This window comes from Rutilus rutilus (assembly GCF_951802725.1).
Source record: "Rutilus rutilus genome assembly, chromosome: 16".
Lineage (NCBI taxonomy): Eukaryota > Metazoa > Chordata > Actinopteri > Cypriniformes > Leuciscidae > Rutilus > Rutilus rutilus.
The window spans coordinates 34,538,509-34,682,687 of NC_140224.1; the positions used below are offsets into that span (position 1 = coordinate 34,538,509).

The following is a 144,179-nucleotide window of genomic DNA, read 5'->3' on the forward strand; positions in this document are numbered from 1 at the left end:
TTTAAGATGTCACTACTGTTTTACTGACTTCTTGTTGATTGATTCCTAATTAATTTCTGCTCCCATTAAAATGACTGTAATTATTGTTCTAGCGGAGGCAAAAGCAGCTGAAGCTGCAGCGAGTTCCACTGCGACTACTTATGCTCCGATGCGGGTCTACCTGCCGGAGGTGAGTTCACTAACCTGTTAACCAAACATTTACTTGTTAACAGTTCATATAACCAAGTTAAATGTGTTAGGTCCAACCAGTTTACCAAGTCTATCCTGTTAAAGTCCCCCTATAGTCAATAATTGTATCCATTAAAACTCATCTTTGATCACCAAAATGACATATTTAAAAGTTTTCTCCTTAAATAAAAAATCTTCATGCCTTAAAATATCTTGAATGTAACTCTACACTCTTGCCTCATTTAGTATACACGGTTCTATGAATATGCAAATGAGCCCCGCCTCCACCTACTCACTCAGCTCAGAGATCCACTGGTTGACGATCACACGTTGATCTGATCAGAAACACCAGCGATTTCACACCGTGTTTTTGAGACTGTCTTTGGTTCACTGCAGTTTTAAGGAGAAAATACTCAGTAATGATGTTGACTTGTGAATTTACACATGGTTTGTCTTAAAGCACATTAAAAACACCACATAGACATATAAACAACATTAAAAGCTTGATTTTCACCACAGGGGGATTTTAACAATCCATTTATAGCCAGGTCCAACCTGTTATCAACCTGTTAGTAAAGTTCATATGCACCAAGTTAAAGTTCCTATATAACTAGGTATCTGTTAACCAAGTCTATCATGTTAACCAGTCATAAATTGGTGCGTTCAAGTCATCTTGTATAGATCGTATTTACGAGGTGAACGCACATGAACGCCACCACAATGTCGTAAATACCAGTGGGGAGCTTAGGATATTCTCGGGAGTTTCTATTTACAGCGCAGTAAGCTAATTGCCCGCACAGAATATGATGGCAATATAATATAACAATGCAACATGTAACGATAAAGTTGGCAGTGGCTTCATAAATTAATTAAAAACATTAAAAAAAACAAAGTGCACATTTCTTTGTTCTTCATTTTCTAGAACAAGAGTTTAAGAATTTATTTTTGTGTAATTAATAAAGAGAAAGTACTCCGCCATCTTACTCCGACGAAAGTGACTTGAACGCACCTGCCGTCACAAACACGACTTCCCACCTCGTACGTACGAACTTCCCAGGAGGACTTGAACGTACCATATAACAGGTCCAACCTGTTAATGAAGTTCATATGCCCATATATAACTAGGTTCAACCAAGTCTATCCTGTAAACAAAGTCCACATATAACAGGTCCAACCAAGTTCATTTATAATAAAGTTCATATGTAACCAAGTTAAGGCCCGGTTTCACAGACAGGGCTTAGACTAAGCCAGGATTAGACCATAGATCAATTAGGACATTTAAGTAATTTTTATAAACATGCTTAGAAAAAAACATTACCGACATGCATCTTAAAACTAAAAAGGCACTGATATATTTTTAAGATCAGTCAGTGCAAGTTTATTTCAGTGGAAACAGCTCAGACTTACATTTTAGTCTAGGACTAGTCTTAAGCCCTGTCTGTGAAACCAGGGGTAAATGTGTTAAAAGTCCATATGTAACTAGGTAAAATCTGTTAACCAAGTCTATCCTGTTAACCGTTCATATATAACCAGGTCCAACCTGTTAACCAAGTTCATATATAACAAAGTTCATATGTACCCAAGTTAAACATGTCAACGTCCATATACAGTTCTTAGGCATGTTAATAGAAATCTCACTGGATTATTACAATTAATGGCAAAAAGAATGTTTGGAAATGTAAACTGATATTTCCTACTGACACACTACAGCAAAAGATATAAATAACTGACTTAAAACTTATATTATATAAAATATTAACATGCCTAAGACTTTTACACAGTACTGTACGTTATAACCAGGTTCAACCTGTTGCTCAAGTCCAGAGTGTAGAGCTGCATCAAAGCAAAGAAAATATTAACCTGGGTAATAATTTGAGGATACTGTTTTTTTTCTCTTCTTTTCTGAAGGACAAACCCCCACCCTACTCCCCACCTGATGACAAGAAGAACCAGTAGACGCGTGTCTGCACGCACATCCTCTCCTCTCTCCGTACCCTTCATTTCATCCTCTCACCGTCTCCCGCCACAGTTAACGCCCACTTGAACAGACCAGTAGGGGGCATTAATATGACCTGGCCTGTGTAGAGGGACGAGAGACACACATGAATAAAACAACTTTAATGAATTCATAGCTCGTGAATGAAAGGGACCTACTGTTAAGATTTCCAGCCGGAGAGAAAATCCGACAGTAAATGATTGAGCTTTTCTAAATTTATTTATGACCTGATTTTGTATAGATTGATAGATTTGAGAGGTATTTTGCTAGTTGCACAAGAGTTTTAGGACAAGGCCCAAAAAAACGTGGGTGTTCACATTAACAGCGCTTCATGCCCGGCTGATGCATCCGACTACATTAGATGCAAGATCACATGAGCTTCTCTGGCTGTTGCTGCTCCACTTGTTAAACAAACACTCAAGCAGTCGTCTCAAACGCCTTTAAAAATGAAACACTTCCGGACACTTATTCGCTGCAGATCAATGTGAACGCCCCTCTACTGCGCATTCCGTCAGATGCATCGCTTTACTGAAACTTCTATCGAGCTGCGAGTTCCACTTCGGCTTCTTTTGGAATCATTTTCAAAAAATGTAATCAAAACAACTGACCATACTGTGTCTAAAATCTATGGCAAGCCGTTTAGCTTAAATTGTACCCAGTGTTACTCGTCGTAATTGCATTTTTACTAGTAAGAATTCAATTAGAGAGCTCTACAATTCAATTCTTACTAGTAGCAATTACAATTAGAGAGCTCTCTTATTCAATTATTACTAGTAGCAATTACAATTAGAGAGCTCTACAATTCAATTATTACTAGTAACAATTACAATTATAGAGCTCTACAATTCAATTATTACTAGTAGCAATTACAATTAGAGAGCTCTACAAATGAATTTTTACTAGTCATATGTCTCTATTGACTTCCATTCATTTTTAATTACGGAGCTCTACAATTCAATTATTACTAGTAGCAATTCCAATTAGAGAGCTCTACAATTCAGTTGTTACTAGGAAGAATTCAATCGCAGAGCTCTTCAATTCAATTACAGAGCTCTGCAATTATACATATCTTTAATTTGTTTTTTTACTAGTAAAAATTTAATTAGAGAGCTCTGTAATTGTAATTGTTACTAGTAATAATTGAATTGTAGAGCTCTCTAATTGTAATTGCTACTAGTAATAATTGAATTGTAGAGCTCTCTAATTGTTATTGCTACTAGTAATAATTGAATAAGAGAGCTCTCTAATTGTAATTGCTACTAGTACTAATTGAATTGTAGAGCTCTCTAATTGTAATTGTTACTAGTAATAATTGAATTGTAGAGCTTTCTAATTGTAATTGCTACTAGTAATAATTGAATTGTAGAGCTCTCTAATTGTTATTGCTACTAGTAATAATTGAATAAGAGAGCTCTAATTGTAATTGCTACTAGTAATAATTGAATTGTAGAGCTCTCTAATTGGAATTGTTACTAGTAATAATTGAATTGTAGAGCTCTCTAATTGTAATTGCTACTAGTAATAATTGAATAAGAGAGCTCTAATTGTAATTGCTACTAGTAATAATTGAATTGTAGAGCTCTCTAATTGGAATTGCGCTACTAGTAAGAATTGAATTGTAGAGCTCTCTAATTGTAATTGCTACTAGTAAGAATTGAATTGTAGAGCTCTAATTGTAATTGCTACTAGTAATAATTGAATTGTAGAGCTCTCTAATTGTAATTGCTACTAGTAATAATTGAATTGTAGAGCTCTCTAATTGTAATTGTTATTAGTAATAATTGAATTGTAGAGCTCTCTAATTGTAATTGTTACTAGTAATAATTGAATTGTAGAGCTCTCTAATTGGAATTGCGCTACTAGTAAGAATTGAATTGTAGAGCTCTCTAATTGTAATTGCTACTAGTAATAATGCAATTACGACGAGTAACGCTGGGTACAATTTAAGCTAAACCGGCTTGCCATAAAAATCACCTTCATGTTCACTTCAAAGTATATCCTGATCAAGCTCGTTTCAGACCGTGTTTTCTGCAGCAGTGTGTACTCGTCTTGGCGTCTCTGTAGCATGCAGCAGCTAGATGCACTTTAACCCTTCAGTCTCGTTTATTGATTCATCTTTTCCCTAATTTATTTAATTCTACAATTAAATCAGTTACGCATGGTCTTGACTGTATTGTTATTTGAAGTGTATTTTATTAAAGTAAACATGTACACAAGTGGAACGATGCATTTCATTTGATTTGAGAATCTTGTCTTGCGTTCATTATTTATGTACCTAATGTCCAGAGGGTTTCAAAAGCAGACAAAGAAGGGCACATTAATCGGTAAAAGTCTCTCAGGAGATCAACCTGTGAACAGCGGGTCCAGACGATACAGATCGACTTCATTGTTCCCAAAGGATGTGCTTTTCCAGTTTTCCATTCACTCGTGTAGCCCAAATGGCTTGTGCAAGCATAGTACATAATGTTTTCTAATATTCAGACAATCTCCCAATATTAAGCACAACTCTACCTTATTCTAGTTAGTGCATAAAGTCAGACCTCAAAGTACGCTAGAACAGGAATGAGTTCACTTAATTATGATCCCATAACGCACACAGTGCTCAAACACTCAATGATTCCTTATAGATTGGCTATGTTCAGAATAGCATATTTTTGCAGTATGCATTATATATATATACTGTGCACACAAAACTTTGCCAAAAAAATACAGTATACAGCAGGGTGAACTGAAAAAAGACGCTGCATCCCATACTTTCAATTAAAAAGTGATAAATGAACCGCAATCAACTTAGTTTTTGACAGAATAACCTCATTTATGTGGGATAACTTGCTAAATTAAAATAGCAATAAGCAAAGCAGCATTACTGTTGCATGACAAATAATAATGTTTAGTATATGGCACATAGTGTGCAGTATGCAAGTACTCTATTATGAACACAGCCAATGGCGATGAAATGAGAGTTTATGACTAGAGTATCAAGAGTATGAAATTTAAAGGGATATTTCACCGCTGGAAAGATGAATGTTTATGAATGAATTATTTTAGAAGTTGGTGCCTTCTAGACTCAGAAAATTTATTTTTGGCTCATGTGGATGAAAGACTACAACTCCCAGAATGCACTTGCTTCGCTGCCATACGAGGCCACTCCCAAGCCACGCCTACCGGTTACAGAGGGCAGTATCGGGAGAAAAGATACACCTGGGTTACTAGTGACTCGAAACTGAAAAGACGGTGTTTTATCGTGAGATCCCCCTATGGGCGGGTTGAAGACATGCGGGACGAGCTCCTCCTACTGGCTGTAGTCTCTGGCCTCTGGATAAAAAAGCCTCTGATGACGATAAATTATGGAAGCTTGTTTCCGCCAATGAATAATAAACAAATAATAATAATTGCGACTTTTTATCTCACAATTCTGACTTTTTTTCTCACAATTGCGAGATATGAAGTCAGAATTGTGAGAAATAAAGTCGCAATTCTGAGAAATAAAGTCGCAATTGCGAGATATAAAGTCAGAATTGCGTGTTATAAAGTCGCAATTCTGGGAAATAAAGTCGCAATTGCGAGATATAAAGTCGCAATTCTGAGAAATAAAGTCGCAATTGCGAGATATAAAGTCGCAATTCTGAGAAATAAAGTCGCAATTGCGAGATATAAAGTCCGAATTGCGTGTTATAAAGTCGCAATTCTGGGAAATAAAGTCGCAATTGCGAGATATAAAGTCGCAATTCTGAGAAATAAAGTCGCAATTGCGAGATATAAAGTCGCAATTCTGAGAAATAAAGTCGCAATTGCGAGATATAAAGTCGCAATTCTGAGAAATAAAGTCGCAATTGCGAGATATAAAGTCAGAATTGCACAATATAAAGTCGCAATTGCGTGTTATAAAGTCAGAATTGTGAGATATAATATATTCCGAAGTAAAAAAAAAGAAAGAAAAAAGTCAGTCTTTTTTTTCCCTTAGAATTGGACTTTATATCTAAAGATTTCAGAATTGCGAGATATAAACTCACAATTGCGTGTTATAAAGTCAGAATTGCGTGATATAAAGTCGCAATTGCGAGAAAAAAAGTCAGAATTCTGACTTTATAAAACGCAATTCTGACTTTATATCTCGCAATTCTGACTTTATATCTCGCAATTCTGACTTTATATCTCGCAATTCTGAGAAATAAAGTCAGAATTGCGAGATGTAAACTCGCAATTGTGAGATAAAAAGTCGCAATTATCTTTTAAAATGTTTTATTTTGTGGCGGAAACAAGCTTCCATAGTAAATGATGATTTTTGTGTCATCAGAGGTTTTTTTTCCAGACACACAATACAGAAGTCTCTCGTCTCAGGGGGACATGAGGGAGGGAAGCACGGCCAATCGAAAATACTACCGGGTTTCTACTGATACAAAGCTCAATGCTAATCGGTGAAGTATCCCTTTAATTTCATAATTTAAGATGTCAGTTTCTGAAATGTTAAAAGATAAGGACCGAAAGATGGACACGTTAAACTCTGGTAAAATAAAATACTACTAAAACTGATACAGTAGAAATACATACAAATACAAAATCACTACTACGAGAATCCTGTCCAGCATGAAAACTGAACATGGACATGAACACAACATAGATGTTTGTCCTCCGCGACTGCAGGCGAACAGATCTGACTCTTAATATTTAAAAACTAAAAAATATGAATCCTATACTAGAGCGGATACAGCAGATAATAATTTTGATGTCTCTTGAACACACAACATAAACACAAAGTGCACATCTGGCCCTTAAATGCAAACTCAACTTCTTAAAAGTTCCATAATTTGGCCACGAGTAAGAATATGCCTTAGAAACACACCTTACGAAGTACGCGAACACAGATGTCAGCAGATTTACAGTAACACTGTGAAATATTATTACAATTTAAAAGAACTTTATTCTATTGTATTATCTTTTAAAATGTAATTGATTCCTGTGATCAAAGCTGAATTTTATTCAGCCTCATTACTCCAGTCTTCAGTGTCACATGATCCTGTATGTGAGTATGAGTATGAAGTACTGTATATGCAAACAGAAAACAGTTGTTTTAAATTGTTTAATATTTCACAATAATACTGTTTGGTATTTTTGATTAAATAAATGCAGTTCTAAAACAAAAACAAAATATTGATTATTCCAAACCTCTGACCGGTGTTGTATATTGAGCATATGCATATGTATATATTGTTATAATATATATGTATACATGATGTATACATGACTATGAGGAATATATATATATATTAGTGCTGTCAAATCTAACATAAAAGTTTGTTAACACATAATATGTGTGTATTTTATATGTCTGTGTGTGTGTATATATATACTGTATATACACACATATACATTTATACCCACATATACATACGTATATATATATATATATATATATATATGTGTGTGTGTGTATATATGTACATATGTATATGTACACATATATGGTATATATAAATATACACACACATATATTTTGTAAACACAAACTTTTATGTTAAATGTAATTAATAGCGATAAATCAATTTGACACACATATACATATATATATATATACACAACTGTTATTTTTTAGGAAATATCATAACTTATGACTGACACATCAAGCCAGTGCAGATAAAAGCATCTGTGTTCACGTACTTGCGTGAAGTGTAACTCTCCACAGATCAACAGAGCTTTAACAGCACCATCCCAGAGTAAACCCTGAGCTCATCAAATCTCATCACAGCTCAAAAACACGAGGAGTAAATGATGGTGAAGGAAGGCCACACGTCTCAGGTCCGGCTACAGTAGGGATGCATCTATTTCCTCAGGACCAATCCTGCTGGGGACAAACCGGCGTACAAACGTTCAGGCTCTCGGTTCACAGAGCGTAACAGTGACGCCCTCCCCGATCCAGCAGGCCGGGAGCAGGGCTTGTGTGAACGCGCAGTGGAAGGCGTGCAGCCGGACCTGTCCCTCGCCGTAGTAGGTCAGCGTACCGGCCTCGTAGTCCAGAAGCATGCCGATGCGCAGCGGCTGAGCGTTTAACTGCAGCTGTCCCGCGACGGACTCCTTGCAGCCGGCGTGCCACGCGCTCAGCTGCCGCTCGTCCAGCTGGAGGCTCCACGACAGCTCGTTCATCCCCACCATGCAGCGTTTGCCCTTCTCTTTGCGCGGTATGTTCGGGTACGTCACGCCCACGTAGGCCCACGGTTTGGACACCTCCAGCTCCCAGTAATGCTGTCCGCGAGTGAAGCTCTGGAAACACAACACCTGCCAGGTGTGGTCGAAGCGGGACTCGTCGGCCGGGACGGGGCGGGGCCCAGAGCTCAGATGCTCCGCCCTCCTGTTGCTCTGGGAAAGGCGTAAGTGAGCGTTGGCGGTACGAGGGTCAAAGGTCAGGTTGCAGCGGTCTGGGGGGGGAGAGAAGAATTGCAATACATTCAATTCGCGTCTATTTGTATAGCGCTTTTCACAATACACATCACTTACAACATTTAGTCCACATTACAATTTAGAGTGTCCTGTTATCCGACGTGACTAAGTTATGTATTTCAGAAATGTACATATACAAAATCACAGTTAGCTAAAAATGTATTAATTTAAACAATGTTGTAATTTAATGCAGATACAATGAGCTCATTGAAGTAATGAATACTTGTTTATATGAGAATATAAACAAGACTATATATGATGAATGAGACAATAATATATGTGACTTTTCCACACTGTACTGTCATACGTGTGATATGATATGATATGATATGATATGAGCGTACATGCGTTTAGCCCCTCCCTCTCTGCTGGATATGATGGAGTTGCAGGACTGGGAACAACAGCCAGAACTGGCCTCTTATCTTGAGGAGAGCCTACGAGAAAGACAAAGAAAAAGCAATGCTGATCATTTTAAGCTAACATTATTTTTTAAATAATCACTTATTTATACAACTGTGTCATTGCAATGTTCATGACTGGTTAAATAAATGTAAATATATATTTAAAAAAATATCAAAATTGTAGCATTACTTTGGAAATTCTCACAAAGAACATTAATTTTTTTCAGTATTTTACACAAATGTTTCAGTATTTTTCAGTCTCCATAAAAATGTGTACATTGAGATATCAACCAAATTGAAAAAAATATTTTGTGTGTGTGTGTTTATGTTCCATTTACATGTAGTTTTATCCGATATTGGATTATATATTACATAGAATTTTTTTTTTTTAAATCATGCTTTAAACAGTACATTTATATGTTCATGACAGTTTTAATAAATTAATTAATCAAATAAGTAATAGGTCTACCATTACTTAAAATTGTCATAAGGACAATTCTTTTTTGTAGTTTTTTTATCATGAAATTTTCTTTTAAAGTGTATGTATTGTGATACATAGCATTATTAACCAAAAGTGTAAAAATATTGTGAAATACATGTTTTGGTAAGATTATAAAATATACAGTTCTGCTTCTAGTTCACTTGCTACTAAGCACCTCAAACTAAACTCTGAATATCTTTGAAAAATGTGATGCTACTAACCTGGCTAACTTTGGCAAATCCACTGATAGCTTGTAAATACGACTTTGTTCACTGGCTGACAATAAATCAAATCTGTGTTCCTCGACTTGTGAAAGTTGCAAAGTACCAACCAATCAGATGTTAGCCATTTCTGTGTAACATGCATCAAGCGGTCAGTGTGATCCTGACTCACCCTCTTTCTCCGGTCCTCCGGACACCTGTGTGGCTCTCTCCAGATCCTCACACACCAGCTTAGACACGCGGGACAGGACATCTGTGACGGGGGTCAGCTTCTCCTGTGCGCACACATGCACATCCACAGGAACGTCACTGAAGCGTGGGACCTCTATGAACCTGGAGTCCTGCATGAGCACACAAACAGCGACATAAACAAACATGTGACGTACACCCATTAAAGGGATACTTCACCGATTAGCATTGAGCTTTGTATCAGTAGAAACCCGGTAGTATTTTCGAATGACCGTGCTTCCCTCCCTCATGTCCCCCTGAGACGAGAGATTTCTGTATTGTGTGTCTGGGAAAAAAAACTCTGATGACACAAAAATCATCATTTAGCGTCATCATCGGAGGCTTTTTTATCCAGAGGCCAGAGACTCCAGCCAGTAGGAGGAGCTCGTCCCGCATGTGTTCAACCCGCCCATAGGGGGATCTCACGATAAAACGCCGTCTTTTCAGTTTCGAGTCACTAGTAGCCTAGCTGTATCATTTCTCCCGATACTGCCCTCTGTAACGGTAGGCGTGGCTTGGGAGTGTCCTCACAAGTGCATTCTGGGAGTTGTAGTCTTTCATCCACATGCGCCAAAAAGACATTTTCTGGCTTTTCTGAGTCTAGAAGGCACCAACTTCTAAAATAATTTCACATTCCTACTACATAAATGACCCAATTTAAATGCACATTCATCTTTCCAGCAGTGAAATATCCCTTTAACCATTAAGAATAAATGGTAACACTTTAGTTTATGGTGCAATTCTCACTATTATTAACTAGTTGCTTATTAGCATGCATATTACTAGGATATCGTCTGTTTATTAGTACTTATTAAGCACATATTAATGCCTTATTCTGCATGACCATATTCTACATCCCTTAATCCTACCCAATACCTAACCTTAACAACTACCTTACTAACTATTAATAAGCTGTAGTTATGAGTTTATTAAGGCATAAGTCGTAGTTAATAGTGAGAATTGGACCCTAATCTAAAGTGTGACCCAATAAATAATAATATATATATATATATATATATATATATATACACACAACTTAAAAAAACAACAATTTTGTAAAATAATTCATAAAACAACAATAAATAAATAAATAATAATATTTTCCACAACCAAATGACCTTTAGTAGCATCAATAGAAAAGCAAATGGGGCCATTTATTATAATTATTAATTATTAATGTATTATTTATTTTATTTTGTGAGTCACGTCTCTCATTCATAAAATAAGAATGCTGTAACCTTGATGAGCTGGCATGAGGGGAGCGAACACAGGCTGCTGATCTCCTCCTGAAGGGCTACGAGCTGCATGGTTCTCTCCTCCAGCGCAGCCAGCCTATCCTCAGCCTGCATCACGGTCACTTCCTGCTGCTGCTCCACAAACAGCTGTGTCACTTCCTGCTTCTCTGCCAACACCTTTATCAGCTGTGAGAACTTGCTGTCCACCCACTGAGACGTCTGCTGGAGTGAGACCTGATAGAGTAGAGGGAGAACAACATTATATCACTGCATCCTTCATCTACGCCTATTCGCCTATATATTAATGTGTATTTTTGGGCATTCATTCTCAAATATTTAATTTCATCATGCCGAAAAGTATCGAGTCTTACATGTCCTTGCATGCGTTTAAAATGCAAAACTGTGAGTAAGATATATGTGAATTGTGGCAGAATGATACCCTGGTAATCCAGAGTTCTCGCGAGAGCACAAGTTGAATTTGCTCAGCGAGTTACTCTGGTGTCGAGTAATGATGCTCAGTAAATATGCCCCTCGATCTGAGCTGCACCAATCACATCGGGTTATCTGATATAGGCGGGCCAGAGGAGAGCTAAACAGATGACGACAGCGCTGTGATGTCGAAGTCATTAGTAAACATTGCAAGATGGCTATGGATGAACACCAGTTGTTTGAAACGGCTTTGGCCGCTACAGTGATCGAGTTAGACTTGGCTTTTTATCTAAAAGAGGAACAGAAGACGCCGCTCGAATCCTGCCTTTGCAAGAAGGACGTTTTTGCTGTTTTGCCGACCGGATGCGGTAAGAGTCTAATCTACCAGTTAGCTCCGCTGGTAGCTGGGGTTTATTGTTGTGATTGGTCGTAGTGTTATCCAATTGCGTGCAGTGAGATTTTCAAATGCTTGTTTGGTGCCGCCCCTCGAGCTGGCCGATTTTCATTAGTCGACGCCAGACCATTAATCTTATCAGAATGAAAGATTTTTGTCAAATATTGACTTCATAGGCCACTTTATGGTCATTTTATGTTGCTTTTTAGTCCTCATTTAAGCACGACAGCTCTTGGTCACTGCTTGCTTTCATTAAATGAAAAAGTGTGATTCTTCAAAACATCTCCTGTTGTTATCCATGGAAGAAACGTCTTTCTAACACGTTACAATAAGGTCCCGTTAGATAACATTAATTACTGCATTAACTAACAATGAGCAATACATTTTTACAGTATTTATAAAATCTTTGTAAGCGCTAGTTCATAAAAATACAAATGTCAAGTTATATTATTATGTATTCTGAATTATATATAGCTTGTTAGGTGCATTAAATAATATTAACAGACACAAATTTTGGTTTTAATTATGTATTAGTAATCAACTAAGATTATTAAATCCTTAGAAGTCTTTTTCATTGTTAGATCATGTTAATTTATGTAGTTAACGAATGCAACCTTATTTTGAATGGTCACCATCATCTGGTTTTGGAACGATATGAGAATGAGTACATTTTCATTGTTGGATAAAGTCTCTAATGAAGATGGAGATGCCTTGCCTTGGCTTTCTCCATGTTCTCCATGAGCTCCAGACGGTTCCTCTCAGTGGCTTCCTGGAGTTTCTTGATTTCCGCACTCTTTTTCTTTAATCCTGCCTGCATACCAAAAGAAAAATGTCAAAAATATTAATGTTGTCTCATATACAACAAGGTACAAACATTACCATGCAAATTCTTAAAACGGTCAGCAACAACAAATATTTAAAATGGACAACAGACTGAATCTCACAAAACCTGAAGATCAAAGTATTGCACTCTAGAATTAAAGAAAGGAATAAAAAACATATTTTAATGAAAACATAGCATTGTGATATTTCCAAATTATTAGTGAATTAGTTTCACCCCAAATTCTCATTATTGTAATGCATGATATACTATTTAAATTATACGGTATTTAAACATCCTGGTAGTGTGTGTTTGTACCTCTCTATTCTTCCGTTCATCTTCCACCAGAATCACATCATGTCCCTTACACTCGATCACAGTGCACTCATAGCAAACACACATGCTGTCGTTCCTGCAGTAGATGACCAGAGGCTTCTGGTGCCGCTCACAGATCTGCTCCGGCTCCGTGTGGACCGAGGCTCCTGTGCACGGATCTCTCTTCGCTGGACTGTGTGTGGCGGCCACCTCCGATAGCACCGACAGAGACACGTTGCGATTCAGCTGAGGCCTCGTGTCGAAGGTTTTGTTGCAAACGGGGCAGTGGAAGTCTTTGTCCTTGGCCTCCCAGAATTTGGAGATGCAGACCTTGCAGAAAGTGTGACCGCACGGGATGGTCACGGGGAATTTAAACGAATCTAAGCAGATTGTGCACTGCATGTGATCCTCCATCATAAACCTGGAAGCCTGAAAAAGTATCAAATAAACAATGTTAAAGACTGCAGAGAATCACTCTTGGTTCATGTTGTCACAGAAGATCAGAGACAGACAGACAGACAGACAGACAGACAGACAGACAGACAGATAGATAGATAGATAGATAGATAGATAGATAGATAGATAGATAGATAGATAGATAGATAGATAGATAGATAGATAGGAGGACAGACAGACAGACAATAGATAGATAGATAGATAGATAGATAGATGGACAGACAGATAGACAATAGATAGATAGATAGAAGGACAGACAAACAGACAATAGATAGATAGATAGAAGGACAGACAATAGATAGATAGATAGATAGATAGATAGATAGATAGATAGAAGGACAGACAAAAAGACAATAGATAGATAGATAGATAGATAGGAGGACAGACAGACAGACAGACAGACAATAGATAGATAGATAGATAGATAGATAGATAGATAGATAGATAGATAGATAGATAGATAGATAGATAGATAGATAGATGGACAGACAGATAGACAATAGATAGATAGATAGAAGGACAGACAAACAGACAATAGATAGATAGAAGGACAGACAATAGATAGATAGATAGATAGATAGATAGATAGAAGGACAGACAAAAAGACAATAGATAGATAGATAGATAGATAGATAGATAGATAGATAGATAGATAGATAGATAGATAGATAGGACAGACAAACAGACGATAGATATAGATAGATAGATAGATAGATAGATAGATAGATAGATAGATAGATAGATATAGATAGATGGACAGACAAACAGACAATAGATAGATAGATAGATAGATAGAAAGATAGATAGATAGAAGGACAGACAATAGATAGATAGATAGATAGATAGATAGATAGATAGATAGATAGATAGATAGATAGATAGATAGATAGATGAATTTGAGCACCTATATCAGTGTTCATGTTGAAGTATAACTGCTATATATAATGTATAACTGAATAAAACACATTTGACTCGTGAATTATAGTCAGTATTAATTGTTAGGTGAATTGATGTGCTGGAAACGTCGAGACACAGTAAATAAACAAACTTCACCTGCTCCTTCATCACCACTAATTAACATCTATTCATCTATTTAACATCTATTTATCAATCGACAAACCCCTTTTTCATAAAACTCACAGGATTGTTTACTCATCAGATGTGAAGAAACGTAAAATCCCGATTCCTGCGCGCGCTGACTTTCTCATAAGCGAATCTCGTCGCCTTCCATATGCAGGAGCGCACAGACGCGATGACGAGTACGCACGTTACGTCACGTTTCTGTGTGTTGACGTCTCTCTCTGTGCGTCTCTGCTGGAGCGGTCCATCATGGCGCTGCGCGGAGCGGCGTGTGTTCTCCTGCGGGCGGCGGGTGATGTGAGCCTGAAGCCTCATGCGAGGGGTCTTCGGTCCACCGGTGAGGGGTGCTGGAGGATATTTGTGCAAATGTGCAGTTAATGAGTTAATTAATCAGCAGTGCGGCTGCTGTGCGTGTGTGTGTGTGTCTGCTGGTCTGAATGACCTTTACATGTAACGTACATTTTACACCTTGATATGTACAATACATGGTCAATATGTATTGATTTTGTATGTCTACTTATTGATTAGTCTGTATTTTCATTCTAACCTTTCTGCCCTTTCGGAAGGACAATGAGTTACTGCTTGTTTGAGATATGCTCTAAATGAAAGTTAATTATTATTACTATATAACATTTATAATATTTACTATTATTGTTGTTTTTATAATATTTCTATTACAAATCTTTTTATAATTGTTGTGTTTATTATTATTATTGCATTTTTTACATTACAACATTTTCTTACTTTTTATAATACTACTAATAAATCCTCTATTGGGTCTTCTGTAGCTGTTCTGTGTCACTGGTCCCCTCCTCTGGGTCCGATGCCCAATGAGGACATCGACGGGACCCAGCTGGACTCTCTGGAGAAATATCGCAGTTACACTCGCTATGTGAGAGCAGCGGAGGAGGCCGACCGGAGAGACGTTTGGTGGAAGACCTACAGGCAATACAGAGAGGAGGAGACCAAAGGAGGCAAGTCATCACTGAGATATGAATACACACCCATTAAACGGGGGGTTTAATGCCCTTTTCACAAGATGTAAAATAAATCTCTGATGTCCCCAGAGTGTGTATGTGAAGTTTTAGCTCAAAATACCCCACAGATATTTTTATATAGCATGTTAAATTTGTCACTTTTTGAGTGTGAGCAAAAACGCACCGTTTTGTGTCTTTCTCTTTAAATGCAAATGAGCTGCTGCTCCCAGCACAGAGGGCGGAGCTTCAACAGCTTGTGTCCTTTTACCTCACACACACACATGCACTGGAAATTTCAAAAACTTTTAGCCTTTTATATTCAAACCAAAGTCAGACTAAGATGGAGAGACTCAAGAAGAAGTGACAACATGTAGACAACATTTTTTAATGGTTAGTTGATGAATTTATGTAGCTTATGTGTAGTTATCTTCTAGTCATTGATTAGCATATTCTGTCATGATAATCTATAAATCGTGTTCCGGGGGCGGGGTTTATGTAAATTTTAGGGTTAGTGATGTCACTAACCCGGGAGGAATGTCGTGTAGTCCCTACCAGCCGTTTGTTGCAGTCCTTAAAAAGCAATTTCTTTATAAGAAAATATCTCAACTTTGCTTTGAACTCGTTGTAACTTTGCAGATGTTGTTTATGCTCAAACAGCAACATTACACACTAACTAAAGTTAAATTAGTGAAATCATAATCAACCACCCCTTTAAATCCATATTAAAACACTGACATAACCCATAATATCAAATCTAGATGCATTCGTGTGGGTTTGTTTGGGTGACAGCATTGATTTCTGCTTTGGCTGTCAGTGAACATTCACCTGTCATGTGGTTTTGATTTGTTTTTTGTGAACAGCCGTTGCGCCGGTCAACATCGGCCTCCCGTATCAGCGTCCCTCCAGGAAGACAGAGGTGAAGGAGAGGAAGAAGATCATGCAGGAGAACAAAAAGAGCCCAGAGATTGAAAGAGAAAATCGACTACGAACATGTGAGTGACCCAAGCATCAATGCATCATTATGATTGATCTCTGAGGCTACGTCTACATTTATCCGGATACATTTGAAAACGGCGTTTTCGTTTATAAACGCTCTCCGTCCGCACTAGCGTTTTCAGGCGTTTTCGGACGTTTCAGTGTGGATGAGAAACTTTTGAAAAACGCCTGAAGACGCTAAATTCAGCTTTACTGCGCATGCGTAAAACCCCACAAAAGATCACTGATATGATATATCTGTGACCATTGAGAGGGCTCTATAGCCCCTCCTGCTGCCCAATATCTTGGTTTGTGTGTCTGTTGTTGTCTCTAGCTGTCTAGTAGTGTGTGAGCTTTGTTGTGTATGTGGTTTTTATGTTCTGCAGAGCAGGAACCTGCTGAAAATCAGTTTTATACTGAGCCAGGCCCGATTGTCCTTAATCTTTTCCTGTTTTAAAAATATAAATAAATAAATAAATAAAAATGATTCAGATGGAAAAATAAATAATGAAGTTATCGCGCAATTCTTCTGACAGGATAATTTTATTTAGTACAATATCTCACCATTCACTGATGCGGTCCAGGTCACACGCAGTCACCATATGTTTGGTGTTATGTCAGGGTTATGTCATTTAATAATCTTTTTGGTGCATCAGAAATCAAAAGAAACTGATAAAAATATCCAAAACAATGAAATTTTCCAACATTTTCCATTTAAAAATAAATAATTAAATCCAGTACAACAAATACGATCATTATGTATACTTGCATTTGTACATTACAAATGTAACGTTTTTGCATTAATGAGAAAACAATGTCACAATTAAAAAAATATTAGTGATGATAATTTAGTTTTTTCTTTTAAGTGTGAAAATAAAATGTTTAGTGGTATGGAAACTGCAAAGGCTTCCTGTCTAGACATTACATTATATTAATCAGCAGTAGGACTTTTCTTATTTTATGGCTTCCAGTTCGCATTTCCCTGGACAGAGTAAAGACGCAATGGGAGAAGACAAACGGGCCGTTCCACATCCAGAGGCTCGCCGAACACTACCGAATCTACCAGGACCTCTTTCCCATGGCGTATTTTCTTCCGCGGGTCATGCTGCATGTGGCTTACGGAGATGACAGCGATGCAGTCGTGCGTTTTGGGAATCACTTAACGCCGAGTCAGGTGAGGCTTCAGAACACGTGAAAGCCTGACATGTAGGAAACAGGCTTTGATTTCCACTGTTTGTGTGAAATCCACAGGCGGCACAAGCACCTCGGATACGCTTCGAAGCAGAAGAGAATTCACTCTGGACGCTGTTGTTGACCAGCCCAGGTACATCCAATTATTCACATCAAATTCATATTTTGATCTAATGATATCTGTAGTGCATTTTCTGTATTTTCAGTCAGACATTTTTAACCCTAAAACAGGCAACGCGACTCACGAGTCACATAGTTTTTATTGTCTTTTTGGGGGCATAAGAATGATTTCTTAATGAAATCCTTTTGTCATTTATCACAGCCTGGTCTGTCTTGAGTATGCTGGTCACATGATTTGCTTCAATTTTTGTGTAATAAATTAGTCAGCCTGACCTAAATCCAACATGGCTGCCGGTGGTGCAGGACATTCAGATTTTGAGGAAAGTAAATATATATTAAACTTACTTATCTTCTGAAAAAATAATAATAATACTGCTAATATTAATTGTGAACATTGTCTTAAGGTGCTGAAGAAGAAAATGAATTAATATGTTGTTCATGTTGTTATTTAGCACGTTTTGAAATATATGTGACTCCTGAGTCACGTTGCCTGTTTAGGGTATAAAAAAGGGATTAACCCCTAATTTTGACCATCTTTGTATTTTGAGTTTTTAATTCACTATATTACAATTAAATCCTAATCTAATAATGACAAACTATATATCGTTGGAAAGGTCTAAGACTCCTAAATAGATATTCTAGCACTGTTTTTTGTTACAAATTATGTAGGAACAGTAATAGATGAATTTATGACAAGAGTGCACCTCAAAAAATCTACATCATAACAGGAGTTCTGGCGTTTGTCACAAAAAGTCGATGCACACACTTTTAATAATTGAATTGAAAGTGCATAATAAAACATATAAACTAGTATTTGTCAATAAAAAATGATAAAATAATATTATCCTCTAAAAAGTATAATAAATATATATATATATATATATATATATTATCCTCTAAAATACAATATTATCTTTTTTATCGCCTTTTTTATTACATCACATATTTTAGCAGTTATAAATTAGGTATCATTTGAAAGTTTACAAACTCAGAATTCATCCTGTGAAAACCGTTTCGAAATTGGATGTTATGTTACCATAGAAACGGTACTCTAAATTTTTTTCTCTGGCTCCACCTCTTTTGGGCTTAATCATGTTTCATAATTTATGATCAAAACCTTTTCTAATATTGACAAAATATTGTCTCGAGAGTCTCAAGGTTCGATATTTTGTGACAGAAGTGATATTTGGCCAGAAATGTATTAGTTTGTTACTGCAGAATGCATACAATTAAATTCAATGCAATGTATGTCACCCGGTGGCTGTTTTTGGTATTACGCCTAAACAAAATCTCATGGGAACTTCAAGTTTTGTGATATCAACTTCAAATTTGGAACACAACTTGGTTAGATATATGGCTTTGATTTTATATCAATTTTAGAGTAAACAATATTTTGTAAAATAGATATTTTATATAAAAGAATATTAAGTACAGTATATTTGATTTACTGTAAATTTAAACTTCCATAACTTTTTCATATTTAATTTTTTTTAAGTGCTTTCACCAAACTTAGGTCTATACCCAAAAGCATTCTCCAATTACAACCATTTAAGTTAGAATAGTGCATTTTAATGTCCATTCTCAAAAAGGGGGTGACAGTTAAGGGGTTAAAGTACCATTTTTTTATATCCGATTTCAAAACAGTTTTCACAGGCTGAAACTTGAGTTCGTAAACTTTTGAATGATATATAATTTGTCAACATTAGATCAGAAGAAGTATAGGATATAATTGTTTTAAAAATGCAGTGGCAAGTGGGCCAGTAACAGTTAACAGATTAATGACTTACCCTAATCAGGCAACGTGACCCGGGAGTCACAACTCATAAAATCCAAAATATATCAAATATTTAAAAAATTCTTTTGGATATGTTTTACTTAAGTCCAGATGATATAAAAAATTACATGAAATTATTTTTTGCTTATCATTTTCTACTCTTGCCTGTTTAAGGGTTAAATGCAGTTTTTAAAGTGCATATCCATATATATATATATATATTGCATTTATTTATAAAGTTTTCTGTTTGAATATATTTTAAACTGTAATTTATTCCTGTGATCAAAGCTGAATGTTCAGCATCATTACTCCAGTCTTCAGTGTCACATGATCCTTCAGAAATCACTTAAATCATGATTTGCTGCTCCCAAAAAAAAAAAAAAGTCATTTTTTTCAGGACTCATTGATGAATAGAAAGTAAAAAAAAAAAAAAGCATTGCTGAATAAACATATTTCTTAAAAAAAAAAAAAACATACTGGCCCCAAACTTTTGAACTAGAATATATATAATGAATATAAAAAAATAATTAATATATATTGTAATATATACAGTATATTATTATATATATATATATATATATATATATATATATATATATATATATATATATATATTATTTTATATACATTTTCATTATATAGTTTTAAATGATATTTGGAGGGGGGTTTTATTCATAAATTGTCATCATTATTCTTTTTTTCGAGATGTTAAATGCTTTTTTGGTCAGTTGACCTGCAGAAATGTCACTTTAGTTCACAGTTAGTAGAATGCAGTTTTACGTTCTCAAGTTCCTCCACTAGATGGAGATACAGTGAAGTAAGCAGTGTGTGTTTGTGCAGATGAACACCTCCTGGATGCTGAGCAGGAGTATCTTCATTGGCTAGTGTGAGTACACCTGTATTAAATGCCAAAATTCATGACCGCATTGTCTGACCTCAGTCTCATCCGGCCCCGGTTGGAAAGCCCAGTACTGAAGACCTAATTGTTTGAGACAACGGATAATGGTTATGTCAGTTTTAATCTGTTAAACATTACAGTGGGAATATCCCTGGAAATGCTGTGACGTCAGGAGAAGAGGTCTGCCATTACATCAGCCCATTTCCTGCCAGAGGAACTGGGTTTCACAGATACGCCTTCATCCTGTTAAAACAAGACGGTCCGGTTGATTTCAGCGCTGATCTCCGGCCCTCGCCGTGGTGGGTAGTGTTACTCTCAGAGTCTAGACACTGATTTATACGTCTCATGAAAAACAATTCCGGGTCATTTTCCACCCTATTATTAAAAGAAAATACAAAATTATATTTTGCATTGAGAAAACTGACCATTAAAAGCATTTTGCCTATTACAGTGTTTTCATAACAAAAATACACGTTCTTTTAGTTGTGCTTCGGCTCTGCATGACTGTTTTTCAGGGATGTTTTTTTACGGATTCTCATATTTTCCAACCTTAAAAGTATGACCCACGTAAATCCGGGAGTCTCATGGCTGGTTATTTTATGATGTCTAAAATCACGAAATTGCCTTAACTACTAAACAAACTGCAAAATATTACATTTTCTAATATATTTATTTCATGCATGGACCTCAACGGTGGGTACGGCCCTGTTTGGTTTGTGTTTTTTTTATGGAGCGAATTATGTGCCATAATTAAACAAACAAATCCAGCATTTTGCAAACAAACTCGATCTGCTTCGCAAAGGAAAACTCGACTCGCAAACAAACATTTTGCAAAAGAAAACCTCAAAAAGGTTAATTATAGATAAATTAAGACAGAAATACACCCGTTCACCGGTAATTTTCCTCAGCTGTAGGCAAAGGCAAGGTTCAAATCAGTGCTTCTCCTGGGAGACTAGTGCTAAATTAATCCCCTAGTTTAGCGCCAAGTACTGTTTTAGAAGAGGAAGTTGCTCAACTGCATTTGTGAGAAAATCTGCCTGGACACATTTGTGAGAAAATCGAGCCGAGAGATCTCATAAAAAGCCAAGTGTCACACAATCATAACAGACAGATATGCATTTGTATGCACTAGATTTGGTATTTGTTCAAAGGTTACATGCAATTTGCAGGATGGTTTGTATTTATTTGTGAAGTATTATCTTGGCTCATTTATTTATATTTGTAAAACACAATACATATTTGTTACTCCACTGCATTTTCACTCAAACTGACCTTTGTACTTGCACATTGCTTTCTGTTGGTTTGCGAGTCGCGTTTTCCTTTGCGAAAGTAGATCGAGTTTGTTTGCAAAATGCTGGATTTGTTTGTTTAATTATGGCACATAATTCGCTCCATATTTTTTTGGCTTTGCGTGACTGATAAATATGTGTCTTTCTCATAACAAAAAAAAAAAGAGAGAGTGATTATCCTACTGCTAACAAAACATTCACTATTATGTGATATAACCAGTTTAGTTTAGTTTATATTTACCTATTAATAGACACGGTACTTCCTTGAAAATGAATTCCAGCACTGTGCTACGACAACCGTAATGATGAGCCTTCACAATATATATTAGATGTGCTCAATTTCCCGGAAAAACCATCCCGACGGGTCTAAAATATAAATGCTTAGTTACCATAGTGAAGCAGGGTAAGACAAAAACAAGTTTTGGAAGAAGGATTGATGAGGTATTGACTTTTTTTTGTTCATTAACAACATTTAAATGTGTAACTTTAAGTAACATTTTATTAATTTCTTGTGATTTTTGTGGGTGAAATTTGACCTGGACATGTTCTTGAAAGGTTCTTCACCCAATACTTCTCGAATTTCCTCCCACAAACTAGTTGTTGCATTTCAATTGATCTCGTTTCGAAAGCACTGTCCTATGGAGTTTGTATTTGTCTTGCGAAATACATCATTTCAGAAAAGCAATCATTACATTTCAAAATGAGAATGAATTATTATGAACTGTTTATGAACTTATTTTTAACTGCTTAGAAACCCCACGGAAAGACCCTTCAACTCACATAGGATTTAAAAAAAGAAATAAGTAAAAAGCAGGGTGATTTCCAAAGTTATATTCAGCATTTGCAGAAATATATATTCTGTCTCTCTGTCATGTTCATAGCTACTGTCTGAAGCAACGGACTTTCCGAACGCTGGACTTCTATAGGAAACATCAGGATCTTATTACGCCAGCCGGTCTTGCATTTTTCCAGTGCCAATGGGATCAATCTGTGACCCAGATCTTTCATGAGTTCTTAAGTAAGTAAATTGTTGCATTGAAGAGCAGATTTTCTGGACAATCTAGTTAGTCTACTATTTTTGCCATGTCTCAAAACAATGTTTATCACGTGTACAGAGTTGCACTGTTGTAAGACAAAACCAATGACTGATATCTTTATTTAATGTGTGATGATGTTTTTTTTGTTTTTTTTTGTCTGTCTGTCATCTGGAGTCATTTTATTCAGCATCTTTAAGCTGTTGTGGATGCAACCGGTAGAAACTTTGCCAAATTGCAACCTATCTCCCCTATAATCTACCCGAGTCAAACATTCGTGTAAAAGCATAACTAGAGTGGAAACGAAGTACTGTATCACCAGGTGCTCTACACATGAACTCCATCATTGACAACATTGTTTGTGTACACAGAGTTTACTAAAAAGAAAGGTTTTGTACGACTCGCTTTATCAGTTAGTGTTTCCGGTGGCTGGAATTTTGTCAGTCAAAAGTAGTCGATCTCCGAATGCAACGTAACATGAGGAGAGTAAAGATGGAAAGCTCAGTTCATTACGTTGCATTCGGAGATCGACTACTTTTGACTGACAAAATTCCAGCCACCGGAAACACTAACGGTGAAAAAGCGAGCCTCCTTTAGTGTTTTAATTAAATATAGCGATGTTGATGCTAACACTGTAGTGCCCCATGCACTCCCATTCAAAAGGCATTTTGACCGAAAACGAAAATACGGTCAATCTTAAAAGTGGCGTTTCCATTCTAATTATGCTTTTACACGAATGTTTGACTCGGGTAGATTAACAAAAATAGCCTAGGTTGCAATTTGGCGAGAGTTACCCTTTAAAAAGTTAGTCATCTAATTTTCTTCTTCGAGACTGATCTGCCTTTTTATGTAACAGAATTAAAAAAGTTAGAACCAGTCTAATTTTATTCAGAAACTTTATTCAGTTTTACTGCTAGTTGGTCAAAATAGTTCTTAAGACACAATCTTAATTGTATCCCTCAAAACTCATCTTTGATCGTCAAAATTACACATTTAAGCGTTTTTTTTAGTTTTTCTTGAAAAAAAAAATGTCTTCATGCCTTAAAATATCTTGAATGTAACTCTACACTCTTGCCTCATGTAGTATACACGGTTCTATGAATATGCAAATGAGCCCCGCCTCCACTCACTCACTCAGCTCAGAGATCCACTCGTTGACGATCACACGTTGATCTGATTGGGTACAAGGTAGTTTGTGACGTCAGAAACACCAGCGATTTCACACCGTGTTTTTGAGACTGTCTTTGGTTCACTGCAGTTTTAAGGAGAAAATACTCAGCAATGATGTTGACTTATGAATTTACACATGGTTTGTCTTAAAGCATATTAAAAACACCACATAGACATATAAACAACATTAAAAGCTTGATTTTTTTTTTTTTACAGAACATTTCACAGTACTGAGTCTGCTTTATTATAGGTTTTAAACGATATCTATATGGTAACTGACCAGGGTGATGTTAGATCTTACTGCTGCCAAAAAAAAATCTAACTACGATTTTCTTAGTTTGAAAATAGTCTCTGATTTTATTTGTGAAATTAGTGTTTTATTATTTATTTTTTTCTGCTTTCGCTTAGATTGAAGCAAAATGTGTTTAAACTTTTGCTGCATATTATTTTACCTGATGTTGTAAAGCACATGGGTCAGATGCTGCTGTTTTATGGTGCTATATAAATAGACCAAACTTGAAACTTGATTTCACCACAGGGGGACTTTAACATAGTAGCTAAGTTTATGCAGCTGGCCCCAGGTTGCCTTTTTCTCCAGCGAATCTTGGCAACACATGTGGTTTGTGATCCAGTGATAACATCCGTTCCTAAATCTGTTTTAAGAGCAGGGTCATGACTCGTGAGTGTTGGCTTGTAACAACAGATTATCTCATGTTGTGCTTGATGTATTTCCACAGATATGAGAGAGCCGGTGTTTGAGTACAATAGACCTCCGGTGTATCACCCACCTCAAAAGAAATACCCTCACGGACAGCCTCTCAGATACCTGGACCGCTACAGAGATGGAGCACAACACACATATGGGATTTATTAAACACATATGCATGGATCATGTTCACTGTTCAACTGAAACAGCAGGGTTTTTTCGTTTGTAATAAACTAAATATGTCATCCATTGTGTTGTGATCTTCCTTTAAAGTCACCATGAAATCAAAATTGATATTCTTTTTTTTTTTCGAATGCATGCGTTTTTTTTCCTGTTTACACTGTCATAGGACACATCCGATACGATCTAAAAAAAGAGAGAGAGTGATTATCCTACTGCTAACAAAACATTCACTACTAGGCTTAAGAGATATAACCAGGGGCCTGTTTCAGAAAGGAGGTTAAGTGAAAACTCTGAGTATGTTAACCCTGAAATGAGGGAAACTCTGAGTTTTCTGTTTCAGAATGGGAGGTATGTTAAACCTGAGAAAGCAGAGTAAGTCAAGTCTGTTTCAGAAAGAGAGGTAACTTATACTCAGAGTCAGTTACCATGGTAACTTACTCTGTGAACCTAACCTGGTCGGGAGCAGGTTTTCTTCGGTAAACCCAGAGTTTCTATCGGTCTCCTCCCCTTTTTTAAAGGGGAGGCGGTGTTTAAACACCTCATTCATTCTTTCAGTACATTTTTATTAATAAAATTAATCTTTTATTAATAAATAAAATATTGCTATTTTTACTGCAGTTTTTTCTATTTTTTTTTTTATAAGATGAAGTCTATATAACTCCTTAACTGGCAACTGAAAATACAGTAGTAGATTAGAGTAACATAATGCAGTTCTAAACAAATTCTACAGAATTAAACTGTGGCATTTACTGGAAATCACTGAACTGTTCATCTGTGCAACAGAAGTTGATGGACCGTCCTCCAGCTGTTCTTCCACACTCTGTGGGCGAGGGGAGAGATGAGAATACCTGTTTATACTTAGATTTAAACTTAGATTATCCACATAAAAATGTGAATGTGTAGATTGTTTGATGTGTAGACACATAATATTAACATCACCTCTGTAGGCCTCTCTGTGGCAGCAGAAACTATTTATCCTCATCGTCCTGTGAAGATGAGCATTTGGTCGAGTGCACTTTATAACACTATTTGTCATAATTTCTGGTACTTACAACTGCCGGGGGTTCTGTTGGGACAGGAGGCTCCAAAAGACAGATATTACCATCAGAATATGTTGGGACCAACAAAAAACCCAACCTCAAAGTAAAATAAATGGAAATATCAAAAATAGCCTATCTAAAAAATAACACATATGTAAACCTCTTACATTTTATGAAGGCCCTTGGATCTTCGGGAGTGACTGGTTCTGATGAAGTCCAGGAATTCCCTCAACCAAAAATGCTGCTGCACTGCTAGACACTGGATGCTATTTAGTTATTTAATATGTCAAATGTTTGTGAAGTCAGGTAGCCTTCACCCATGATATGCTCAAGCCTTTCCTGATTGAATTATGTTTTTATATTTAATTTTCAGCTGCCGCCATGTTCTTTTAATGCCTGCAGGATTGTTCCACATGAAAATTAAAATTAGGTTGAATAACATACTGTTCTTCCAGTTTCACCTCAGATATTATAACAGTTGGGCAAGTTACTCTAAAATAGTTATTAATGTTATTTTCAACAATGTAATTAGATTAATGTAATAATTACTATCTTTAGAAAGTATTGGTCTACTTATTACTAATTACTAAATCCCATATCAACCTCAACCACTTGAACAATACAAGGAGAGACAAGAAACTGCACTTTTAATGCTTTCAAATAAACAATATACAATTGAATGAACTATTCTTGAATTGACCAAAGTGTGTAGAGGGAGAAAATATATAAAAAAATATATAAAATATATACCTTTTATAAATGTATGTTAAATCCACTATTGTTTTACAGAATTGTTCTATAGTCTATGCAGTAGCCTATTTAATGTAGCTAATTACATCAGATTTTATTTTAAATCACAGAAGAATTAAGAGTTATCCCTTTAATTAAATCACGATATTTAGATTACTTCGTAATTAATTACACCCAACACTGTATAACAGTAATTCCTTTTTTTGTCTGGCGCTGTTGCCATGGTGACTCATAATATCTGCGCTCCATTGATAATGGCTTTTTATAGTTGTGGTGCACGCGCTTAACTCAGAGTCAGTTAACTCAGAGTTGATTGAACTAACTCATTTCAGCTGTTCTGTAACCGAAAACTCAGAGTTTCCCATCTCAGGGTAAGTCAACTCAGAGTTCAAGTTTTAACTCAGAGTTGGTTAAACCTCCTTATTGAAACAGGCCCCAGTTTAGTTAAAAATTATCTCGAGCTGACTGGCTGAAGACGTTAAGTATATTTACCTATTAATAGACACGGTACTTCCTTGAAAATGAATTCCAGCACTGTGCTACGACAACCGTAATGATGAGCCTTCACAATATATATTAGATGTACTCAATTTCCCAGGAAAACCATCCCGACGGGTCTAAAATATAAATGCTTAGTTACCATAGTGAAGCAGGGTAAGACAAAAACAAGTTTTGGAAGAAGGATTGATGAGGTATTGACTTTTTTTGTTCATTAACAACATTTAAATGTGTAACTTTAAGTAACATTTTATTAATTTCTTGTGATTTTTGTGGGTGAAATTTGACCTGGACATGTTCTTGAAAGGTTCTTCACCCAATACTTCTTGAATTTCCTTCCTTTCCTCGAATTTTTATTTTGCATAGTGTATCCTGACACATAGGGGAAACTAGCAGAAAAAGATTCTGGGCATTGCTGCCTTTTTTCTGTCAAATATCACCCTCAACATACCCCAAAAGACAAAAAAATGGCTGTCCGCCTGACAAATTGTCGTCAAAAGTGATCATTTTCAAGCATTTTATTATATATATCACTGCCTCAAATGTACATGAAAAACTTCCCAAGTTTATAAGCTTCAATTTAAGTCCAAGATGACCTTTCTATCTAGAGGATTATAGCTGGTATAACCAAAGTTCTCCACTGTACTTCAAATCGGAGAAAACAGTACTTTCAAGCATTACCATTCCTTATGGGTTCCACACAGTCCACAAAGTCCTCGCAACACAAGGAATAAAGATGACTCTAGTGTGTAGTCTGTTATAAAAAAAACAACCTTCAATAGAGTAAACATTAGTAACCTTCTGTACAGGTAAACATTCTTTACAGCCAAATGGCGACACTAAAATACAGCTCAAACATAAAATCGAAAACATATATTTGGTTCTTAGATCTTTTTGCTGCTTATCCATGCTGTACTTCGACGACTGGTCATGTTAGTGTGTTGTATTAGTGTAGAATATAAACTCTCAATCATCATTTTCCTTATCTTCATCTATATTTGTATGGATTTCATCAGTTTTTGGAGCCAAGCACTTCGATGTGTTCTACGTACATTCAAGGAGATTGTGAAACTGAGCGAGCTTCTTCTTCTTCGGACCTCTCCACACTGGTGCGGGTGACAGCACAGCAGCGCGAGCAGTCTTTTTTTCTCTCTCTTTCTTTTCTTTTTGCTTGTTTTTTTGACTTGAGCAAAGCAGACTGAGACCATCAAGCACATCCTGCCACGGCGGTCAGCTGCTGCCTCCACCCCATTGCCCGCAGCCCCTCAGTCTGCTCGTCGCTGGGGCGGCCTTCTGTGTCTGCCCTCGCTCCCGCGCCGCAGCAGCAGCCTCCACCTAAGCGGAGCCAAGGAGCCAGTCACAGGCAGGCCCCCCCCCACCCGTCCAGGCCCCTGCCAAGCAGGGCGGTAAAGCTAAGAGCAAGCAGCCCTAGGACGGGCGACCCGGAGATGGATCGGGCCATCCACTCCACTACAGTGAGAGCAGCCGATGCCCATGTCTTGCGAGCAGAGATCGCAGTCTTACTAGGACGCGATAAGCCAGTCCCTCCAGCCGATATGAGGTCAGGGCACTACAGTCATTACTTTATTGTACCCAAGAAATGTGGTGGGTTCAAAATGCTCATGCAGAAACGCATTTTCGAATGCATCCGTCCCCAAGATTGGTTTGCAGCGATCGACCTGAAGGACGCGTACTTTCATGTCTTGATTCTTCCTCGACACAGGCCATTTCTGCGCTTTGCGTTCGAGGGTCGAGCATATCAGTACATGGTCCTGCCCTTCGGGCTGTCCCTGTCTCCCCGTGTCTTCACAAAAGTCACGGAGGGGACCCTTGTTCCCATGAGAGAACAGGGAGTGCACATCCTGAACTATTTCGACGACTGACTCATATTAGCAAACTCTCGAGATCAGTTATGCGAACACAGGGACCTCGTGCTCAGGCACCTCAGCCAGTTGCGTCTTCCGGCCAACTGGGAGAAGAGCAAACTCGCCCCCATGCAGAGGATCTCTTTTCTCGGTATGGAGTTGGATTCGGTCTCACAGAGCAAACGCGCTCAGTCGGTGCTGAACTGCTTGAACACCTTCAAAGGTAGGACCCTGTGCAAAGTCAGGGAGGACGAGGAGCAGGTCCTTCTGGTGGCCCCCTATTGGCCCACCCGGACCTGGTTCCCAGAAATCATGCTCCTCGTGACAGTCCCTCCCATTCCTCTGAAGAAGGATCTTCTGACTCAGAGACAGGGCACCCTATGGCACCCGCGTCCGGACCTCTGGAAACTCCATCTCTGGTTCTAGGTGACTTACCCCCAGAGGTACTTAACACCATCACTTCTGCACGGGCGGCGTCCATGAGACGTGTGCCTTGAAGTGGAACCTGTTCGTCAAGTGGTTTTCTTCTCGCCGAGAGGACCCCCGAAGATGTTCAATAGGGTCCGTGCTTTCCTTCTTGCAGCAAGGGTTGGTGCGAAGGCTGTCTCTATCCACCCTCAAAGTACATGCTGCTGCTATTTCAGCTTATCACAACCACATAGATGGCAAATCAGTTGCCATCTATGTGCCATCTATGGAAAGCACAAACTGGTCGTCAGGTTCCTTAGGGGGGCGAGAAGGTTAAACCCTCCTCATCCCTCCTCATCCCCCCTCCATACCCTCTTGGGACCTTTCCCTGGTGCTTCAAGCTCTTCAGGATGCTCCCTTTGAGCCTTTGAAGTCAGCAGACTTAAAGATTCTCTCTTTGAAGACTTTGCTGCTGATTGCACTGGCCTCTATCAAGAGGGTAGGGGGCCTGCAAGCATTTTCGGTCGACGAATTGTGCCTAGAGTTCGGGCCGGGTGACAACCATGTTGTACTGAGACCCCGGCCTGGCTATGTGCCCAAGGTTCCTACCACTCCCTTCAGAGATCAGGTGTTAGGCTGGGTTCCATATGTGTATACTTCCACGGCTGCTATTAATCAAAGCCCCGTGTCTTTCCCTTGGGCTAAGCTACCCAATATTCATATGCAGTACAACCTTCGGGCTAGTCCATATGTATTTTTCCACGTAACTCCCTTGAAGAAAGTGGCTTCCGCAGCGTTCCCCTTCCATAGAATGGGCACGCTTTCCCAGTGTTATCCAATAATCTCACTGTATGGGTTATCATGGAACAACAGTGATGGATGCGCTCTGTGTAAGCCCTTTCCTATCGTCCGTCCAGGCAAGAAGGGGTACAGGCTTACACCGGGCGCTGGATGGGGTGCAGCAGCTGTGGCGCTTTGGTAGGGATTCCTATCAGTCGGTCAAGACATACGTCGAGAGTGACCGACCGATAAGGGAACGTCTTTGTTACATATGGTAACCCTCGTTCCCTGAGAGAGGGAACGGAGACGTACATCCCATCATCACATCTGCTGCTGCCCACGGGGACGGCCAGCTTACCAGGCTTGGCTCCTCAGCAAAAAAGGAGCTCACCTCGCACCTGCTGCTCATTATATACCTGCGCTGCGAGGCTTAACAGTTAATGCAAATGACTGCATACCAATGTGTATTGGCTCGTTTTAGTTTTACTCGAAGTAGATTGGCCTCTCTAGCGAGATTCCGTCACGACGTACGTCTCCGTTCCCTCCCTCAGGGAACGAGGGTTACCATATGTAACCGAGATGTTTCGCCATTTGGCTGTAAACAATGTTTACCTGTACAGAAGGTTACTAACGTTTACTCTATTGAAGGTTGGCTTTTTGATAACAGACAGCACACTAGGGTCATCTTTATTCCTTGTGTTGTGAGGACTTTGTGGACTTTAATAAATCTCACATTTGGCTAATTGATTTTGTGTGAATGTACCCTATGTTGCACCCTGACCGCAGTCCACCTAGGGCAGGGCTATTCAATTGGCCAATCATCTCTATCTGTCCCAAAGGCACTCCAACCTCCCTCCGCCTCTTTTCCTGGCGGTGTGGCTACATTTGGTTAGATATGCGAGTGGCCGTAGTGGCGCGTGCAGCTGTACGTCTGTACGCACTGTGCATACCATGAACGCTCCGACTAACCTGAGAAATGTTTTCAGTCCGAATATTTCAGCAGTTATTTAGTGTGTCCCGTATTTCTGTCGACTGAACCAGCGATACCAATCATTTGTGAATGGTGCGAATCTTTTGTTCGATCTTTGGTTCAATTATTTCCTTTCCATCCATTGGCTAAATACGCTTGCATTATGGTCTGAAACGATTCAGATTCGTTGGGACCGCTCTGTTTCTCGGTCAGTAACAACAAATATAGAACAAGTAGCGCTGTTTTCAGTTTAGTTTCAGTTCAACTCGCAGTTTAGTTTACTTTGAACTACGCAGCACCGCCCAGTGGATAACGGAACGCAAGCTTAAAGGAGTTGCGTTTACTCCCGGTTCTGGGGCCTCATTTATAAACGTTGCGTACGCACAAAAGAAGGCGTACGCGGCTCTATACGCAATAATTGGTATTTAACTTGACGGGAAAATGTGCGGCCCTTCACGCAAACTCTGACCCAGGCGTACGCACAAAAACGGGTGAAATGAGAAATGGCGACACCATCGGCAGATGGAAGAAACGCACGTCCTATGTTTCATCCGTACGCCACTTCTGACGCAAATCCTACGCAAAGTTTTATAAATGAGGCCCCTGGACACTATTATTAAACAACATTGTGACATCCAGTGAGAAGTGGTTCAATTCGACACACCTCTGTTACAAACCACAAATCACTCGATGATTTAACTAGTTTTAAATCAGATGAAACCGCCTCAACATTCCCAACACACCTGGGGCCTCATTTATAAAACTCCAACTGCGTAGGATTTGCGTCAGATGTGGCATACGGATGAAACATAGGACGTGCGTACGCACAGAAATATTCGGATTTTTAAAACCGTGCACACGCACATCTTACGCAGTTTTCCCTTAATAAATCACAATCAATTCTAAATGTAGCGCAGCTTTTGTGGCTTCATGTCACGCCCATAGTTGCCCATAAATAGTCTGTGAAACGCCCACAAGTTAATATTCATCGATTGCGAAATCATGGCAAACACAGAGAGGAAAACCAAGAAAGTAACTTCACTCAATATGAAGTAGAAATTATCGTTAGCGAGGTGGAAAAGAGGAGTAAAATGTTGTTTGGAGGGCACAGTGTGAGCATTACTAATGCCAAAAAGGCACTTGAGTGGCAAAAGGTTGCAGACGCCTTTAATGCTGCAGCCTCACAACCTCGGACCGTGGCCGAAATAAAAAAAGAAATGGTCGGACATCAAAGTCTTCTTGCTGTCTGAAGATGCGTTCACTTCGAATCCTTCCATTTGCCACATCTTCTAAGAGCGCAAGATCAGCCATTGTGCGTCATTACGCATTGTGATGGCATCATGGCATTTTATTATCATCCATTTGATTGCATCTGACAAGCTATATTTACTTTTCTTTTTGCAAATATGTGTTAATTTGCATTTCTGTTGTACTCTTCGTTTGATTTGGTTTGTTTTACACTGCAGATCGATCAAACGGGTGTTCGTGTAGGCTGTTAATTGTAAGACTTGCTTTGTGAAGTCTTCATGTTATTTATGAGAGGCAGTATTGCCATTTCTTTTACACAACGGTCTACATTTTCACACAATTTCATACACTTTCACGTGTTTCTTCCATCTGCCGACACCATTTCTCATTTCACCCGTTTTTGTGCGTACGCCTGGGTCAGAGTTTGCGTGAAGGACCGCACATTTTCCTGTCAAGTTTGCTTTTTATAAATACCAATTATTGCGTAGAGAGCTGTGTACGCCTTCTTTTGTGCGTACGCAACGTTTATAAATGAGGCCCCTGATGAGGTAAACAGCAGAAACATTGTGCCATGAACGAAGTTAGAAGACTTTAAATCCCCTAATCACCACCTTTACATTTACCATGAATTGTACTGTAGTAATTTACTATGGTTTGGGCAGAAATGTGGAATATTTATACTGAATACTAACTTATAGTCATTTAGGCCTATATTGCAGTAGATTAATTAGGTTGGTAGAGGAATATACAATTCATTTTGTGTATAGTTTTTACCTGTGTTTAGGCATTTTGTTATACAGTGGTAGTGAGTGAGTAACCATGTATGGTTTTACCTGTGGTTATCAAGTCTCACTGTTAGAATAGTTTCATTTAAGCCTATAATAATTATAAATAAAATAATTCTTACCAATAGCTATGATCTTGTATAATTCATATTTTTGTACATAGCTGTAAATTAGTTATTTATTAAATACTCATAAATCTGCATACTGTTGGGTACCACATTTCCAAGTAGATACAATACTTTTTTAGGTTTACCTCAGCTTATTTATTGATACTGTTATGTTTCAATAAGTAATAAATAATGTTTCAATAAATAAGCTAAACCCACCGGCCCTCCTCAACATTTCGATTTAATAATCCGGCCCTCGAATGAAGCTAATTGAATAGCCCTGACCTAGGGGCATAACATTGCTCACTTTTCATGCAATTAATTTAATAATTTCATATAGTATAGCTCATAAGTCAAGTCTCAACTCTTGTTTAAGACATTGTTCATATGTAAAAAATATGCTTAATCCAATATGGAATGGTAATGCTTGAAAGTACTGTTTTCTCCGATTTGAAGTACAGTGGAGAACTTTGGTTATACCAGCTATAATCCTCTAGATAGAAAGGTCATCTTGGACTTAAATTGAAGCTTATAAACTTGGGAAGTTTTTCATGTACATTTGAGGCAGTGATATATATAATAAAATGCTTGAAAATGATCACTTTTGACGACAATTTGTCAGGCGGACAGCCATTTTTTAGTCTTTTGGGGTATGTTGAGGGTGATATTTGACAGAAAAAAGGCAGCAATGCCCAGAATCTTTTTCTGCTAGTTTCCCTATGTGTCAGGATACACCATGCAAAATTTTAGGGTTATATGGCCATTTATGTAGCTGCAGTACCTTTATATTCACAATTACATCATTCCGCCAAAAGCTTTTCCCAAAAAGGGTGTTTTTTGGCCCCTGAGACCAAACGGGGCCGAGTTGGGGGTGGTCATTATCAACTTGTGATGGCCCAAGGTATAAGATAATAGGAAATTATAGTGAAAAAAAGGTAGCAAAAAACATCCTGAGGAGTGGACCTGGCTCCCGGCCTATTGCATTTCAATTGATCTCGTTTCGAAAGCACTGTCCTATGGAGTTTGTATTTGTCTTGCGAAATACATCATTTCAGAAAAGCAATCATTACATTTCAAAATGAGAATGAATTATTATGAACTGTTTATGAACTTATTTTTAACTGCTTAGAAACCCCACGGAAAGACCCTTCAACTCGCATAGGATTTAAAAAAAGAAATAAGTAAAAAGCAGGGTGATTTCCAAAGTTATTTTCAGCATTTGCAGAAATATACATTCTGTCTCTCTGTCATGTTCATAGCTACTGTCTGAAGCAACGGACTTTCCGAACGCTGGACTTCTATAGGAAACATCAGAATCTTATTACGCCAGCCGGTCTTGCATTTTTCCAGTGCCAATGGGATCAATATGTGACCCAGATCTTTCATGAGTTCTTAAGTGAGTAAATTGTTGCATTGAAGAGCAGATTTTCTGCAAAATCTAGTTAGTCTACTATTTTTGCCATGTCTCAAAACAATGTTTATCACGTGTACAGAGTTGCACTGTTGTAAGACAAAACCAATGACTGATATCTTTATTTAATGTGTGATGATATATATATATTTTTTGTCTGTCTGTCATCTGGAGAGCCGGTGTTTGAGTACAATAGACCTCCGGTGTATCACCCACCTCAAAAGAAATACCCTCACGGACAGCCTCTCAGATACCTGGACCGCTACAGAGATGGAGCACAACACACATATGCATGGATCATGTTCACTGTTCAACTGAAACAGCAGGGTTTTTTCGTTTGTAATAAACTAAATATGTCATCCATTGTGTTGTGAGCTTCCTTTAAAGTCTTTTTCCTTTTTACACTGTCATAGGACACATCCGATCTGTGTCACATATGAGCAAAAAATCGGAATTAGGTCACAGTTCACTGACAGTGTAAACGAGGCCTTAGTCTGGCGTCGCCGCCGCTAGCTTAGCATAATGAATGGAATCCTTTGTTGCCGGATAGCATGTCGTGAGTAAATGTGATAAAAAAAATTAAAAAAAATAACTTCTTGTGGCTTGCGTATTCACAACGAGTACAAATAGCAATGCAGATTAAGACTAGGCGATTTGACTTGGGACTTTATTGGGGCGCAGCACTTCTACTTGGGCGCAGAGATATCACGCAACACCTGAAATCCGCTATCTCTGCACCCAAGATATCTGATATCTCCGTGCTCAAGTAGCAGTGCTTCGCCTATTTAATGCATAGACAGTAAAAGAAATGGACACAGCGACCCCATTGGATTCAACGGACAAAAGAAGTCAATTAGAAGCACTCACTTCTGATGGCTGAGCGTACTGCGCAGACTCAAACTGAGCTTGACGACGTAGATGTGACGTGAGCAACCCGTCTGTCTTCTAGTAGCTGTGCCAAGAGAAATCTGAATCATTCCCTTCCGAAACTTGCAGAGACAGAGAGTGTGAGTAGGAGGTGTCCATGAGCTAGGAGCAGGAGAAACTAAGTATTCTGATTAATTATTTTGTCATTTTGCCTCCACGTCCCCCCGATTGCCCGCGAGCTTCTCCTCCTGTCCATACGGTAATTTCTCTACTCTACGACGCAATTGTAGGGCTGAGCAAATATGGGCAGAACTCTTTACTGCCCTAGTACTTCAAAAAGCCTTTTAAAGGTATACATGTGAATTAAACGTGGCACAGTGGCCTTCATAATCACAGTATATGCTAATGCCTATCTAGTGCAGGGATTTCATCAATATGCTGATTGAGGACTGTTGGGACACTCCAGGCACAGGATGGTTCTGTCGGGAGAGACAGAGTCGTTTGCACCTCAATGACACGTCTGTACCATTTGCTTCACAGGACATATGCTTTCAACTACATACTGTGTGTTCTAATGTGTAACTATGCCATGTTTGGTCTCATCTGACAGCCTATAAACTGAAATGAATGGTGGTGAACTTAATAGAGATATTAAAGCATCCTAATGTACAATTTGGTACTATTGGTTAAACATGCATTGAGGAGAATGTTAATGTTCTTCTCCCCCTCTTGATCTCCACCCATTTGCCTCATCTTTTGGTTTCCTGTTGGTCGGTTTTGGTGTTGGTATTCCACTCATGTTTAACAATGCTTTGCTCAGGGTATAAGAAGGAAAGGTAACTGTTGATCTAGGAGAAAGGCTTTAACCCCACCACTCCCGCACACCTGTGCCGTAACCTCATAGCCTCTTCTGCACGACAGTGCTTTATTTTATTTGTTACAACTAAGTTTTCAATAGAGTATGTTGTTCCATTCTACTGTCTGTATATTTAAACATGTAACTTAATAAATAACTTTACCTCTCGGCTTTGAGAATGTTTCCTTTTATCACTGATTATAAGATTATAACTTTCGTTATCTAAACGTTCAGGTTAAATCCTACATTTTCCTATCAGTTCTAAGGAAGACTCTTACCTTTAAAGAATAAGAGGTTAAAGAATAACAACAACTTTAATGGAGTCAGATTAATTATATTGGAGTCAGATAAATATTTGATTTATACACGTCATCCTTCAACTGCCCTTTGTTCCCATTATTGGTTCAAAATAGCAGCGTAAGCTTCCAGCCTTACACAATCGTTAGCCTATTTTTACAAAAACTATATACATAACGTAAGATACAAGGTAATGGAGCCTTTTATAAATTTTCGTGTTTCTTTAGAAATAAATAATGGACAAATGGAGTCTTTAAACGCCTCAGATGTAAAGTTATTTGCTGTCAAAGTGACGCCAAAATTAATGGGAGTCAATGGGATGCTAACAGCAGGTGGGGGTCTGCTAATCAATGGCGGCGCCCAGGGAAGCTTCAGTTTTTTATGAAACATTACCCCCCTGATTTAATGTCACTTCAATTATTAATAGAGGTATATTTGTTTCCACCAATCGCTGCACAAGTGAAGTTTCCTCCCAGAACCCATAGAGAATGCATTGCAGTCATAGACAGTAAAAGCGTCAGTAAGCTGCCAGTCTGATCACAGCCATTTGACTGGTTTAATTGGGATAAAATTCTCTAAAACGCCAATCATGCAAAAGAACATAATCATATCAACAGCTGCATAATAAATGAGCTGGAGAGGGAGGAACACAAAGCACAAAAACTGCCAAAAATCAATGGTTTCTGAAACTTGCCAAAGGCAGATTGCCAGACAACTAGCCAGCCACTGACAGGTCACGTGACATACCAGAATCAGACTGCCCAATCATGCAAAAGAACATAATCATATCAACAGATGCATAATAAATGAGCTAGAGAGGGAGGAACACAAACACTGCCAAAAATCAATGCAGGGTTCATACAAGGTGCTTAAAGGAACACGCAGACTTTTTGGGACTTTAGCTTATTCACCGTATCCCCCAGAGTTAGATAAGTCCATACATACCCTTTTAATCTCCGTGCCTGCCGTAACTCTGTGTGACGCACCCACCGCTAGCCTAGCTTAGCACAAAGACTGGAGGTAAACAGCTCCAGCTAGCATACTGCTCCCAATAAGAGACAAAATAACACCAGCATTTTCCTATTTACATGTTCTGATCTGTATAGTCACAGCGTGTACAAATAACAAGGTCACATGAGACACAGCCATCTTCTAACCGGATACAACCAACTCTGAGCGAACTCTCTGCTCCTCACCACGGGGCTTCTCAGGTGCTGCGAGCAAATCACTCCGCCCAAGTAACAGTGCTTCGCCTTCTGAGAATATAATTCCCAGCATGTATACTTGGACAGTGATGAGATAAGTGATGAGATGAGATCAATCCAAGATGGCAGCTTGTCTCTCTGTCTGTGATTGATATTTTTTTGTTTATGGGAAAATAGCAAATTGATAATTTTATGAGCTTTTGTACAATATAACTATAATGTAGAGTCGGTATTTGTCATACTCAGTGGTTGTTTTATGACACAAATCCGTATAGTTTAAGTCGGGTCTGACATCCTCAGTGTACTGGCATTGTGCTAATCCTAGCAGTGCCGTCTGCAAACACACGGTATCCATAAAATCCCAGTCTGAACCACCAAGCTGGCACGGAAATCTACCTGGAACTGCACTGTTTTTGGAGGATCTGTTTCATGCTGACTGGTCGGTGCTGGGAGCCTACTTATCTACTGGAGCTCGAGTGCAGACGTGTCACTGAGTTTGATGGGCTTGATCTCCCTACAATGAAGGAAAGTGAAGGTTTTTAAGATATAGCTTGATGTTTTAGAGACGTCTGGTTTTGATTAAACTCTTTTACACGCAGCATTGCTTCACTCACTGGGCTTCCTGTTTACAAGTGACAACATGTAACATCATTGGTCGCTGCAGAGAAAACAGATAACCCATATTGGACTTCTCCATTGCTGACCTGGACTGTTTTATTATTTTTGTTTTGTTTCTTAAGTAATATTTTGTCTTTACACGTCTGAGTGGTGCTACGGATATGGAGAGAAAGTTGCTCCTTGCCTCTCTTTGTTTTATTTTTTCATTGTCCTTATTTATCTCTGGGGATACCTATTACTGGAATGGATATTCCAGTCCAGTGTTCCCAATGTCATGTAAATCACATAAGGGCACGTGTGCATTTAACTGTTCACTTAATGTCACATGTTGCCTATTCTTCCCTTCTGACACCGTTGACTTGGTCTGTTTGTCTAGTATCATGACGTTATGTGACAACTTTACCACTGTTTCTTGTGTGCTCCATGATGACTCCCATTTTAAAAGTAGAAGCAATGAATCGTACAAGAAATCAGTTAAAGGGATAGTTCACTTTGAAATAAATTTTTGATATGTTTTAGCTTACCTCAAGGGCATCCAAGATGTAGATGTCTTTGTTTCCGCAGTAGTTTCAATTTTGATATTTTTAGGTCAAACCGTTCTTGTCTGTCAGTCATATAATGCAGGTCGATGGTCACTGGCTCAAAACACAAGCACAGAGTCCAAATTAAAACAATTCCCCATCGTCCAAATGAAACAATTCCCCATCATAAGTACACATTGATGGCCTAAGACACGAAACGAGCGGTTTGTGTGAGAAAACGAACAGTATTTATATCGTTGTTATCTCTTAAAAACAGCACACGTCCAAATGATCTGACGGCGCGGGCGGGTATAGATATATACATAGATGTCGCCTTGGCTACTGCAGTTCATTGGAACGAAACCGTAGCCAAGCGACATCTAGTGTATACATGTATACCCGCCCGCGGGCGGGTATAGATGTATACACTAGATTTCGCCTTCGCTACTGCAGTTCATTGGAAAGAAACCGTAGCCAAGGCGACATCTATGTATATATCTATACCCGCCCGCGCCGTCAGATCATTTGGACGTGTGCTGTTTTCAAGAGATAACAACGATATACAGTGAGGAAAATAAGTATTTGAACACCCTGCTATTTTGCAAGTTCTCCCACTTGGAAATCATGAAGGGGTCTGAAATTGTCATCGTAGGTGCATGTCCACTGTGAGAGACATAATCTAAAAAAAAAAATCCAGAAATCACAATATATGATTTTTTAACTATTTATTTGTATGATACAGCTGCAAATATGTATTTGAACACCTGTCTATCAGCTAGAATTCTGACCCTCAAAGACCTGTTAGTCTGCCTTTAAAATGTCCACCTCCACTCCATTTATTATCCTAAATTAGATGCACCTGTTTGAGGTCGTTAGCTGCATAAAGACACCTGTCCACCCCATACAATCAGTAAGAATCCAACTACTAACATGGCCAAGACCAAAGAGCTGTCCAAAGACACTAGAGACAAAATTGTACACCTCCACAAGGCTGGAAAGGGCTACGGGGAAATTGCCAAGCAGCTTGGTGAAAAAAGGTCCACTGTTGGAGCAATCATTAGAAAATGGAAGAAGCTAAACATGACTGTCAATCTCCCTCGGACTGGGGCTCCATGCAAGATCTCACCTCGTGGGGTCTCAATGATCCTAAGAAAAGGTGAGAAATCAGCCCAGAACTACACGGGAGGAGCTGGTCAATGACCTGAAAAGAGCTGGGACCACCGTTTCCAAGGTTACTGTTGGTAATACACTAAGACGTCATGGTTTGAAATCATGCATGGCACGGAAGGTTCCCCTGCTTAAACCAGCACATGTCAAGGCCCGTCTTAAGTTTGCCAATGACCATTTGGATGATCCAGAGGAGTCATGGGAGAAAGTCATCTGGTCAGATGAGACCAAAATAGAACTTTTTGGTCATAATTCCACTAAACGTGTTTGGAGGAAGAAGAATGATGAGTACCATCCCAAGAACACCATCCCTACTGTGAAGCATGGGGGTGGTAGCATCATGCTTTGGGGGTGTTTTTCTGCACATGGGACAGGGCGACTGCACTGTATTAAGGAGAGGATGACCGGGGCCATGTATTGCGAGATTTTGGGGAACAACCTCCTTCCCTCAGTTAGAGCATTGAAGATGGGTCGAGGCTGGGTCTTCCGACATGACAATGACCCGAAGCACACAGCCAGGATAACCAAGGAGTGGCTCTGTAAGAAGCATATCAAGGTTCTGGCGTGGCCTAGCCAGTCTCCAGACCTAAACCCAATAGAGAATCTTTGGAGGGAGCTCAAACTCCGTGTTTCTCAGCGACAGCCCAGAAACCTGACTGATCTAGAGAAGATCTGTGTGGAGGAGTGGGCCAAAATCCCTCCTGCAGTGTGTGCAAACCTGGTGAAAAACTACAGGAAACGTTTGACCTCTGTAATTGCAAACAAAGGCTACTGTACCAAATATTAACATTGATTTGCTCAGGTGTTCAAATACTTATTTGCAGCTGTATCATACAAATAAATAGTTAAAAAATCATACATTGTGATTTCTGGATTTTTTTTTTTTTTGATTATGTCTCTCACAGTGGACATGCACCTACGATGACAATTTCAGACCCCTCCATGATTTCTAAGTGGGAGAACTTGCAAAATAGCAGGGTGCTCAAATACTTATTTTCCTCACTGTAAATACTGTTCGTTTTCTCACACAAACCGCTCGTTTCGTGTCTTAGGCCATCAATGTGTACTTATGATGGGGAATTGTTTCATTTGGACGATGGGGAATTGTTTTAATTTGGACTCTGTGCTTGTGTTTTGAGCCAGTGACCATCGACCTGCATTATATGACTGACAGACAAGAACGGTTTGACCTAAAAATATCAAAATTGAAACTACTGCGGAAACAAAGACATCTACATCTTGGATGCCCTTGAGGTAAGCTAAAACATATCAAAAATTAATTTCAAAGTGAACTATCCCTTTAAGATAAAATGTCTAATTGCTTTATTACTGTTGATGTCAGGAAATGTGCAGCCAAACCCAGGCCCAGACACCCCTATAGGCTTTAACACCCCGGCAGATTTTAAAGAAAGGTCAGGTCTTGGTTTCTTTCACTTGAATGTACGCAGTCTTGTTCCTAAAATGGACATTTATAACAGTGCAGATGTTGATAGTGCCTGGAACCTCTTTCATGAAGGCTTTGTAAATATAATTAATAAGTACGCTCCACTAAAGAAATACAGAGTTAAAGGCCGAAACAATGCTTGCACTGTTAGAAAAATCTGTAGAAATTACAGTATTACTGGCAGCTGCTTGTTCAAAATTAAATGAACATTAAACATTAACAAGTCTTTATCTTTACAGAATAAAACTAAAATAACAGCCTCATGCAAAGCATTCTGGGAACCAAAATCTGAAGGAAAAAAAAAACAGAAAAAGGTTGATGAAGATTTTGGTTCCCAGAATGCTTTGCATTAGATTGTTATTTTATAGTTTTATTCTGTAAAGACAAAGACTTGTTAATGTTTAATGTTCATTTAACTTTGAACAAACTGTTGCCAGTAAATAACATAAATTTAAATCTACAGTAAGTTACTGGCAAACAGCTGCATTTTTTACAGTGTGGTTTTCTCTGGATTTAGCAAATGTCCTCCATGACCACAATGTGGCATGGGCAAAAGCCAGAAAATCTAATGAGAACTCTGACTGGCTGGTTTTCAGGCAGCTGCACAATGCATGTACTCTCAAAATTAGAAAAGCCAAAGCTGATCATTTTCTTTCTCGAACCACTCATAACCTGAATAACCCATCAAAATTTTGGAAAACTATCAAATCATTATCAGAAAACAGTAAAGGTCAGGAGCTTCCTTCAAGCGTTGGGATAGACTCTAAAACAATTACTGACAAAACCAAAATTCTTGATTGTTTCAATGAAGATTTCATAGCCTCAGGATTTTTATTTGAGTCACTAAATACTCAACATAAGTGTTCCCCTATAGTGGAGACTGTTGGTTCCGAACCTTCTACTCAGTGTTTTAGTTTTAGTCCTATTACAGTTTCAGACGTAGAAAAAGCCCTCAAACATTTGGACACAACAAAATCTGCAGGCCCTGACAAATTGGATCCTTACTTTTTAAAGTTAGCAGCTAATTTTATTTCCGTGCCTTTAACTAATATTTTTAATCGGTGCTTGAACACAAATGTCATTCCGTCCATCTGGAAATCAGCTTTTGTGGTTCCTCTGTTAAAAGGTGGTGACCCTGCTATATTAAATAACTATAGACCGATCTCTAAATTGTCTGTCCTGGTCAAGGTTTTAGAGTCTCTTGTCAGTGATCAATTAAAGATTTTTTTAGACAGTAAAAATGTTCTATCTGACTTTCAATCCGGTTTTAGAAAAAGGCATAGTACAACATCTGCAGCTCTTAAGGTTTTAAATGACTTAATTGAATCCATAGACAAAAAGCAGCATTGTGCAGCCCTTTTTATTGACCTTTCTAAGGCTTTTGATACAGTGGACCACACAGTGCTTAAGCGCAGACTGTGGAGGGCTGGACTTTCTGAACAAACTGTAAGTGGGTTTGTTAATTACCTTACAGATTGAACTCAGTGTGTGCAGGCGGAGGGAAACACCTCTAGCTATCTTGCATTATTTTACTTTTTGTTGTTGAAAACTGTATCACCTGATCATCTTTGCTTCTAGCTTTCTTTGCAACAAATTTGCCACCATGGTGACCAAACATTTTCAAGAAATCGTCAACATCTAAACCTCTGTTAATTCTCAGTAAGAACTTCTGTAGACGTCTGACAGAAATAAAGTCAGTCTGGTTAGTAATAAGTGAAGCTGGTAATGCTGTTTGTGGAGTTGTTTAATCCTCCTCTGCTGAGATCTTGAGAGATTTAATGTCTTATTTTGTCTTCAGTTGATTTCATCTAAGGCTGTGGCTGGAAGTCAGTTGTAGTTCTTGTGTTTCTCTTTCATTCAGTGATTCTGCTTGTTGACAGCAGGTGTTCATCACTAATGCCCAATCATCACTTAATTAATCACTTAAGTATCTCATTAACTTCAACACTGCTTCAGAATTATTTTAACTCTCTGTAGAGAGGGACCAAATGTTCTCTGAGTAGAGTTAATTTAACTCTGGGGATTTTGCTGTGTGGTTTGTGTGTGTTTTTGTTCCGGTTTGTGTGTGTTTTTGTTCCGGTTTGTGTGTGTTTTTGTGCTGGTTTGTGTGTGTTTAGGCCCGTTTTTGACAGCTGACTCCTGAGGCGTTTATTCTTCATATTCTGCGCACTGATCAGTTCACAGCGCGCAATATTAAGGCAAGTGACAATTTAGTAAAATGTCCTGAAACATGAGCGAAAGTCTTGTATGTTTGCGGGAGTTTCCCGCATTATAAGAGCAAATGAGAAAAGTTGCACAATAATTCATGCACTAAAATATATATTTGTGCATTTGAGCTCATACTTCACACTGACTGAAAGATCAGGAAGTGTGTGTCTCGCCATCTTTCCTGCAAACATCCCGTACCTTGAGTTGTTATCGCACAGAGCAGAGTCATATCTCCTTGTCTCTTTTTTTCTATTTTTGGCAGCTTTTTTAATATTCTTTATCCTGGCTGAAGCACTTTTGTTTCAATCTATAAGAATAATATAATCAGCCTATGTTATTGTTTAGAGTTAAAGATATTAATATTAATAAAGTGGAGATGCTTGTTTATTTGACGGTGATTTCCCATTTCTTGTTTGTATGAAGGCTAAATTCAAATAAAAGATGAACATTAATTTATTTGTACCATTTTTATTTCTAAAATGTTATATAGTTTTATAGGAGGAGGTTTCATGACTTGGCAAATTCATTTTTCAGACGTTTGTAGGTCTCGACATCCGTTGTGGGCGTTCTTGGCAGGTTTTTTTTAGGCTTTTATATTGTTTGTTCATATCAATATCAGAATTGTATCGTATCGAAATTAAGAAATATATATTGTGAAATGAATTTCGGCCATATCGTTCAGCCCTAGGTTGTGGATTCGATTCCCAGAGAATACATGAACTGATCAAATGGATGCAAATGCTTGAATGTTTTGTGAAACATTTTAAGCTATGGAAACTTTGTCTACTGTTGTACAATACTAAAGACATTGTTTTATCAATTATTTCTTTATTATTTTATAATAATTAAAAATGTATTTGATTAGATTTATAATAATTTGAAAGTGTCTTCTTTATTGCTGACGAGCTTCACTTGTGTTGAACACACAACAGTAAAATCATGCAATGAGAAATTGTGTAGAATAAGTAAAGTTAAAGTGCCCCTATTATGCTTTTTCATGCTGTGTGTAATAAAGCTGTTTGTGAATGTAAAAGATGCAGATAAATGTCGTTTTTCTCTCCTAAAAGAAAGAATCGATTCTGAACTGAAACGAGTCGTCAGTAATTCAGTCTCGCTTCCTACATAGGTTTGCAACTAATTAGCATAATGCCAGCATGTGGTCTTGATTGGCTGAACAGCGTCTCTTTGCCCCGCCCTCAAACACTGTAGTGTATCTGAGACTGAAAGAGTTTGGTTCGTGTTGTTCATGTGGAGAAGACGCTGTTTTCTGAGATTGATACGGTAAAACCCACGCCATCGTCACTGTTCGTATCACTGAGATCAAGAGCTGAGATTCAGATATGATAATGAGCATTTGCTTTCTGACCAATCAGAGCAGAGCCGCTCTCAGAGAGGCGGGGCTTAGAGAGACTGAATCTTTATCGAAGCGTTTCAGACACTGAGAGAAAAGAGCTGATTTGACCTTGTTGTAGGAGATGCCAAAACAACATCAGTAGCCTTTAAAATAGCTTAATAGGTCACTTTAAAGTAAACTGACCTTGCAATAGAGCAACAGTCTTTCATCTCCATCTGCAGCAGAGAACATGTCCGTACATGGTTTAATGTTTGTACATAATGATTTTAGTTTTTGGGAAGAACTCAACTCACATAATTAGAAACGCGGAGCAGCAGACGAGCTCATGTGTGTTCACAAGAATTGAATTGAAATTGTGAAATTATTCAAGCATATTCTTCCATAATTCTCACTCCAAGCTTTACAAATAAATTCTTTCAAAATACTTTACTTTCAAAAGTTGCCAACCCTGGTTAATAGGTACAACAACAGCAGTCATAACAATAATGTTTGTATATTATTTATTATGTAAAAATATGTCCAGTTTGTTTATTCCGGCAAGAATAAACGATCAGAAAGCCATGCCTAACCTACTTTCACACAAACTGGGCCAACTTCATTGTCAGACATGGTGGCATCAGTAGTAAAGGGTCATGTCCTGACACGATAGCTAAACAATTCATTAACAAGTAACCCAAGTTGCTTAACACTTGATTCTTTCATAAAACAGCATGAACTTGTTAAACATCAAAGGCATGAACCATAAAATCCAGCACAACCTTCAGTTAAAACAACAGCTCATAAATGATAGGAAACTTGTCTTCATTTATCCACCGCCATATCGTTCCACTTGGTTTCTGTTGAATATAAAAGGTGTTAAGAAGAATTCCTCAGATGCTCTTATTAGTGAAAGGGAGGCTGTTGAGCTCAGAATAAGTACAACAATGCACAAGAAAAGTACCATAAACATAATTTGTGCGCTATTCAGTGTCCTTTTGTGTAAGAACCCCAAATTTTCAGTCATTATTTGTAATTTTTCACTGAATGGAGAAGAGCAGCGTGCACATTCTGCCAAACGTCATCTTTTGTGTTCCACAGAAGAAAGTCATACAGTTCTGACGGGTTTATCACAGCTCTGCAGACTCCATCTCAGGACCAGGCGATCTTCAGCATCTCGTCTACATCCAGAAGTTTCTCCCTGGGTTTTCCCAGGGATTTGCCTCTCTTCTCCTCCTCCGCATTAATCTTCTCCCATTGTGGAAAAAGCACCGTTCTCACACCTGTTGACACGCATGACCCAATGATGAACTCATTTTAATGATGATCATTTTTGACAGTGCAGTAAGCTGAAAAAGAACAGGGAATCGAATCTTGGAACAGAAACTTTCCATGACAAAACCACCACACCCAGAACCATAAAAATGACGCAACACAGCAGCAGATAAATGTGTGCCAAGTAGTGACCTGCGTCATGAGGAAGCCTAAATCCATTCCCACATTAAATTTGTTACAAAAGATTTGTCCAAAGAAAATTCCCACTGTACCGACAGACGCTCGATGGTGTTTTTAGCCCCTAATGGCTCCTTATAGGCAGCTAACCCTACCCTCAACCTTAAACCTACCCATCCCCTCGCTGCCTTGAAGGCGCCGTTGGTGGCTTAAAACACCAAACACCCCGACAGACCACGGCCAAATGGTCTGCATTCTCAGGCGTTTTCACAGCCTGACAAGCACCAGCTGAATATGTGCCAACATAATTAAAACAAGCGCCAACTAACGCGCGCTAAGACAGAACCACATAAGGCGATCTCAGAATGCATTACGGTGAGCACTGAGAAAAAGATGCACCACAAAATTGAAAAAAGATTTTGCCTCAGATCTTGATTATATGATTAGATCTATGATTATAATTCATATCTATAGCCGAATCATGGCCGTGCTGATATTTAGAATAGCAGCACTTAAACAGTACGACAGCATTTTAGTGCCATGTTAAAATAATAGAAACATTAAAATTAAAATATGAAAACAACTCAAATTAAATTTGTATTAATGCAGTGATTATTTTTTAATTGCCTTTGCACAGCATTTTAGTGCCACGTTAAAATAAAAACATTTTATTTTAATTAAATGTATAAAGGCATTAACAAATACATTAAACTCAAAATAATATAAAAAAAATCTATTTGTATTAATGCAACAATGTATTACTTTTATTTTAATGTAAAAAAATGTCTTCTCTCAGCATTTAGTGCCAGGTTAAAAGTAATATAAACATAAAAAAATAAACTACAATGTGTAACAAATCATGAATGTGTTCATTTTATTTTTATGCATAAATCCCTCTGCTCTGCATTTTAGTGCCAGGTTAAAATTTTAACTTAAATAAAAATACAAATTAATGTCTTCGCTAATATTGTGGTATTTCTCAGACTTTGTTCACACAAAACTTTGCGTTTAATCTTTTAATTATTCTCAAAACATTGATTTATTCTTATAATGTTACAAACTTTTTCTTAAAATCTTATCATTTTGTTTTTAATAATCGTAACATGGCACTAAAATACCATCATAGTCATGTGTGATACTGCTTAAATGTACTTCCTCTTTTTTGATATCTGATACTAAGGAATTAATAATAAATAAAAATTGACTACTTTACACAATAACTGGTAAGAAAATAAATAATTAAAAAGTATGTTTTTATGCATATTGTCATTTCTAGTTTAGCAGCATGCTAATGGCAAATACTATTGGTAACAATGAATGTAAAGAGTAGCACTTGTGTGACACACGTCACCTATATAGAGTCACATGTTCGTTTGACTTTGATTAGGACGCTGCAGCTCACTGGGTTTTAGTATCGAGCGTGTCTGTGTGAACATGACCTCGTGTTTGCAGAAGAGCAGTGATCGCTTGAGCGCCCGCTTTGTTGACCGACAGATCCACCTCGCCAGCCTCCATATCCTGAATTAAGACACGTGCCGTATCGAAACTGTCGTTCATCGTGGTGGCGATCACACCGGTGGGACCCCGCTTCACCCAGCCACTGCAGTACAGGCCTGCCCAAAATAAACACACACAATTTCAATTACACACTCCGTGACTCATGACTATCTATACACAAACACCCCTTTCCCACCAGGATAAGATGTCAGAAGTTATTTTAACATCTAATCAAGTCAACTCAAGCCAAATTTATTTGCAGCGCTCTGTGAGATATAAACTCCTAATGTTTATATCTCACAACTTGGACTTTATAACTCACAAATATTTCTTAGAATTGCCATATAAATATGACCGCAATTTGTTTTTATTTACGGTTCTTCAACAGACAAATGGTGATTTCCCACTAGTATAATTGAGGGGAGAGGCTTGAGGGACAAAATTACATAAATACATAATGGCAGACCTCAGTCCCATCCCGAGGAAGAGCTGCAGATGATGCGGTTATTTTACTACAGTAGCAGAAGAACGCTGCAGGAAACAAGAACGCAGTACATACAATTATTTTATCTGTCACACAGGTGACTCGAAACGTTAACGAATCCAGGCTTGCCACAAGTTACGAATGGGGCCTTTAGATTTTTATATGGGTGTATATACACACTACTGGTCAAAAGTTTTAGATCGGTAAGATTTTTTATGTTTTTAAAAGAAGTCTCTTCTGCTCACCAAGGCTGCATTTATTTGATAAAAAAAACAATAAAATAAACAGTATTATTGTGAAATATTATGACGATTTAAAATGACTGTTTTCTATGTTAATATATTTTAAACTGTAATTTATTCCTGTGATCAAAGCTGAATGTTCAGCATCATTACTCCAGTCTTCAGTGTCACATTGATCCTTCAGAAATCATTCTAATATGCTGATTTTATGCTAAAAAAAACATTTTTTAAACACAATTTTTTTTTCACAATGATGAATAAAAAGTTCAAACGAACAGCATTTATTTAAAATAGAATCTTTTCTAACATTATAAATGTCTCTACTGTCACTTTTGATCAGTTTAACTCATCCTTGATGAATAAAAGTATTGATTTATTTTATTTCTTTCCCCCAAAAATCTAATTTAAATTCTTACTGACCCCAAACTTTTGAACGGTAGTGTTTAATGTTACAAAAGCTTTAGATTTCAGATAAACGCTGTTCTTTTGAACTTTCTATTCATCATAGCATCATGAAATAAAAATGTAAAAAACTGTTTTCAACATTGATAATAATCATAAATGTTTCTTGATCATCAAATCATCATATTATAATGATTTCTGAAGGATCATGTGACACTGAAGACTGGAGTAATGATGCTGAACATTCAGCTTTGATCACAGGAATAAATTACACTTCACTGTATATTCACATAGAAAACAGCTGTTTTAAATTGTAATAATATTTCACAATATGATTGTTTTTGTTTGTATTTTTAATCAAATAAATGCAGCCTTGGTGAGCAGAAGATACTTCTTTTAAAAACATCTTACCGATCTAAAACTTTTGAGCGGTAGTGTATATATATATATATATATATATATATATATATATATATACAATATTATAAATTGGAGAATTATTTAGAGATTGCAAGGGAAGACAAAAACCTTTGAAATTACTAGTTAACGTTATTTTGTGCTCATGATGAGAGTTTTGCTTATTAGATTATGTACGTTGCTTGTTTTAAGTAGTTTATTACTTTGAGCAAAATGTACATTTCTCAGTCCCCTTCTATGTGTCATACACGTAGGTCTCTAAACGTAAAAATAAATACATAAATAAATAATAGCCTGATCCTTATCTTCTGTTATTCATATCCAGTTAGCAGAAATATGTACTTCTTTTGGGTAAATATTGGTAAAAAAATTAAATAATTGGTCTCTTGGGGTCCAAGATTCTCATCTTTGATGAATATTATTGAGTGTTTAGGATATTTTCTTTTACAAAGTACTACGGCTGCCCTGATGGAAATGTATAACTGGTCCAGAAAAGTATTGTCCGGACCTCCGCTGGGAAGGAGATATAGAGACCCTGACATAATACCCCTGACATGAAGAATACATTTCACCTAATGTGATGCCCTTTGCTGCATCTTTTCTGATAAATCCTTCTGGCTTTGAAGGAAAGTGCAAAAAAGAAAAAAGAATAACATTCTTGTAAAAAACGTCCCTCATGGCTTCTGGTTTCAGGACCCTGCCAGTGGACAAACACACTCCCCTCACCTGTTGTGTCCTGCACTCTTCCCATGGCATTGGGCACGATGGCTTTTCGGGGGTCAAAGGGCACCGTGGGGTCGATGGGAAAGCTCTTGTAGCCGATACTGCTGATGATCAGACCACACTCCAGATCCTCCAGCTGACCGGTGGGAACCGCACGCGTGTCCTCACCCGACCCCTGACAAACAACACACACACACACACACACACACACACTTCAATGTATATGTAATGAGTGATTATAATCAAGGTATTAATCAATATTTTTCCTTCTAAATATCAAATGAGTTGAATGACTCCTCTGGAGATTTTACTTTGTTATAGGAGTAACCAGTGTGATTACTGAAATGTTCTTTTTATGTGTTCTCTAATGTCTGTATTTGATATCTGACTGCAGTAACAGTGCTCGCTCGGTCATTTAGCCCGGCTTCCAGAAATGAAATATGGACTTGTTTTGCGCTTGAGAAAGGTCTTCAACGTGTTAAAACATACAGGGGTCATTGAAGCCAAAAGTTTAAAGGGATACTCCACTGTTTTTGGAAATAGGCTCATTTTACAACTCCCCCAGAGTTAAACAGTTGAGTTTTACCGTTTTCGAATCCATTCAGCCGATCTCCGGGTCTGGGGTTACCACTTTTAGCATAGCTTAGCATAATGAATTGAACCGGACAAGACCATTAGCATCTCTCTAAAAAAAATGAACAAAGAGTTTCGATATTTTTCCTATTTAAAACTTGACTCTTCTGTAGTTACATCGTGCACTAAGACCGACGGAAAAGGAAAAGTTGCGATTTTCTAGGCTGATATGGCTAGGAACTACACTCTCATTCCTCTATAATAATAATCAAGAAACTTTTCTGCAGTACCATGGGTGAAGCAGGCGTAATTATATGACGCAGCGCCTGAAAATAGTCCCCAGCTCAGTAGCCCATTATCAGACTGTTTAACTCTGGGGGAGTTATAAAATGAGCCTATTTAAAAAAAGGGTGGAGTATCCCTTTAAGGGACCATTTCTCAGTTAATGCCTAAATTTTCCAGTTAGACTAAAGTGTAGTTCTCCTTAAGAGAAAGAACGCATTATCTTGATGTTTTGAGACGACTTTCCTGTTTATAATACGAGCCTGGCCAAATCCAACTTGGAAAAGCTGTGTGGAAACTGCAAACTATCTTTAGTAAAACATTTCTTCAGTTTTTTATGATTCTGACTCCGGGTCTACTTTCAAACATCTGTCCTTGGGTGCTAGACTGTTAACCCCTAACAAAATGGTAGAACCGGGAAATATTGCTTGATATATAAGGAATATACAAGAGATGTTAGAAGATATTGATTATTCGTGAAATATTAATGTTAATGTTAATATGTAATGTATTCCTGTGATGAAAGCTGAATGTTCAGCATCATTACTCCAGAAATCATTCTAATATGATGATTTGCTGCTCAAGAAATATTTCTGATTATTATCAATGTTGAAAACAGTTTTCACATTTTTGTGGAAATCTTAATACGTTTTTGAACGAATAGAAAGAACAGCATTAACCTTTTATGACATTATAAAAGCCACTTTCCATCAAATGAATGCATCCTTGCTGATTAAACGCATTCATTTCTTCAATAAAAAAAATCTCATCGACTCCAAGCTTGTATGTGGTCGTGTATGCTACTTTTTTTTTTTTTTTGCCCCAAACTTGAACTTTAAACTTCATTTACCTTTCATTTAAAATGTTCCTTCACTGTAAAGTTATTCTTATCTGTGACCAAACAACTATTACAAAAACAGCATCATATCAAAATTCAACTATTTAAAACTAGACGTTTTTCTTGTTCTCTTTATCTATAAACATAGAGCCAATGCTTGATTCATGACAGGAAGGCTTTGAAAGGATTACTGTCAGCATGTCAACTTCAAAATCTATTAAAGACAGATGCTGTATTAAAGACCAAATAAAGAAACTCTGGTCTGGGGAGACCAGATATGAAGTGTTTCACACTGAAGTTTTCAGACAAAAACGGCAAAATAAAAGCGGAAATGGTATTTAGATTATCATTTCCGCTGCTTCTTTTTGTTTTGCCATTCTTAAGTATGAGATGACAACAAGCCATTGTTCAGAGCTGGTTCATTTCAAAGAACTGGTGACTCAGTTTACAAAACAGACTGGATTACTGGATTCAGGAAATATCCAGAGCCTGTCATTTTTTTTGTTGTTGTTACAATGCTTAAACTTCTTATGTTGAACAATAAAGAAAAAAATGTTATAGACACATTGTGGCCTAAAAGTTCATGTGTAATAAACTGAATGTTAAATCAAATAAAATGTACTCTATTCAACACTTTTGCAAGTGTTTTGAATAGACTACATTTTATTTGTAATGTTTTGTAATGTCTATTTAACATGTTTCTCATCTAACACAATTTCTTTAAATTATCCTTTGGTTAATTTCTCAGCCAAAACTAATTTGTGATTAATTAAATAAATTAATCGGCACATCATGTATTTAATTAGATTTTGTTTTTTAAAAAGCAAATTGACTTTAGCAAACACGCTACCATTCAGAAGTTTTGGGTCTTTTTTATTACATTTTTTTATATATTTTTGAAAGAAGTCTCTTTGGCTCACTTAGGCGGTTTATTTGATCCGAAATGCGGTAAAAAAAAACAACAATATTGTGAAATATTATTACAATTTAAAATAACTTTTTTTCTATTTGAATATATTTTAAAACTGTAATCTATTCCTGTGATCAAAGCTGAATGTTCAGCATCATTACTCCAGTCTTCAGTGTCACATGATCCTTCAGAAATCATTCTAATATGATGATTTGCTGCTAAAGAAACATTACTTATCATTAGTAGTAGTCGAAATTGTTGTGTGGAAAGTGTGGATCTTTTTTTTTTTTTCAGGATTATTTGATCAACAAAGTTTGATGAACCATTTAAAATAGAAATATTGTGTAACTTTAAAGGGGCTATATGTAGTTTTCAGCGGCCTCTAGCGGTGATGTTTCAGATTGCAAACAATACAAAGCGGAGGTTTTCTCCATGATTCAAAAGCCCTGCCGATGTTGATCCGTGTTTTCGTCCGAAGTTGATCCGATTCACGTTTGGCCTGACGAGCTTCAGCAGATAAAACTTTTTTTTTGTTTTTTATCATTATGTGGAGTTTGTGTCGGAGTCTGTGTTGTGCTGGGAGCAGGTCGTTTCTTAGTGTTAGCGGACTCCATGTCATACGTTGCAGTGTCGTCGCTGTTGAGTGTAAAGTCAGTAAACGAGGCGAGAGGGAGCGCACACATGCAGGTCTCAGTCACGTCACTGGATTTCGCGGTAAATCTGACCCGGAGCCTTCACATAGAAATAGGAATAGCCTACTTGCTTTCAGAGGAAATAGCTAAACCCGCCAAGTGGATCATTTTAATGTGAGATTACAACCCCTAAACACACAGGCAATACAAAAAAAGGATTCATTTTAGTAGAAAAACTACATATAGGGCCCTATTTTAACGATCTGAAACGCAAGTGTCAAAGCGCAAAGCGCAAGTAACTTTGTGGGCGGGTCTCGGCGGTGTTGCTATTTTCCCGGCGGGATAAACGACTCTTGCGCCTGGCGCAAATCTAAAAGGGGTTGGTCTGAAGTAGCTTCATTATTCATAGGTGTGGTTTGGGCGTAACGTGAAATAAACCAATCAGAGCATCATCTCACATTCCCTTTAAGAGCAGACGCACTTTTTCCTTGGCGGATTGCTATTATAACGGCGGATTTGCCAGGCGCACACCAGGAGCGGTTCACAGCCGAGGAGACCGACGTTCTCGTCAGGGCCGTAAAAGAGAGAGAAGTGACATTGGGGATGGGAGAAACACACCCAAATTAGCTTCGGTTAAACAGGCATATAATAATGTGGGTAAATGTGTAAGCTAGATGTATGCTTTTATAATAAATTATTATATTTATAATAAATTGTCTATCTATCTATCTATCTATCTATCTATCTATCTATCTATCTATCGTTTGTAATAATATGATTTGCAAAAATGAAAACTGCTGCTTCTGTGTAGATTAGAGAATCACAGTGTATGAGCGTTGTGCACTCTATACATTATGGTCAAGCATGCGCCCTTAAAATAGCAGAATGAACAACGCGCAACGCGCCACTGACTTTAGACTAGGTTTTTTCTGGCCAGTGGCGCAATTGTTTTATGGAACAGTAAAATAGCACCAGGGAACGTTTGCGCCGGAACACGCCTCCTTTTTTGCGTTTATTTAGAGGAATACAAAGAGGAGTAAAAGTCCCTGAAGTACCAGACGGAATGCAGTAGATTTAAATCCAGAAGATTAAATCAGGTTTTCCCCCAGAATATCAGCTTTACAAAGATGTGAACTTAGATAAATGTATTTTTATTTTTATTTTGGAAAGTCACTCACTGTATAGAGCAGATCATGGTTGGCTGATGTTTTTGAAAGGAACACTAAGATTAAAAACCTAAACCTACCCATCAAAGAAAACTTTCTGCATTTTTACATAAAAAAAAAAAAATAATATATATATACCAAAAAATCTAAACGATTTATAAGCTGTTTTCCTTATGGGGACCAAAACAATTTACCCACAAAATTTCGGGTATTACTATTCTTGTGGAGACGATCCCATAACATAGGATTCACCAGGACCACCCACTCACTCACTCACTCACTCACTCACTCACACACACACACACACACACACACTCACACACTCACACACTCACACACTCACACACTCACACACACACACACACACACACACACACACACACACACACACACACACACACACACACACACACACACACACACACACACACACACAAAAAAACTATTAAGATAAAGCTTAATCATTGTCAATTTCAGTTTCATTGCATGAAACTTCACATTTAAATCCAATGAACCGTTTCCGTACAGTTAACTTAGCAAAACACTCTCCAACTCCAGTGACTGAATAGAAAGCATTATGACGCACGATTGGTTGACGTCTATCTTCTCTCTCAAGAACATCAGGACTTTCCAGATTTCAGGTGGAGTAAAAAATCCTTTGAGTCTTGACTTGTGCAGTCATCTCCATAAACCATGAAGAACTCAAAAAACATTTTGTTTTAAATTACTAAAAGCTACGTGTGGGAGATCAAATTCCTTTCATTTTCATTAATATGATAATGAAATATTAATTTCAGTAATATTATCATATATAAACAGACCAATAGAATAATTAATGACTAGAGATTTGTTTAAAATCTGCATTCCGGTGAGGGGAGTGATTGATTATAAACACTAAAAATCATTTATATTTACATTTACGCATTTGGCAGACGCTTTCATCCAAAGCGACTTGCATTGCATTTCAAGCTACACGTTTAGATTCTTATCAGTTCTTGCTTTCCCTGGGAATCGAACCCACGACCTTGGCGTTGTTGTTTGAGCTACAGTACATATAAGAGCACAGTCATTTCAAGCTTGTTTAATTAAAGATGAGAAGATTAGATTGTGAACACTGAGACACTGAAAATAACAAACGTTGATGAATTGCTCACATTAAGAGCACCAACATGTATTAAAGGAACACGCCGACTTTTTGGGACTTTAGCTTATTCACCGTATCCCCCAGAGTTAGAGAAGTCCATTCATACCCTTCTCATCTCCGTGCGTGCCGTAACTCTGTGTGACGCACCCACCGCTAGCCTAGCTTAGCACAAAGACTGGAAGTAAATGGCTCCAGCTAGCATACTGCTCCCAATAAGAGACAAAATAACGCCAACATTTCCCTATTTACATGTTGTGATTTGTATAGTCACAGCGTGTACAAATAACAAGGTCACATGAGACACAGCCATCTTCTAACCGTATACATACTGGGAACTATATTCTCAGAAGGCGAAGCACTGCTACTTCTGCGGAGTGAAGTCCCCAAAAGTCGGCATGTTCCTTTAAGGAAGTAAATTCGCTCAATTTTGATTTTGTGACTCTTGACTTCTCAACATCTATTCTTAACGTATGTTGACAGAGCACACATAATCGGATATTATAGATGTTGTTTGGTCTTGCACGCTTACCTCAAGCTTATTAAGAGCCAATCGGATTCCTGTAGCTCTTTTCCCATCAGCCCCGGCGAGAACCTCCACGGGACTGCGAAAGAAGCGGAAACCCCAGCACTTCTCAACTTTATCACCTCTTCCTTCCTTTACAGCCTTCATCATTAACTCCGTCAGTCTTTTTCTCGGTCTGGGAAGGTCTAATCAAAACACGCACGCACACACACACACACACACACACACACACAACATTGAGTTTCCATGTCCTATAGGGATTTTCTAGAGACATAATGATATTTATTCTGTACAAACTGTTTATTCTATCCCCTAAACCTACCCATCAAAGAAAACTTTCTACATTTTTACATAAAAAAAAAAATATATATATATACAAAAAAATCTAAACAATTTAGTATGATTTATAAGCTGTTTTCCTTATGGGGACCAAACAAATTTACCCACAAAACTTCTGGTATTACTATTCTTGTGGAGACGTCCCCATAACATAGGGTTTACCAGGACCACACACACACACACACACACACACACACACACACACACACACACACAAAGACAGACACAAAGACAGACACAAACACACATACACACACACACACACACACACACACACACACACACACACACACACACACACACACACACACACACACACACACACACACACACACACACACACACACACACACACAAAGACAGACACAAAGACAGACACAAACACACATACACACACACACACACACACACACACACACACACACACACACACACACACACACACACACACACAAAGACAGACACAAACATAGACACAGACACAGACACAAACATAGACACAAACACAGACACAGACACAAACACAAACACAGACACATACACACGTTGGCACATCTAAACTTAGTCCATAACCCTTAACCTACCCATCACACAAAACTGATCTGCATTATTACATTTTTAGTGAAAAATTATTTAGTATGTTTATTTAGCGTTATAAATTACAATGACATCTGGATGTCCTCATGACCTGAACCTTGAGTGTAAACCACACACTATGAAGTCTTTATTCCCTACATCTCAGCCATCAAATGTACTTTCCAATCTGGAAGTGTTTAGAGGAATACAAAGAGGAGTAAAAGTCCCTGAAGTACCAGACGGAATGCAGTAGATCTAGATCCAGAAGATTAAATCAGGTTTTCCCCCAGAATATCAGGTTTACAAAGATGTGAACTTAGATAATTTTATTTTTATTTTGGAAAGTCACTCACTGTATAGAGCAGATCATTATGGCTGGCTGATGTTTTTGAAAGGAACACTAAGATTAAAAAATAAAACTGTCTGAAGTAAAATCAAAAGACAAAAAAAAATATATATATATATATATATATGTGTGTGTAATAAAAGAACATTAAGATACGTTTATGTTTTCACAAATGCACCAAGTTGGACATGCACTACTGTTCAAAAGTTTGATGTCGGTCTCTTCTGCTCATCCAGCCTGCATTTATTTGATCAAAAATGCAGTAAATCAGTGATGTTGTGAAATATTATTGCAATTTAAAATGAATGTTTTCGATTTTAATATATAGTAAAGTGTAATGTATTCCTGTGATGAAAGCTGAATGGTCAGCATCATTACTCCAGTCAATGTCACATGATCCTAATATGATGATTTGCTGCTCAAGAAACATTCATTATTATCATCAGTGTTGAAAACGATTGTGATGCTTCATATTTTTGAGGAAATCGTGATACATTTTTGAATTAAAAGAAAGTAAAAATAAACATATTCATTTCTTTAATAAAAAAATCCCATTGACTCCAAGCTTTTAAAGTTATTAGAAGTTAAAGTTATTCTTATCTGTGACCGAACAACTATTACAAAAACAGCATCATATCGAAAGTTTGGAGGACATAATTCACAGGAATGATTTTAAACTAAACGTTGTTCTCGTTCTCTTTATCTGTAAATAAACATCTTCCTGTCTCCTGTATCTGCACGACATCTGTTTCACAACAAAGAGTCCCCTTATTAACAACAGCTAACTTGTGTTTGTGTTTTTGTCATGCATAGTCTTCTAAAAGGACAGAGACAAAGCATGGCTAAAGGCAAGGCAGCTGGAAAAGATTACTGATTGTATTTAAGTTCATTGCCACATCAGTGTTTCACACTGAAATTTGTCCATACAACAAAAAGTACTATAAAAGCAGTCAGTGTGCCTTATTAAATTATATCATTAACTATTATGTTAAATGCATTTATGGCAGTTTTATGTTTTAATTTGTGGAGCCCAACAACATAATTCCCTGTCCTTGATCATTATGTATTGCATCTTCTTTTGGGTTTCACAGAAGAAAGAAAGTCATACAGGTTTGGATTGACAAGAGGGTGAGTAAATGATGGCAGATTTTTATTTGTAGGTGAACAAACCCTTCAGTTGTGATGCTTTTTACCTTTCAAAGCTTCTGCGATGCCCTCAAAGTCATTGGGCAGCATGTCGGCTCTGGTGTTCGGCAGATTCACCATCTCTCGGAGTTCCTGAAGACCAAATAAACAGTCCTGTTCCCTGCGGCCTTACACAGTCTTTACGAAACCTTTCACTTGCAAAGTCAATAAACAATACAATCATGTATCATATTTTATGAGTGTTTTTCCATTATGCAAGACATTGTTTTTGAAGAACAGGTTCCTCTGCTTAATCTTCTTAATCTTCTGCTTATCACCTGCCAAACTGAATTCATTCACTCCGAGGGTGTAAAACAGGAGGAGTCATACCTTGATGGTACACGCGATTTGAAGAGGCCCTCGCCGGCCTACGATCAAAACCCTTCTCACATTACTGCCCGCCAACACTGCCAGTGAATTCTGGGTAATATCGGTCTCCTGTAAGAGAAAGCCAGAGAGGATAGCAGTTGGGTTCACATTACTGCACATACATTAGGTAAACTGATTGTGTAATTAAAACAGGAAAGTGTGGTTTAAAGTAAAAAATGCACTTTTCTCAGCTTTTCTGAATGGCATGTTTTAATACGAAAATTCGAATATTTTTCTATTACTCACATTTTTTAATGCACATATATTTTGACATATATGACCCTGGACCACAAAACCAGTCACATGGGACATTTTTTTTTAAATTGAGATGTATACATCATCTGAAAGCTGAATGAATAAGCTTTCCATTGATGTGTGGTTTGTTAGGATAGGACAATATTTGGTCGGGATACAACTATCTGAAGATCTGGAATCTGAGGGTGCAAAAAAATCTAAACATTGAGAAAATCGCCTTTAAAGTTGACCGTTTATGTTGGCGATCGTGCTGCATTCACTCACAAAAATAAATGTTTTATATATTTACGGTAGGAAATTTACAAAATATCTTCATGGAACATGATCTTTACTTAATATCCTAATGATTTTTGGCATAAAAGAAAAAGCAATAATTTTGACCCATACAATGTATTGTTGGCTATTGCCACAAATATACCCGTGCGCCATGTGACTGGTTTTGTGATCCAGGGTCACATATAGAGAGTGAGTCATTTGACTGATTCAAGCCATTAATGTTTGATGGATTTGAGATGAATGTCATAAATGGGACTAGACTGGTTGTATTATTTCTCAGCACACAGTCTTTTTCCATCATCACATTCAATTCTAACTACAAACTCACCATTGATATTTCATAAAACATCTCTTTTGCCAAAGAGATTCACAAGTAATGCAGAGTGTTTTAGTACAGTGATCCAACCACATCCACTGAAGATGATATACAAGAAGCTCTATTACAGTTTTTCTCGATTGCTTAAACACTATAACCTTTTGAACTAAAATTTCAAAACCATAATGCCATTTATCAAAAAGCACACCCATTTCACTAAACTATAAACACTATTCCCTGTTTTGACACATGAGTCAGATTTGTTGAACTGTCACTGCAAAACTCTACACACAAATCCCTTCATTTCTCATTGCCTACACCATGTTGTCATGTATAAATCACTAGCATTCAATATTGCTCACTCAAGTCAGCACAGCTTCAGCTCAGTTAGCACACAATTACCCAGGTGGAAACACTAAGAGTCTAAATTTAACACACATCAATCAGATCCTTCAATAGATATATAAAAGGGCCCAAATCAGTTTGTTGAGTTTTGGAACAATGGATCCAGAAAGACATTAAGGAAGAGATCGAGGAGGGATAAGGAGGAGAAGGAGGAAGGGCAAGAAGACAAGCAGTCTCAGATGAAATTCAAGCCACTCTAGTTGCACGTCTTTGTCAATGGTATGACTATGAGGGAGGCTGGGCTACGAGTAAGGCCAAATTTGAGTCGCTTTACTGTCGCCTCGAGAGCCTTCAGGGAGGTGTGTGGTGGCAAACAAAATTCTATCACTGAATAAAAGACAAACATTTCCAATAGTCTATGATGAGGTGTATTTTCTTGCAAGAAAAGGTCAGCAGTCGTACAGTCACACAGAGTGACTCAGAGTGTGCCAGTGAAGGGAGGGCCTCCTTTCTCCTTTATAGTCTAGACTCACAGAATATTATCTTTCTAGGCCAATGATGGTATTTCAACCATATGTGGAACATTCTTAGACGTGTTCATCATATTGGCTCCTTGAGTGGCGGCCCTCCTGTCACGTCCCAACAAGCTTTACCATTCCATATTAGAATAAGGTTTGTGTGTGCTCTTTTACTGTCATATGATGGTCACACACATCTTACTGTAAGTAAATATAAAAAAAATTAGAGGAGAGAAGAAAAAAAAGAAGAAAAAAAAGAAGTAAAAGAGGGAACAATTTTTTGTTTTGTTGTGTGTGTGTTGTACTGTGTAGTACATGAATGATTAAAAATGTGCCAATGTATCCATTGGCTGTGTCTTTTGCGTTCATCATGTGAAAAGGTTTGTGAGGGGGGGGGGGGACCACAAGTTTCCTTACCAGTTTCGGAAATGTTGTTTTGAATTTATTGGACCAGTGTGTTAGACTATGTTGTAGTGTGTGTGATTTTGAGGGCTTGTGTGTCCAGTGTGAGGGCAAAGTTTGGTTTTTCAGCAAGAGTGAATGGTTTTGAGTCTAGAGCTTCATTTTGACCTGAAAATAGGATGTTTGGGGAATTGGGTGAGACGTTATGGATTTGTGTTTACAGTTTTGAGAATACGAGGCCTAGTTTCAAGAAATGTGTTTAAGCAATCGAGAAAAACTGTAATGAAAGTGAAATGAATGTTTTTGTTTTTTAAATAAAATAACTCTATTCCCTAAACTACTACAAATCGATTAGCAGCAACCACGTATTTTTCGCATATACACTTTGTTTTGCAACATGAAACCTACTTTCTGTGAATGTGCGAGACTTCCGATTCATTAGTCACTATAGGTAAATAACTAAAAGAATTAAGTGCAGTTAACGCTAAAACTATCTGCACTACAAACCAGCCTTTTACAAATCAAGCAGCATAACGGACTGCTTTTGTAGAGCTAAAATAACTAGAAGCGAATTACACCAGAAGCCTCGCACATTTAAATTACAAATGGCCTCGCCCACTATTACGACAAAAATAAGGTGGATATCTCTCAGATCTTCTTCAAAGTAAATGCAGTGCAATTCTGGATAATATCTGTCTCCTGTAAGCAAAAGTCAGAGAGAATAGCAATTGGATTCACATTAGAGAATCAAAACAGGAAAGGGTGGTTTAAAAATATAGCTTTGTTCAGCAGGGATGTTCAAAGATTATTAGTGGGTGCTTGTCAAAGGCAAGGCACTCACTATTGTTATTTTCCATACTTATTATTATTATTATTACACTAATAATCTTTAAACATCCCTGCTGAACAAAGCTAAATTTTTAATCCACCCTTTCCTGTTTTGATAACTCCTCCCACAGCTTTTGTCACAGACCCACGAATGAGGCGTCAAATCGTGCGGATTATTGAGGAGAGGTGTGCTATGACTTTTATAAGCGATCGGGGGTACGGTGTTCGCCCCAGGGGCGAAAAAGCGGCCGAAAAATCCCATAGACTTAACATTGCGACAAAATTTGACGAGTCACAGCTCCAAGCAAGGATTTCACAGAAACGTGTGATTTGCCACATTTAAAGAGGCTGGCAGGCTCTGTAAGAACATACCTCACAATGGGGTAAAAGTTGCACCCCTGGGGGGCAGGAGCTGCCCAAAATTTCCCATTGACTTACTATGGAGTAGGACGGCCCATGAAATGCATGCGTTTCACCTACTATGGTAAATTGCATAGGGATTTTGTATTGAACATAGCTCTGGATCACAGTGTCATAGAGAAAAGGGGGCGAGCTCATTTTACTCAGACGACCAATCAGTCTCTCAGGATCATTGTAGGGCTGCATCTAACGATTATTTTTGTTGTCGATTAATCTATCGATTATTTCTTCGATTAGTCGACTAATCTAACGATTATTTTTCCGATTAATCTAATGATTATTTTTGGGATTAGTTGATTTATCCATTGGCAAACTTTCCAATAAATAATAAGTACAACAATATATCAGCTGTATTTTGAAGAGGGTAGTGCATCTGTATATTATCTTAACATGAAATATATGAATGATTACAAAAAAATTGTATTTCAGAAAGGGTATTTGTCACTTTATTATGAAATATGCGAACAGGAAGCATTTTAAACTTTATTTTTAACTAATGATACTATTTCATAAAATGTAAGATACAGTCACTCACAGGCCTATTTAGGAAATGTGTTTACTATAGTCTGTTATTAATTACCGTAGTGGGAGTATGATTTACTCATTTAACTTGTCCATTAACTTGTCCGAAAATGCACTTGTGTTTATCTGCAAAAAGGTTCACATACAATAGATTGCAGCCTAGGCTACTGTTAATGTAAATATAACGTTAGTCGTTTGTTTTTAAAGTCTACATTAGAGACCTGCGCGGGAAGGATTAACATCTCAGTTCATCGCGATCTCACAAATCTCTGTTATTATAAATGAAACTGGGTGCACAATGAATCTTTCATAATATCTACACTGTGTTTGCTATAATCGTATGATTTGCCAGTATGCAGAATTCAGCACTGAACAAAAAGTCCATTTTGAGCGGTGAGGGGATTCTATTTTAAATGCATCTGATTGGCGTTCCAGAAATCAACACATATGTCTGTGATTGGCTACATTGTTCAACGCTGCAAACATGTTATAAATAGATAGAGACTCTGGCCTGTAAATCGTTTCTATTTTGTTTTAGTTGTTCTTGTTGCTTTTGTGCAACAGATGAATGACAATTTATTCGTTTTTAGATGTTCAATTTATAGATAATTCTATTTTGCGGGAGTCCCGCGAATCGTTTTATTCTCCCGCAACCAGCACACACACGAGTGCATTACCGCCCGCGCCCGCACTCGGCCATCAGATCTATTTCCGCGCCGCACTCGTTGGGTCCCGCGGGACTGCAGGTCTCTCACACCTTTCTGTTCGGCCGTAGTTTAACGTATTCCCATACTTTGGATGATCGTGGTCTGTCATTTTCACCCAGAGCGGGAGCAGAAGCCGCCATTACTCGATATTTAAACGTAAATAATGAATGTGACGCGTCGACGCATTTCATGCGTGTCGACGTATTTTCATAGTCGACGTAATCGATGACGTCGACGCGTCGTTGCGGCCCTAGATCATTGTGAAGCTATCAAGCCACGCCCTAGCAACCATTTAGAGCACCTTAGCAACAAGTTCCATAGACTTCAATTGAAAGAGATCAAAGGGATATCTCCGGACTGAATTGTCATAGAAACATGAGGGTGGTCTCATTTGACTCGGGGCAGCAAACAGCCAATCATGAATCACCTCAACACTTCCTAGCCCCTCCCTAGCAACCATTGTCAAGCACCTTAGCAACCAAAAAGACAAGAAGCCTTTGCAGTTTCATCTTTGGCAGCTGCCAAGCAACTCCATAGCAACCAAACAGAGTACCCTAGCAACCAAAATCCAAAGAGGGATATCTTCCATTCTGAATGTCACAGAGGCATGGGAGTTGGTTTATATCATTCATACTGACAAGAAGCCTTTGCAGTTTCATTTTTGGCAGCTGCCAAGCAACTCCATAGCAACCAAACAGAGTACCCTAGCAACCAAAATCCAAAGAGGGATATCTTCCATTCTAAATGTCACAGATGCATGGGAGTTGGATTATATCATTCATACTGCCTCGCACATTTAAATTACAAATGGCCTCGCCCAGGGACGTTGTTAGGCCTATTTTAGGGGGGCTGAAGCTACCCCAAAATGTTTCTAAGCCCCCCTAAATGATAATAAGAACAACAATAACAATTCGATTTATCAATAACCGTATCCTCATTCATATTTAGACGCAACAAATTATATATATATATATATATATATATATATATATATATATATATATATATATATATATATATCCAGCTACAAAAAATAGCCGAAAAGTCAGAAGTTGGACAGTACAAAGAGTCGCCAACTCTCACGCATTCACCGTGAGACACACGCAATTGACACGCTCTCACGCGACACATCCATTTTCTCACGCACAGAAAAATCGCGAAGCAAAGAGGACACGGACACCGACAGACTAGACAGAGCGGATTACTTTATGATATAAAAGAATCTCAACCCTCAGATTGTCAATTTTATTACGAAATTCAAACAATAAATACCGTTTTGGCGTTTGTAAATGTTACGTGACAGATCCCTAGCGCACGTGAACCGATCATCTCTACCAGCTAATAGTAAAAAAACACGAACACTGTTGAAAGATACAGTATTAGGCTACAACTTACCGAAATGTATATTCCTCATACATAATATCGATCAATCAGTGTTTTTTTTATCAGCATGAAGAGGTCAATAACATAGCTGGAGAAAAATTATGTCACATTTACCTCAGGAAAGCCATTTAATGAACATAATATAGGCTGTAGCACATAGGCAAGAAAAAAAAGAGCTAGAGAGTATTTTGCTAAATATGTGTTCTATATTACATATTTATTAGCCTATATTTTTACTTATATCATTAAATAGAGTTGTTATTATAATAAAAAAATGCATTATATTTAATTTGAGTTATTTTAACCTTAAATAATACTACCAGCTGATGTTTACAGCATTAGGTGAGTTGTTTTTTTCTTGAGAAAAATTAACGCCTATCTTGAGTACCTAATATTTATCCAAATAAGTCAATATTAAATCAAAATACAATAATTGAATTGAACTGAAATAATAAAAAAGCGTAGCTTACCAGAAATTGTACAATGCACCATAAAATGTACATATAATTCTACACTTATGCTATACTAAAGCCTGAAATGGGCACTTTTTGTGACAGCAACCCTATCATTTTTTATCAAAGATGTGGCTTAACTTCAGAATTTGAACTAAAATCAGTATTATTATGATTGATCTGAACATTTCTGACTAAGTTCAACAAACATTAAATTAGGCTACTTATTCATAAACTTTAAAAAAGAATTAATAGAAATATAGGTGTGACAGGGTTGAGACTAGGGTAACAGGGTTGAAGATGGTAAAGGGGTTGAAGAGACAAATACAGCTAAACATATACAGTACATAGTTGTTTTTTTACTCAAATTCACTGAAAGATTTTCTATAAACGCAAGTTACAAATACCCTGGGGGCTAAGCCCCCCCCCCCGTCTTCCAATCCTAGTGACGTCCCTGGCCTCGCCCACTATTACGGTAAAAATAAGGAGGATATCTCTCAGATCTTCATGAAAGTAAATGCAGTGCAATTCTGGATAATAACTGTCTCCTGTAAGCAAAAGTCAGAGAGAATAGCAATTGCATTCACATTAGAGAATCAAAACAGGAAAGGGTGGTTTAAAGATTATCTATAATTACAAATCTCTTCTGTGAAAGCAAAGCATATTGTTCACTAAATAAATGTGAGCTTAAGAGAATCTTGAAGCATAACACTGTAACGATTCTCGGTTCATTTCAGAGTTGAAACCAAGCGGCAACATTCTAATCTGAAAAATGAAGCCTACCCGGAAGTGCGAAAAACTGCAATACATCGAAAATCCGCTAGGGGGAGGTCCCAAAAGGGAGCAAATGTCCATAAGACCACCATGTTAAAATGTCCGTTTTCACAGCATAAATTCATGTTTTTACAGGTTGGTCCCATGGACTTTTATTGTATTTTTCGATAGGTTCCGAGTGCCATTTTTTAATATAGCCTACAGTTGCAATATAATACTACTGTTTTTGTATCATGAAATGTAGTTTTAAGAGTTTTTCAGGCGAGAATGTAGTTGTTTAAAGCTCAAATCTGTGGTTTATTTATAAAGATTTATAAAAATTGTAACCAGGTTGTGAGATCCAGACGATCACCGGGCGCTCGGCGCTCATGTACCCCGCCTGGAACAGCCTTTCCTCGGCTAGTCGTTCTGACATTTGCCGCTGACTCTGGCGTCTCTGTAGTGGTTAAACATGAGATATAATTCGTCTTGTGTATATCTAACGGGCGATTTTTGGTCTCGTGAATCTATAATTTATTCCCTGGCCAATCGTTTTGGCTGAGGGGAAGTTTCATAACTTAATAAGCTATTTAATTTTACCGTTGTATGGTTAGACTAGAGCGCTGACTTTGTATGTTTGACTGAATTGTTTGCTTTATTTGTATAGCTTCTTGGTACCATTTACTTATACTTTTACAATGGCTAATATTGATTAAACTGAAATTTAACAAAAAGAGACTGGGTTGAGTTTTGTCATTTTTAAATTTTAATACAACGAAGATGATCTGTATAATGTTGTTTACTGCAACATCTGTTGTTTAGTACAAATGCACATATTGCCTGGACCATATTAAAATGTTTAATATTTGTATATTATATTTAAACGAAAAGAGGCAGGTTTGTGTTTTATATTTCGTTTTGTTAGGCAAACGTTTTATGCAGTGAATATAATCAATACGCGTTGCCTGAACCACATTTGTGTGGCTATAATGTTTAAGATTTATTTAAATGAAAACGAAAAGAGTTAGTATTAGGGATGGGCATTCGATTAAATTTTCTTAGTCGATCGTCGGGAGAATTAACGATCGACTATCGATTAATCATTAATATTTTTATATTGAAATTCATTATTTCTTTAACTTTTTATAAATTAAAAATGCAATGAAAATACAAAAATACAGTTTGTTTGTCCTCGATGAGATCTTTATTTCAAGAAGATCAACTTGTGGCAGTGAAACTGGATGTTCGGTAGACTTGAAGATATATGCCCTGCGGTGCTCTAAAACAGCGGAACCTGCAGCTGCGAGCCGGCGTTCTTAAACAGAGACCCATGGCCACTTCTTCCGTTTTCTGTGATCGGATAGCTATCCGATCGTGAAAAGACCAAATGTAAATGCCCTCCGAAACGCATTCGAGACGGATTTAAACCCGATCGCTCAAACCACTTCAGGAGGAGATCTGAGACGCATTCCAGACGAAACTGGACAAGAGTAAATGCATCTGATTGTTGAAACCCCATATGTAAATTTGACTTATCCCAAAAATGCAAGAAATAAACGTGTGAGAGCGTGTTATAGGCTATATGTCATGTTATAGCCAGATATGACGACGCTACTTCAACACGCATCACCACAGATGAGCATATTCATCAAGCCAACGTGCAAACTATCGCAAATCAAAGTGAAAGTCATTCATCAACACACAATCATCTTCATTAAAAGTAAAGAACCGAAATGATATTACCAGGGCTGTTGCCGCAATATCTTGTTGCGGTCTTTGATTTAAAAATGTTCGCTGATGATCAATAAAATGCAGCTCATATCAGTTGCTTTCGGTGACGTGCAACAATTTAAATATGCATATAGCGCGGGAATTCAAGATCGGATTTATATCCGTTTTGCAAAAACACATTTATGTGACCAGGTGTAAATGGAATCGTTTTGATAAATCAGATAGCTATCCGATCTGAGAAAACGCATGAAGTTCCCATAGAACTTCTGCACCAGTCTACTGATTTCTGTTGAGAAAGATAAGCATGTTGACATGATCTGGGATCAGACGCGACCGCAACCTGGTGACAGCCAGTCCAGCTGCCGAAAACATGTTAAAACATTTTAGTTTTAACAACGCTAAAATGAATTCCATTGCTTCAAGACTCACACTACGCAACGCAACCTGCATTAGTTTAATCGATAACAAATAACCGTGATCGACGAAATTCTTAACGATCAATTATCGATCGTCGATTAATAATGCCCATCCCTAGTTAGTATGGTGTTTTATAACATATTTCGTTGCCTAAAATATGCATACAAAGATAACCGGAGTAGCAGAGCGAGCTGAGTGACGAGCGCTGTTCTGTACTTGGAATAACCGGACTCGCGTCCTTTACCCATATATGGATTGGCCAGAAGGTGGGCGGGGTTAGGATTTCCCAAGATTTTCCAAGATGGCGTCGCCCATACCCCCCCATAAACGGCTTCAAAACCGTTCTTCAGAAAGTCTATGGGTGACGTCACAGGCGCTTTGTCCATATTTTTTACAGTCTATGGTTGAAACGTGTCGGTTCATTTCAGAGTTGAACGTGACGGAAGTAACAACTTGTGATTCAGTTAGAACATTGTACTGGAAACACCACAATTGTAACAAGCTCGGGGGAAAAAAAATGACCAATAGAATAAATGACCTTCAGCATATCCACAGGGGAGAGAAGTATTCTGGCAACATCCAGAGCCACATTTCCCTGTCCTAGAATCACAGCGGTCTCAGAGGTGAGATCAGGACACAGCTGCCAAACAGAAGAGAAGTTGCTTACATTACAGAGCTGTTTATGGGCTTTTAACTTCAAACCCAGATGAATATAAAATTGTTTCAATTAAACCGCACCTCCTTATTGCTGGGAAGTCCGTTGTACCAGCCAACAAAGTCCTTAGCTGAAAAAACACCGGATAAATCTTCTCCAGGAATTTTCATAGAGCGGTTTCCCTCGGCTCCGTAACTCTGGGAAAACAGACACAGAGGAGATAATTGTTATATTACATTAGGTTCATCACGAGTCATTTTGACCCAGAGACTATTTTTTTTTGCCCAAAAATGCTAGTTTACTTTCTGACTTTGCTGGCACAGGGTATAACAACAACTTTCCAAAAATTTATGTCAAACTTGTATTTATAAGAATCTATATTTGAATCAATATCAGGGATATTTGAAAGAAAAGATTTTGTTCTTTGCTTCTGAAGCTAGCAAGAGTTTAAATGCACAGTATCGTAACTACATGCAACCACACTGACATCCCAATATCTCTGCGATTGAAATATATAAGGCCTTAAAAAAATGAAGATTCTGAAAAAAAAGTTTATTAAGAATGAGAATCTATAAAGATATGTTTAATACTTTTAGAGTTACAGGCATGCAAAGTTTGGAAAAATAATATTTATGGCTCTCAGACAGGTATATATATATATATATACAGACCCTTTCCAAAAAATTAGAATATCATGGAAAAGTTGATTTATTTCCATAATTCCATTCAAAACGTTAATCTTCCATAGATTATAGATTCAGGGCCCACAACTTAAACGATTTTAAGTATTTAGTTGTTTATTTGTATTTGGGCTTCCAGCTCATAAAACCCACGAAAACAGGATTTCAAAAAATTAGAATATTACATGAAATCACACAGTAATTACACAGTGATACCATGGTCATTGAACCAGGTTTTGGTTATTTTGGCAGTGTGGGCAGGTGCAAATCCTGCTGGAAAATGAAGGAAGCATGAAGTGCTCTGGAAATGTCCTGGTAGACGGCTGCGTTGAGTGGACAGCACAGTGGACCAACACCAGCCGATGACCAACACAGACTGTGGAAACTTCACACTGGACTTCAAGCATCTTGGATTGTGTGCCTCTCCATTCTTCCTCCAGACTCTGGGACCTTGGTTTCCAAATGAGATGTAAAATTTGCTTTGGACTTTGGTCCACTGTGCTTTATTAAATCCAGAGTCAACACAGCCGTCTACCAGGACATTTCCAGAGCACTTCATGCTTCCTTCATTTTCCAACAGGATTTGCACCTGCCCACACTGACAAAATAACCAAAACCTGGTTCAATGACCATGGTATCACTGTGTAATTACTGTGTGATTTCATGTAATATTCTAATTTTTTTAAATCTGTTTTCGTGGCTTTTATGAGCTGGAAGCCCAAATTATGTACAAAATTAAATAAACAACTAAATACCTGAAATCGTTTAAGTTGTGGGCCCTGAATCTATAATCTATGGAAGTTTAACGTTTTGAATGGAATTATGGAAATAAATAAACTTTTCCATGATTTTCAAATTTTTTGGAAAGGGTCTGTATATTTAAAAAAACGAGATACATTTCTAGTTTCAACATTATTTGTTGTTCAGACATTCCTCTTTAAAAAGAAAAAAGTATAAATTGTATGCAAGCTGACCCACATTTTTTTGATGAGGTTTTGACCACTAAAAATATGTAAATTAACCAATTTACTCATGGAACCGCATTAAGATCTCCATATCTCTGGGATTGAATTATAGATGGCCTTTAAAATGAAGATACCAATAGAAATGTTTGATAAGAACCAGAATCTAAAAGGATATTAAGGTATATTTAATACTTCTTAAGGTAAAGGCATGCAAACTTGGGTCAAAAAACACAAGAAGTGCCTTTTCCCCATTTTTGAACTGTAACTGTTGGCATATAATGCAACAAAGATTGCTAAAGTCAACAGATTTAACTAATATACCTACTAATCTCTGTGTAAAAAATAAAATAATGATGCTGACATCTTTCTAAAGTCATTTTTACACCCCTGTAATTTGACTCCAAATCTCAGGTGAAAATTGTCAATCCAATAATGGATTACTCAGTCGATATACATTCATGACATTTATTAATATTTTGGCTTTCTTCTTCATTTATGTTTTTCTTTAAAAATAAAAAATAAAAACTATCAAAATCAAAATTTTAGCAGGGGACCTCTGGCTGAGTTGACCCGTAATGACCCAACTGTTACGGTGTTGCGAGTGGCTTCCTCACCAGCACTACGGCGTGGTACGCTTGTCTTAACTCCTCAATCGTCACATCTTTGCCCACATTCACATTACCATAGAAACTGCATCGTTCATGCTGGGCCGTCTGGGTGAAAGTGTTAATGACATTCTGGAACATTAAAATGAGGAATAAAAAAAAAACATACATTAATTTAGTAGTATGCATTTATAGCAGAAAAATTAAGCTAATACAAAAATAAAGCTAATCATGAAAAATAAAGCTAATACACAAACATTCTTCAGCTAGAGGAAATTCTCTGTCCAGCAGCAGAAGAGCTTGTTTGGGTTATAATTATATGAACAGGTCTGCTGTCTGAAACGCTCATGATTTTTATCATGGAACTCACATGTATGAAGGTTCACAGGCAGATGGCATTTGGTAAAGTCTTAAGTACCCATAGTAACATTGTCACAATAAACTTCATAACATAAACAAACATTCCTAACATATTTGCAACAGTCAGACAGATGACATGAATACTTTGATGTTTCATCTTCTGTTTCCCACATCAGATAGTTACTGTTTACCCACATACGCTATACAAACAGAGGAAGTCTGTCCATACTTTCATTTGATCTAATTGTTTTTTAAAGGTAAAGTCATATCTGTGTATTTTCATTTTCAAGCCCTGCTGTTAGTCAAACAGATCTTATCATAATAATGAGAGGCTATATGTGACCCTGGACCACAAAACCAGTCACATGGGACATTTTTTTGAAATTGAGATTTATACATCATCTGAATAAGCTGAATGAATAAGCTTTCCATTGATGTGTGGTTTGTTAGGATAGGACAATATTTGGTCGAGATATGACTATCTGAAGATCTGGAATCTGAGGGTGCAAAAAAATCTAAACATTGAGAAAATCGCCTTTAAAGTTGACCGTTTATGTTGGCGATTGTGCTGCATTCACTCACAAAAATAAATGTTTTATATATTTACGGTAGAAAATTTACAAAATATCTTCATGGAACATGATCTTTACTTAATATCCTCATGATTTTTGGCATAAAAGAAAAAGCAATAATTTTGACCCATACAATGTTGGCTATTGCCACAAATATACCCGTGCGACGTGACTGGTTTTGTGATCCAGGGTCACATATATTACACATAAAGGTGATAAAGTATTATAACATCGAATCAACTTAAGTCAACATGAAACAGCATTTAGTCACCTTCCTAAAATAATTGCCCAAGTCAATTATTTTGACAAAAGCAACTTAGGCAATTATTTTAGGAAGGTGACGCTTTTGTAATTAACACACACCAAATAACAATGTATAGTAATAAAAAGCAATATAATTAACCTCATGCAAGATGTAATATAAGACGTGAAAATTGCCATGACATTGCAACCAAAAAGTTAAATCAGAGTTTTAAACTGACTGATTGAGATGAATCATTTTTGCTTTAATATAAGGTTTAGATCAGAGATTCAGAAATCTAACACTTTCATAATCACGTGTCACAAGACAAAAAGGATCAAGAAACTAGGCAAGAAATCGAATCCCCAATCATAAAGTGCACTCCCATACACAAAAGAATTATATTTGAAATATATTTTCTGGATATGTTTTGGAATATATGCAAATATTTGAAATTGGCCCAATAAATATATTTCATACTTATATTTCATATATTTTTGTTATATTTCAGAATATATTTCAATGTATTTGGAATATATGCCACATATATTTTTGACACTTTTGGGGACCCGTACAGAAAAAAATACATTGAAATATATTCTGAAATATAACAAAAATATATGAAATATAAGTATGAAATATATTTATTGGGCCAATTTCAAATATGTGCATATATTCCAAAACATATCCAGAAAATATATTTCTTTTGTGTATGGGCTAAAATAATAACAATAATAGACTTTTGAAACTGTAGTTGAAATAAATGTCCCCAATACTTAATATTTTTACTGTAAATTGCACTTTAACCAGCTGTGGTGAGAAAATATTGATGTATTGTTCTTGGAAAAACTTGTTTTGTTTTTTTTACAATATGATTTAAGCTGCCTATTTCTGTGTAATCTGGCTTAAAACCCTTCACAAGTTATGATTAATAATGCACCAACATTTCTACATACAGTATGCATGTATGTTTGGATAAATGGTGCTTTTTAATGTGTATTTGTCCTTTTTTTTGGTCGTTTTCTAAAATCAATGAAGATAAAAAAATCACAATGGTGCTTTAATTATCATATCACAAACAAAATGATCAAGTAGAATTTATAAGTATTAAATATACAGCTCAGCACTATTTGCAAACCCAGTTTACTTCCATAATCTGAAATGTTATTGAAAAGCAGTCTGGGTAGTTTTTGGGGATTTGATTAATAAAATCATCTCTGCATGACAGGCATTGAAAGGGATGGGCTGAAAAATAAGAGATACTTATACCGATGATCATTCAATATGTTCATTATTTCATACTGACTTCATGGTGACTAAAGAAAGGCCTGACCTTGACCTCAGGGTGATCAGGCGCGACCCCAAACCGCACCAGTCCAAACGGCACCGGCAGCCGCTCATAGATATCTACAACTGCATCTCGCCGAGCCTGAAAGTGACATAAACAACCGCAACTGTGGTTTGTGATAAACAATGGAAGACACTGAAAGTGATGAATTTGACTGTATCACACAGAACACAGAACTAAACATCAGCATTTAAAACCCTCTGAAGGCACTTTATTTCTCAGAAGCACTTGTGATTCAACCTGCAATTCCTCTTTTTTTTATATTTCTGTGGTTGGATTGTTAGTCTTCATCCAAGTGCCAGAACAGTGTGTTCTGCGTTTATGTCAAAACCTGTAATGTTGCAACATTATTATATTCTGTGGAAAACAGAGATAAGATCTGCCGATGTAGTGTAAAGGTAAACCTCAAGAGAGCTGCTGTAAAATATCAAGCCCTGCTGGATGCCGTCCAACAAAAACTAAAGAAGCTCACGGCCCTTTACCGTTTCACTCCGTGTTGCCGTGTGTATGCGGTGCGCACGTGCTATAGTGCTTTCACATATGCTGTGTTTGCAGTGCGCAACTGATCCGCTGCTGTACCACAAACACATACTCAATATTTGTATTTCAAATCCAGAAGTTATCAGCAACTTTTATTTTAAAAAAAGGTTTGTCAGCATTGCGATTCTCTTTGTACACATATACTCTTTAATAGACGTTTAAACACAATTTAAACAACGTATTATTCAGTGCTACTTCTATATAGATTTATATTAAGTTGCTCAAGCAAGTGGTAAAATATTTAACCATGTAGACTACTTATACTAAAATCGCAAACATTTTAAATTAAAACTTAAAATTGACTAAAACAGCCGACTCTCGTGCCTTTTCTTTTGCATTTACATTTTAATACAATAAATCTTGCATGTCACAAAGAACTTGTTTTTCCACCTCCACGAATGAGACAAGTGTTGTTTATTATGTCGCCTTGCCTTGTTGAGGTAAATTGTAGGCTAGTTCTCCATGAGAGTCGGCTGTTTTTGTCAATTTTAAGTTTAATTAAAAATTTTCAGATTTTATTAAAAGTAGGCTACATGGTTAAATATTTTACCACTTGCTTGAGCAACTTAATATATAAATCTATATAGAAGTAGCATTGAATATTATGTTGTTTAAATTGTGTTTAAACATCTATTAAATAGTGTATATGTGCACAAAGAGAATCACAATGCTGACAAAACTTTTTTTAAATAAAAGTTGCTGATAACTTCTGGATAAAAAAAAAAAAAAAAATTGAGTATGTGTTTGTGGTACAGCAGCGGATCAGTTGCGCACTGCAAACGCAGCATATGTGAAAGCAGTATAGCACGTGCGGCTCCTGCACCGCATACACACTGCACATGGAGTACACTAAAGCCACAGGACACTTACTATAGGGAATCTTGTGGGAAAATGTATTAGCTGTTTTCAGTAAAGTTAGTCGACCTAAAACTGCTACTGTAAGATGATATGTTTCCTGGTCAGACAGTCATTATGTGAACCCTGGGAATTAAAGGGATAGTTCACTTTGAAATTAATTTTTGATATGTTTTAGCTTACCTCAAGGGCATCCAAGATGTAGGTGTCTTTGTTTCCGCAGTAGTTTCAATTTTGATATTTTTAGGTCAAACCGTTCTTGTCTGTCAGTCATATAATGCAGGTCGATGGTCACTGGCTCAAAACACAAGCACAGAGTCCAAATTAAAACAATTCCCCATCGTCCAAATTAAACAATTCCCCATCATAAGTACACATTGATGGCCTAAGACACGAAACGAGCGGTTTGTGTGAGAAAACGAACAGTATTTATATCGTTGTTATCTCTTGAAAACAGCACACGTCCAAATGATCTGACGGCGCGGGTATAGATATATACACTAGATGTCGCTTGGCTACGGTTTCGTTCCAATGAACTGCAGTAGCCAAGGCGACATCTATGTATATATCTATACCCGCCCGCGCCATCAGATCATTTGGACGTGTGCTGTGTTAAAGAGATAACAACGATATAAATACAGTTTGTTTGCTCACACAAACCGCTCGTTTCGTGTCTTAGGCCATCAATGTGTACTTACGATGGGGAATTGTTTAATTTGGACGATGGGGAATTGTTTTAATTTGGACTCTGTGCTTGTGTTTTGAGACAGTGACCATCGACCTGCATTATATGACTGACAGACAAGAACGGTTTGACCTAAAAATATCAAAATTGAAACTACTGCGGGAAAAAAGACACCTACATCTTGGATGCCCTTGAGGTAAGCTAAAACATAGCAAAATTTTATTTCAAAGTGAACTATCCCTTTAATAACACAAACCTTCAAGAGCTGTTGTGCTGTGTAAAATCCAGCAGGACCTCCTCCTACAATACACACTCTTGGACCGGACGCAGAGGAAAACCCACGCACACCTGACAGATGACAGAAACACAATAATCTGACATTATGCAACAATGCATAGAGCAATCAGATTTTTATCAGAAGAGTCTGTCTATCTATCTATCTATCTATCTATCTATCTATCTATCTATCTATCTATCTATCTAATCACCTGTCTGTGAGCCCTCTATAACATTTAAACTGACTTTTTTCACTTTTCTAAACTTCACACATATGGCTGTCAAGCCAACAGTCAATCTTGGCAAAGTTGGCAAACTTTATCTTTATCAAACGTTAATCCTAAAACATGCTAAGCTCAATACTGTATCCAATATATTAACATGCATAATGATGAGAGGTAGAAGTATTGCAGCAGTAATGACCCACACACTCTAAATATGTTTCTACAAAATTACAGATTCCCTCAAGAGTCATGACGTCATCATTAGAAACAAGAGTGTCATCGTTATAAACTCACCGCCTTCAGCTGGCAGACATCGATATGCGCGCGACAGGCTGTGGATCTTCTTTACAGACCCTTTCATAAGGTTTATCATTGTTGTCATCCTCTTCATCAGACGTAATGCGGATAAAAACAGCAGTCCAAGTCCAACAATGACTCCGTTATGAACCCAAAAGCGGCTTATGGAGCTTTGATCCCTCAGCGCGTGCTCTTATTGTGTCACAATCCGTGGAGTTGTATTTATGTATTCATTTCTGAAACTTCATGAAATAAAACTGATATAGATCTGTATTGAAGAGTTGCATGATCCATAACTGGACTCTGCTTCCGATTGCACTAAATATTTTGCATTCGGTATATTAAGAGTAAAATAAAAGTGTAGGCTTTTGAGACGTTGAGTGCAAAAATAAAGGCGAAAGGTGAAAATGTTTAGATGTGGACATGCCGACTATCACAGCAGAGCTGACCATCTATATTAAAAACCAATAACACGCAGTCAATTCAGGTACGTCAGATACGTTGCATACGACAACATCAGTCGATTAATCAGTGATAAATACTGCATGAAAAAGTGACAATTAAAAAAATAGCGCATTTAAAAGGAAATCTTACTTCTGTTCAAAGTGTGCATCACTTAAAGTTCACCGTGACGAACAAATGCTCCGATTAAACGTTCCTCCTTTCTAAATGTGCCACTTTCCTCTGTCTTTTGTTGATCCCAATTCCCCCTATTCATGTAGGACCAACTGCTCTTTATTCCTCGTAGTTTGTGCTTTCACTGTTCATCTTAGTGATTTTAGGTTATCAGTTCAGCCTTGACTGAAGGTCTCTCTCTCGCAGAGGCCATCATCAAGGCCATTGATCGTGTGTGTGTGTGTGTGTGTGTGTGTGTGTGTGTGTGTTTGTGTTGTCGTGTCTGCTCAATACAATCCTTCTCGGTTTATGTGCTTAAGTTACTGCATGTGCCAGACATTTGCTTTGTAAAAAAGAACAAGAAAAGGTGCAGTGAATGGAAATAACTCAGTTATTGCTCAACTGTCTACATATTGCTCAACAAGTAGGCTACATTCATTGTGATGTGTATATTTTGAGTGATAAGGATTCATTTCTTTGAAGAGTAGTAAGCGAAAATAAATTGCATAATTTTCCCAACATCGCTGTCATTCCAAACTGCATGACTTTCTTCCGTGGACCACAAAAGCAGAAGTTCTTGACTGTTCATGTTTTTCCTTCCTATTATGAAATTTGGATGATTGACAGCTTTTCAAGCGGCTGCCAACTCTCATGCATTCAGCTCACGTTATTGACACATTTCACACGCTCTCACACGCAGAGAAAAATCCCAAAGCAAAGAGGACACGTGACTAACCCCGACAGACAAGTGCACGCAGGTTACTTTAATTATGAAGCAAATTATCCACTCTCAGATTCTGTCAATTTTATTACGAAATTCAAGCAAATCTGGCGCTTGTAAATGTGCCGTGACAGATCGCTGTAGTGAGTCAGATCAAGCGACACGTGAACCGATCTCTTACTCTTTACTACTAGATAATAGTAGGCTAGGCTAAATAAACACGAATGAGCAATAGGTATGTTGAAAGATACAGTAGACTTACCGCAATGTAGGCTATTCCTCATAATATCGTAGAGTACACCTATTTAGCTAAATATGTGCACTATATTACATAGGCCTAGGCTAGATTTTACATATCATTAAAATATTATAACATTGTTATTATAGCCTAATAAAAACCGCATTATATTTGAGTTGTTATTTTTAACCTTTAGGCTAGCTAATAATAATAGCCTACCAGCTTGCAGGGCTCCCTGTAGGCTATGTTTACAATGATTTATTTATTTATTTTTTTGAGAAAAATGAACATGTAGCCTATCTACCTAATATTTATCCAAACGAATTGATATTGAATCAAGATCGGAATCAAATCATGAAATTTGTGTCAAGCAATAATAAAAACAGTACAATCCATTGTAAACATAGTAACATATTGTCACTAAACTTTATCAAATTCTATCTAGTTATCAAATGTTTTGACAATCAAAAAACACTTATTTGTGATGCAAGTTTTTTTTTTTTTTTTTGATGATTACAGTCTGGGGTTGAGAAGTCTATGTTCTTATTTAGTTGGATGGAGTTGGAATTAAACCTAGACTTATTTAAAGACAGGGAAAAGTCTGCTGTGAAGAGGAGAGTCTGTTGCACTAATGTTAGGGGACTGGGAGTCATTAAGTTTTTGGTGCTGTTAATGAAACAATAAAAATGTATGTCATTGGCTATGTAATATTGTCATTTCATTTTATAAAATCAAAAAGGCACTCAATGCCATGCTGTTTCGATTATGCGTGCACTCCACTTTGTGTTGTGCCAAACAGCATCCATATTCACTGCATTCATGGCCTCTTGTCTGTGACAGTTTCGTTTTATTAGCTATGGGCGATTTTCCTTGAAAGAGAAACTCAACCGTGAATTATTCAAGTCACCTTGAATGCGGCCACATGTGTCCTTGTGTTAAGTGTTTATTTTTTTGCGCATAGAGACACGATAAGATGTCAAATGAAGATCACAGCCGATAAGAAAAGACAACTTTTTTTTTCTTTTTTTTTTTTTTTTTGATGTAGCAACAAGATTTAGCGAATAGGTTTGAAATAATTATGAAGGTAAATATCCTTAACTCAAACTCAAAGCGATTGAAGTAAAAACACCAAATAAATAGCAACTTTTATTGATTAGTTTAGGAACCACTAAATATCGCAGAACAAATGATGCATTCCTTGGGTTGAGTCACGTGCACTGGACTGAAGCTGTAGTCAAACACGCATGGCTGGATAATTGAAGTTAGAAACAAAACTTGAGTGAAACTTGAGTGAAAGAATAGGCTATCGGTGCTTTCTTACAATACAAAGAATTTGAACAACTTCCTCTTACATGTTCAAACATGAAGATGAGATTTCAAGGAACATGCATTTCAGTGTTAGAGTATTTTAGGATTACATTTCAGAAACAAATTAGCACTAACAGCTGAGGAAGTGCCTTATTTAAAACACATCACTCTTATTCTTTGACTTCGTTTGGAAAGTGAGGCAAAACCTTCATGACTTGTTTATTTTTAATTAAACTGTCAATAAAACGGAAGTAATCTAAATGAACACCTGCGAAAGGCTTGCGTCTGTGTCAAGATTTTATCGTTTACAGTTTACTGGCCATGTGCATTTAAAAGCTATCAAATTATCTCGAATGAATAACGCACATTATAGAGCAGCTCTGTGCATTTTACTTAGCGCACTACAAACATGACCTTGAACACATGCGATAATGCGTTCATTTGTGGTTACAGTATGCAAGTATCCAGGGTGCAATAATATGTACAAATGCTCTAGGCTTAATGAAACCATTTCACTTTCCAAATGAGTCCTTTTTTTCCATCTCACGTTCTGTTCAGGGATCACAGACTGTGCCTCTGCTGCACCTTTAACATGATTTAATATTTGTTCACCATTGTTGTTTGTCTTTTGAAGTGGACTTAACTACTGTAACTGCTCGATTCCAGACTTTAAATGGATAATGAATGATTTGTTTAACTGCATCTTGCTTAAGGAAACTCTGAAAGCAAATTCATTGGTCACGTGATAGATGATAGACGAAACAAACAGAGACCAACATGCCCTCATAAACATGAGCCAGATGAGGACGTTTCCCTATTCACTAGGCCAGTGGTGTTTCAATGGTAGACCGCGATCTGGTTCCAAAACCAGGTTCCTAAAATCCTTAAGAGTGCGTTTGCTCAGCTTTTTATGCCTTTCTGCTTATAAGACAAGAATTAACCACGTTTAAAATACTCATGAATGTGTTCACAATTCAACCGTGTTGTGTCAGATCAATAAGCAAGTCATAATTTTGACTTTTAAATCTCGACTTTTAAGAGTTTAGAGATATTTTGCTGGTAACACTTTCGAATAATTGTCTATGTAACATTAATAAGTAATGCAGGAGGTAATGCAGGACTAATGAGTAGTTCTACATTAACACTTCAGCTACTACCATTAACTAATATGGAAACAAGCTTAACTAATCAGTAGCCTAAGTAATGTCGAATTTAGGACTAAGATTGTTCCTTAGGTAATCAATAATTGCTTAATGAGAGCATTCTCATGAAGAACTAATAGGTAATTATGACAAATTATAAAGAATTACTAATTTATTACTAATCACAACATTAACGTGTCTGAGACGTTAGCAATTGTCTTTTTTTTTTCTCTCAACGAGGTCATAAAATGCATCAGTACTCAAGTGTCTCAGACACACGATATAATATTCTTAATAATTAGTCAGTTAGTTAATTGTTAATGAAGCTTATCTCATTAAGTAATTATTGATTACATAATAATGAACTATCTCCTAAATTTGACATTACTTACTGATTAGTAAAGCGTGTTTCCATATTAGTTAATGGTAGTAGCTGAAGTGTTAATGTAGTGCTAGTCCTGCATTACTTCCTGCATAGTTACTTATTAATGACGGACCACTATTCTAAAGTGTTACCATTTTGCTTTCTGTGGAGGGTGGATCCTCTGCTCTGCTAATTGGTCTTTCATGCAAGTTGTCTTGTGTCCTTAAAAGGGGCAAACTACCCTGGCGTGCGATTCAAAGCCAACTACAGTCATGGTCAAAATTGATGGCACCCCTGATAAATATGATAAAAAATGGCTGTAAAAAAAAATTCTGCATTGTTTATCCTTTTGATCTTTCCTTCAAAAATTTCGCAAAAATCTAACCTTTCATTGAAGTAAAAGAATTGAAATTGGGGGATAAATCACATTATGAAATAAATGTTTTTCTCCAAAACACGCTGGCCATAATTGTTGGCACCCCTAGAATTTTTTATGAGAAAAATATCTCTGAAGTATATTCCCATTGATATTTACATTTTTAAGTAACCAGGGTGACTAGGAACATGAAATTGTCCAGCTATGACTTCTTGTTTCACAGGAGTTTAAATATGAGGAAACACAAAGGCCAAATTCCCTTGCTCATCCATCACAATGAGTAAAACCACAGAATATAGTTCTGATGTGCAGTAAAAGATTGTTGAGCTTCACAAAATAGAAAGAGGCTGTAAGAAAATATCTAAAGAATTGAAAATCCCCATTTTGACCATCAGGGCAATAATTAAGAAGTTATAATCAACTAAAGATTTTACGAATCTGCCAGGAAGAGGACGTGTGTCTATATTGTCTTAATGCACGGTGAGGAGGAAAGTTTGAGTGGCCAAAGACTCTTCAAGGATCACAGATGGAGAATCGCAGAGATTACTGGAGTCTTGTGTCAGGGTTCTGTCACTTCGGTCTAGTTAATTTCTTGGTTTTGTGACAGAGCTCTGACGCTCCCTGTTTTGTCTCGTCTCTGTGTGAGTGCGCGGTTCCGAGCGTGCTCGTGCCGTGCACTCACTTGTCTACGTGCCTTGTTTTATGTGCGGGGCATGGTGTTTGGATCCCGACACGTCTGTCTAGTTAAGTTTCGGTTCTGTGTCGGGATTCGGACATCAATGCTCCGCGTGTTTGTTTTCTTTTGTGAGCGCACGGAATGAGCTTTCGCTCGTTCTCGTGCGCTCTGTCTTGTCACGTGAGCGCGCGGTTTTGAGTTCGCTCGAGCCGCGCGCTCTTCTGTCTGCGTGTGTTTTTTCTTGTCTTGTGCTGTGTAGCACAAAGCTTGTTTTTCACTGGCTGTGTGCTTTCATGTTATGTTTTGTGTGAACACGTGGCTTATGAGTTTTCACTAGCTGCGTGCTCATGTCTCGTTTTGTGTTCTTGTCCTGTTTGTTGTGAGCCCATGGCTTGTCATGTGTTTCCTTGTGCCATGTGCTCTCCTGTCGATTGTCTAACCCCGCCCACCTTGTTACCTGATTATTGATTCATTTTCCCCACCTGTCCTCCCTCGTTACCTGCTTTGTTTGCTCTCCCTATTTATTCTCCTTGTGTTTGCAGTCCTGTGCTGGTTCGTTGTCGTATCTATGCTGTGTGTTTCCCGGCTGTCAAGTCAAGCTGAGTCAAGTCTTGTCTGTCTTGTTTTTCCCCCTCGGGGTAGTTTTGTTTGTATTTGTTTTATTTTATGCTTAATAAAAGCCCATTTGATCTGCATGTGAGTCCTCGCTACTTCCACCTACCCAAACCCTGACATCTTGGGGGTCAGAAAGCTTACAAAAAAATATATCAAACAACCCCTACATCCCCACATGTTGTTTGGGAGGGTTTCAAGAAAAATCCTCCTCGCTCCTCCAAAAACAAACTCCAGCATATTCAGTGGTCAGACACGACTTCAAAAGGGACCGGATTCTGTGGTCAGATGAAACAAAACAAAAAGGGCTTTTTGGCAGCAAACCCACCAGATGTGTTTGGTGCAAACAGGGATGAAGAGTACCCCACAGGGCCGTGCACAGACATTTTGAGGGGCAGTAGCCTGAACCAAAAAAAAGGGGCACTAAGGGGGTGGTTGCTTGTTAACACAAATTATCCAGTTATTACAAAATATACACTTAAAAGAGAAACAGCACACACTCAAATACATTTTAGACTTTATTGTAGATGTTTTGATAGAACATCACAATTACACATTGCTGATAATAACATAAACTATTTGCTGTTTTACATTTTTATATTTACCTGTTCCATTTACAGCAACACTTTTTTTATTTGGTACCATGTCCTGAAAGATCTTGATAACCTAATTTTTTATGATTCACAATTACACATTGGTGATAATAACAGAAACTATTTACCATTTTACATTTTGGTATTTACCTTTTCCTTTTACAGCAAAACCTTTCTATTTGGTACCATGTCCTAAAATATCTTAAAGGTCCCATTGCATGGATTATTTTATTATTTTAGAATGTTTCCTGGGGTGCCCTTATAATGTTAGTATGTTTTTAAGATCAAAAGTTGTTATAATTTAGAAATAAAAGGCATATTTCCTAGCCTGATTTTAGCCTCTGATTTGAACGCTCTGTTTGAAGGGGTGTGTCTGCTGTGAGACTTCAGTGTAAACGCCCACTGCTGTGATTGGCTGCTGTGAGACTTCAGTGTAAACGCCCACTGCTGTGATTGGCTGTGAGACTTCAGTGTAAACGCCCACTGCTGTGATTGGCTGACATGCTTGCATATGAAATAGCTAGCATTACATGTGGAACTCTCTCGAATACTTTTACTATTACAGCTGTTATACGTTTTTACTATTACAGCTATTGAGATTAACGAATCGTGAGAAGTTTTTTAAGTATTTAGATCTATTCCCATCACATAAAAGGTTGCAGTGATGAGCATTGAGCAAATGACAGTCTGTTGATCGCGTGAATGAAGATCTTATCATTGCAACAGTTTCTGGACTCTCACTAATGCTTTCACCAATGCAAACATGAGGTAAGTACAGTAAGAGCTTCGTTGTGCAGCGTAACAACGTCATTGATTTCATAACGAGTTTTGGCAAGTGTCCAGATAAACTCGCACTGTGTGATTGACAGCTTGGGCGATTGGAAAGGGATTGTTCTTTGATCACTTTCTGTATATAGGCTATATTAATCACAGTTTAAGTACGATTATTTTCATCCTAAGAGAAACGACGTGAAGTTGATCGTTTAGTCACTGGCTTGATTTACTGATGCATAAACAGTATTGAACTTCGGTCTAGTTAATTTCTTGGTTTTGTGACAGAGCTCTGACGCTCCCTGTTTTGTCTCGTCTCTGTGTGAGTGCGCGGTTCCGAGCGTGCTCGTGCCGTGCACTCACTTGTCTACGTGCCTTGTTTTATGTGCGGGGCATGGTGTTTGGATCCCGACACGTCTGTCTAGTTAAGTTTCGGTTCTGTGTCGGGATTCGGACATCAATGCTCCGCGTGTTTGTTTTCTTTTGTGAGCGCACGGAATGAGCTTTCGCTCGTTCTCGTGCGCTCTGTCTTGTCACGTGAGCGCGCGGTTTTGAGTTCGCTCGAGCCGCGCGCTCTTCTGTCTGCGTGTGTTTTTTCTTGTCTTGTGCTGTGTAGCACAAAGCTTGTTTTTCACTGGCTGTGTGCTTTCATGTTATGTTTTGTGTGAACACGTGGCTTATGAGTTTTCACTAGCTGCGTGCTCATGTCTCGTTTTGTGTTCTTGTCCTGTTTGTTGTGAGCCCATGGCTTGTCATGTGTTTCCTTGTGCCATGTGCTCTCCTGTCGATTGTCTAACCCCGCCCACCTTGTTACCTGATTATTGATTCATTTTCCCCACCTGTCCTCCCTCGTTACCTGCTTTGTTTGCTCTCCCTATTTATTCTCCTTGTGTTTGCAGTCCTGTGCTGGTTCGTTGTCGTATCTATGCTGTGTGTTTCCCTGCTGTCAAGTCAAGCTGAGTCAAGTCTTGTCTTTCCCCCTCGGGGTAGTTTTGTTTGTATTTGTTTTATTTTATGCTTAATAAAAGCCCATTTGATCTGCATGTGAGTCCTCGCTACTTCCACCTACCCAAACCCTGACATCTTGGGGGTCAGAAAGCTTACAAAAAAAATATATCAAACAACCCCTACATCCCCACATGTTGTTTGGGAGGGTTTCAAGAAAAATCCTCCTCGCTCCTCCAAAAACAAACTCCAGCATATTCAGAGGTCAGACACGACTTCAAAAGGGACCGGATTCTGTGGTCAGATGAAACAAAACAAAAAGGGCTTTTTGGCAGCAAACCCACCAGATGTGTTTGGTGCAAACAGGGATGAAGAGTACCCCATGCCTACGGTTAAATATACTGCTGGATCTTATATGTTGTGGGCCTATTTATTTGCTGGAGGTCCTGGACATCTTGTTCAGATACATGGTATTATGGATTCTAGCAAATACATAGGCCGTGGTTGGATCTTCCATCAGGACAACGGTCCAAAACAAACATCAAAATCAACACAAAAATGGGTAACTGAGCACAAAATGAAGCTTCTGCCATGACCGTCCCAGTCCCCTAAACTGAACCATATAGAAAATGAGTGGGATGAACTGAAGAGAAGAAGCACCAACATGAACTTGTGAATCTGAAGGATCTGGAGAGCTTCTGTATGGAGGAATGGTCTCTGATCTCTTGTCAGGTGTTCTCCAAACTCATCAGGCATTATAGGAGAAGACTCAGATCTGTTATCTTGGCAAAAGGACATTGCAGAAAGTATTTAATAACAGGGTGCCAACAATTATGGCCAGCGTGTTTTGGAGAAAAACATTTATTTCATAATGTGATTTACGCCCCCCTTTCAGTTCTTTTACTTCAATGAAAGGTGAGATTTTTGTGAATTTTTTTAATGAAAGATCAAAAGGATAAACAATGGATTTATTCTGACTTACTCTGAAATGATTAACTCAAGTAATAATAATAATAATAATAATAATTCATTACATTTATATAGCGCTTTTCTCTGCACTCAAAGCGCTGTACATATAGAAGGGGGGAATCTCCTCAACCACCAATGATTAAGTAGATTATGTTAAATCCATAACACCACAGATCTACGCTCAGGATAGCATCAGACTAAACCTTAGTGGAGCATTGGAGCACGCGACTGATGTTTTAGAGCTCAGACTAACGTTTCGGCATTAGTCAATGTATATTTAGAGTCCGTTTAGAGCAACAGTGTGTTGTTAGACCAATCTAAATAGGGTAAGCCTCAACATCTGATTATTGTACTTTTACTCTAACTAAGTGTACGTGGGAAACCATGGCATGATTATTCAATGTTAATGGTCGTGACCTCTGGTTAGATATAGTTTTAACCTAGTTGAGTGTGTCCAGATCTCTAGTGTTCCAAAAAACTGCAGATATGCAGCTCTGGGCATCTATTGTGATGATGCACAATACAATAAAATCGTTTGATAAAGAGTCTGAGAATCAAAAGGCTTTAATAAATTCACTGTATAAAAAAAACAAAAAAAAGACTCATAGAATAACATCCTGTTATGTGCAGGCCCAGATGTTTTATCAAACAAACAAAAATAGTCCAAAATCGGACACATAGGAGAAATCACAGGGGGAAAATAACTCCACAGCATAGACAATACAGAACTAGTCCATAAAACCGAAAGAAAAACATTATTCCCCCTGATTACTGATGATGGAGAACGCAGTTGCATTTCCCTCAGGTCAAAGCCCAACTCCGCCTCACACACAGTAAATCAGGACCCACTCCTTGAGAGAACTGATGGGAAAATCCTTAAAATTTCCCTCGAGGATTGCATAAGGGGACAGGGGATCTAGTTGTTTCACTCGTTCATTTAAGCCAGTACAAAATAGGGAAATCAGTTCACTGCCTGGTATGGGAATGCAAAGTCTGCTTGTCCTGTTTGCTGTCACATGCAGGACAGGCAAGAAAGAGGAGAAGGAGAGGCGGATCCGAACTGCAGCCAAAACCAGAAACGTATGCGAATTACAGGGATAAACTGACTCAACAACTAAGCAACAGCATAGACCATACAGAAAAATGAACTGAAACTGAGGACTTAAACCAGACCTAGCCAACAAAGGACAATAGGAAACTACACCAGTGAAATTATCAATAACGAGGGAAACCAAATCCGTAAACAAATGTGAAGCGGTAACATAGGGAACAAAAGGCACAGGAACAGAAACGCAGGGAAACAATGAAAAACGAAACCAAAAGACTATAAAACAGAATGAAAACCTATGTGTATGTTATAATAATAGATTGAAGATACAAAAAAAAAAAAAGATTATAAAGTACTGTTCTATATTTACTATACAATAACATTTATTATTACACTGCTCTGTGGAATACTTGATTCTGATTGGTCAATCGCACAATTCATGTTATTCCCCGGTAAAAAACTGATAACACAGGCTCATCCGGGTAACTGAAGTCGGCGATTTACGCTTGCTAGTAGGAATGGTTTTCCCTCGTGGAAGTTTTGCGTTTGGTTTTGCTGAAATCAATATTCTGTTTATACAGTTATTTAATTATGTCATCCGGTATCGCAGACTCACTTTCTCTTGTTTCATACAAATGCAGCTGCTGCCATTTTGAGACGATTGCTTTGTATTACAGCAATAGATTACAGTAAAAAAGATAAACGGGAACGATTTTAAAACAGTTTCATCTCAAATTAAATATCTTACCCCTATAGTTATTTATGAGGTGAAATGCCAGGTAATAACTGGTACAGTATGACTGAACCGTATCTCTTAAATGTCCGTCTAGTTTGAACTTGAACTGCTTTCTCCGTGGAAACTTTGCGTTTAAAGAGCTAATAAAATATTCCTACTCAGATCAATATTTCATGTCTAATTATTTACTAATCTGGCAAGTAGCCGGGTGACAAACAGGATAATGTACATCCAGCCGGTTGTTATCTCAGAATAAACCCCTGATGCAAGACCTGATCACCCTGCCAGGGTTTATTCTGAGATAACAACCGGATGTACATTATCCCTTAACATTGTTATTTATCAAAAATCAATATGAACGAGAACATAAAGCTTAGAACTATAGTATTAGTAGGCCCTATGGTTGCATATGTTTTCTCTGTACAAGCTTTCACATTGGGTTTATTGTTGACTACTGAGATAAAATGCTCCTGATCCTGCATGAGATTCACTGGAGGTGAAACACAATTGCCACAATCGTCATATTGTTGAGAGGCTCTTTCTGACTATTTACTGTTGTCATCATTATCCTTGTCTGAATCAGCTGTTTTATTACCCATTTATAATCCACGAGGGTTTGTGCAATTGCATTTATTTTAAATGACTAACATTATGATGGTGAAGCAGATTACGCCACCAACAATGACAGTGGTTTCAGATTCAGTCAGCTTTGCTTTACATTTTTGACAACAAAATAAATAAATAGAAAAAGTCTGTAATTTTTATGTGAATTCAAACTCTGTTATGACATAGTTGAAACCATGATCAGATTCATATATTCACTTTATACTGAAGTTCTGCTAATGATTAGATAGCATATGTCTATGATCTATAGACTTTGACTCCTGAAAACATTTACTAATCATGATATATGGAGTTACACATATTCTGCAAGAAGGTTAAGAGCAGCTCCCTTTGTTTATGCAAGTAATCTGGAACAGTAAACTAAAGTAAAATGATGGAATATAGTCTGTTCTCTGTAAACAGATTTTAAAACTTCACAAGGTCATACATAAGGGAGGTACACAATTTATATTTTCATCCAAAACTGTGTCTGATATTTATTACAATCCTTTGATGCATTATAAATAAAACTGTACCTGTTATGGTGACAGTGAACTTTGTTCTTTCATTCTTCAACTTGTTTGGAAAAAGAATATAAATGTTACTGTCATGTTTGTACTTGGCTTGTAAACACATGTGATGTTAGTTTCTCGTTTACAGGGCCAGCCAAGTCTTTATGGCATTTTCATCCTCTGCATCCCTAAACTTGTTCAATTTAATGCAGCATTGATCAGCTTTTTTAATGCAGTTCCATGAGAAGCTGCAAGCGAGAGTTAATTCTTTATGATAAATGAAAGAACTTGCGTTGCGTAGATCCAAAAATAAATAAATAAAAAATCACTGAAAACTGGCCAAAAAGCTCTCAAGATTTTATTGTCTAGAGGCCACAAATAAAGTGCAAACGTGCAAAAAAAGTGAAAGGTGTGCAGAACGTTTGATGAAGGCACTGATGAAGGTTTGAACCCAAAAACGTTTTGCGTTTGATCACCCCGGCATCTCCATGTCATGCAGTAAGCGCGCTAATACATACAGCTTCCACACTCCACACAAACACTTGGACATGTGCCTATTAATAGCGCATATTTATTTAGGTTAATGTTAGAGCAAGTGGGGATGCTAGACGGATAATTCCTCTTCATGTTTAACCAATCAAATCATGCATACAGTACCGTGATGAAGCGGCATAACCAGCGTGACGTCCCCCTGTAGTCAATAACTGTATCCCTTAAAAGTCATCTTTGATCACCAAAATGACATATTTAAACATTTTTCCTGTGAATTTTTTTTTTGTCATGCCTTAAAAAAGCTTGAATGCAACTCTACACCCATCCTTCATGTAGTATAGATGCTAATTAGCCCCGCCTCCACTCACTCACACCAGCTCTGAGATTCACTCGGCCAACTTATTGAGGTAAACGCTGCATAATAATATCGCTTATTACCATGTCGGACACATAATGGTTATTAATATGATTAGCCTTTTGCTTGACTATGTTCTCAAACAGCTAATAATGTGTTACTAATGTTACACAAACCGCGTTCCTGTTCGCCGTCTCAGAGTCAGACAGCTGCCTTATAACAATCATCAGTAATGCTTTGAACAACTCAGAACGTCAGTGGAGAAAGGCATATAGTTCATCATAACATCGAAATATACAAATCTACCCGATTTTTCATATCGGCACGTTGATCTGATTGGTTACAAGGTAGTTTGTGACGTCAGAAACACCAGCGATTTCAAACTGTTTTTGAGACGGTCTTTGGTTCACTGCAGTTTTAAGGAGAAAATACTCAGCAATTGTGTCAACTTATGAATTTGCACATGGTTTGTCCTCTATGGTATGCAATATGATATCAATGAGGAAAAAAATATTTGTGGTGTTTTTCCTGCTTAAAATTGGACTATAACAATATCAATAAATATTTTCATTAATTTATTTAATTTGTAAAAGTTTGTTGCCTCAAGGCAATATTGTACCACAACAGACAAATGGAAACATTTGACATTTTCACCAAGAAAAAAGTAATAAACATCAATTTCTTTAACCAGACACTTGCATTTATCCAGTTTTTAAATGTATTACACATTTCATATTTAATAAAAAGTAACATTTCATGTCCAGCAGTTGCTCTCAGACAACATAGTGGAACTCAAGTATTACCAAACCATCATAAAGTTATCATATCCATCTTCATCCTCATCTCCATCTTCACTCTCTCCCTGCAGGATTCACTATGTCACTATGACCTCATCTTCCTCATCACAGTGTGACACCTCATCCTCACCTTCATCAACTGACAGTTGTGTTTTATACCTTTTTAGGTGCTATAGAAAATGTGCAGATCATAATGTGTAGATATATTGTGAAATACTATTCTTATAAGTGCATTACAAAATCATGCAAAAATGCAAATATATTTAGTTAATTCTAACTCTTTTCCTTACAAATATTATATATTTGTATTCCAAACTATACCTGGTATGGCTTCATGCAATTCCTTTGTGGTACAATGTAGTCTTGAGGCAACACATGCTTTTTTGTTATGTCTTCTAAAACATTTGATGGTATATAATGTAAAGTTATTCAAAGTACTTCTTTACTTACCAGTGAAGGTGACTTATATTTTTTTGTGGGGGATTAACTGGACACAAATTAGTGATTTTCTTTTCATTGGGGAAAATATGGAGCCATGTGACCTGTGCACGTGATGAAACAAGACACAAAATGGCCCCCAACACCGTACCATAGAAGGTTAAAGCATATTAAAAATATCACAACATTCCAAACTTGATTTTCACCACCGGGAGACATTACAGTTTTTCTCGATTGTTTACACACATTTTCTGAAAGCATGCCTCATATTCTCAGAACTCTACACACAAATCCAAAAACACACACACAATGGGCAAAACCCCTCAATTCTCCTGCAAAATGAAACTTTACATTCTAAACAATGTTATTTCTTCTCAAAATGGTATTTTGTTTTCAAATGACACACGCAAACCATCATATGAATAGACATTTATAAGAACCAGTTGAACACTGATGTGCTCAATGTAAAACACTATGATGAATGGAAAACACTTCTTCTCCATTCATCATGATTTAGGCCTTTTTTTGTTCAGTGTTACACTTTCTACAGACAGTACATACATAAGTGTGTTGTAAAATATCTGAGAATATTGTTTTTATACTCAGAACACACAAATACACGGTAACAAATATATTTTATTTTTCCCACAAAAACAATGTACACAGTGTACATCCCAACCATCAGAAAGTAGGACATACAGTGGTCTACATACAAAACAGAATAATTTACTGTATACAGTTACAGTAATACAGTTTTTCTCAATTGTTTACACACAAATACTGGTACTTGAGACACAATGACCACAACATGTAACTCATTCACCAACCCCCTGAACCAATTCTGCTAAACTACAAGCACAATTCCTGCTTTACACTCAAATTGCAGTTCTAAAACACACTTTTTTCAAAACACTACACACAATTCTCTGCTTTTGGCACAATTTTCATGCAGAAAATCTCTTGTTTTCACAAGGAACACACTGTCATTCAAATATGCACACTGACTCATCACATGGGCAAACACCCGTCACACAGTTTTGCAATCAGAGCTTTAGCATAAAAGGGCAACAGGTGAGCTCTTCAATGGAGCAATGGATGCCAACACTGGATTTTTTTTTTCTTTTTTTTTCTGTAACTGTATACAGTCAATTCTTCTGTTGTTTTGTATGTAGACCACTGTATGTACAACTTTGTGTTGGTTGGGATGTATACTGTGTACAATGTTTTTGTGGGAAAAATAAAATATATTTGTTACCATGTATTTGTGTGTTCTGAGTATAAAAACAATATTCTCAGATATTTTACAACACACTTATGTATGTACTGTCTGTAGAAAGTGTAACACTGAACAAAAAAAGGCCTAAGTCATTATGATGAATGGAGAAGAAGTGTTTTCCATTCATCATAGTGTTTTACATTGAGCACATCAGTGTTCAACTGGTTCTTATAAATGTCTATTCATATGATGGTTTGTGTGTGTCATTTGAAAACAAAATACCATTTTGAGAAGAAATAACATTGTTTTGAATGTAAAGTTTCATTTTGCAGGAGAATTGAGGGGTTTTGCCCATTGTGTGTGTGTTTTTGGATTTGTGTGTAGAGTTCTGAGAATATGAGGCATGCTTTCAGAAAATGTGTGTAAACAATCGAGAAAAACTGTAAAAATAAAATCCAATGTTGGCATCCATTGCTCCATTGAAGAGCTCACCTGTGGCCCTTTTATGCTAAAGCTCTGATTGCTAATTGTAAAACTGTGTGACGGGTGTTTGCCCATGCGATGAGTCAGTGTGCATATTTGAATGACAGTGTGTTCCTTGTGAAAACAAGAGATTTTCTGCGTGAAAATTGTGCCAAAAGCAGAGAATTGTGTGTAGTGTTTTGAAAAAGGTGTGTTTTAGAACTGCAGTTTGAGTGTAAAGCAGGAATTGTGCTTGTAGTTTAGCAGAATTGGCTCAGGGGGCTGGTGAATGAGTTACATGTTGTGGTCATTGTGTCTCAAGTACCAGAAAATGTGTGTAAACAATCGAGAAAAACTGTAACGTTCCTGATTGTTGAAATGATCTGCCCTCCGAGGCCCCGTCAAACTGCGAGGCCTGTCCTATTGCGACGCCTCTCTGGGGACCCCAATAAGAAACAAACCCGGCTGTTTTGTGTTGTGTTGTGACACATGTGTTGTGAAACTGATGATGTTTTCTTACAGTTTTTCTCGATTGCTTAAACACATTTCTTGAAACTAGGCCTCGTATTCTCAAAACTGTAAACACAAATCCATAACGTCTCACCCAATTCCCCAAACATCCTATTTTCAGGTCAAAATGAAGCTCTACACTCAAAACCATTCACTCTTGCTGAAAAACCAAACTTTGCCCTCAGACAGGACACACAAGCCCTCAAAATCACACACACTGCAACATAGTCTAACACACTGGTGCAATGAAATCAAAACATTTCCAAAACTGGTATGTTGCTTGTGGTCCCCCCCCTCACAAACATTGGCACATGATGAACACAAAAGACACAACCAATGGATACATTGGCACTTTTTTATTGATTCATATTTATTGATTATACTGGGGTGGTGTGGCGCAATGGATAAGACACATGCCTTTGGTGTGAGAGACCCGGGTTTGAATCCACTGTGAGACACCAATGTGTCCCTGAGCAAGGCACTTAACCCCTAGTTGCTCCAGAGGCGTGCGACCTCTGACATATATAGCAATTGTAAGTTGCTTTGGATAAAAGCGTCAGCTAAATGAATAAATGTAAATGATTCATGTACAACACACACAATTGTTTTTTTCCCCGTTTTACTCTTTTTTTTCTTGTTTTTTTTTTACTCTCTCCTCTAAATTTGTTTTTATATTTACTTACAGTAAGATGTGTGTGACCATCATATGACAGTAAAAGAGCACACACAAACCTTATTCTAATATGGAATTGTAGTGGAATGGTAAAGAGTGTTGGGACGTAACAGGAGGGCCTCCACTCAAGGAGACAATATGATGAACACGTCTAAGAATGTTCCACATATGGTTGAAACACCATCATTGGCCTAGAAAGATAACATTCTGGGAGTCAAGACTATAAAGGATGAAGGATGCCCTCCCTTCACTGTCACACTCTGTGCCACTCTGTGTGACTATACGACTGCTGGCCCTTTCTTGCAAGAAAATATACCTCATCATAGACTATTGGAAATGTTTGTCTTTTATTCAGTGATAGAATTTTGTTTGCCACCACTCCTCCCTGAAGGTTCTCGAGGCGACGGTAAAGCGACTCAAATTTGGCCTTACTCGTAGCCCAGCTTCCCTCATAGTTACACCATTGATAAAGACATGTGCAACTAGAGTGGCTTGAATTTCACCTGAGACTGCTTGTCTTCTTGCCCTTCGTCCTCCTTATCCCTCCTCGATCTCTTCCTTCATGTCTTTCTGGATCCATTGTTGCAAAACTCAATAAACTGATTTGGGCCCTTTTATCTATCTATCAGTGATGCGCGGGTCAATGTATAAACAACCCGCACCCGACCGACGTTTTAAACTAACCCGCCCGCAACTCGGACCGCAAAAAAAAGAAAAAGAAAATATTGTACCCGACCCGCTTCCTGACCCGCATTTTTTAAAAGTAGTAAATGCTCTTCGTTGCGTCGTTGGGAAAAAAAAGAATATAGCCTAGGCTATTCTAATTTTGTCAAGAATTATAAAAAATCGTCAATAAGCTCATAATTTGTAAATAGTCTAAATGTTTAGTTTTAACAACAATTATAAAAAGCTGGCTATATATGGCTAAATACCTCCGACTAATTATTTTTTTTTCTAGTCGACTAATAGTTGTTAATTTAAGCCATTCGTGGACAAATCGCCCCTTTATATTAATTTAATTAGCCTACTTAAATAGGCTATAGCCTATGGATAATAAGCGGTATGACCGCACGCATAAAGCTTGCCACAAAGAACCAGTAATGATTATGAATGTGTCTAAATTAGCAAGGAGACATTTAATTTTTTAGTAATAAACTGGTGTTTTCTGTGTCGCTGCAAAGATGAAGTTGACAATTCGGACTCGCCATGAATGCCAGAGAGAAATGCACATTAGTAGAGAGTAGCCTATTTATTTTGGTTTGAATATTTTCGTTTAAAAGTAGACAATTGATTGATAAAACATTGATCAAAATTAAGATACAATTTATACAAAACGAAAATCTTTTAAAAAGAGTTTTCAATAAAACAAAACGTCGTCAAAATCATGTTTTACCAAAAACAGCGCCGTTGCTAGGAGGGCGCCAGCGCCTCTGCCTCTCAGCAGCTCTGCCTCGCGAGTGGATGATGAAGACGCCTAGCAATGATAGCCTATACATTAGTGGTAGTATACCTTTAGTTAAGTTATACCTTAAGAGTCTTCGTAGCGCGCTAATAGACAATATTTTCGGAAAATGCAGCCCAGGTATGATGCGTAATGAAGATTCCAAAGCGCTCTTCTTTGGTCAGAACCATGGAGAGCGATCGCGGATAGGTCCATCCTATGCACCGAAACTTTTAACAATGCAACAAAATATTTAAAGAGCATCAAGCTATTAAAATATATATTATGTATACGCACGCACAGATAATAACAATATTATTAATATATCAATATTTTTTTTATTAAGTTAAGCAGTGATTGGATAACGTTTTTTATTTTTTTATTTAACGTTTTTAATTTAAGGCCCACCCACAATTGGTCTGGCTTATCCAAAACTGAAATCCTGGCGCCGTGCCTGGTTGGTCGTGCCAGTTTTGTGGCTATCAAATGTGTAAATAGCATCGCAAGAAGTACACATGACAAAACCAGCACTTTGGTCATCATCTTTCATTATTTCAGCAAATGTCTCCCACACTCCCACAGCTTCCACTCCCCAGTCTTCACCTTTTCTCTTGCCGCCTTCATCTCTACCTGCAGACTGAGCTCGTGCGTCATCGTACTTCTTGCCAGTTATTCAGCCAATAAAGTGTAGACTTATGTATTTCATTGAAAATAGTGTCTAGTAATATATAAATTACAAAGGTTTAATTGGCATCTTTATTTCAAACGACCCGACCGACCGCGACCCGAATATCATTAAAAATATTTTTGGATGACTCGTAACCGCGGGTAACCGCGGGTGACCGCAGGCACCCGCTCATTTCGGATCAACCCGCGCATCACTGCTATCTATTGAAGGATCTGATTGATGTGTGTTAAATTTTGACTCTTAGTGTTTCCACCTGGGTAATTGTGTGCTAACTGAGCTGAAGCTGTGCTGACTTGAGTGAACAATATTGAATGCTAGTGCTTTATACATGACAACATGGTGTAGGCAATGAGAAATGAAGGGATTTGTGTGCTGAGTTTTGCAGTCACAGTTCAACAAATCTGACTCATGTGTCAAAACAGGGAATAGTGTTTATAGTTTAGTGAAATGGGTTTATAGTTATATCTTACTGTAAGTAAATATAAAAAAATTTTTTAGAGGAGAGAGTAAAAAAAGAAAAAAATTATATTGTTTTTGTGTGTGTGTGTGTGTGTGTGTTGTACTGTGTAGTACATGAATGAATAAAAATGTGCCAATGCATCCACTGGTTGTGTCTTTTGTGTTCATCATGTGAAAATGTTTGTGGGGGAGGGGGAGTGGAGGGGGGAGGGGGGAGGGGGGAGTGGAGGGGGGGGGGGGGGTGGGGGTGGAAACCACAAGCAACATAACTTACCAGATTTGGAAATGTTGTTTTGAATTCATTGCACCAGTGTGTTAGACTATGGGCTTGTGTGTCCTGTCTGAGGGCAAAGTTTGGTTTTTCAGCAAGAGTGAATGGTTTTGAGTCTAGAGCTTCATTTTGACTTGAAAATAGGATGTTTGGGGAATTGGGTGAGACGTTATGGATTTGTGTTTACAGTTTTGAGAATACGAGGCATAGTTTCAAGAAATGTGTTTAAGCAATCGAGAAAAACTGTAAAGTCCTCAATGTTCCTGTCTCTTCCTTGTCTGACTGAGATAGTAGTGTTTTTATTCTCCAAGTTATTTCATGGGTGTCCTTTTTTGTGCAATTATTAAAGAGTTCTTTGTTTACATTCTCCTTCATAGTGAGCTTGAGTTAAACCAGTCTGTAAACGATTACCGGACCCCTATTGATGGATTTAGCCGCAGCCTTCATCGATCTCCTCCACCAGGGACTTCCTCTCAGGGAGTTATTCTGAGAGTTGGCCGAATTCTCAAATCAGGATGACAAGCCTTAAAGGAACACGCCGACTTTTTGGGACTTTAGCTTATTCACCGTATCCCCCAGAGTTAGAGAAGTCCATTCATACCCTTCTCATCTCCGTGCATGCCATAACTCTGTCTGACGCACCCACCGCTAGCCTAGCTTAGCACAAAGACTGGAGGTAAACAGCTCCAGCTAGCATACTGCTCCCAATAAGTGACAAAATAACGCCAACATTTTCCTATTTACATGTTCTGATCTGTATAGTCACAGCGTGTACAAATAACAAGGTCACATGAGACACAGCCATCTTCTAACCGTATACATACTGGGAACTATATTCTCAGAAGGCGAAGCACTGCTACTTGGGCGGAGTAATTTCCAGGGGGGTTGAGGAACATGGGGGCCCATCAGGACTGCCTATGCATAGGGTCCGGGATCTTGTGCTACGCCCCTGGGAAATACTGTCAGAGTACACTGTTACATGGCTAGCATTTTGAATGTCTTGTTTGTAATGACATAAAGACTTGTCATTCTGATAAGTTAAATGCAACACACATTGTACGTTATAAAAAGGCCCTAAAAGCGGCCAGGGCTGAGCACCTCCGCAAACTAATAGAAAATAACCAAAATAATCCAAGGTTTTTATTTAACAGCGTGGCTAGACTAACAAATAAACAGACGTCACCCGAACAAAATATCCCGTTACAGTTCAGTAGTAATGATTTCATGAAGTTCTTCACTGAGAAAATAGAAAGCATCAGAACCACAATTGTAAACGTTCAATCTTCAATTGTGCCTTATAATTCAGCCTCAATTATCACCCTGCAAGAACAATTACAGTGCTTTACAACTATAGAACAAAAAGAGTTAAATAAACTTATCACTTCATCTAAAACAACAACATGTTTATTAGATCCTATACCAACTAAACTACTGAAAGAAGTGTTACCTGTAGTGGAAGAGCCTCTCCTTAATATTATTAACTCGTCTTTATCTTTAGGTCATGTTCCAAGAACATTTAAACTGGCAGTTATAAAACCACTCATTAAGAAACCACAATTAGATCATAATAACCTAGCAAATTATAGACCCATTTCAAATCTTGCTTTTATGTCTAAAATATTAGAAAAAGTGGTGTCCGCTCAACTGGGCTCTTTCTTGCAAGAAAATGATATCTATGAGAAGTTTCAGTCTGGATTCAGGCCGCACCATAGCACTGAAACGGCGCTCGTTAAAATCACAAATGATTTACTTTTAGCTTCTGACCAAGGCTGTATCTCAATATTAGTTTTACTTGATCTTAGTGCTGCGTTCGATACTATAGATCACACAATACTCTTAGATCGACTACAAAATTATACTGGTGTTCTAGGACAAGCATTAAGCTAGTTCAAATCATACTTATCTGACCGCTACCATTTTGTCTATTTAAATGAAGAAAAATCGATCATAACTCCAGTAAATTATGGAGTGCCGCAGGGATCTGTGTTAGGCCCTCTGTTATTCTCAGTATATATGATGCCACTTGGAAATATAATAAGGAAACATGGAATAGTTTCCATTGTTATGCTGATGACACTCAAATATATATTTCATCACGGCCAGATGAAAACGCTAATTTATCCAAATTGACAGAGTGTGTTAAAGATATAAAAGATTGGATGACGCGTAATTTTCTTTTTTTAAATCCAGACAAAACAGAGGTATTACTTATCGGTTCAAAAAACCACCCACAAAACCTTTCACAATACAACTTTAACATTGTAGGATTACTACAGTAAAAGACCTGGGTGTTACAAAAACAGCCTTTTTCCACCTTAGAAACATTGCTAAGCTACGTAATATGCTATCTGTTTCTGATGCAGTTAGTTCATGCATTCATGTTTTTATTGCCTTGTTATTGTTCTCTCCCACCGGACTTGTGTGTGTAATGAAAGGAAGCAGGCAGTGGACTAAAGCACATGTGAGGAAAGGGAGGGGGGACTCAAAATGTTTCTAAACTTTTCTTCTTTTTTTTTTGTGTTTGTATTGTTTTACTATTTAAACAATTATTTTAAGTATATATCATTATATTATTTACAATGCACAGCTTGGGCTTAAATAAAAAAATACTTACTGAGGGCTTAAATACAGAGTTAAGAAAGAAAACTAGATGGGACACTGGTGAAAGGAATCAATAAAGAGGGAAACCGTGACCACAAATGAGAATCGGAAACATATGCAACAAAGGGCACAGGAACAGAAAAAAAGGAAAAAAAACTTAATCAAACAAACTACTCCCACAGAACCTGGAGACATGGAAGCAGACGCACCAGTTGCATTTTCCTCAGGTCAAAGCCCACCTCCGCCTCACACACAGTAAATCAGGACCCACTCCTTGAGAGTACTAATGGGCAAATGGGCAAAATTTCCCTCGAGGATTGCATAAGGGGACAGGGGATCTAGTTGTTTCACTCGTTCATTTAAGCCAGTACAAAATAGGGAAATCAGTTCACTGCCTGGTATGGGAGTGCAAAGTCTGTTGGCAGATCCATTATCTTCTCTAGGTCCTGTTTTCTGTCACATGCAGGACAGGCAAAAAAGAGGAGAAGGAGAGGTGGATCCAAACTGCAGCCAAAACCAGAAACGTATGCGAATTACAGGGATAAACTGACACAACAACTAAGCAACAGCACAGACCATACAGAAAATGACCTGAAATTGAGGACTTAAACCAGACCTAGCCAACAAAGGACAATAGGAAACTACACCAGTGAAATTATCAATAACGAGGGAAACCAAATCTGTAAACAAATGTGAAGCGGTAACATAGGGAACAAAAGGCACAGGAACAGAAATGCAGGGAAACAATGAAAAACGAAACCAAAAGACTATAAAACAGAATGAAAACCTATGTGTATGTTAATAGTTTGAAGAAGATGATTATAAAGTAATTTACTATATTTACTATACAATAACATTCATTATTACACTGCTCTGTGGAATACTTGATTCTGATTGGTCAATCGCACCATTCATGTTATTCCCCGGTAAAAAACTGATAACACAGGCTCATCCGGGTAACTGAAGTCGGCGATTTACGCTTGCTAGTAGGAATGGTTTTCACTCGTGGAAGTTTTGCGTTTGGTTTTGCTGAAATCAATATTCTGTTTATACAGTTATTTAATTATGTCATCCGGTATCGCAGACTCACTTTCTCTTGTTTCATACAAATGCAGCTGCTGCCATTTTGAGACGATTGTTTTGTATTACAGCAACACTGTAAAAAAATTCGAACCCTCCCAAATCAATAATTTCAAGTGACCGATAACATCTAAATTTTTCAATTGGCCCAAGTGAAATTCTGTAAATTATCAAATTTACTTTACAGAATTTCACTTGGGCCAATTGAAAAATTTAGATGTTATCGGTCACTTGAAATTTTTGATTTGGGAGGGTTAGAATTTTTTTACAGTGAATAGATTACAGTAAAAAAGATAAACGGGAACGATTTTAAAACAGTTTCATCTCAAATTAAATATCTTACCCCTATAGTTATTTATGAGGTGAAATGCCATGTAATAACTGGTACAGTATGACTGTATCCCGTATCTCTTAAATGTCCGTCTAGCTTGAACTTGCCGCGCTGCAACTGCTTTCTCCGTGGACAACTCAGATCAATATTTCATGTCTAATTATTTACTAATGTGGCAAGTAGCCGGGTGACAAACAGGATAATGTACATCCAGCCGGTTGTTATCTCAGAATAAACCCCTGATGCAAGACCTGATCACCCTGCCAGGGTTTATTCTGAGATAACAACCGGCTGGATGTACATTATCCCTTAACATTGTTATTTATCAGAAATCAATATGAACGAGAACATAAAGCTTAGAACTATAGTATTAGTAGGCCCTGCACCATATGGTTGCAGATGTTTTCTCTGTACAAGCTTTTACAAAATGACAAAATGCTCCTGATCCTGCATGAGATTCACTGGATGTGAAACACAATTGCCACAATCGTCATGTTGTTGAGAGGCTCTTTCTGACTATTTACTGTTGTCATCATTATCCTTGTCTGAATCAGCTGTTTTATAACCCATTTATAATCCACGAGGGTTTGTGCAATTGCATTTATTTTAAATGACTAACATTATGATGGTGAAGCAGATTACGCCACCAACAATGACAGGTCTTTTTGACAAAAAAAAAAAAAAAAAAAAGTCTCTTATCTTTATAAGTGAATTCAAACTCTGTTATGACATAGTTGAAACCATGATCAGATTCATATATTCACTTTATACTGAAGTTCTCTGTAAACAGATTTTAAAACTTCATTGTTTAATATTTATTGAACTCGTTTCTATAGACTGTTATAGCATTTTCATCCTCAGCATCCTTAAACATGTTCAATTTAATGCAGCATTGATCAGTTTTTTAATCAGCTTAGAGTTAATTCTTCATGCACAGTTCCAGTCACATCAGCACAGCTTATAATGAAAGCAGGCCCACACGACTCTGGAATATAACATTTGATCTATTTAATGCAGCAACTGAACAAAATAAAAAATTGTGCTCCTAAATGAAACATCTGAAGAAATGAGAACATCAGAACAAAGTGGTTTTGATAAAATCCTACATGCTGTTTATCCATGACTCAAATGCTTTTTAGGACACACACTGCAGCTCATTAAACTGACCCTCCTTACGAACATTCCCAGACTTAGAGAACTGAAACATTTCCAAGAATAATTTTCTTGCAATCATTGACTTCTCAGGCCGAGGTGAAGGTCCAAACCAGTATTATCATCTTCACAGCATTTACAACGTCCATGATTTTATGTCTGCAATAAAAGAATGACATTAACTAATAAACTATAATAACAAATGACATTCAGCCCTATCATTCACATGCCCCAATACAGCGCCAACACTGTGCACAAGTGTGTTTTGCTAGTTTCAGCCCGACGCAGTTATCATTTTCACATCCAGCGCCACGTTGTGTTTGCGCCCATCTGTGCGCTCATGAACTGCTGGTCTGAAAACGAGGTGTGTTCGGGCGCATTGTTGGTGCGTTGCTATTTTGCAGAACTGAAATAGACTGCGCCATTGACCAACTGAAACCTGGTCTAAAGTCAATGGCTCAATATTTTATTTTGTTATTTAAAGAGCATGTTAGTAATGTGTAAGCCCAAAACACACCCATTACTCATTACGAGAATAGGGACAACCCTTTTAGACCATGAACCGGGAGTGCCGACCCTTTTTTCCGTCGTTAAACTAGCAAAAGTGAATTTGGACACGCCCTAAGTGCACTTGTGCCGTGAGCTTTAGACTATGTGCTTAGATCGTTAAAACAGATTACAGAGCATCATAAAACAGAAAATGTGCAAACCTGCATTAAAACTTCATAAAATATTGAATACTTCCATTATAAGCTCCAAGATTCAAACATAACTGACAAGATGACATAATGTATCCAACCCGATCTCACGGCAATCTGTACGAATTAGCCACCTTTTAATCACTCGTACGAATTGGTCGTGAGATATCGCTGAATGTATCATATTCTGTTAACCACATTATTACATTATTACACGTTATTATTACAATAAATAAAAACTCCACAAGGCATTGCAACCAGTTCTTCTTATTAAAAATTCTTATTATAAATACAGTTAATTCACTAATGAAAATAATTGAATAGTGTATTTCCAAAAGGCAATAATGAAAAGTATAGAGTATATTTTGTTTGCTTAGCAAAACCGATTACAATCAACTGACGTGTGACTCTTAGCAGGACAGCTCTAGCAGTGCCAGAGTATGTTGAACTAGCAAGTTTGTTTTCTCACACAGCTGACAGAAAGTGCTGATGGCAAATATGACAAGAGACCAAAAGTAAAACCAAACACATAATGTGTTTACATACAGCATAAACTGTACAGTTTACATACAGCATAAAAACATTCGACAAACTGAAGAAAAAGAGACTTCTGCTTTACAAAAAAGCTTTAGCAGATGGCCCGATACTGAAGTGCAAAACTGGAGAGCCTGGAAACATTAAACAAACATTTCATTATAAAAATAAAATTCAGTCTAATAATCCTGCTGTTATTTTTTCACTGAAACACTAAATGACATTTTTTAAGAATCTTTTAATGAAAGCAGCGTTTTAAAGGAACACTCCACCGTTTTTTTAAATAGGGCTTATTCACTTTCTTTCCTACATTTAGATAGGTGGGCAAATGCATTTTTGTCTCAGTGCATGCATTGTTTTAGTTTGACATGGTCGGCGCTAGCTTAGCTTAGCATAATGAATGGAATCCTTTGTTGCCAGCTAGCATGTCCTGAGTAAAAGTGATATAATTTTTTTTTTTTAAAACACCTAATTACTTCTTGTGGCCTGCGAATTCACAACAAGTACAAATAGCGATGCAGATTAACACTAGGTGATTTCCTAGGCAGATATTGACTTATATATTAAGGACTATATTAGGGGGAAGCACAGGCGAAGCACTGCTACTTGGGCGTGATATCTCTGCGCCCAAGTAGCAGTGCATTGCCTGTGCTTCCCCCTAATATAGTCCCAAGTCAATATCTGCATAGGAAATCACCTAGTGTTAATCTGCATCGCTATTTGTACTTGTTGTGAATACGCAGGCCACAAGAAGTAATTAGGTGGGTTTTTTTTTTTTTATATCACTTTTACTCAGGACATGCTAGCTGGCAACAAAGGATTCCATTCATTATGCTAAGCTAAGCTAGCGCCGACCCTGTCAAACTAAAACAATGCATGCACTGAGACAAAAATGCATTTGCCCACCTATCTAAATGTAGGAAAGAAGGCGAATAAGCCCTATTTAAAAAAACGGTGGAGTGTTCCTTTAAGATAATAATCAGATTTAATCAGAACTACACTACCCACAAATATAAATGATGAATAATAACAAATTATGAATTCAGCTGGTTTTGCAGCTCAAAAAATGTTAAAACAGTTGTCCTGAGCTAAAATGAGCTGTGACGACATGCCAGAAGTTACACAACACACATTTTGTCTCATGGAAGAGCTGAACTGTGCAAGTCTACACACATGGCTTTAATTTATCTGCCACTCTGTGCTTTACTCAGTTATACATATTACAGTTTTTTCTGAATGCTTAAGCGCTAATAGTGATTCTTGTAGCACAATTTCTAAAACTATTAATACGTATAGCAAAACCACTCACTGAGTTTGCAAAACTAAAAGCACAAACACTGCTTTGCACTCAGTTTGCAATTTTGTAACACACACTTTGCAAAACTGTAGGCACAATTCACTGCACAACACTCTTTTTGCAGAACTTTAAACACAACTCACTGCTTACACACAATTACCAAATTTCCAACACACTCCTAGCAAAATTATACACATGTATGGCTATCATTAACACTATTTTGCCAACTGTCTGGCACACTTTCACATGTGAAAACTGTTTTAGATAATTAGTTCACTTTGCAATCAGCCTAAGCACTATAAATAAGCCACAGGTAAGCTGTCTGTGTGGAGTACAATGGAAGGAGCAGTAAGAGTGAGAAGAGTGAGAATCAGAGGAGGCAGAGGAGGCCGAGGAGGCCGAGGGAGAGGACGTGGAGGTGAAGAAGTTGGAGGAAGAGGACGTGGAGGTGAAGAAGTTGGAGGAAGAGGACGTGGAGTTGAAGAAGCGAGAGGGTTACAGGAAGTTAGAGGAAGAGGACAAGGAGGAGCAAGAAGAGGACGAGGAGGCCGAGGGAGAGGACGTGGAGGTGAAGAAGTTGGAGGAAGAGGACGTGGAGTTGAAGAAGCGAGAGGGTTACAGGAAGTTAGAGGAAGAGGACAAGGAGGAGCAAGAAGAGGACGAGGAGGGGAAAGAGGAAGGGTAAGAAGAGTGAGAAATAGAATAACTGATGACATCAGAGCTACAATAGTGGACCATGTCATCAACCATGGGATGACCCTGAGGGAAGCTGGCCAACGGGTTCAGCCTAATTTGAGCCGCTACACTGTGGCAAGCATCATTAGGACATTTCGAAATGAGAATCGGTAAGTACTTTGTAGCATTGCCATACTCTAATGAGAAACACAACAGTACCATACATGCAAAAATACTGAAATTGTTACTTTACAGAATTGCTAGACGTCCAGATGCTGGGGGCAGAGGAAGAATGTTCACTCCAGAGCAAGAGACCCATATAGTGAACATGGTGATTGCCAATAATGCAATAAGACTGCGCGAAATACAACAGCGCATAATTGATAATGACACCATCTTTCAAAATATACACAGTGTAAGCATTTCTGCACTAAGTCGTGTACTTGCGCGCCACAGAATAAGAATGAAGCAAATTTACAGAGTTCCTTTCGAGAGAAACACAGAACGTGTAAAGCAACTGCGATATGACTATGTGCAGGTAAGCTATAGTGTCATTGGTTCTGAATTTGGAAGTGCATACTGTAGTGCTGTGCATGGGCCTGATGTGTTGCATTTGTTTTGTCTTGTCCAGAGAGTGATGGAGCTAGAGGCAGATGCCATGGGACATGAGCTACTTTTTGTAGATGAGGCCGGTTTTAACCTCAGTAAAACCAGGAGACGTGGCAGGAACATTATTGGACACCGTGCCATCATCAATGTCCCAGGACAACGTGGTGGTAACATAACCATGTGTGCAGCTATAAGCCAAAATGGTGTTGTTCACCATCATGCAACCATAGGCCCATACAACACTGCACACATTATTGCATTCCTGGACACCTTACATGACATTCTCACTGTTCAGAGACCAGAGCATACCCGATATGTCATCATATGGGACAATGTTAGTTTCCATAGGGCTGCTTTGGTCCGCAACTGGTTTACAGACCACCCATCCTTCATGGCACTCAACCTCCCTCCATACTCTCCATTCTTAAATCCCATCGAGGAGTTCTTCTCTGCCTGGCGCTGGAAAGTGTACGACCGTCATCCTCATCAACAGGTAGCCCTTTTACAGGCAATGGAGGAGGCATGTGGAGATATTGACCAGGCATCATGTCAGGCCTGGATACGGCATTCAAGGAGATATTTTCCCCGGTGCCTTGGACTGGAGGATATTGCATGCGATGTGGACGAAATTTTGTGGCCGGACCCAGAAAGACGACATGATGTAGGATGATTGTTTTTTTGTTTTTTTTTTTGTTTTTTTTGTGAAATTAATATTTTGTGTTCTGACTTTGTCTTTGGTCTTTGGTTTTGATGAGTGTGAATAAACACCAATACTTGAAGTTTGGATCCTTGTATGTTTACATGACACTATGACAAAAGTAAGACCTCAAATTGACATCTGTACACAGAGAAAGCAAAAGCCAGATGTGTTTTGTATTCATACCATCAGTGTGTAGTTGGCACATTGTGTGCTTAGTAGATGATGGCTTGTGTTTACTGTTTGATACGAAAACACCATTTTTACGAAGGTGTGAAGAGTTAATCTAGCTGTGTTCGCTTTTGCAAGAGAACTACAATGTTTTGATAATTGGGTGAAAGGTTTTCTTATTTGTGTGTAGAGTTTTGCAAAAATAGCCAATAGTTACAAAAATTGTGCTTAAGCAATCAGAAAAAACTGTAAACTACATCAGAATTCTGCTCTTTTAAATAGTTTTTAAAGAAATTCCACACACCACAACATTTTTTTTTTTTACAGGCATTTTAAATCAAAAGTTTTTAAATCATAGATTAAAAACAAGTCTTTATTGTGGTTAAAAATTAATGCATTTTAAAGGTGCATTAATGTTTAATATAAGTTATTGTGCATCTGATTCTTGTGTGTTACAAAATGAAATAAACCTCAAAATTATAGCGATATACAAAGGAATGAAATGTAATGCCTCACAGGACCACAGTGCTGCAACGCCTGTAAACATATCAGAACAAATATAAAAATATAAAACATATAAAGAAATATATAAACGCATAACCTATTACTTTAGACATATACTTGGATTTACACACAAAACAACACGTAGTGTGGTACAGAATTCCTTTGGGTAAAGGAGCACTGCGATGGGACATGTTTATGTTAGGAGCTTGGCAGGACAAACTGGAAAAACAGACTTCTGCTTTACAAAAAGCTTTTCATAGCAGATGGCCATATACTGAAGTGCAAAACTGAAGAGCCTGCAACAAACAATTCACTATAAAAATAAAATTCAGTCTAATAATCCTGCTGTTATTTTTTCAATGAAACGCTAAAGGAATTTTTTTTTAAGAATCTTCAAACAACTAAAACAACAATTCAAAGTGAGTCCAAAGGCAGACAGCACCATAAAGATCAGATTATGCTGTCACCCTCTCAGTTGCCTGAAAAAAGAAGAAGAAGATAATAGGAGTACATTTGTACTTTTTGTATATCTGCTGCATGCACTTCAATGGGGCTCTGAAAGGTTTTTGATTCGGTCGTAAAGAACCCTTTATGCCAAAAAGGTTCTAGATGAGGAGAAATGTCTACAATGATTGCTTTGCAAAATGCGATTATGTTTATGAGCTGTTTAATTCATATAGTTTAATTCAAATCAAAAATTAAGTACAGTTTTTCTCGATTGTTTACACACATTTTCTGGTACTTGAGACACAATGACCACAACATGTAACTCATTCACCAACCCCCTGAGCCAATTCTGCTAAACTACAAGCACAATTCCTGCTTTACACTCAAACTGCAGTTCTAAAACACACTTTTTTCAAAACACTACACACAATTCTATGCTTTTGGCACAATTTTCATGCAGAAAATCTCTTGTTTTCACAAGGAACACACTGCCATTCAGATATGCACACTGACTCATCACATGGGCAAACACCCATCACACAGTTTTACAATTAGCAATCAGAGCTTTAGCATAAAAGGGCCACAGGTGAGCTCTTCAATGGAGCAATGGATGCCAACATAGGATTTTTTTTTTTTTTTTTTTTTTTACTGTAACTGTATACAGTCAATTCTTCTGTTGTTTTGTATGTAGACCACTGTATGTACAACTTTGTGTTGGTTGGGAGGTACACTGTGTACATTATTTTGTGGGAAAAATAAAATATACTTGTTACTTTGTATTTGTGTGTTCTGAGTATAAAAACAATATTCTCAAATATTTTACAACACACTTATGTATGTACTGTCTGTAGAAAGTGTAACACTGAACAAAAAAAGGCCTAAGTCATTATGATGAATGGAGAAGAAGTGTTTTGCATTCATCATAGTGTTTTACATTGAGCACATCTGTGTTCAACTGGTTCTTATAAATGTCTATTCATATGATGGTTTGTGTGTGTCATTTGAAAACAAAATACCATTTTGAGAAGAAATAACATTGTTTTGAATGTAAAGTTTCATTTTGCAGGAGAATTGAGGGGTTTTGCCCATTGTGGTTGTGTTTTTGGATTTGTGTGTAGAGTTCTGAGAATATGAGGCATGCTTTCAGAAAATGTGTGTAAACAATCGAGAAAAACTGTAATACAAGATAAAAATAATGACTAAAAAAAAAATCCATAAAAGTATCCCATGGTTGTTCTGTTCTGTGTATTAGAATTCTGAGTATTTCTGTTAGTTTGAGTTTGTGATTAATAAAGACTGCTGCATATAGATCTTGTTTCTTCACTGTAAAAAATCCAACTTACGTTTTGTATGACAAATTCAGTTTTTAAAGTTTATTCAACTATTTAACATGAAAAAAGTTGAGAAAAGTTGAGATAACTCAAACACGCAAGTTGAGAAAACTCAAAAATGTCCAGCAGCTGGTTGCCTTAAACTTTTAAGTTTTCTCAACTTTTTTTTGAGTGCCAGAATATGTTGAACTAGCAAGTTTGTTTTCTCACACTGAAAAAAGTGCTGATGACAAATATGACAAGAGACCAAAAGTAAAACCAAACACATAATGAAAGCAGTGATCTAATGAGAACTACACTACACAAAATTATGAATTCAGCTGGTTTAACATACAGCATAAAACAGGTTTTAGTTTTTGTGCAGGTTTCATATATGCTCAAAAAATGTTAAAACAGTTGTCCTTATTTCACCTCCATGTATTAAATGAGCTGTGACAACATGCCAGAAGTTACACAACACACATTTTGTCTCATGGGAGAGCTTAACTGTGCAAGTCTCCACACATGGCTTTAGTTGATCTGCCACTCTGTGCTTTACTCAGTTAAAATGATTAAACTGTATCAGAATTCTGCTCTTTTAACAGTTTGTTAAGAAATTCCACACACCACAATACATTGTGTTATTTCTTTTACATTGTGTTCTACTAATGCTGCCGATTTATAATAAGTACATAAATAAATTAGATGTACAAAGGAATGAAATGTAATGCCTCACAGGACCACAGTGCTGCAAAGCCTATAAACATATCTGAACATATATAAAAATATAAAACATAAAGAAATATATATAGGCTAACATACAGTATAACCTATTACTTTAGACAGATACTTGGATTTACACACGAAACAACAAGTAGTGTGGTACAGAATTCTCTCGTTTGCCAGTGTATTTAAAGGCCCCCTGAAATCAAAATGTGTTTAATGCACCAAAAGCTGGTTGCCAACCGCCGTCAAAAACGAAGAAGAAGAAGAAGAAAAAATAATGTATGTTATTTAGCCTTTAGCATGAATGTGTTAGCCTTAAAGGGACACTTCACCCATTTGCATTAAGCTTTGTATTGTTAGAAACCCAGTCATATATTATAATAAACTTGGATTTTTCGTTCATTTTTCCCTGAGATGGGAGAAATAAGGATTTAAGTGTTTTACTTCCTGCTTATTATGACGTAAAAATCATCATTTTGCGTCATAATAAGCAGGAAGTCACATTTCATTGAAAAGTGTAGAGACTACAAACACTAGCTCCTCATTATTCCAGGGGGCGGGACCCGCTCACGCTACAGACCTATTACAGATCAGTGGGTGGGACTTCACTTTCTGAAACTGAAAGCAATATCCTCCATCTTGTTTGGAAGCTAAGCTAACAGGCACTGTGGAGCCAGCTGTGAAGATATGACAATAGCGGAGGGTAACGTTACTCAATATGATGTAGAAGAAGAGGATTTCGGAAGTCTGCTGCTCGAATCGGGTGTTTGTGGCTACCTTTACAAGCCGCATTATAGCGAAGAGCAGCCGAGGCGGAAGACCTGCCTGTCGCGGACGAGGAGCCCAGACTGGCTCGAGTTAGGGCGGACTGGTGGCGCCGGTGATCTCACTATGCAACTACGAACCGCTACGAACACAGAGATAGAGTCCGTCTGCGGCAAAGAATTTCTCCTAGACGAAATCTCTGAATCAGACGAGGACACGGACGTTTGTGTTGTGAACCATCCTAGTTTCGCACCCCCGCACCGCATCTGACTGAACATCCCGGTAACGTTACCATGCAATAATTCACCATTTCGAAAGAAATACAAATGAGGAGTAATTCATTAATGAGTTCGCCAAATAACTAACGTTAGACATTTTGTGTGAAATGAATTTCAAGCTCCGGTTGTAGGTAGCTAGCCTTATGGACGGATGAGTAATTCATATGCTGTTCTGGATTAGTGGGAGTGGCTTGCGCAGCTGTGCAATGTGGTGCATTGTGGGAGTTGTTGTCTTTCATACAAATGCATCCTGAAGTTATTTTCTTTCTTTCCTCGGTCAAGAAGGCACCAAATTCAAAATTTATTTTACATTTCGACTACATATATGACCCACTTTCAATGAAGATCAATGTTCCCATGGGTGAAATGCTCCTTTAAGATTATGAATACGCTGGTTCCAAAACAGTGACACAATTTGCATTTAGGAGATATAAGCATACAGTCTCTCACTTCCTAAAATGGATCATGGATTTTTATGACATCACCGCGGACTTCAGCTTCTCATAACATCTTCTTTCCATTCAATATGTTCCACCTTAGCTTCCTGTTTCAGTGGAAATTACATCAACGCATCATACAAATTAACTTCTGCGCCTTAGAAGTTGAATCCTGTCTAGTTGTCTGTCGGTGTCGTTGTAAGCTTGGTTGTTCTGTTCCGTGTATTAGAGTTCTGAGTATCTCTGTTAGTTTGAGTTTGTGATTAATAAAGACTGCTGCATATAGATCTTGTTTCTTCTCTGCTGCAACCAAGAACCATGACACATATTTGATATGTTCCCCTACTAGTCCTCCACCTCATCTCAGGCACCACTCTGTCTGAGTCACTAGTTCACATGAATGATTGGTGATGGAATGAAGAAACACGCCTGGAGAAATGGAAACAGGAGCCATGATTCAGAGAAGTGAAAGAAAAGAAAAGCTTATTTCACATAAAGCTGTGCACGTTTCAAGCATGTTCACAAACTAAACGAGTGAATCGTTATATAGAGAGCTGAGTGAAGTTTTACCACTTCAACCAATAAAACCATACATTACATCATATCATATCATATCATATATACGTTGTATAACAAATCTATAAATGGTCAGTTTCTGGCTAGATATCCTTCTGTGCCTCGGAGTCCAGTAAGGCCCACTGTAAAAACAAACCTATAGAATCTACCCAATAGAATTGAGGTAACAATTTGCACTCACTTTGTTTGGGTATAGATTTCATCCCATATTTTTGAATAAAGAGTACCTACATTTAATGGCTATGACATACTAAACAAAATTAGGTAAAGTCTACCTAATATTTCTCAATACATTTCGCAACTAATTACTGAGTAATAATTACTCTATTGTTAGCAGGCAAAAGTCCATCTACTTAATTTTTATTAATAATAATAATAATAATAAGTCAATAGAAATAATTAAACATTACTTATACAGAGATGGTTAAATTTACCTAAAAATGGCCAGCCTGATTTTCCATTTAAAAATAATGGGAAGTCAGAATATACATTAAAAGCAACAGTCTTAAATCTCTCTCACATTTTGTTATTTCAAACAGATCTCATTTACCTTAATGGACTGACATGTAATATGGATACAAACAAACATTAAATTTGTTATAAACTTAACACAAATTAATGTAGGTAAAAAATAACCATTATTCAACATCCAATTTTGAGCGACATACAACTTCATTTCACTCACGTGATAACACTTTACAATAAGGTTTCATTAGTTAACATTAGTTAAATCACCCAAAACTTTAAATTCTGTCATCATTTAGGCTACTCACCCTCATGTCGTTCCAAACCCATAAGACTTACGTTCACAAATGAAGATCTTTTTGATGAAATCTGAGAGATTTCTGACCCTCCATTTGCAGTCTACACAACTACTGTACCACTCTGAAGCTTCAAAAAGTTCATAAAGAGATCGTAAAACTAATCCTTACGAATTAAGTGGTTTAGCGCAAATGTTCTGAAGAAAGACAATCACTTTATATGATTAACAGATTAAATGTAGGCTTTTATTCACATATAAACATTCATCAACTCAGACATCAGTAATGGTAAACGGAAGCTCAAACATGTTCCCTTGATGTGCGAGAACCAATGAGGTTCATTCTTGTGTTACACAGCATGTTTGAGCTTCAGCAAGAACCAATGAGCTTCTATTTGTTCGCTGAACAATGTTTATGTGAATAAAAGCCTAAATTTAATATGTTTATCATAAAAAGGGATCGTCTCTCTTCAGAAGATTTGAACTTAACCACTTCATTCATATGGATTCGTTTAACAATCTCTTCATGAACCTTTTGAAGAGTCAATGGAGTGGTTGTAGACTGTCAATGTCAATGGAGGGAGAGAAATCTCTCAGATTTCATTAAAAAATATCTTTATTTGTGTTCTGAAGATAAAAGAAGGTCTTACAGGTTTGAAACGACATGAAGGCGAGTAATTAATGACATAACTTTAATTTTTGGGTGAACTATCACTTTAACTACTTTAGTTAACATGAACGAAGAATGAACAACACTTCTACAGCATTTTTGAATCTTAGTTCATGTTAATTTCAGCATTTATCAATTAATTATTATAATAAAAAGTTGTTAACATTATAACGCACTGTGAACTAATATGAACAATGAACGACTGTAGATTAGTAAAGATTAATACTGTGTTGCTCATTAATAGTCCATCTTAATTAATGCATTAACTAATGTTAACAAATGAAACCTTATTGTAAAGTTTTACGTTATAAAACTCCTTCAACACTTCCCATTCAAAACAAACGCCTTCATGGGATGAAACAGTCTGCGGCTGAACTTATAATATTCTTCTTGCACGGTCTTCAAATGTTTTCATAAAGATCTTTCTGTGGAAGAAAAAGAAAGTAAAAAATGTTTTAATTATTCATTTTTGATTATAGATTTAATCAAGACATACATTAACTGCATTTAGGCTTAAATCACTGTAAGCTGCATCTTGCTTAAAAAAAAACAACAACACTGCTATTGGATGATGCATAATTACATCTGCATGATGCAAAATCAAAAGAGGAGAGCAGCAGTTAAAGCTAGGTGATATGCTAGCATAATATGTGAACAATATTGTGTAGGCCTACCTTAAATGAGGATATGGATAACGAATTAATCACATCGCGAACCCAAGCGAAAACATGCACAAATTGCCCAAATATATTAACATAACTATATTAAGTATAGTTTGTAAAATAATGCCTATTATTAACACAAAACCGTTTTTGACATACAAGTGAAGAACCCAACATAAATGCACACAATAATTATCATATCTCCGTAAAAAATAACAATAATAAAAGTTCTTTATGATTTGATCCCTTCTAACACAGAGATCATATAAATGCAAGGAAACCTTAAAATTGATTATCCAGCAAACCACAAACAGTTTTACTCTGCCTTGATCGCCTAACATTACCCTGTCCTCAGGACGTCTCTCTGTCAAACACACAGAGCAATGCGCGCTGGTCTTTGTTCACTAATTTCAGCCATGTAAGTTACATAACACTATAATGTTTTACTCATATATGTAGATTTTTACTCGCATTTGCAGGTGTATATGACCCTGGCTGGAACTAACGTTACGTGAAATCGACCATCCTCAGCTAACGTTATGGTTGTGGCGCCGCGCCCATACTGTCTATGGCCGCGCCGACACAGAAGCGAGCACATCACACAAATCTTTTGGTACAGTAAATCTTTACCATTAAATAAGTTAACATATGCGTTATGTTATATCAACACGATAAACAACAACAATAACAAACAAAACAAAACTTACCTTGAGAGCTCAAAGCTTCGTGGTCCCGTCGTTGAATTTGAATTCCTTGATTCCCGCCTGGACGTTGAAGTTGGCGCATGTGCAATTTGCGACCACGGAACTAATAAATTGGGGTATGTTTTACTCATTATTTTAAGGTTGCCGATATTACTGATAAAAAAAATAGGTAGTGTAGTTAGAATGTACCCGTTTTAATATATTTTTCTTGCTAACTAATATACTTAAGTAAAATATAACTGATTTGCACAGGTTGAATTTACACCCTCCTGCATAATTTTTTACAGTAGGGAGATTTCATTAGCCGAACACTGGAGTCCACATCATGGATAACAGAAGTGGACATTACATTCATACAAATGAATCCTTATGCTACATGCATGTAAGCTTTTTTGGACTAAGCTGAGATTTCAGATCTTCTGACACATTGATATAAATATGTTGTTTTAAATTGTGTTTTTTTTTTTTTTTTTTAAGAAATAAGTTTTTAAGTCAGCGGTTTTATGTGTATCTTACTGGCCATCATTCAATTGTATAATATCTGTATTACAGTTTTTCTCAATCGCTAAAACACAATTTCTGAAACCTTGCTCCTTTTTCTGAAAACATTAAACACAAAACCTCATCTTCAAGCACTATTTACAAAACCTCTGACTCCTCTTGCAAAATGAAACCTTCGCCTCAAACCAGTTTTACCTGTGTTCAAAATCAAACACTGCTCTCAAATCATAAACAAAGTTATCAAAATGATATACACTATCAAGCAGTCAGTAAACAATACACCAAAAAATAGAAAACACATTGTTCAAAACATATAGTTCTCAGGGAGAAGTACATTTTTAATCTCAAAACAAATGCAATATTTTTCCATCATTGTCTTTTGATGAATGAAAACATGTTCTATCATAGTAGCTCAAAATAGATCAGAAATTACTACTCTGCTTTGCTCTTTGCAATTTTTTTTGTTCTTCCTCCTCCTATAGTACCCCTATTTTTACAGTACTGTACCCTGCATCTCACAAACTTGTCCTTTGTCTCTGTGATACTGTAATTCTTGTTCTTTGTTGATATGAACCTGCAACCAGTCAAAATCTATTGAGCAGTCAGTACTGTTAACAAATGGAAAGCACAATGTTCAGGGCCATTCTCAGACTTTCTCCTTCCCACCTTCAACAACCTGTTTGTTCTCTGAACTGGCTTATATTGGTTGTGTCACATCATTTGAAACAGGTTAAATCAGTTTTGAGTGGTTGTGTTTAATCAATGATGTGTTCTCTATTTGTATTTGATTGTTGCCACTTGTGTTTACCAGTATGGATGACATGTGCATTAGAGTGCAGAATGTGTTTTGAGAATGAGAATGTGTTTAGAGTTTTGCTGAAAAGTCTAAGTGAGATCTGCACATTGTTTTACCATGTGAAATGGTTTAAGGTATTGACAACTGTCAGGATACAGAGGTAAGTGAATCCAAACACAGCTTTATTCAAGGTGACAAAAGTGCAAGGTGAGTATTCAGTGAGTTCAAATGTAGATTCAATGAAGATCACTCGGTGCGGGGCAGAGACAGCAGGTAAGCATGTTCACTTCAGGTTTGTAGATACCAAACAGTCATATTTCATAATCACTTGTCTTTTCTCTTTCAGATGCAGTCGATAGCAAGCAAGCTCGGAGGAAACACTGTAAGCTCGGGAGAACAACGGATCACAGGAAATAGGAACTCAAACAGGATTCCTGGAGACAGCAGAACAATGACACGGAGGTTAGTGTTTCACAGGTGAATATACGTTACGTCTCGGAAGCATCAGAGGTTCAGGAGACAATGGATCATGGTCTATTCCTGTTCCTGGCTTGACATTGAACTTCTTCTTCTTCTTCTTCTTTAGGCTTTTATGGCGGTTGGCAACCAACTTAATAGGAGCATTACCGCCACCAACTGGGCTGGAGTGTGGAACAGGTAGATCGGATCAAATGAACAAAAAACAAAAAAACAAAAAAAAACTAAATCCTCTTGGCTAGTCCAGTCTCTTTGAGAAACCTGAGAACAAAATGATATATGTGACTAGATGCCTTACCCAAGATGCCAGATAGACTAAAACTGTTGTGTTTTACTGTGCTTAATGACTGACAAAGGTTTCTTCTTTCTTCCTCATACTGTTTGCAATGAAATAAAACATGCTCTACTGTTTCTGGCTGGCTACAATAATCACAGTTTCCTGTGTGATGCTTACCTATTATTTTAAGTGTATAGTTAAGTCCTGTGTGACCAATTCTTAGACGGGTTATCAGCTTCTCATCTTTCCTGTTTCTACCTTCCATTCTTCCTTTGTCCACCTATTTTTGGATGTTATATAGATGCCTACCCTTTTCATTGTCATCCCAGTATTCCTGCCATATTGATTTTACATGATTCTTTATAAGCACCTTGACCTCATCCTTACTCACAGGGATTTGCAAATCTACTTCTTTATGTTTGAGCGTCTTTTTGGCTAACTTGTCCACCTGCTCGTTACCCTCAACACCAGCATGTGCCGGTACCCAAAGAAAATGAGTTGCTATTCCTCCTAACTCTAATTGGAATAATGCTTTGTACACTTCATTGATGAGGTCGCCCCTGAACGACTTACCTGACTGTATGCTTTGTAGAACTGAATAACTATCTGAGATGATAACAGTATTGTGAATTTTCTTTTCTTTTATCCATTCCAGGGCCAGCCAGATCGCTACTAACTCCGTAGTGTACACAGATAAGTTGCCATCTATTCTTTTCCAAATGCTTGCACCACTTGCTGGAATATGTACCGCTGAACCAGCACACTCTCTTTTTGGATCCTTTGACCCATCAGTAAATACATATGTATGACCTGAGAAATGTAACTCTAAATAATTCTGTACTACGGTCTTTACTGACATCTCTTTTGGTTTCTTTTTGATTTCTAAGTGAACTCCCATGTCTACAGAAGGTAATGGGAACAGAGGACAGTGAAACAACAGGACTGTACTGCAACTGATGTAGCTCTAAACTCTCTGCTTTAGCATCACCTATCCACCCAAAGCTTCTGAAGTTGGACTTGTTATGCTCCCAACAATCATTTAAAATATATTTAGCTGGATGATCAGCATATTGCCCTTTAAGGTTAACCCAGTATGTTAACATCAGTTGGAATCTTCTAATCCTTAGTGGCATTTCACCCACTTCCACCTGCATTGCTGGTACAGGGGATGTTTTAAAAGATCCACTACAGATCCTCAGAGCCTGAGCTTGCAATACATCCAAGACCTTCACGTTGGACTCTGCTGAAGACATATACACTATGCAGCCATAATCAAAGAAAGATCTCATAAGTGCCCAGTATATATTAAGCAAAGCTGCTCTGCTTGCTCCCCAGGACTGCCCTGATAAACAGCGGAGAATGTTGACAACCTTTTTACACTTGCTTTCTACCTTATTTATGTGAACTTTCCATGTTAACTTTTCGTCAAACCATACCCCAAGAAATCGGATAGCCTTAACTTGCTCAAGAGGGTGATCATAAAGTTTTTAAAATAATGGGGTGAATTTACGCCTCCTTGAAAAACAAATGACTTGGGTCTTTAACACTGATAGTCTAAAACCCCATTCATTTGCCCACTCTTCCACTTTTGTTATTGCTGCTTGTATTCTTGTCTTGATATGTGATATATTACGTCCTCTGGCCCATATTGCTCCATCATCCGCATACAAAGATTTGCCTATCCCTTGCTCTACATTTGAGAAAATATCATTAATCATGATATTAAACAATAATGGGCTACACACACACTACCTTGCGGTGTACCATTCTCCACTGCATATATTTCAGAATACTCTGTACCTACTCTTACCTGTATCTTCCTGTCAAATAAAAAATCCCAAATCCAGTTGTATGCCTTACCCCCTATTCCCATTGACTTTAGCTTAATTAGCAAACCCTCCTTCCATAACATATCATATGTTTTCTCTATATCAAAGAATACTGCAATTACTGTCTCTTTATTGGTTTGTGCTTTTCTAATGTCAGACTAACATAAGACTGAATCCATTGTGTTACGGCCCTTACGGAAACCGCTCTGATAGGGAGAGAAGAGACCTTTGCTTTCCATGTAGTAGGCTATTCTTTCTGTGACTATTCTCTCCATAACTTTTCCCAGTTGTGATGTTAGTGCTATAGGCCTATAACTACAAGGATCAGAGGGTTCTTTCCCAGGCTTAAGAACAGGAACTATTATTGAATGTTTCCACATTGATGGAAGATTGCCAGAATCCCACACTTTGTTAAATAGTCTCAGTACTATTCTTAGTGTATAGTCTGTCATATTTGCTAACATTTTGTAGCATTCCAGGGGCCTGTACCATGAAGGTAGCTGAACAAACTCGGGGTTACAGGATTAGTTTTGAGTTGACAAAACCAAACCGATGCAATCAGGCTTTATTGGTACCATGATGCAGCTCATCAACTTTCTCTGTCAACTCAGGCTTTGATCCTTAAGCTATGATTACTCCACGCGCACGTGCACATAAAATAGTGACGTCGACACTGAACAACCAATCGCGGGTAGAGCAAGAGCGATATATTTTTCCGCGGAGGAGCAAGAGATAATCATTCAGAATTACGATGAATTTAAAGAAGTATTTCAAGCTCGAAACAATACGGTCTCTGCTGCCAAAGCAAGAGAAGAAAGATTGCTGATTGTTAATGTGTAAGTTAAACAAATAGGCTACGTTCTATATTTATGTAAAATTATGTATATGTATGTGTAGCCTATACGTGTAATATAGCCTATAGCCTATTTTTATAATATATAAAAATGTGCATGTACTAAGAAAGATTAATATTCACTGATTTTTAGATGCAACCCCAACTCCAAATGTTCTTGGCAGCAAATAAAGACAAAATATAATTCAAAGTGGTGAGTATTTACCACAACCTTTTATTATTTTTGTGAACATTTTATCACAAACACTTGTTTGCAGCAAACAGAAATAAAGAGTTAAATTCAGAAAACCAGAATACACTGTGGCGGAGGAGTTGGCTCTGAGTAGGCAATAAGGGATTATGGATGGGATTACAGGTGCTGTACAATCTGACCCTGGTGCTGGCTCCTCTAAGCAAGTAACACTGGGTATGTGTGCAATACATTACTACTTTTAAGTTTTAAATATGGCTGACTGTATGTTCTGCAGTAGAGGGAAGTGTCCCTGTTGAAGCCAGCACACATACACACAGTCTCCCACACAGAGGTCAGTATGCAGCAGACAGAACATCAAACATAACCTGCTTTACAACAGTTATGCTTTACTTTGGCCTATTTTTATTTATTAGGGTGGAGGAAATGATGAAGACACTCTGTGTGTTCTCAGACAGTTGCTGATGTGAATGCACTGGGCTTTTTATTATGGCAAACATTTGAATGTGTGGCATAAAAAAGGGACGGGCCCTTAAACATCTCTTTTATTGTAGGATTTTTCACAACCTGCCCCAGAAACTGAGGCCTCTACCTCAATGGGCTTCAGAAGAAATGTGAACAAGGTAAGGATTTAAAACCCTTTATGTTTCAGGTGGAAATAGACTCAGTCAGGGCCCTGTACAAAAGGATTCTCGAACTAGACTGCACACTAAAGGAGACTTGAACTAGACTGTTCACTAAAGGAGCTGGACTGTGAACTGAGGAGGCTCCAAAAAACCAAGTAACACTTTAGTATGAATATTTATTAATGCAACTTTGTCTTGCTCTCTTTCTCCCTCCCATCCCACAAAACCAATAAAACAGTTTGAGACCTGTCTGCAGTTTCAATGTGCTTTTATTAAGTGTAATATTGCATGGTGATTGCATCTACATCTGCACCAGCTGGGTGGTCTGCTCTGGTGACTCTGAAGCGCCGAACACAGTTAAAACGTGCCTTTAGGAGGCCAAAGGTCATCTCTATCTTCACTCTGGTTTTACTGAGGGCCACATTGAAGCGGTGCTGTGGCCCTGTCTGAGGGTCAGGGTTATTGTGTAGGTTTTTCTATCTCAGTTCAAATTAAGTGTTTTGTACTGTACCAAATTTAACTTGCTTTCCTCAAAGCGCTGACACAACACAGACTCACGGAAAATTCATGAGTCAAGCACTGGAGCCGAGGCCATTTGGCATCCAAACTTGTGATCATACGTTCATGACCACCACAAGTCGTCTGCAGATGAAATGTTTAGTAGATCATTGTTATATCTGTTAATGTTACTATTAATTTAAAGATTCATCTCACAGAAAATAATCATCTCACATATTCACACCATCTCTACCTGAACATTAAGGCTGTGATAGGACTTCCTATTAACATAATCTGCCTCATGTTCCCCTAGAGCAGTGGAGATTGGAGCAATAGACTGCATACATGTTGCAATGACTCTAGGGAATCCTATCATAAGATTAACAGAATAATAATAAAAAAAGATTTAAAATAATTCTTAACATGTATTGTGTAGTACATTTGTGAAATTTGCTTTTTGGAAAAAAAAAAAAAGTGTTCATGTGATGTCACTCTATCAATATATCTTACCGGCAATTTTATAAAAGCCCTCTTTTATGGACATGGTCGATAAATGTCCGGGGAACACTATTAATGAAACTATTCATGTACTCCTGCAGAGCGAGGACCACCTTGCGAATGGTTCGACAAACCGTGTTTTCCCCTAGCTTCTGTGCATCACCCACCGTGCAAGTATGTACCACTTGCAAAAAAACGCAATGCAATATTTGCGGTACAGTAAGTGCATAAATTCGGCGTGTTAAATTCTTTATGTGCGGCTCAAGAAGTTCGCAAAGATAAGACATTGCTTCCGCGGAAAATCTGTATCTTTCATTCAAATAACTATCAGGAAAGGCATGCTAAAAATTTTGTCTGGCTAAAAACTCTTTCTCTACGAAGTGCTCGTCTAACAATTTGCGCTGAGATGTCACAGGATTTGGAAGAAAAGGTGAAGTCATTGCAACGGACACGGGGAATAAGTTACGTCACCTATATGTTTCTTTGCTCTCAGCTGATTGGTCAAACTTCAGTCTGAGATCTCGAATCCAGAACATAACCTGCCCCGGAGCAGGTTAGCCGTGCAGCGTAAGATACCATGGCGACGAACACCGATTAAAGCCGAGCTACTTTCATAGTACCTAAAACCCAGGGTTGGCGGAAACTAAACTGAAACATAGCTGGCTAGCCACCTAAACCGGCTTCATGGTACAGGCCCCAGGTCTTTCCCTGGAGTAGTCTGTTTAGCAGATATAATGGCTTTCCTCAACTCAAACATAGTAAGAGGCAGATCCAATGAATTCCTTCCTAACTAAGACATTTGGGTGCTTTCTTAAAATGTTGCTTCTAATTGCCCTAGCCTCTCTAGTCAAGTTTTCTAAACTGTGTACCTTCCTGAATGTTTGTGCTAAAAGTTCAGCTTTTTCCAGATTACTAATGGCTACTATATCGCCACTGTTCAAGACCGGTAACTCATAATTCCTTCTAATCCCTCCCATTTTCCTTATCATGCCCCATACATCAGACAGCTTAACAGTCCTTCCTATACTATTACAATATTCCCTCCAAAAATTACGCTTTCTTGCTTTAATTGTTCTCCTAACAGCTGCTTGAGCTCTCTTATATTCTATCAAAGCGTGTTGAGAATGACACTTTTTAAGATCCTTAAAAGCTTTATTTCTTGTCTTGACTGCTTTACTGCAATCCTTATCCCACCATGGAACATTCTTATTTCTCTTATTTCCTTTAGTTTTAGGTATAGATTCCTCAGCTGACATTATTATTTCATCAACTAATACACTATTAAAGTCATTAACGTCTATTTCTTCCACCTCCCGTAATTTAAGGCATCTTACTGCACATAACACTTGAAAATTCTCCCAATTTGCATTTTCCATTTTCCATCTTGGTATTCTTTTAATCTTTTCATGACACACTTCTGATCCTATTTTAGTTAATACTGGATAATGGTCACTACCAATTGTAGTTTCCTTCAATACCTTCCATGAGCTAATACCTGCTAGCGTACTAGATATGAATGTCAAATCAATTACAGATTCAGTGTTTCTGATACCATCGTATCTTGTACCTTCCCCACTGTTAATACAAACCAAACATTTACTGTCAATAAATTCTTCAATTATACGACCATTTGAGTCTATGTGATCACTGCCCCAAAACAAATGATGTGAATTAAAATCTCCACACCAAACCATATTACCTTGTACTGTCTCTAAAATGTTTTCCAGAATATTTTCATCTAGCTTCCCACAAGGATTATAATAATTCACTATATCTACTGGGCCCCTTTTAGTCCATACCCTAGTCACAATTGACTCATAATTCTTGTTTATCCCAAGAACTTTATAACTCATTCCATTTTGGATAAACATTGCCACTCCTCCCCCTCTACCATTTCCTCTATCTCTTCTAATTGCAGTATACCCTTTAATGATAAACTCTAAACCAGGCTTTCTGCACACAGATTATGTTAGGCTTTTCTTTTAATTTATCAATGTATTTCTTGAACTCTTGACCATTGGCAATCAAGCTTCTAGCATTCCACTGTAATATTATTAATATCAATAAACTAATCACGACTTAACACATCTTGAAAAGATTGACTATCTGTATGTAGGTTATCTCTGACTGTCTCCCAAAGTAATCCTTTTATACCCAGGTACTTTTCAGCCGATCTCACAATTATCTTTATTCTTTCCGTTCGACTTTGAGTCTGAGCTGAACAATTAATAATCTCTGCCATGAAGAACACAAAGTCGCTCTTATTGATAGCTAGGCTTTCATTTTCCATCATATTACACCCCTCACAGTTAGGCCTATTAGTGGATTTGTCATTATTGCCTTCTCTGCGTTCATTGTGTTTCATCAATGGTGAAATACTAGGGACTTTCTTCACAGCTTCTATAGCTAATACCTTGGGAAGCCTTAAATTTCTGCACCTCTTTAGCTCACTTGCTAAACTCACAACCTTGATAGGCTTTGACATTGAACTGAGGCTGTGGTGAGTATTTTATAGAGCTTGCTGATGAGGCTGCTGATTGTGAACAGGTGCAGGTGATTATACTCAGGGGAGAGTAATTGCAGTTGCGCCAAAGAGGATCCTGGGGAATGTAGTGCAGAGATAGACGGTGAACGTGACAACAACAGACTGCACGATTAGCTAAATGAGTTCGGGGGCCTGTACCATGAAGCCGGATTAGGTGGCTAGCCGGCTATGTTTCAGCTTAGTTTCCGCCAACCCTGGGTTTTAGGTACTATGAAAGTAGCTCGGCTTTAATCGGTGTTCGTTGCCATGGTATCTTACGCTGCACGGCTAACCTGCTCCGGGGCAGGTTATGTTCTGGATTCGAGATCTCAGACTGAAGTTTGACCAATCAGCTGAGAGCAAAGAAACATATAGGTGACGTAACTTATTCCAAGTGTTTGTTGCAATGACTTCACCTTTTCTTCCAAATCCGGTGGACATCTCAGCGCAAATTGTTAGACGAGCACTTTGTAAAGAAAAAGTTTTTAGCCTGACAAAATCCCCTTGCCTTTCCTGATAGTTACTTGTATGAAAGATACAGATTTTCCGCGGAAGGAATGTCTTATTTTGCGAACTTCTTGAGCCGCACATAAATAATTTAACACGTCGAATTTATGCACTTACTGTACCGCAAATATTGCGTTGTGTTTTTTTGCAAGTGGTACATACTGCACGGTGGGTGATGCACAGAAGCTGGGGGAAAACATGGTTTGTCGAACCATTCGCAAGGTGGTCCTTGCTCTGCAGGAGTACATGAATAGTTTCATTAATATTGTTCCCCGGACATTTATCGACTATGTCCATAAAAGAGGGCTTTTATAAAATTGCCGGTAAGATATAGGTATTGATAGGGAACACTTTTTTTTCTTTTTTTTCAAAAAGCACATTTCACAAATGTACTATACAATATAATACATGTTAAGAATTATTTTAAATCTTTATTATTATTCTGTTAATCTTATGATAGGATTCCCTATAGTCTATTGCTCCAGTCTTCACTGCTCTAAGAGAACATGAGGCAGATGTTAATAGGAAATCCTATCACTTCAGTTAGAGATGTGAATTTGTGAGATGATTATTTTCTGTGAGATGAATCTTTAAATTAGTAACATTAACAGATATAAAAATGATCTACTAAACATTTCATCTGCTGATGACTTGTGGTCATGAACGTATGATCACAAGTTTGGATGCTAAATGGCCTGGCTCCAGTGCTTGACTCACAAATTTTGAGTCTGTGTTGTGTCAGCGCTTTGAGGAAAGCAAGTTAAATTTGGTACAGTACAAAACAGTTAATTTGAACTGAGATAGAAAAACCTACACAATAACCCCCTATCATGACCCTCAGACAGGGCCACAGCACCGCTTCAATGTGGCCCTCAGTAAAACCAGAGTGAAGATCGAGATGACCTTTGGCATCCTAAAGGCACGTTTCAACGGTGTTCAGTGCTTAAGAGTCACCAGAGCGGGCATCAGAGATAGTGGCTGCATGCATGTGCCATTCTGCACATTATAGCCACCAGTAGAACAGAGCGAGAACCACCACAAAACCAGCTTCTCCCTGATGAAACTGACCCGATCACACTTGACCACTCAGCTGGTGCAGATGTAGATGCAATCACAATAAAATATTACACTTAATAAAAGCACATTGAAACTGCAGATAAGTCTCAAACTGTTTTATTGGTTTTGTGGGATGAGAGGGAGAAAGAGAGCAAGAGAAAGTTGCATTAATAAATATTAATACTAAAGTGTTACTTGGTTAAATAAGTTCACATACTGAGATCAGTTTTATTCAGCTGTTTGATCTCCATTTTTTTTTTCTCAGCTCACAGTCAGCTCCTAGTGAACAGTCTAGTTCAAGTCTCCTTTAGTGTGCAGTCTAGTTCAAGTCTCATTTAGTGTGCAGTCTAGTTCAAGACTCCTTTAGTGTGCAGTCTAGTTCAAGTCTCCTTTAGTGTGCAGTCTAGTTCAAGTCTCCTTTAGTGTGCAGTCTAGTTCAAGTCTCCTTTAGTGTGCAGTCTAGTTCAAGACTCCTTTAGTGTGCAGTCTAGTTCAAGTCTCCTTTAGTGTGCAGTCTAGTTCAAGTCTCCTTTAGTGTGCAGTCTAGTTCAAGACTCCTTTAGTGTGCAGTCTAGTTCAAGTCTCCTTTAGTGTGCAGTCTAGTTCAAGTCTCCTTTAGTGTGCAGTCTAGTTCAAGTCTCCTTTAGTGAACAGTCTAGTTCAAGTCTCCTTTAGTGAACAGTCTAGTCCAAGACTCCTTTAGTGTGCAGTCTAGTTCAAGTCTCCTTTTGTACAGGGCCCTGACTGAGTCTGTTTCCACCTGAAACATAATTCCACCACAAACATGATCATTACAAGTTTTCTGGAGGCTCATCAAAATCACAAAAAGTTCCTTGACTTCCTACAAACACAGGACTGACTGTAATTTATGTCAAGGGTTTTAAATCCTTACACATTTCTTCTGAAGGCCATTGAGGTAGAGGCCTCAGTTTCTGGGGCAGGTTGTGAAAAATCCTACAATAAAAGAGATGTGTAAGGGCCAGTCCCTTTTTTATGCCACACATTCAAATGTTTGCCATAATAAAAAGCCCAGTGCATTCACATCAGCAACTGTCTGAGAACACACCACCAGAGTGTCTTCATTTCCTCCACCCTATAGGCCAATGTAAAGCATAACTGTTGTAAAGCAGGTTATGTTTCTGGTGTTCTGTCTGCTGCATACTGACCTCTGTGTGGGAGACTGTGTGTATGTGTGCTGGCTTCAACAGGGACACTGTATTTCTCTCTACTGCAGAACATACAGTCAGCCATATTTACAACTTAAAAGTAGTAATGTATTGCACACGTACCCAGTGTTACTTACTTAAAGGAGCCAGCACCAGGGTCAGATTGTACAGCACCTCTAATCCCATCCATAATCGGCCATCCCTTATTGCCTACTCAGAGCCAACTCCTCCGCCAGTGTATTCTGGTTTTCTGAATTTAACTCTTTATTTCTGTTTGCTGCAAACAAGTGTTTGTGATCAAATGTTCACAAAAGTAATAAAAGGTTGTGGTAAATACTCACCACTTTGAATTATATTTTTATATTTTGTCTTTATCTGCTGCCAAGAACATTTGGAGTTGGGGTTGCATCTAAAAATCAAGGAATATTAATCTTTCTTAGTACATACATGTAAATTTTTTATATATTATACAAATAGGCTATAGGGTATAGTAAACATAGGCTACACATACATATACATAATTTTACATAAATATAGAACGTATTTGTTTAACTTACACATTAACAATGTGCAATCGTTCTCCAACAGTCTTCTCTTGCTTTGGCACAGAGACCGTATATTGTTTCGAGCTTGAAATACATATTTAAATTCATCGTAATTCTGAATAATTATCTCTTGCTCCTCCGCGGAAAAATATAACGCTCTCGCTCTACTATCCGCGATTGGTTGTTCAGTGTCGACGTCACTCTTTTATGTGCACGCGCGCGTGGAGTAATCATAGCTTAAAGATCAAAGCCTGAGTTGACAGAGAAAGTTGATGAGCTGCATCATGGTACCAATAAAGCCTGATCGCAACGGTTTGGATTTGTCAACTCAAAACCAATCCTGTAACCCCGAGTTTGTTCAGCTACCTTCATGGTACAGGCCCCAGGCAACTGAGAACTTTGTTCAGCCAATGGGTTTTAGTGTTTTAGCAATTGAGAAAAACGTTATATCAGCTGTCGGCCACCTTGCAGTACAGTGGTTAATCAGCAGACAATGAAAAAAATCATGTTGATCAGTGAATGCACAATAAACATTTACAATTAAATGAAAATATGAAAATATTTGTTTTAGTTTTGAAATCATTCAGTTTTTCCATCTGCTCTGACTGCTAGACTGCAAATCGTTTCTCGTTTGTGGAGGACTCAAAATGACTGATTGAATTCAACACTTGATTATAAGTGATGCATGAGTGATTTGATTTTCAACTCTGAATGCTTGACACTTGACAGTTGTTTGTTTTTATCAGCTGTAGGATCATTTAGTTTTATCTCTCAGGACAGTAAACATGTCACTCAAACAGAAGAGTATATGGTGGTACAGGTTAGACAAGATCATGAGTTCGATTCTTGGGTAATGCATGAACTGATTAAATGTAAACCTTGATTGTAAGGTGCTTTGGATAAAAACATCTGCCAAATTCGTAAGTATAATTCATTGCTCATTTTTCAGAAAACTAATCTCAAGGTCGATCTAAACTTATAGTAAAATCATTCTACCTTCAAATCTCTTATTACCTGCAAAAACAAAAACAAAAACACAATGTTTATCTAAAATTTAACTGCACAAAAAGTTCATCCAATGGAAATGAATCAATGCTGAACTTACTTAAACTGGACAATGACTTTCCTCTATCTCTGCTGTACAGCCGAAACAAACTTTGTTGCATTATTTTCCTGTTATGACTGTAAAGCTGCTTTGAAATGAAACAATCTGTATTTGTAAAAAGCGCTATATAAATAAAGATGACTTGACACATAACAAATAAATAAGGCATACATTCAGATGATCTCTGTGCAGCCCTTCACCCACTTTACTAGTTTTACTGGTAGCCGACTGTAATTTCCCCATCATCATGTGGTGATAGAAAAGTTTTCAGATATTCATCTTTAGAGATTACAAGACTTTATTCATTTAATTTTTTGTTTTAATAATAAAGGACAATGTACAAAGCCACACTGTTCACAGTATTAGAAAATAGCAGGTACAGAGAATGATAAAAGTCAAATTTAATTTCCATTATTAAGGTATAACTTACCAAATACAAAACTGTCATTCATTATAAGCATTTCTGAAAGTAAAAAAAAAAGGACAAAACCAAACAGTTTGGGAGTTTTTGCATTGTCTCTTAATGTTTACATATATATATACACACACACACTGATCAAAGAGATCAATAATGTACCATTATTTCACAGAAATCAATATAAAACAGAAACAGAGTTTTAAAACCTACAACCAGAGTTATATAGTTCAGTAGTTTGAAGTAAAGCAGATAGTGTGTATGTACAGATATAGTTTATGGAGTTCCTATGAAGCTTTTGTCTTTCATGATCTTCACATTTAAAGGGGTGATATAATGCCATTTTCACAAGATGTAAAATAAGTCTCTGATGTCCCCAGAGTGTGTATGTGAAGTTTTAGCTCACAATACCCCACAGATATTTTTAGATAGCATGTTAAAACTGTCACTTTGGATGCAAATGAGCTGCTGCTCCCGGCACAGAGGGCGGAGCTTCAAGAGCTTGTGTCCTGAAAATTTCTCAAATTTGTAGCCTTTTATGTTCAAACCGGAGTCGGACAAAGATGGAGAGACTCAAGAAGAAGTGACAACATGTAGAATACAACAGGATATTTCTGATTGGTTAGTTGATTAATTTATGTAGCTTATGAGTGGTTATCTTCTAGTCATTGATTAGCATATTCTGTCTTGATAATCTATAAATCACGTTCCGGGGGGCGGAGTTTATGTACATTCTAGGGTTGGTGATGTCACTAACTCGGGAGGAAGCTCTTGTAGTCTCTACCAGCCGTTTGCTGTAGTCCTTAAAAAGCAATTTCTTTAAAAGCAAATATCTCCCTTTGCTTTGAACTTTGAGCGTCGTATTTTTGCAGATGTTGTTTATGCTCAAACAGCAGCATTACACACTAACTAAAGTTAGAAAAGTGAATAATCAACCCCTCCTGTCAAACAAAACTCAGTGCTTTCATACTGCAGTCAGTGATATTAGATCACATTTTCTGGATTTTGCTCTTGGAAATCGCTGTTGTTATCATCATGTTTATGGCACAGAAACATCCTCCTCTGGAATCCACAAGATTGGCTGTAGTTTGGTTTCTTTTTGTAAATGATTGTCATTATGATGATGATGATGAAGATGAAACAGCCTGTAACTGCAGCGATGACAGCGTTCTTAGATCCAAAATCATTTTCTGATCCAGGACCCGCGACTCGCTCTGCTTTTAGATCTGAAAAGGTGCAATTAAAATAATTGTTTTTAAATCATGAAGTCACCTTCAGCCTATCAAACATCAGACAGTCAAATTCTCCACACAAACTTCACAAAACATTTCTGCTGCTGAGAATCTGATCAAACTGATTTCTTTACACACAGACCAGATCTAAACATCTCTAAAATCAAATATCTAGAGAGATGCATCAGTTTGGAGACCATGATCATACATCAGTTTCCTTCTTAGACCTTAAACTATAAAATCATTTATTCACAGGTGATTTTTAAAATGATAAATATTCTGACAAGAGACTAAACATCAGTTTTCTGTGTTCCATAAGTAACTCAATAATCAGTGTTATATATTTCTTACCAGGATCTTCAGTGACAGGTTCAGGTTTACTGGGCTCTGTTAACAGATTTTAAACCACTGTTAGTAGATTGAAAATAAAAGTACATTTACAAACATTTATTGAATTATAAACAACACTATTATATACGGTACCTGTTATGTTCACAGTGAATTCTGTTTGTACTTTTCCACATTTTGCTTGGATAAAGAATCTGAATTTTCCCGTCATTACTGTAGTTGAACTGAAGCTGCATGTGAAGCTGTTTCTCTGTTCACAGGAGTCAGGAAACTCTTCTCTACAGATTGTGGGGTCAGTATAATTCTCAGGGTACTGAAACTTATAGAATTTAATGCAGCATCCAGAGTTATTCTGAGAGACGCTGCAGTTGAAAGTTACTTCTTTCCTCACAGATCCAGTCACTTTCTCACAGCTTACACTGATGTCACCTGAAAAATAACAATGTATATCATATAATACAGCAACTATATAATAATAAAGATCTTTTTTTTTTTTTTTTTTTTTTTACTTTACATCTCAGTAAACTTTTAATATATCAGAACTTTGTGTTTTTGTACATTAGAGTTTGAACAGGATTTAATGGGATGGTCACATATTTTATTATTTAAAATGAATTATAGCTTATATATTCAATAGTAATATTTACACTACAGTCTCTGCATGCAACATCCTGACTGTTTCTTATAATCATGTGCATCAGATAGAGTCAGTAGAGAAACACAAGATTTGACCTTTTTTTTATTTTTTATTATTGCCTTAGATTTAGTCCCTCCTCACAATTTCTAGGGGAAAGTTTATTCTCTTACCATCAGCTTGACAGACAGCAGTAAAAGTCCAAACCAGAATGAACAATCGGACTTCATTTACAGAATTCATGGTTTTAATTCTGAAATAGAAAAAAAATGACAACAGAAAGTTGCATAACTTAAACGTGAAACTTAAACAACTAGGACAAATAAGGAAGTGCTAGAGATTAGTAGAGATGATTAACAGTAAGCTCAGCAGAGACATCAGAATTTAATTCAATAATTTTGCGAGGTTTCACACAATATAATGAATCATGCATTAATTTAGAGGGGCTGAAGAGACTCATGAGTGTAAACTACAACCACAAAACCAGAATTGTGTACTACAATAAAGCACAGAGAACACAACGAAACACATCCATTCATGATAATATTGCTGCTGAATTCACAGAGCCACGACAGAAATTGAACTTGATGAAATACATATTTTTCTATTGCATTGTATTCTCTGGCTGAACGCAAAAACAAACATAACCAACACTGCAACATTAATCAGACAAAATGATCACAAACACGCAGAAAAACTGTTTTCTATAGGCTATTTAAAAGACATATTGAAAAATCTGCAAAATGTGTACATCACATAATACAAAGATACCATGCATGTACTAAAGATTGTCCTGTGGCTGTTCCCAACCCTGCTCCTGGAGGACCTCCAACACTGCACGTTTTCTTTGTCTCCATAATCAAACACACCTGATTCAACTCATCAGCTCATTAACCCATGTGATAATGAGCTGATGAGTTGAATCAGGTGTGTTTGATTATGGAGACAAAGAAAACGTGCAGTGTTGGGGGTCCTCCAGGAGCAGGGTTGGGAACCACTGGATTAGTAAATATAAAGGATATTATTTTCCTGTTGAAGAGAGAGTTATTGCTCACCTCTGGTCTGTGTGTCTTCAGCGTGTGATATACTCTGACTCTGTACAGCTCACTCTAGTGTATTAAATACAGGCTTTCACTTTCAAATTGACTCAGTTGCTCACAGAACACACACAGACTCATTTTGAGCCAGCAGTCGGTGCTGTTAGTGACTGCCAAATCTCCCCTGTAGGATCATTTGTAATTTTATCTCTCAGAACAGTAAACCTGTCACTCAAACAGAAGAGTATATGGTGGTACAGGTTAGACAAGATCATGGGTTCGATTCTTGGGGAATGCATGAACTGATCAAATGTAAACCTTGATTGTAAGGCGCTTTGGATAAAAACATCTGCCAAATTCATAAGTATAATTAATTACTCATTTTTCAGAAAACTAATCTCAAGATCGATCTAAACTTATAGTAAAATCATACCTTCAAATCTCTTATCATCTGCAAAATATATATATATAATTCATCCAATGGAAATGAATCAATGCTGAACTTACTCAAGCTGGACAATGACTTTCCTCTATCTCTGCTGTACAGCCGAAACAAACTTTATTGCATTATTTTCCTGTTATCACTGTAAAGCTGCTTTGAAATGAAACAATCTGTGTTTGTAAAAAGCGCTATATAAATAAAGATGACTTGACACATAACAAATAAATAAGGCATAAATTCAGATGATCTCTGTGCAGCCACCCTTCACCCACTTTACTAGTTTTACTGGTAGCCGACTGTAATTTACCCATCATCATGTGGTGATAGAAAAGCTTTCAGATATTCATCTTTAGAGAGTATTACAAGACTTTATTCATTTAATTTGTTGTTTTAATAATAAAGGACAATGTACAAAGTTCACAGTGTTCAACACTGTTCACAGTATTAGAAAATAGCATGTACAGAGAATGATAAAAGTAAAATTTAATTTCCATACTTAATGTATAACTTACCAAATACAAAATTGTCATTCATTATAAGCATTTCTGAAAGTCACAAAAAAGAGCAAAACCAAACACAGTTTGGGATTTGTTGCATTGTCTCTAAATGTTCATAGATACACACACACACACACACACACACACACACATACACATACACATAATGTACCATTATTTCACAGAAATCAATATAAAACAGAAACAGAGTTTTAAAACCTACAACCAGAGTTATATAGTTCAGTAGTTTGGGTTAAAGCAGATAGTGTGTATGTACAGATATAGTTTATGGAGTTCCTATGAAGCTTTTGTCTTTCATGATCTTCACATTTAAAGGGGTGATATAATGCCATTTTCACAAGATGCTAAATAAATCTCTGATGTCCCCAGAGTGTGTATGTGAAGTTTTAGCTCAAAATACCACACAGATATTTTTATATAGCATGTTAAAACTGTCACTTTGGATGCAAATGAGCTGCTGCTCCCGGCACAGAGGGCGGAGCTTCAAGAGCTTGTGTCCTGAACATTTCTAAAACTTTTAACCTTTTATGTTCAAAATGGAGTCGGACAAAGATGGAGACTCAAGAAGAAGTGACAACATGTAGACAACATTTCTGAACGGTTAGCTGATGAATTTATGTAGCTTATGTGTAGTTATCTTCTAGTCATTGATTAGCATATTCTGTCATGATAATCTATAAATTGTGTTCTGGAGGCGGAGCTCATGTAAATTCTAGGGTTTGTGATGTCACTAACTCGGGAGGAAGCTCTTGTAGTCTCTTCCAGCCGTTTGTTGTAGTCCTTAAAAAGCAATTTCTTTAAAAGCAAATATCTCCCTTTGCTCTGAACTTTGAGCGTCATAACTTTGCAGATGTTGTTTATGCTCAAACAGCAACATTACACACTTACTAAAGTTAGAAAAGTGAATAATCAACCCCTCCTGTCAAATAAAACTCAGTGCTTTCATACTGCAGTCAGTGATATTAGAGCACATTTTCTGGATTTTGCTCTTGGAAATTGCTGTTGTTATCATCATGTTTATGGCACAGAAACATCCTCCTCTGGAATCCACAAGATTGGCTGTAGTTTGGTTTCTTTTTGTAAATGATTGTCATTATGATGATGATGAAGATGAAACAGCCTGTAACTGCAGGGATGACAGTGTTCTTAGATCCAAAACCATTTTCTGTTCCAGGACTCGCCACTGTTGTTAGTATATCTCGCTGTGCTTTTAGATCTGAAAAGGTGCAATTAAAATAATAGTTTTTAAATCATAAACTCAACTTCAGCCTATCAAACATCAGACAGTCAGATTCTCCACACAAACTTCACAAAACATTTCTGCTGCTGAGAATCTGATCAAACTGATTTCTTGACGGAGAGACCAGATCTAAACATCTCTAAATCAAATATCTAGAGAGATGCATCTGTTTGGAGACCATGATCATACATCAGTTTCCTTCTTAGACCTTAAACTATAAAATCATTTATTCACAGGTGATTTTTTAAATGATAAATATTCTGACAAGAAACTAAACATCAGTTTTCTGTGTTCCAGAAGTAACTCAATAATCAATGTTATATATTTCTTAACAGGAGCTTCAGTGATTTCAGGTTTACTGGTCTCTGTTAACAGATTTTAAACCACTGTTAGCAGATTGAAAATAAATATACAGTTGCAAACATTTACTGAATTATAAACAGCAGTATTATATACGGTACCTGCTATATCCACAGTGAATTGATCTGATTTCTTTCCTTTATTTGCTTGGATAAAGAATCTGAATTCTCCCGTCATTACTGTAGTTGAACTGAAGCTGCATGTGAAGCTGTTTCTCTGTTTACAGGGGACCTCAGGAAACTTTTCTCTACAGATTTCGTTGTCATTATATTTCTCAGGGTATTGAAACTTATACACTGTAATGTTGCATTCAGAGTTCTCCAGAGAGACGCTGCAGGTGAAAGTTACTTTTTCACCCACAGTTCCAGTCACATTCTCACAGCTTACACTGATGTCATCTGAAAAAACAAACAAACAAACAAAACAGAGTATATCATATAATACAGCAACTGAACAATAATAAAGATGTTTTTTTTTTTTTTGTACATCTTAGTAAACTTTTAACATATCAGACTTTATGTGTCTGTGTCCATGTCAATATAATAAACACACATCGACTCTTTCATTAGAGAACCTATTCATAAATTAAACCACTGCATTATGTGTTTTTGTACATTAGAGTTTGAACAGGATTTAATGGGAGGGTCACATATTGTATTATTTACAATTAATTATAGCTTATATATTCAATAGTAATATATACACTACAGTCTCTGCACACAAAACCCCTGACTGTTTATTTTAATCATGTGCATCAGAGTCAGTTGAGAAACACAAGATCATGTAGTCTTGACTGAAAATGTGATTTTCTGCTTCTCTGTATGAACACATTATATTACTGAATAGAGTGTGAGTATATTAACACATAATTTAGCAGAAAATGCACTGCTCCTGACTCTAATAATGGATTTCCCTCTAATGTTCAAAAGTAATTGTTCAAATAGTAAATCTAGATTTTAATCCCTGGAAGGATGAAATACTCAGAGCCATAAACACTTGGACTGACCTGGATACAAAAGGAGCAACTTGTGTTATGATATCTATGAATACGTTTTTAACTTTTTTCTTCATTATCTTATATTTATTCTCACACACTCTTTCAGGGAAAGTTTATTCTCTTACCATCAGCTTGACAGACAGCAGTAAAAGTCCAAACCAGAATGAACAATTGCACTGCATTTACATCATTCATGGTTTTCATTCTGCAATAGAAAAAAAAGAAAGAAAATTGCATCAAAAGTGAAACTTAAAGAACAAGGACTAACAAGCAAGTGCTAGAGATTAAATTAGAGACGATTTACTGTAAACTCAGTATGTCATAATTTAATTAAATCATTCTGCGAGATTTCAAACAACATAACGAATCATGCATTTATTTAGAGGGGTTGAAGAGACTCACGAGTGTAAAATACAAACACAATATTTACTACAATAAAGCATAGAGAACACAATGAAAAAGATCCATTCATGATAATATTGCTGTTGAATCTACAGAGCCACGACAGAAATTGAACTTGATGAAATACATATTTTTCTATTGCATTGTATTCTCTGAACGCAAAAACACATAGAATCAACACCGTCACACTGATAAGACAAAATTATCACAAACACGCAGAAAAACAGTTTTCTATTAGCCTATTTAAAAATCTGCAAAATGTGTAAATCACAGAATACAAAAATACCATGTACTGAAGATTGTCCTGTGGCTGGTTATGGATTAGTAAATATAAAGGATATTATTCTCCTGTTGAAGAGAGAGTTATTGCTCACCTCTGGTCTGTGTGTCTTCAGCGCGTGTGTTCACTACTGACTCTCTCTACAGCTCACTCTAGTGTATATATAGCCTACTACAGGCTACTCAAATTTCACTTTCAAAATGAAAGTACATTTCGAGTCAGCAGTCGATGCTGTCAATCAGGACTTGCAAATCTCCCCTTCATGACGCAATGCTGCAATTTTGCATTTCTATATGTCAAATAATAGTGGAGATACCGACAGGGTCGTAGCCTATAGCCTTTCTGTTTGTTGCAGGAACACAAAAAGTTATAAAATTTCAAGCGGTTTAACAGCACTCGTCAATGTCAAAACAACTGAGATGACTAATCAAATAAAATAAGGCTTCTTAAGTGTTCACATATTATCAGAGACCGAACGTGAATTCCAGCGCGACGCTTCGGTTTTAACAATGAAGGGTGGGGATGTAGCTAAACATTTAATAATTGTATATATTATTATTTGTTATATAGGCTATTATATGTTATTACGGTAATATTATATATTTTAAAATGAAAAGATATTTGCAAATAGTTCAAAAAAAAAAAAAAAAAAAGATTATATTGTTTGTTTACCGGTCTCGGATTCCCTTTCTGTTTAGCTACCAATGTCATCGATGTGTTACACTATTTATTATGCAATGTCAATATTTTTTAATAAATTAATATATGTAGCCAGATGAATATACAGTATTTAATGGTTCTACAATCCAGAACCCCCTGATCAATGAGGTGTTGTTGCTTAATTTGTAAACTTGAACACATTTTTTTCTTTGTGAGGCACATTGTTTAGTAAAGCTGCTTTTGAACAACAAAGGGATATTTAAAACAATTATATTCATTTGAGTAACCCTTATCCACCCATGAGAACCTACCACTGCAGAATCTCTCCCCCATCAAAGCTAAACAGGGTTTTTAATAGTTTGCATCACCTCTACATACAGTGCTTAAACCATGTGTCAAAATATGGGATGTGTCAAAAGAATATTTTCCATCATTAATACAAGTCACAACTGTTGTCCCTCAAGCGTGGTGCTTTCCATGATACTTTTGGGAAACTTTCACTGATGTGATAATCACTTTGGAATCCTTTTGTAAACTAGAAGCAGAGCATCGCCCACACTTTTCCATTCCTCCTACTGGGCTCAAATTCCGGGCATCAGGACAGGAAATCTGTTCAAAAGCTTGGTTGAGCTAATAACAATCAGAGCCAGTGTGAGATGTTATAGTCTGAGGCACACTGGCAAATTACTGACACCTAACTGGTTTAAAATAAAGTCAAAACAGTAGACTTAATGAGACGGAATGAAATCTTGTACATCACCAGTATCAGCATCAGCCACTGAAAAATACATTGGTCAAAGAGTAGCCTGCACAACAAACATATAAAATGAGATGCAATTACATTACAATCATGCATTTAACAGACACTTTTATCCAAAGTGACTTACAATAGGGGAACAAAAGCAATTTATCATAGAACCAACATCAATCGTATTCAGGTGGAGGTTTTGCAGCTCATTCCACCTGAGAGGAGCAGAGAGGGTGAAGGGTCTGGAAAGTGACTTTGAGAAAGCAACCTCAGATCTATGACCCTCTTCTGCTGTGATTGATGAAAAGTTCTTGATATGTTCCAAGCTGAATTTCTCTGGGAAGTTGCATGTAATCTTTTTTAAACCATAAACACATCAAGTGATATTCTGCACAATGTCTTTGATCAATTCAACACATCTTTTGTAGGAGCTTTTGGCTGACACTCAAACCACCCAGCCAGCAATGACATGTGGGGCCCAGATGAGGGCTTCATGGGCGGCAAATGTGGGCCCCATTATGGGCTTGCACCCGGGATCCACATTGGGGCAAGCCGTGGAAGCCCAGACATACTAAAAGTGGGACCTGTAAGGGTACTGCATGGGTCTTAATTGGGCAATTCATGTCAGACCCATTTGGGCCCCACCTGCCCAAATGGGTCTAAAGTGGGCTTGCACCCGGGATCCAACCATGGCTACCCAGATGGGCTTTAAATGGGCTCTGTAAGAGTCTTATGTGGGTCCTAACTGGGCAATTCATGCCAGACCCATTGGGGCCCCACCTACCCAAAGGGGTTTAAAGTGGGTTTGCACCCAGGATCCAGCCGTGGATGCCCAGATGGGCTTTAAAAGGGATCTATAAGGGTGTTATGTGGGATCTTAACCGGGCAATTCATGACAGACCCATTTGGGCCCCACCTGCTTAAAGGGCGTTTAAAGTGGGCTTGCACCAGGATTCAACCGTGATTGCCCCTATGGGCTTAAAGTGGGCTCTGTAAGGATCTTATGTGGGTCCTAACTGGGCAATTCATGCAAGGCCTATCTAAGCCCAACCATGCCAAGTAGTTTAAGGAAACAATCTAAGAAAAACTAAAAATGAGGAATGAATATAAGTCCAAGATAAATACAAGACACTTGACGCTTTGAACTGCAAGAAATATATTGTTAAATTGAACAACAAAAATGATCTTTAAAAAACAATTTAAATGTCACAATGTAACAGGTACCGTAGCAACGGCACCGTGGATAACAGATTAATTCCTGTAAAACAGGAATTTATTTTCTGAATTTTCTTCAGCAATCACATCTCTATTGTTAAGTATCATTGTATGTTTCACATATTATATGTTCAGTGTCTTTTTAACATTACAATGAATTTTCAGTGTCCATGTCAATGCAAAATCCATATTAAAATAAACCTCTTTCCACCAGACCACACCATGTTCACTTACTCTTCATGCATGTATTTTATACTATTTATCAAAATGAAATGTAAAGACAAAGGTAATATTCACCAGCTTTTTTTTAGATACTTAGAATCTTCCATTCACAGTATTTTATCAGTATCATGTTAATACAGTACTGCAAAATCATGCTCAGAACTCATAAAGTGATTAAAGTGTAACTTTTAACCTCGTTTTAAACTGTAAACATTTTTGTATAAACTCATTGAGCAAAAAAACATTTCCAACAGATGGTGGGAAACTGACATACAGTGAGCTAAACATATCTGTTAACATTACAAGCTCAAAAAAATATCTTCATGTACATACATATACACGAGGAAAGTGTGTGTTGAGCTGACTTGCTCTCTAGTAATGTCTCTCGACCGTTACTCTGTTGGACTTTGCCCTCTCGTTTCAACTCATTTCAAACTAAATCAAAAACAGACCCTAACGAAACTCATTTCACTAAAAACAGTTCACTCATATCTCACATACATTTCAGCATAGATAAATGCTACTTCTGAGGTGTTTTTATACAATTACCCACCTGTAAAACAGGAGAGAAACGAGGAGACAGTAGCTGTGTCCCAAAGTGAAGGCTGCATCCTTCGAAGGCCGTATTGAAGGCCGGATGGCCGTATTTGAGGGCCGATTGCGTCACCGTGGCGCGACGAAGGACGTCCCAATTCAAAGGCTGCATCCTTGGAAGGTCGCATTTGAAGGCCGATTGCGTCACCGCGGCTCGATGAAGGCTGTCCCAATTCAATTCTCCATCCTTCAAAGGCCGTATTCGAAGGCCGGTTGCGTCATCGCGCCGCGACGAAGGCTTCCCTGATTCAAAAGCGACGCCAAATGCACCCTTCGTTTCCCCGTGAAAAGAAGGATACATAAATGGACACCAGAGCCCGTCTACGGAGAGCCTGCCCACTCCCTATTAAGCCCTATTGAACCGAATTTTGGTTGTAGTACCACTGGGGGCGCTCGCCATGAGTGCAAAATGAATGGGAGTCAATGGGGCTAGACGGCTAAATTTGTCTCTTTCACCCGATTGCCGTTGAGAAATCTCAGATCTGATTGTAGATTTTGCAAGTTCAACATGGGTTTTAGGTCGAAAGTTGAATGAACGAGTAGCCTACTTATGTCGTTTTGATTTCTTACAGGTTGAGTTGTTGTTGCCCATAACACGCTAGCATTCTGCTAATGACGTCAGCATTCTGACGTCATTGACATTTTGAAAGACTTTTTAAAGCAAATAAGTGACTCTAAAAATCTAACACCCAGCAATGTGTAATTTCTTTGCATCTTCTTTCGAATACAACATTCAAATTACTAGACAAAAAATTATATCCTGAGAAAAGTGGATTTTGAGGGGTATACCGCCATTGACCTCCATTCATTCTGCACTCGTCCTGTGAGCGCCCTCATATGGAATCAGAGTGGAACTGCAACCAGTTCAGAAGCCGGAAGTGTAGTGAGAGTGAAACTTCTCGCCATATTAGACATTCTCTGTGGACACTTAGCGGCCTATTCTACCCCATAAGTCATTGCGCGCCGTTGACGACAGCATTTATTTATTTATTTTTAAAGGCGGCCGAGACTAGAGATCGGTGGTGGACAGCAAATTCACATTTAAATGTAAGTATTATGTTTTCATTTACTCAAATAGCTAGCGAAACCAGAGTTAAATTTTCTTATAAACTTCTTCTTAACTCCTTCGTCACCATTGCGTGGCTACATTTATCAGGTAGTTTTAGGCAAAACTTGTGGTAATAACGTTATTAGTTTAACGACCTATTTGTAATATTTGCACTTGTGTATTATAAGAAATATCACTCACCCAATAAAGCCCAAAACAATAAGAAAAGCAGTAGATAAGGCAATAGGGTTTCACTTGTAGCCTATGTGTTTTTGTAGTGCTGTCATGCAAGCTATGTGGTTTTAACCAAATTTTAGTATACAGAAATATGATTTCTTAAGTATTTTGTATGCATGTCTTGATGTGTCATATTTTGCAGTGTTAACAGTGCACTTAAGATTGCTCCTCTGTGTTAAGTACCCTTTTCTGCTTTTTTTAGAACAATTCAGGAAAAAATGGGTCTATATATATATATTGCACCAACCCCCCTGTCCTCATCGCCTCAATCCCTGAGGCACCAGCACGAAGGCGGCGAGACAGGACGAGTTTTTGGACTTGATCAGAGAAGAAATGCAACTACAGAGGGAGGCAGAGGCGAGGAGTGCACAGGAAAGAAGGGAGAGGGTGGACAGGCTGTTTTCTCTTCTTGAGAGAATGATTGAAAAATATATTTTCGACATATTCTTGTTTAACTTTTTTCACTCTCATTTTTTAAAAGAAAAATGATGTACATTTATTTTTATGCAACTTTAATTGTGTAAATAAAAGAGAATGAATTGTTCTGGACATTGTTTATTTTTGTAATGACAGTAATACTTTCTGCATGAAACAAATTCTATACCTTTTTATTTTTTCAAATTAAATTGGTAAATGAAAATCATTTGTTCTTTAGGCTACATTAAAGTACTTTTTCCAACTATTTACAAAATACGTTAAACATATCAAAATCAACATAAACATTTAATTTTACAATACATAAAATAAGAAAAAAATGATGTAGACTCTGTTGAGCTGAGCTGCTGGACCGGGATGGGCTGCCCCTGGTAAGGCCTCCTGCTGGTGGGACATCATCTGGGATGGTCTCCAGAGTGTTTGAGTGCATATTTCCACTATCCACTAAGTTGTCTACCAACAGGTTTGCAGGGCTGATTCAATCGACGGCTTTCTGAAAAAAGTACTTTTAATAACTACTGCATTTATATTAGGCTACTACTGCATTACTGCGTAGGCTATGTAGCATTTTACTTATTTTCAATATACAGTAATATCTGGTTGTTACATTATATACTTTTGTGTAGTGTAATGTAATAATATTGTGATGTGAGGGAAAAAAGTACTTCAGGTAACTTCACATTTGTAAGTGAATACTTAACGAAGTATGCAGTTCCGAAAATTAAAGTAACAAAATGTAGGCCTATTGTCACAATATTGACAAATTGTTGCTAACTACAGCAGCGTCCCATATCAAAGGGCGCATCTGAAGTGCTCGGACCGGTCTAGCCTACGAAGGATTGTTCTTGTCGCCTGGCAACTGTGACAGCTGCAGATGACGAGCGCGAGAAAAACTGGACTTTTTATATTAAATTGGGTTTTGTATTCAAACAGGGCTAAACCGAAAATACATGATCCGGCAGCGCCGGGGCACACCATGACCTCCAGTAAAATATAAAACATAAAAATGACAATAGCCAATTCTGGCTCCATAGCTGTTTACTCAGTTATCAAAATGAATGATCAGGATAGCAGCTGTCCTCTCGCACCGTTGCTTGGCGCCAGGAGCGGTGATCGGGAACACCTGGTTGCACAATTAGGAAATCCTAGGAAGGCTACATGGTGCGTCCTTCAGAGGACGCATAGGCTGCATCCTTGAAGTCTGCGTCCTTCGAAGGATGCAGCCTTCAACTTTGGGACACAGCTAGTGTTATCAGTTTCGAGCTCTCTGCAGTAATGAAAAACCCGCGCAACTCACGCAACTACAGTAACTCGTCACTCTACACTGTCCCTACTGGCCTGGAGCAAACACTACACAATTCACTTTAAAGCATAGACTGTAAAAAATATGGACAAAGCCGTCTGTGACGTCACCCATAGACTTCTGAAGAACGGTTTTGAGGCCGTTTATGGGGGGTATGGGCGGCGCCATATTGCAATACAAATGTTCAGAAAGGATAACTTACAGCTATGATGTGTTGTGTCAGATCATGGCCGAGACGTCAAATTTCAGGAATTCCACTCGGCGCAGCCTATGCTCGTTGTCAGCTGTCAATCAAGCTGTGAATCGCGTCCTTATTTGTCATACATTTTATATCTAAATACGATCTAAACTAACGAGTTAGAAAAAAATTAACCCCCCTCACAGTTGTCAGGCACTCGGAACCTATCGAAAAATACAATAAAAGTCCATGGGACCAACCTGTAAAAACATGAATTTATGCTGTGAAAACGGACATTTTAACATGGGGGTGTATGGACATTTGCTCCCTTTTGGGACCTGCCCCTAGCGGATTTTCGATGTATTGCAGTTTTTCGCACTTCCGGGTAGGCTTCATTTTTCAGATTAGAATGTTGCCGCTTGCTTTAAAGCTGCATTCAGTAACTTCGGGATTTCTACGCTGTATTCTCGCTTTTTGCTCGCAGGTTTCTCTCTAGAGCTCCCCCCACAGCTTCGGAATAGATATTTGACAACACTGTTGAAAAAACTCGTTGGCTATTCTCAGACACCAGAGGCTAGCAGATCAACGACATCAAAGCAGATGGGATATTCTTTAAAACGTCTTCTTCATTCGGGTTCGGACAGCGTGAGGGAGCGCAATAATGACGGCATTTTAGCAGATTTCTTTTGGCCGTAAAGCAATTGTTTACATCGCGAGACCTGATATCATGCGAGACTTCCTGACGCGGCGGCCGGCGGCCCGCCGCCCCAAAGTTGCAAGTGCGTATTTTCCGCTCACGGGCACCAGGGGGGTGCAAAACGACCACCATTCAACCCGAAATAAGTAATATAACCATTCCAATGACTCCGAAGCTGTTCAGTTAAGGTAAAAAATTTACTTAGTTCACCTTTAAGTCAGGAAAATTCACATTAAAAATAAAACAATTGGGATAAGTTACTTGTTTAAAAAAAAAAAAATACAATCACTTGTTTCAAATAAAAGACAATAATTGTGAATATTCTTAAAACACAAATACAACACTTTTGTGGTCGTCACAACAACATACCGGTAAACAAATCAAAAATATATTTTAATTAAAAAAAAATCTCTGAAAAAAAACATCTCTCCAAAAAATACATTAATACAAAATTATTACATCGAACAACAAACATAATCTTTAAAAAACTATTTAAATGTCACAACATACTGGTAAATAAATCAAAAATATATTTTTATATATATTATCCCAGTTCAAACCCATGCCCACTTTGCCCATAAATGTACCATGCAGGACCCATATATGTGTTCCCAGTTCAAACCCATGGCCACTTGGCCCATAAATGTACCATGCAGGACCCATATATGTGTTCTCAGTTCAAACCCATGGCCACT

The 144,179-nt window shown here is 37.6% G+C and overlaps 6 protein-coding genes and 1 long non-coding RNA gene across 8 annotated transcripts in view; 3 read left to right on the forward strand and 4 right to left on the reverse strand.

Moving 5' to 3' along the window:
- wbp2 (WW domain binding protein 2) overlaps nt 1-4,386 on the forward strand; it is an 8,162-nt gene extending 3,776 nt beyond the window's left edge. The window contains exons 7-8 of the mRNA XM_084435060.1: nt 93-169; nt 2,077-4,386. Coding sequence (XP_084291186.1) covers nt 93-169; nt 2,077-2,124 — 125 coding nt within the window. The 3' untranslated portion in view covers nt 2,125-4,386. The remainder of the gene's footprint in view (nt 1-92; nt 170-2,076) is intronic.
- Nucleotides 4,387-6,918: 2,532 nt separating this feature from the next.
- On the reverse strand, nt 6,919-14,821 carry trim65 (tripartite motif containing 65). Its single transcript, XM_084435058.1, has 7 exons — nt 14,720-14,821; nt 13,127-13,552; nt 12,704-12,799; nt 11,169-11,399; nt 9,875-10,043; nt 8,944-9,033; nt 6,919-8,577 (listed from the first exon to the last, which is right to left on the reverse strand). The coding sequence occupies exons 2-7, from the start codon at nt 13,538-13,540 to the stop codon at nt 8,033-8,035; spliced, it is 1,545 nt and encodes a 514-aa protein (XP_084291184.1). The 5' UTR covers nt 13,541-13,552; nt 14,720-14,821; the 3' UTR covers nt 6,919-8,032.
- Nucleotides 14,822-14,877: 56 nt separating this feature from the next.
- Nucleotides 14,878-25,038, forward strand: mrpl38 (mitochondrial ribosomal protein L38). Its single transcript, XM_084435059.1, has 9 exons — nt 14,878-14,996; nt 15,448-15,633; nt 16,497-16,628; nt 17,583-17,785; nt 17,863-17,935; nt 20,537-20,582; nt 20,735-20,893; nt 22,765-22,901; nt 24,825-25,038. Exons 1-9 carry the CDS (start codon nt 14,909-14,911, stop codon nt 24,959-24,961), a joined length of 1,161 nt encoding a protein of 386 aa, XP_084291185.1. The 5' UTR covers nt 14,878-14,908; the 3' UTR covers nt 24,962-25,038.
- Nucleotides 25,039-45,858: 20,820 nt separating this feature from the next.
- Nucleotides 45,859-77,813, reverse strand: fdxr (ferredoxin reductase). The gene is made up of 13 exons (XM_084434749.1): nt 77,674-77,813; nt 77,077-77,321; nt 76,539-76,630; nt 74,188-74,283; nt 71,691-71,813; nt 69,515-69,628; nt 69,315-69,416; nt 59,413-59,520; nt 59,091-59,175; nt 56,643-56,821; nt 50,572-50,743; nt 48,243-48,416; nt 45,859-46,634 (listed from the first exon to the last, which is right to left on the reverse strand). The coding sequence occupies exons 2-13, from the start codon at nt 77,171-77,173 to the stop codon at nt 46,504-46,506; spliced, it is 1,473 nt and encodes a 490-aa protein (XP_084290875.1). The 5' UTR covers nt 77,174-77,321; nt 77,674-77,813; the 3' UTR covers nt 45,859-46,503.
- Nucleotides 77,814-104,765: 26,952 nt separating this feature from the next.
- Nucleotides 104,766-107,201, forward strand: LOC311306698 (uncharacterized protein). Of its 2 annotated transcripts, XM_084435243.1 has the most exons (3): nt 104,766-105,648; nt 105,734-106,016; nt 106,110-107,201. In XM_084435243.1, the coding sequence occupies exons 1-3, from the start codon at nt 105,140-105,142 to the stop codon at nt 106,755-106,757; spliced, it is 1,440 nt and encodes a 479-aa protein (XP_084291369.1). In that variant the 5' UTR covers nt 104,766-105,139; the 3' UTR covers nt 106,758-107,201. The 2 variants fall into 2 exon arrangements, with proteins under 2 accessions (XP_084291369.1, XP_084291368.1); XM_084435242.1 differs by having other exon boundaries at nt 105,734-107,201.
- A 21,330-nt stretch (nt 107,202-128,531) lies between these two features.
- LOC311306511 (uncharacterized protein) lies at nt 128,532-131,968 on the reverse strand. The gene is made up of 5 exons (XM_084434949.1): nt 131,927-131,968; nt 131,045-131,124; nt 130,373-130,666; nt 130,241-130,276; nt 128,532-129,883 (listed from the first exon to the last, which is right to left on the reverse strand). Exons 2-5 carry the CDS (start codon nt 131,112-131,114, stop codon nt 129,642-129,644), a joined length of 642 nt encoding a protein of 213 aa, XP_084291075.1. The 5' UTR covers nt 131,115-131,124; nt 131,927-131,968; the 3' UTR covers nt 128,532-129,641.
- Nucleotides 131,969-132,701: 733 nt separating this feature from the next.
- Nucleotides 132,702-136,285, reverse strand: LOC311306521. Its single transcript, XR_014630172.1, has 4 exons — nt 136,242-136,285; nt 135,591-135,670; nt 134,570-134,866; nt 132,702-134,084 (listed from the first exon to the last, which is right to left on the reverse strand). It is a non-coding gene; the product is annotated as an uncharacterized lncRNA (long non-coding RNA).
- Between the last annotated feature and the right edge of the window lie 7,894 nt (nt 136,286-144,179).

Coding starts and splice junctions, on each gene's coding strand:
- mrpl38 (XM_084435059.1), top strand. CDS start 14,909: ATGGCGCTGCGCGGAGCGGCGTGTGTTCTCCTGCGGGCGGCGGGTGAT. Junction 17,936..20,536: donor GCTGTTGTTGACCAGCCCAG/GTACATCCAATT, acceptor GTGTTTGTGCAG/ATGAACACCTCCTGGATGCT. Junction 22,902..24,824: donor GATCTTTCATGAGTTCTTAA/GTAAGTAAATTG, acceptor GTATTTCCACAG/ATATGAGAGAGCCGGTGTTT.
- LOC311306698 (XM_084435242.1), top strand. CDS start 105,140: ATGGAAGGAGCAGTAAGAGTGAGAAGAGTGAGAATCAGAGGAGGCAGA. Junction 105,649..105,733: donor ACATTTCGAAATGAGAATCG/GTAAGTACTTTG, acceptor GTTACTTTACAG/AATTGCTAGACGTCCAGATG.
- LOC311306511 (XM_084434949.1), bottom strand. CDS start 131,114: ATGAATTCTGTAAATGAAGTCCGATTGTTCATTCTGGTTTGGACTTTT. Junction 130,277..130,372: donor ATTCACTGTGAACATAACAG/GTACCGTATATA, acceptor ATCTGTTAACAG/AGCCCAGTAAACCTGAACCT. Junction 129,884..130,240: donor ACCTGTCACTGAAGATCCTG/GTAAGAAATATA, acceptor GCACCTTTTCAG/ATCTAAAAGCAGAGCGAGTC.
- fdxr (XM_084434749.1), bottom strand. CDS start 77,173: ATGAAGAGGATGACAACAATGATAAACCTTATGAAAGGGTCTGTAAAG. Junction 59,176..59,412: donor AAATCGCGTGTACCATCAAG/GTATGACTCCTC, acceptor TTTGGTCTTCAG/GAACTCCGAGAGATGGTGAA. Junction 56,822..59,090: donor CATCGCAGAAGCTTTGAAAG/GTAAAAAGCATC, acceptor TGTTTTGATTAG/ACCTTCCCAGACCGAGAAAA.
- trim65 (XM_084435058.1), bottom strand. CDS start 13,540: ATGATGGAGGATCACATGCAGTGCACAATCTGCTTAGATTCGTTTAAA. Junction 11,400..12,703: donor AGAACATGGAGAAAGCCAAG/GCAAGGCATCTC, acceptor CTACTCTATCAG/GTCTCACTCCAGCAGACGTC. Junction 10,044..11,168: donor CCTCATGCCAGCTCATCAAG/GTTACAGCATTC, acceptor GTGCTCATGCAG/GACTCCAGGTTCATAGAGGT.